Below are 113,447 nucleotides of genomic sequence, written 5' to 3'. Positions count from 1 at the left end.
GTCTTCCGCTTTCACCGATACTCAGGACACCTGAAATGGAGGGGATGTGGTGAGGATTCATATTGTGCATCTTCACATCACTTGAATTGGTTTATGATGCAGGACAGGAGATGTAGATGTTTTTGATCTGAATTGGGCTTTTTCAGGATTCTATATCGGTCCTATATCATCCTTATTACTACAACACTGTCAAACTACGCCACCCTGTTGAGTTGATTAAAGGGTCAGGGTCCCCTAAATTCACTTCTGTAATACCTTCCCCAGGATGTTACCAGTGAAGTGGGCACAGAAATGTAAGATGCAAGTCTTTACAATGGGAAAAGTCTTATACTCGCAGTCCTCTTCATTACCTTCAATGGGCGGAAGTTGCGTATAAAACTATGAATTTGAACACTGGCGAGTTTTGAGGATAAAAGCTAAAAGCACAGCCACAATAAACACACAGCTGTGATGCTGCACTTAATGAGCTCCTCAGCAACACTGTTTCAATACCCTGCATGGAAATAATGATATTCAGAGCCAGGGCTGCAAGCGGCATAGCTAGGGGGAATCAATGTGTTTGTGGCTGCCGTATTCCTTAATATCTGTCTGAGTCTCACATGTCCATATATCCGATTCATCCCTGAAATTCTTAATTTTTTCCAGAGCTGTATTTGGATATCAAAATTTAAAAATCTCTGTTCAGAGGAACTGCATTTTTTGGACAAATCAGTTTCTTCTACTGCATTTGCTGTGCTTGTTCATTCCCCTGTGTGGGCTGTGCACTGTTTATAATAAAGACTTTCAGCGCACTTGATCTACCGAGCTTCTGAACTGCTTTTATTCATCCACCTTGACCCCAGATCGCACAACCCTTTCTTGTCACAAACACAAGATTTAGTCGTGTGGGAAGTGATGAGGCAACTTTTGTGTTTACAGCAATTACAATGCAATCTCTATATTTAGAACACTGTACACAATGTGGAAGTGTTGGTATATGTGGTCTACACATCAATACAGTAGAAAAATATATATTAGTAGTGAGCTGCAGTCCTAATCATGTGTAAGAGATCACAAACACAATATTATTGTATTATATGTAGCTCTGTCCAGTGTGGAGGAAAAATAAATCCTTTTCTGCCTCTGTGACCCTGGAATTCTCTAACAGTAACTTTTAATGGCCGGCATTCTTTGTATGCAACTTGTGTTCCTTTTCAATGACTTTCTCTTTATCAGTGTAAGAGCCATTCATCTTGTTTGTATGTATATTGAGTGTTTGTCTGTATATGTATGTTTTTTGTTCCGCCTCCATGCCTATCCAGGTCAGAGAGGACCCTATAAAGCAGGAAGACCTGGGTACGTAAAGACTAACTGTTAATACATCAACACTCTTGCTAATCAGAGTTTCACCTGGACATTCAGTTCTGAAACATTTGAACAAAGAGGCGTCAGAAACCCCCAGCAGCCCAGGAGTGACTTACACCACGGGCTGAAGGTCATGGATGCATTTTTGTGGATGCCCTTGGTTTATATACTTATACTTACACCCCTTATTGCTTTCTGCTGTACCCTGTGGATAGAGGGATCTACTGTTTTTGGGAGAACCTTATCATTTTTGTAGCTAATTGTGTAATATTACAAATGACCATCAATGAAAACAGAATGCAACATTGGACTGATATTTGTTTTATTATTCATTTAAAGTATTGGCTCCTGATACCAGCACACATTCAGTTTAGGAAATAAATAATAATAATAAATAATAATAATAAAGTAAACTCTGCTGGGCCGGCTGGATCTTTCGCCTCGTCTTCTGTCCTCAGACACCGAAGCCATTCTGTGATGACATTTCCTGCTTCCGTGTAAAAGCACAGTAAATACATTTGTGAATATGTGTGTGTGATATTTGCCCTTTGACCCGATAGAATGGAGGCCAATGTGCTTTTTCTCCCTGGAGTTGAAATAATACGGGTCCCACAGTGAATGAATCATGCGCACTGTTTACTGCACTGCGTTTCATTAATAAATACAGGAACTCACTCTGAGCAATCAGTGTGAAGCGGACAAGTGACTTTGATACATGAATACCAGCGCCTAGCCCACGTCCCCCTATAGCTGACCCACTGAGCACTGCTAACTTTTGATCACAAAACTGAACCTATTATGGAACAATAAAAATGTGTGACAATCTGTTAAATATTCACACTCCTGACTTGGATATATGCAGACAAATCTATACAAACAAAATAAATCAGCTGTACTTACGAACTCTGATCTTCATTGTCTTGAAACGATGGGTCTGAGAGGGGAGGCTCTGTCTAAGAGGGGGTTTAGCTCACTACCATAGGAGCCTCATGGAAACCTCTTTCTGTCCAAGCTGCCTATATGCCCCTGTGTGTGTCACTCAAACAGCCCCTTCCTGTTTCCAGTTTGTATATAATGTGACACACACAGGGACTTCCTGTTTGCCAGGAGACCGGACCCCCGTGTGACCTTGTGACCCCTGGGCAGAGCTTCCTGTCTCAGGTGACCGGGGCTGCATCCGCAACCCGTCGCTGTGTTTCCAGTGGGAAGCGCTGCCCTGGGGAGGGGTTACTGTGGGACCAGAGCAATGCACGGGAGGGGGCAGCGAGCTGCTGAGGGGGTCCTGAAACCCAGGTTAAACGTTTCACCTCTGAGAATGAAGAGTGCTTGTCATTTCATGTTTTAACTTAATTTAATTGCAAAATAGCACGCAATACTGTGTTCTCATCATTGCTCTCAGCTTAAATCACGCCAGCAGGTCCCAGACGGGTTTCTGGCCGGCCTTGACAGACGTTTTGTTTCTCAGTCTCTTGGCGCCGACCCTTTCCCAGCCGAGATCGAGATCGCTGTCCCGTGTGAAATGCTCAAGTGGGGGACCAACAGTTTCTACAAACTTGGATGTGTTTTCCAGTGACAGCGAGTTTCTGATATCTGTCAGAGTGTCGATCACTGCGCTGAGTGGCCGCTCACTCTCTGCAGTGGATATTATCAGCGTCTTTAGCTCTTCAGCAGTAGGATGTCGAGAGGATGTCAGTGAGGAAGACACAGAGACTCGAACAGTCACTGGAGAGCTAAAGACACAAATTCGCCCATTTTCTCATTGGAAATAGTTAAATTTCAAAATATCACTGTCCTGGTCACAAAAGCAAAGTTTGTGGGGAATAACAGCCATTTTCTATACTTTTCAGACATAAGCAATTAGGAAATAACACTTACTACCCAGGAATAAAAATTGTGGAGGTCAGCCAATATGAAAAACATGTCCAAGTGTAGATAAGTAATATAATTATGAATTCTCTTTGGCATTTATAAAGATAATTATGAATCCAGATCCTGGTGTTTAAAAATAACACATAACTAAAGTATTTCAACTTTTATATTTTATTTGCAGTTAATCAGCTGCTCACACACATGAATTTAACGTTCATTAATTTATATTCTCCCCTCACATCTTCAGGTAATTAACTGATCGTTGCTGCAGCTTCTAATTCTGTTTAATTACTGTATGACTATCTATAAACACATCCAACTTGTTCAAATTTTGTTTCCAGACCACATAGATACAACACACATTCAAATGCGTTTTCAACTTTTAAATACATTTAACAAGAATGACAACTGTTAGTAGTAGAAAAAACACAAATGTTTTTACATGAAACAAGGAAAATACAAAAGCACAGCTCTTGTCATTTTGGTAATATTGCAATTTTACAAATATTGCATAGAATCCATAAGAAAATTGTTTATTATTATTATTTTCATGTTTAATTTATATTATAATTTACAATAGTGAGCAAATACATATACAACAAACAATAACGGTAAACCTGTTTTATATCTATTATTCTATATTAACCCTGGAATTTGGGATTCAGTTGATACACTTGAGGGGTAAGAAAACAAAAACAATGTGTTTAATTAGCCCCCCACCCCACAATACACACACACACACACATACACACACACCTGATCTCAAAACATATAATGGACTATGGACACAAAATCCTCACAAAAACAGATGTAACTTTCAGCTTATATCTGATCTTCTTAAAGGGTTTACAAAACTCTAATAAAGATCTTGGTCTAAAGACATGCTAATCACAGGGTCTTTGCTATGTGACAAATGGCATTGCACTCCAAAATTTAAGTCATTCGTTAGGGATTGTCAATGCAAAAGGAAAAAAGTAAAACAACTTTTAAAAATCATCTCTGGCAAACTTGAAAGCAGGCTCTTCACATCAACAATAGAATCTGATCATTTTATTTATTCTAATATGTGTTTTCTGCCTGTTAACATGATATTACTTAGGTATTTCAGCATTTTATTTACAATTACTGAACTACTACTTTACACATACTGAATAATAACATGTAAGTCTGCTAACAGCAGTTAATCACAAATCTTTAAGTTAGTTAAGTTAATCAGTTAAGTTAATCACAAATCTGGTTTGCCATTACTTTATAACCACCGAATATATTGTCCACATGCATTAATAATCCATCCTTGTTCTGTTTTGTGTTCACAGAACAGTTTAGGCTTTCCTCCTAGATAGATGATAGATATAACATTTTATAAGAGCATACTCCTGCATTTTCTCCTCTAATCAACCTTAAAACTAGCCAATTGTATATATATGTGTAGTCAATACTGTAATACTGAAAAATAAAGAGTGAAATCCTGAGAGAAGGAAAGACCCTTTAAAAAACAAATGAGACTAAGGCCAAATTCACACTGGGCTTATTTAACATAGAATCAGTTCAAATTTGAGGTTATATTTTAATAATCAACTCTGATTGCTTTTTCTGAATAATGGACAGTTTTTTGTTGCATCTCATCTTTGAATATTGTAAAGACAGCAAGGCAGTAGGCATTTTAATAGCCATAGTGAAGGCATTTTTTTTAATGTCCACTGATGTGTTAATTATTCTCTCTCCTTTTATCTGCAAAGTTATCATTAATTTTGTCAGTGTCATACTCTCATATGATCTATTTAAGTTACACAAATCAAACAATCTAATTAGAAAAACACTATCAAAAAAGAACTTTCTTTTTGATTTGCCTTCAAATTGTTAAATACATTTATTCTTTGTTTATAGCAATTATTGTTATAATGTTTACATTAGAAAGCTTAATGGGAAATTATACTTACCTATACATTATGCAAAAATAGAAGCAGAAAAAAATACATTTTATTAATTATGATATGCGGTTTCCTTTCAGGTCAAATAAAGAGGGGAGTGTGAATTAAGTAAAACCATACCAACCAGTACATATTCCAATTATAGTTACTTTGATTGTGTTTATAAGCAGAATAACCCTACCAAATCTAGAGAAAATAAACTAATGAAATAATCCTCATAATCCTCATACACACACACATACATACATACATACATACATACATACATACATACATATATACACACACTTTGAGTCACAGACTGGAAGAAAACCTCTTATATTATTACCATCTGAAAAACAGTACTTTCCTGTAAAGGCACAGTAGGTGGCAGCTCTAGGAACAAGTATTGGAAAACCAGATGCACTTATAGCACATACTATATTACCATATATATATATATATATATATATATATATATATATATATATATATATATATATATATATATGCATGCATACACACCCCATTACTCAACATGTAAAAGTGGCATTTTTAATAAGATCATCTCTGATGACAAGTTGTAATGTGCCCCTATTCAAGTGCATACTCAACCAGAAGGAAGACAAAGGCAAAAGTACAAAAGGGAGATCCAAAAGTCATAGTCAAGAACAGTCCAGAGGTAGATCGATTGGGCAGACAGGCAAAACAAGGAGATCCAAAGGGGAGGTCGTAATGAGAAAGCAAGAGGTCAGGAACAATAATCTTCTGCGAAGAAGACAAGACTTAGCAGTGACTGAAGGGGAAACGGGTTAAAGTGCAGGGCAGAGTGGAGGCAGTGGAGCTGGTAGGTAGAACCAATGAGTGCATGGTGATGTGGAATTGCATGATTGCTTATTGAGAGAGGGAGACTGGCTAGTATTCAGGTGATGAGGATGACCTCAAGTGGTGAACAGGAGAAGTGCAGAGAGCAGGGCTGATTTGTATTTGTAATCTGTGTAGTACTATGAATGTTTCTTTTTTATTTCATTCCTGGAAACAGTGTATGTATTTAAATGCAGATAAAACATTATAATATAATAAAATAAGGCAGGATGATTCCATGTGACTAATTTGTGGAAGTGCTGGGTGCTTATATATATATATATATATATATATATATATATATATATATATACACTCACCTAAAGGATTATTAGGAACACCTGTTCAATTTCTCATTAATGCAATTATCTAACCAACCAATCACATGGCAGTTGCTTCAATGCATTTAGGGGTGTGGTCCTGGTCAAGACAATCTCCTGAACTCCAAACTGAATGTCTGAATGGGAAAGAAAGGTGATTTAAGCAATTTTGAGCGTGGCATGGTTGTTGGTGCCAGACGGGCCGGTCTGAGTATTTCACAATCTGCTCAGTTACTGGGATTTTCATGCAGAACCATTTCTAGGGTTTACAAAGAATGGTGTGAAAAGGGAAAAACATCCAGTATGCGGCAGTCCTGTGGGCGAAAATGCCTTGTTGATGCTAGAGGTCAGAGGAGAATGGGCCGACTGATTCAAGCTGATAGAAGAGCAACTTTGACTGAAATAACCATTCGTTACAACCGAGGTATGCAGCAAAGCATTTGTGAAGCCACAACACGTACAACCTTGAGGCGGATGGGCTACAACAGCAGAAGACCCCACCGGGTACCACTCATCTCCACTACAAATAGGAAAAAGAGGCTACAATTTGCACAAGCTCACCAAAATTGGACAGTTGAAGACTGGAAAAATGTTGCCTGGTCTGATGAGTCTCGATTTCTGTTGAGACATTCAGATGGTAGAGTCAGAATTTGGCGTAAACAGAATGAGAACATGGATCCATCATGCCTTGTTACCACTGTGCAGGCTGGTGGTGGTGGTGTAATGGTGTGGGGGATGTTTTCTTGGCACACTTTAGGCCCCTTAGTGCCAATTGGGCATCGTTTAAATGCCACGGCCTACCTGAGCATTGTTTCTGACCATGTCCATCCCTTTATGACCACCATGTACCCATCCTCTGATGGCTACATCCAGCAGGATAATGCACCATGTCACAAAGGTCGAATCATTTCAAATTGGTTTCTTGAACATGACAATGAGTTCACTGTACTAAACTGGCCCCCACAGTCACCAGATCTCAACCCAATAGAGCATCTTTGGGATGTGGTGGAACGGGAGCTTCGTGCCCTGGATGTGCATCCCACAAATCTCCATCAACTGCAAGATGCTATCCTATCAATATGGGCCAACATTTCTAAAGAATGCTTTCAGCACCTTGTTGAATCAATGCCACATAGAATTAAGGCAGTTCTGAAGGCGAAAGGGGGTCAAACACAGTATTAGTATGGTGTCCCTAATAATCCTTTAGGTGAGTGTATATATTCTATACTTTTATATTATTTATCAAGTAATACATCATTGATAAATCATTAATGGTAATTAAAAAAATCATTTTAAAGATTTTTGATACAATTCAAATACTATAATGTAAAATCCCTAAATGCTTCCTCAAACAAAGATTCCCCTCTGATAGAATAGAATTGGACTTAAACAAGCCTACATACACAGTGTTGGGTGAGAATGCTGTATAGCAGTATATTAAACCATTAGATCTAGGACATCTATACAGTTTAATTAACCGCAAATTGATTTAGATCTAATTGTGTGTGTTTCTAAACTGTCTCCTCTTCAATGATGCTTTCCTTCTCCCATTTATTATTCAGCCTCTATGAACACCGCATTTTCCTTGAGTCGACTTTACAATTTGTCCCCCGTGGCACAACCGTCATACTTTGCATACAAATCTTCATGAAAGCATGTCTCCAGAAAATGATCCAAGCACAAATGAGAACTTTTGATCATTTTATAATCTTCCCTTCTCAACAATTGCCCCGGACTGCAGCACAGACATACATATTTTAGGATTAAACTCATATTTAGGGATTACACTAAACTAAATCAAGATACAATTTATGTTTGGGCTATTTCGTCTGGATTTTTTCTCACTTTATACATCCTGTATGTAGTTCTCTGCACAATGCTGCATGTTAAGCACTATAAGCACTTTTTTTGGAATTCCAGAGAAGAACATGCCTAGCTAGAACTATATTGACTAAGCAGTAGATATTAAAAGTTTAGTAACAATTAGATTTGTAACAGATCTACTGTGGTTGTTTTGGGGGATGTTGGCATTTCTCTCCCTCCCTATCATGAGATGGGAATGTGGCAATATGGTGGAACATACAGGAACTGCTGAATATATTGTGAAATCATGTGAATCACTACAGTTTAACACAGGTGGAGGACACTTAACTTAGTGTGAGATCTTGCAGGTGATTGCTGACACCCAAGTTAATTTAGGATTACAATGGGGGGTGGACACTTATCCAACCAAGCTATTTAAAGGTTTTATTTTTAATACATTTTCTACAAATTTCTAGAATATGTTTTTCACTTGCATCTTAATTCCAGGCTTTAAGACAACAAAATGTGAAACATTTGAAAAGGGTGTAGACCTGGAGAGCCCCTTTTAGAGAGCACCAATTTATAAACACCTGGAAGTATTAAATTCTGATCAATGAAGCAGGTGATGTGGTAAATGTAGTCCTTTAGAAACTATTGGAGCAATTTTCTGAATACTTACAGCCTCCTGAGGGAAGAATCCCCTTGGTTGACTTGCCTAATTGATTAACAACTCACATGTGTTCCCAGTATTGGGGAAAAAAATGTGGGAATTGGGAATGTCTAAATTGGTGATTTAGGGTGACCTATAAGATGAAGTGGATTGGGGCTCTACAGGACCAGGATTTAGCACCCCCTGGGGTATACTTTATATTGGCACTGTAGATGTAAAAATACATTTTGATGTTCATTTTTAGACTGTGTGTATACTTGTAGACATATTTAGTTTAATTTGTGTTGCACTCCTTATCAATTAGGTACTGTTACAGGTGTTTGGTTGAATATTTGTCTTTCACATTATGCATTACTCTTTTGATACATTCTATCATTATTTCCTGTCATCTTAATATAGTGTATTACTTCCAGTTGTGTGCATGTCCTATCAACTTCAATAAATCAAGGTTCTGTTAATATAAACAAACTCAAACTGTATTGTCTCAACAATACAATATTATATCAATAAGCCAAAATAAAATAACAAAACTGATAGACTGGTAGTGTGCTTCTTTACCTATGTTTCATCAGATGTGCCAATTATTTGAATCTGTTTATAGTGTTCCTGCTTCCCAAATGTTAACATGAAGTTGACAACAGATATCTGAACAAGCACCAGACAATTACCATGGTGAAAATTTGGTGCTCAAAGATTAAAATCTTGGCACAAAGTCCTTGAAAGGATGTACACATTTTCAATCATATCTATTTGGATTTAAGAAGTAGTTGCCAAATTTGACATCTCCACAAAACGAAATATCCTGGTCTTTGGCCATTACAACTATGCAGACTGTGGCAGCTGCCAAAAGTCAAGCATAGTTGGTTTTCAATACACTGTGCAGGTCACACCTTCTATATATATATATATACACTGAACCACAGGAGCAACGAGCATTTCATAATAAGTGAGTTGGTGGGCAACAAATGTTAACAAATGTCTGACCAGTGAATTATGTTGGAACTGATTTCAAAAACGTATTGGAGCCCAAGGTGCCAATGTCATTATTGGTGATGGGGCTAATTAAATCAATGCAATGCAGTATCTAAGACTTGGCTTCTGTGAAGGCATTTCAACGTGTTGCTGAAAAGCAGATTAACAAAGCTATCTTAAGTCCAAGTCATGTGGACATGCACATTATTTTACACTGTAATTCTGAGTTGCTCTACACACGGCATTGGGATTTTGTTTTCCTGTCAAATACAACGTACAAAGCTACATAGCACATAGCACAATAACAGAAACACATTTTTTTCAATACATAGTCCAAGTTCCAGGAAACAAAAGTCTTTATTTGGTCTGTGTTTATTGTCTTCAAACCGGGAGATGTTTGATTCCAGTATCAGTGCCCCTAGTAAATTCCTGTCAACACCTGGTTAATGAAACATAAATTCTACCTGAAAATGTTCTATCTCCAGTAGTCATTTAAATTCCATGCAGTCATTTTTTGTTGTTTGTTAGCTGAAAATCAGTGTTTACTTGCTTGGTAGTAGCATATCTAGTTCTCCAATGCCTTTTCCCCAGTGTTGCCACCTACTGTGAAACATCTGTTGTACTGTAGATAGTAGGTAGTTTTGCAAAGAGTGTTTTTTCTGGTTGGCTGGTTTCTTGTCTGTGAAAAAAAAATCTCCAAAAACTATAAGAAGTATATAAACATAATCTTATTACCGGTTGTTTTTTCTTAGTTTAATTGACATTTCCATATTATTTTATATTTAAGACACGTAGGGAAGCTAAAACACGATCTACACAATTTAATTTCCACAATATAATTAGACACTGCTAAAACTTTTTAAAGCTAACCAACAGGAAAATAACTGTTGTAGATGCTTGGCATCCACCACCTTCCTATTTAGTAAACAATACGTGCCACCCTAAAACAGGCAGGCGTATGAAATAAATACTGTTAGCTGTTTCTCCCTATGCTGTCTATAATATTGTCCATACCTTTTTCTTCATTTGCATGAATTTGCCATGGAAACACAGGAAAAAGCAGGTTTATTGTTTGTATAGCTCATGTAAAATTTCTAAAATAAAATGTAGACACACATGGAAACTGAAATAAAGTTTTGGAGGTTCACAATTTTGTTTTTTAACAGTTTCTTCTTATATCATTGGTTTCCCAATTTTGCTTACAAAATAGGAAGGTACTAAGAATGCCAGTGTCAAATATATGAAGTTCTGTCATAAACTTTGTTATGAGGTGACAAATATTCAGTAACAAAATTGAACTTGGACAGGAAGGTCAATTCAGTTGTTTCTCCATATTGAGTTTAGTTATCATGTGTTTTATTTTAATCTATCTTAGAAATTAATTTTTGACTGCATACAGCACTTACATATTTAATTATATTGTTAACTTTGTGAAGTTTCAAAATGAAAACAGATTATAAGGCTATTTGCTCAGAACTACGTTATGTAACTGTTTTAAACAGCAGTGACCTCTACAGTTGAACTTGGGTAATGCTAGTCAACTCAAGTAGTATGTTTATTTGTAAAATAAAGGACTTTGATCTAAACAACTGACCATTCTGCTGTTCTGTTTCAGCTGCATGCTTCTCATGCACAGTTAAATAATCTGGTCAACTATACTCATCATGACATTGCACTGACTGGCACAGTAAAACTATTGAAATATAGTAACTTTGATGTGTTTGTGTTGCTGTATCATAAATCCCAGATGCCAGGGGGTATTATAGGTTTCCTTGATACAATAAAGTTGTGATTGTATCTTAAGTATTTTAGATTATTACTGTAGCTTATACACTCATATTGTTTATAATTTAAAGGGGTTACAGAAGCCTATACCCCCTTAACGATTGATCAGAGATCAAAATGAAATAATAACATTCACAGTTCTTCAAAATAGTACTAATGCAATGGACATTTAGTTCAATGACCAATATATATTTAAAGTCTTACAGTGTACAGAAAATTGCATTACCTGTTTCTTTTTCTTTTTGACATTAAAATGTTTCTGCAATGAATAGTTATACAAACGATTTGATAAAAATTGTGTGGTAACACATTCAATAAACTCTTCAGCACTCCATTCAAACGATCCATACACAAAGCACAAGCACACCTCACACATAGCATAGCTACTTAACACCTTGATTCCATAAAAACTTAATAATGATCTTCATCAAATTCATAATGCAAATTACAGATATACCCCAGGTGTGGGGTATCCGGTAATACTTCAATCAGTTAATTCCTTCTCCTACACACACCCATATATGCTAAATATCTTGCATACAGCAGCTGTTATAAATGTTATGGCAGACACTAAATATTCAACAACTATTAAAACTTGAAAAACTAAAAATTTTAGCAATGTAGGTTAGTATACAGGTAACACTGAGCTACCATTCCTGGTAAGACATTCCTAGTTCCAATTATATTCATCATCAGCTGCTGACATAAAGTAATATGAAGGCTATGTTTCAAAATGCCATTTCATCATGGTTAGTGAAAATAATTAAGTACACCATTAGTAGGGTTTTTTCTCCCTCTATTTAACTCATTTTCTACCTCTAAAAAAACTATTTTCAGCATGTGGGTTAATCCCCAAATCTTAGAAAGCTGTCAGCCAATCCATGCATGTGCACTTGCCAGTGTTTCAAATGTGGAGGAGACATGAATTAGGCTATAGCCATTAAAATGTGGCTTCTAGTTAGTCAATGTCACAGTAATATAATTAGGGGTTCTGAGATTCATGTTTTAGACAATTCAGATTTTTGTTTCTGTTTAGTTGGAGAATGAATTTTAGGACAAGTGCTTTAGATGCAGCCCAGTTCGTTGTTTCTTTTAAAGAATGTTGTGGTTGTTCTTCTCAGTGTATTCTACTTGTAATAATTCTACCTGAAAATCTTATGGAAGAAATATGTTTTTCTAGTTGAGTTAGTCTAGTTAATTTGCCAGCCATCATAAAGCCCAGTAAAATGGAAACATGTAATGATGAAATATGCTAAGATGATTGTGATGGGGTACTTTGTGACAGTTATGCTACTGATTAATTAAAAACACAACTGATTGATCAAATGAGACCTCAGTTACCCCTTAAATTAATTATAAAGATGATTTCAACAACAATTGCAAAATATTGTCCAATGTGAATAATTGCGTTTCAACAATATTTTAAAGTTTCTGGATATGATAGTAAAGTTACAAAACATGGATAACTAGAACCTTTCTTAGAGAAATGTTATGGAGGGTTATTAGTGAAAACATCTAAATGAACATCTGGCATGGTTACACGCTTCTTGATTGTGCTATTCTGATATGAAGACTTGCTACCTGAACATGGTATTCTGATGTGAAGACCTGCATTTAAAACACGAACATTTGTTTACACTGCTTGTCATGGAAAGTGAATTACACCCACAGTAATGTGGCCAGCTGTAGGGTTTTCATTGTACAACATGTACAATGCAAGCATTATAATAATTCAAACTCATTCACATAATCACATACAGATTTCCCTTTTAAACCTGAAACACATACTACACAGGTCCCACAGCTGCAACTGAAGTCAGATCATTTGTAATGAAATTCTATTATTGTGTTGTATTGTAGTGTTGTTTTTTTAGCAAATGTCTCTATCCAAGGTGAATTGGAGATTATCAAAGTGAGACAAATATGGTGTGTCAGAAAGAAAATCTGCATTTTGAAAACCAATGAATCCCCCCAAAATAAATGTTGCGTGTACAAGGTGTTTATTTATACTATTCAATGTATTTTACTTAATTTTATTTTATTATTATTTATTATTATTTTTATTTCTTGGCAGACACCCTTATCCAGGGCAACTTACAACATAAGTGCAAAACTTACAACATAAGTGCAAAACTTACAACATAAGTGCAAAACTTACTTTTTTGCAACATGAATGCTAATAATAGAAATTTGAATGAACATAGGAATTAGCTCACTATTGCTGCAAATGTGGAACTGTATTTTGAAGCAAAAATTGAAGCTGTAGGTAATTATGTGAGTATTGTTGTTTTTTTATATATATTGTTTACAGTATACAAGTGTACAAAGAAACCACACATAGACATATGCACTAGACATATGTCATAAGTTATTACTGTGCAGCCAAGTGAGATTTCAGTCCACCTTACTGGGTAATAATATATATATATATATATATATATATATATATATATATATTTTTTTTTTTTTTATGAAACATTTTTTATTGATAAAAACAACAAAATTCAGTACAACAATAAAGAGATTGTGCATACACATTACATTTTCAAATATACAAAATGTATAATGTCTTTAAAATAACTAGCATTCAATTGAAACATTCAGGGATTGCTAAAGTTGGCTCATATTAACATAAAGCATAAAATACATATTTTAAAACAAGGTTTCCTATGAAATAATGTCAGTATAGGTATATATACAAGATAATTAGGTTCATTATAAATTGAATAATATACAAAAGTATATAACCATTATACAGTTAGCCTGTTATTCTATATTTTTATGTTCACAACATATATAACCAAAAATGTGTGGAGTTAAAACAAGCAATAAACAAGTGTTGAATTGATTCTTCATTAGTCAAACAAAAAACATTTTCCTTTATATTTGGAGTATATTTTGGTGCTATTATATGGGTAGGATTTTCAATATATATATGTTTTAATATATTAATCTTATTATATTTGTTAAAATATATTTTTACAAGACAGACCAAACAATGTCCATTTAACTTTATATTCTTAAGTCCATTGAAACTCTGCTGCTCGCATAAATTGAGTTCCAGATACAGGAGTTGGATTTTTTTGTATGTACATAGATATTATCTTTCCACTAATGTACCCCTATAATTAGATACATATACATTGTCTGTTTTTTTATTTTTTATTATTGTTTCTTGTAATATCAGAGTATTACTTGGAACAGCATCAAAGACAATTGCATACTCTCTTAGGGAGATTGGTATGTAAAATCTATTCTGAAATTCAGTGTATATAATTGACCTTCTGGGTGAATTAATTAATTTAACAGTGTACTATATTGTTATTAAACCATTGTTCCAAATGTAAAGTTTTGTTATTGTACTTAATCCAATTATTATTTCATATGAAAAATGTGTGCGGGACAAAATTATGTTTGTACAGACATGAACAAATGTTAAAGCCTGCTTGTGAAAAATTGCCAATTTGATTGGTAGCTTACCATTATCGTACTGAGAATGGCAGCATTTACCTGTGTGTTTTGACCTTACTCAAGACAATATGCTCCAGTCAAAGATTAAATTACCCTCTCCCTCTCTGGGTTTACATCATTTTAGTTTATTGCACTTGGGACGAGCATAATGATAATAGGAAACAAACAAAAAAGAAAAAACAGCTTTCCACATTGCCATTAACCTGAAATACACCATTGCCAAGCATGAATCGTCCATCAGCAATTTACTTTACCTTAAAATCCACAATAAACTGACCAGTTATATTGCATTTTTAGATGCAGTAATTTAATTAACTGTTTTTGTAATTTTTATGTAATTTACTTGAGTAATTGGGATTGGGGTCCTTCTCTGGGGCTGTTTTCTTTGGCCACAAACCTGTTTGTCCTGAGTTTACGGGCCAAACGTCCACATGCACCATCACTATCACTAAGTTAAAAACACAGCATGTAAACTCCCCCAATGTAACAAATAAGTTGAGGTCACCTACAAGTTGAAAAGCATAATGTGGAATAGAATTACACATGCTGTATTTAAAAAAAAAAACTTTTCATTCAGTTAATTTTAATTATTTTATTAAATAATGTAAAGTACAAAATATTGAATCTACCCTTAATGTTTTTATTGGTAATAGTTCTAATTATATGGGTTTTGTTTCTCCAGATAAACTTATTGTTTTAGTAAAATTTTAAACTTGATATTGTAAAGTTAATATGCAGTTACGTGTTATTTTAGGTAACACTGAGCTGTATGACATTCCTGGTTTATTTAACATGATTTAATTTATTCATCTTAAATTAAACTATATATTTAAGTTTCAATAATGTACTATTACATTACTCTTTAACCCCTGATCATTTGATTGTTTTGGCTGTGAAAAGCAAAGACTTCCGAGACAATTAAAGATTTCTGTTCATACCTGTCCTTCAGTATGCAGTTATGCGGTTAAGATTATATACTTCATTATACAATTCAATAATTGCATCATATAATTTGAATAAAACATTTTATAGTACATAACATGATAAAATACATCATGTAATACAATATAATGAGCAGCGTATACAGTAGCCTCCGAGAAATGCCAGAGAGAAAACATATTTTTTTATTTTTTCATTTAGTTTTATTACAAAGTCACAAATTATATAAATTAATAAAGTATTTTCTAAAAAACATTGATAAAAATACCCACATTTCTGATTTTATTTTGTTGTATACATTTTATTTAGTTTAATTGCTACATTTTATTTACATTTATTTTGTATTTTCAAAACAAATTACATATATATATATATATATATATATATATATATATATATATATATATATGTCTATGGAAAAAGGTTACCCTGCAGCCAATCTATCTGGCATTTTGTGCAAAGAGAATTGTGGGACTTCCGTTTCCAAACCAATGAACGATTGAGGTTCTTCATGTTGATGTTCTGAATGCAGGTCTTTATATCAGAATACCACAACAAGGAAGCACGTAACCATGCTAAAAATGCACCTAATTTGTGGGACATATGACCCTCCATAAAATATACTGAAGCATGTTCAATTGTATGCAAATGAATAGAATGATTAGGAAACACTGTTATAACACTAGTTGTATACTTCTATGAAGTTCTAAGTAATTGCATGAAAGGTTACTTGTAGGTTAAACTTAATTCTTTGGTTTTTCTTTTTACAATGTAGGTTAATCTTCATTATTTTGATAGAAGGGTATTGATGTATTTAGTTTATTGATTTTGGATGTATGTGCCTTTATGAAATCTATCTTACTATATTCAGACAAAACTTCAATGTATGACATTCAGGTGGTGAAACTTGTATTTATTACACATTTTCTCACAAATGCACCTCAATTTTATGTTTTGTCTAGTATGGATGTTGTAAAATGCATCTGCATTTTTCTGTCTTAAGTTACTGTACAAATGATACATATATAGATAAAGATGTAAATGTGCATATATGGGGATTGATGTCTATGAAAACGTTTTCATAGACATCAATACAGTAAAGAACAGTACAGTAAGAATACAGTAAAGAAAACATGTATGCGTGTATATACATATACAGATGTGCTCGAATTTGTTGGTACCCCTCCACAAAAAACGAGGAATGCACAATTTCCTCTGAAATAACTTGAAACTGACAAAAGTAATTGGCATCCACCATTGTTTATTCCATATTTAATAGAAATCAGATTTTGATTTTGATTTTGTTTTTCAACATGATATTGTAAATAAAACAAATGAAAATGTCATGGACAAAAATGATGGGACCATCAACCTAATACCCTTAGAGGCAATCACTGCAATCAAATGTTTTCTGTAGCCCTCAATGAGACGTCTGCATCTGTTAACAGGTAGTGTGGCCCACTCTTCCTGAGCAAACTGCTCCAGCTGTCTCAGGTTTGATGGGTGCCTTCTCCATACTGCAAGTTTCAGCTCTTTTCATAGATTTTCGATAGGATTCAGATCAGGACTCTTCAGAACAGTCCAATGCTTTGTTCTAATCCATTCTTGGGTGCTTTCAGCTGTGTGTTTTGGGTCATTATCCTGTTGGAGGACCCATGACCTGAGACTGAGACAGAGCTTTCTGACACTGGGCAGTATGTTTTGCTTCAGAATGCCTTGATAGTCTTGAGATTTCATTGTGCCCTGCACAGATTCAAGACACCCTGTGCCAGGCACAGCAAAGCAGCCCCAAAACATAACCGAGGCTCCTCCATGTTTCACTGTAGGTATAGTGTTCTTCATTTTTTTGTCTGCGAACATAGAGCTGATGTGACTTGCCAAAAAGCTCCAGTTTTGACTCGTCTGTCCAAAGGACATTCTCCCAGAAGGATTGTGGATTGTCAATATGCATTTTAGTAAATTCCAGTCTGGCTTTTTTATGTTTTTCTTTCAAAAGTGGAGTCCTCCTGGGTCTTCTTCCATGGAGGCCACTTGAACTTCTCAATAATATTTGCAACTGTTGTCACAGGAACATCGAGCTGCTTGGAGATGGTCTTGTAGCCTTTACATTTACCATGCTTGTCTATTATTTTCTTTCTGATCTCCTCAGATAACTCTCTCTCCTTTGCTTTCTCTGGTCCATGTTCAGTGTGGTGCACACAATGATACCATACAGCACAGTGACTACTTTCCTCCATTTAAATAGGCTGAATGACTGATTACAAGATTGGAGACATGTGTGATACTAATTAAAGAAACTAATTAGTTTAGAATATCACTATAATCCAATTATTTATTATCTTGTCTAAGGGGTACCAATAAATGTGTCCATGCCATTTTAGAATATCTTTGTAGAATGAGCAATAATTTTTCCCAGCTTCTTTGCTTTATTCTATGACATACCAAAGGCATGCAAGTATACATGATGCAATAGCTTTTAATTTCATCACTTTTCAGGAGGAATGAAGCATTATTTCAATGAGCTGTAAGGGTACCAACAAATTTGAACATGTCTGTATATATACAGTACTGTGCAAAGGTTTTAGGCAGGAGTGAAAAAATGTAAGAATGCTTTCAAAAATAGACATGTTCATAGATTATATTTATCAATTAATTAAATGCAAAGTGAGTGAACAGAAGAAAAATGTACATCAAATCAATACTTGGTGTGACCACCCTTTGCCTTCATGACAGCATCAATTCTTCTAGGTACACTTGCACAAAGTCAGGGATTTTGTAGGCATACAGTCAGGTGTATGATTAAGCAATTATACCAAACAGGTGCTAATGATCATCAATTCAATATGTAGGTTGAAACAGAATCATTAACTGAAACAGGAACAGCTGTGTAGGAGGAATAAAACTGGGTGAGGAACAGCCAAACTCACCTAACAAGGTGAGGTTGCTGAAGACAGTTTACTGTCAAAAGTCATACACCATGGCAAGACTGAGCACAGCAACAAGACACAAGGTAGTTCTACTGCATCAGCAAGGTCTCTCCCAGGCAGAAACTTCAAGGCAGACAGGGGTTTCCAGATGTGCTATCCAAGCTCTTTTGAAGAAGCACAAAGAAACAGGCAATGTTGAGGACCGTAGACGCAGTGGTCGGCCAAGGAAACTTACTGCAGCAGATGAAAGACACGTCATGCTTACTTTCCTTAGTAATCGGAAGATGTCCAGCAGTGCCATCAGCTCAGAATTGTCAGAAAACAGTGGGACCCTGGTACACCCATCTACTGTCTGGAGAATCTGGTCAGAAGTGGCCTTCATGGCTCAACTATGCATGAAAACACAGGAACTGGGCTGCAGAAAAATGGCGGCAGATGCTCTGGGCTGAAGAGTCAAAATTTGAAATATTTGTCTGTAGCAGAAGGCAGTTTGTTCACTGAAGGGCTGGAGAGCGGTACACGAATGAGTGTCTGCAGCAACAGTGAAGTATGGTGGTGGTTCCTTGCAAGTTTGAGGCTGCATTTCTGCAAATGGAGTTTGTGATTTGGTCAGAATTAATGGTCTCCTCAATGCTGAGAAGTACAGGCAGATACTTATCCATCATGCAATACCATCAGGGAGGCATCTGATTGGTTCCAAATTTATTCTACAGCATGACAACAACCCCAAACATACAGCTAAAGTCATTAAGAACTATCTACAGCGTAAAGAAGAACAAGGAGTGTTGGAAGTGATGGTATGGCCCCCACAGAGCCCTGATCTCAACATCATCGAGTCTATCTGGGATCTTATCTCTAAGGCTCTGCATTCTGTTGCTTCACTACATCTTGTTGTTTAACAAAACTTGCTGTGTTAGCATCCTTGACCAAGAGGTTATTCATTCCTAAAGTCTATGTAGTAAGTCATTTAAATGTCTCTTGTTAATTAGTTATAATTTGCTAAGTAAGCTTGTTTGCACCAATCAAGAAGGAAAGAACTGTCTTCTCTGTCTTGTGCACAACCCATAAAATACCAAATGTAACTTAAAATTGTTGAGACTGTCTGAGGAAACTTCTCCTGTCAGGCTCCCCTGCAGCTGCCGGAATAAAGAATCAACCTTCTACCACACACCGAGTCTCTTGCTATTTTCTGCAACTCTTCACAACTGAGGCTGCATAAATCCACAGAAGAACTGTGGTTAGATCTCCAAGATGTTCGGGCTAACCTACCTGCCGAGTTCCTTCACAAACTGTGTGAAAGTGTACCTAGAAGAATTGATGCTGTTTTGAAGGCAAAGGGTGTCACACCAAATATTGATTTTATGTAGATTCTGTTCACTCACTTGGCATTTAGTTCACTGATAAATATAATCTATTAACATGTCAATTTTTGAAAGCACTCTTACTTTACAGCATTTCTAAATCTTTTGCATTGTAGTTTGTATGTGTGTATATACACTCACCTAAAGGATTATTAGGAACACCTGTTCAATTTCTCATTAATGCAATTATCTAACCAACCAATCACATGGCAGTTGCTTCAATGCATTTAGGGGTGTGGTCCTGGTCAAGACAATCTCCTGAACTCCAAACTGAATGTCTGAATGGGAAAGAAAGGTGATTTAAGCAATTTTGAGCGTGGCATGGTTGTTGGTGCCAGACGGGCCGGTCTGAGTATTTCACAATCTGCTCAGTTACTGGGATTTTCATGCACAACCATTTCTAGGGTTTACAAAGAATGGTGTGAAAAGGGAAAAACATCCAGTATGCGGCAGTCCTGTGGGCGAAAATGCCTTGTTGATGCTAGAGGTCAGAGGAGAATGGGCCGAGTGATTCAAGCTGATAGAAGAGCAACTTTGACTGAAATAACCACTCGTTACAACCGAGGTATGCAGCAAAGCATTTGTGAAGCCACAACACGTACAACCTTGAGGCGGATGGGCTACAACAGCAGAAGACCCCACCGGGTACCACTCATCTCCACTACAAATAGGAAAAAGAGGCTACAATTTGCACAAGCTCACCAAAATTGGACAGTTGAAGACTGGAAAAATGTTGCCTGGTCTGATGAGTCTCGATTTCTGTTGAGACATTCAGATGGTAGAGTCAGAATTTGGCGTAAACAGAATGAGAACATGGATCCATCATGCCTTGTTACCACTGTGCAGGCTGGTGGTGGTGGTGTAATGGTGTGGGGGATGTTTTCTTTGGCACACTTTAGGCCCCTTAGTGCCAATTGGGCATCGTTTAAATGCCACGGCCTACCTGAGCATTGTTTCTGACCATGCCCATCCCTTTATGACCACGATGTACCCATCCTCTGATGGCAACTTCCAGCAGGATAATGCACCATGTCACAAAGGTCGAATCATTTCAAATTGGTTTCTTGAACATGACAATGAGTTCACTGTACTAAACTGGCCCCCACAGTCACCAGATCTCAACCCAATAGAGCATCTTTGGGATGTGGTGGAACGGGAGCTTCGTGCCCTGGATGTGCATCCCACAAATCTCCATCAACTGCAAGATGCTATCCTATCAATATGGGCCAACATTTCTAAAGAATGCTTTCAGCACCTTGTTGAATCAATGCCACGTAGAATTAAGGCAGTTCTGAAGGCGAAAGGGGGTCAAACACAGTATTAGTATGGTGTTCCTAATAATCCTTTAGGTGAGTGTATATATACACATACATACATACAGGTTTCCTTTACTGTATTATTTGCATACTTTTTGACTAAACAGCTTTGAAGTTGTCTTCAGAAAGGAGCCAAATTAGTGGTTTGTTCCTCACATAATTTATTTTATTTGAATACAGCTAAAATGTGACTATTCCCATTGTATTGTTGAGCATAACAGGAACCACGAGCGGCTTGATTCTTTATTGCAAATCTCTTTTTTTGTTATGTTTTATTATATTTTATTTCATATAGCTAATGTGAACAATTCACAGTGCTAACACTTAAATTGAATCCAGTGCATGGATGCAACACTATTTATTGCATTGAGTTAAGAAAAAAAAAATCCCTACACAAATATCAAAACAATTATCTTTTTCCTAACCGGAACATGACAAGTAACCAAGCAGTAAGGGATGTCTAAAGAAGCATGAATGGTTATCAAAGGAGAACTGCAAGTCTTGATCTTTTTTAAGGAATTATTTATTAATCCTATTGTACTGGTAAATCTGTTACCATATATATATTTTAAACCAATATAATTAATTACAACAGTGATTTCAAATGTTAGCATACTTTAAAATGGTTTATCTTTATTGGGTAAACAGATTTTTTTTGTAGTTAGTATTTATGATGCCAATAAGCCAATAAAATATGATGCCAATTATCTAAAGACATTCTGATTTTGTCCCCCCGCCTGTGTTTTATGCATGGTCAATTCATTTTTAGGGTACAACAAGTGACATTTGCTACTATAACACTACACACCCTGCATGTAAATGGGATGCTAATGCTGGCAGTAGTTTTCTGTGAAATGCAAGAAAATAAAATCAGGTAGCATGGTACAATGTCAGAAAAATTGCTGTAACATAGGTTACCTGTAAAACAGTAGTTGCTTGAATTTCAGGACCTTGTTCCCACAGCAATAAACAGGTACCTCATTGTGTATATAACCATCTTTGGTTTGTTAATTTTTCAATTGGATTTAAAATATTTGTTATTTCTATTTAGACTTTATATCATGCAAACTTGTTCAGTTAATGAAGGTCTGAATAGCCCTCGAATGCAGCTGAAATAGACAGATACTACACCTTGTTGTAATCTCATTTTGAACCAGTATCCCAATTTCATATGAATCCTAGAAAAACTTTTATTTTCAAAATATTATGAAACCCCAAAACAAACGCAATAAAAAAAAATCATGACTGTGGTAACTAAATATAAAGTACATCTGAGCATTCTAGGGTACAGAATAATTTAAAACCTGTATTATTTTATTATTTTTGTGGATTTTTATTTACATAGTATAATTTGTGCTTTAAGTAAAACAGTAAAGAAGTACATACTGTGTTAGAAGTCTTTTTGACATCATCCAGGGGCAAAAGTTCCGAATGCAGGAGACAAAGTGCTGAAGATCTTGCTAAGAGTCTAAACGATGTGCTTTACTGACAATAGCAAAGGCACCTGTGTATTCACTTCAGTTTTTAGAAAATATACTCAATCCCAGGCTCCACAAGTGCACTGTGTCTTGGTTCTTCTTGTCTGTAACTACTACACTTCACATTTATTACAAAAATAACTTAAAAAGGCAACATGTTACTCTTGTATGGTCTGGAAGTAATGGCTTTGGAAGCCTTTTGCAATTCCTGATTTTCAATTAGGGGGAAAACAAGCACAACTGAGAGGAAAGTACTGTACCAAAGGCTTTTCTGGTGTAAGAGTCTTGTCCGCTTTCAGCTCCAGAGACACACATTGCTTGTGGAATGACAGGTGGACCCCGTCCCAGCTGGAGAAAGGTACAGTTTTCCATTTGGGCAGACACACAGCTCATAGACAGTCTGTTTTGGGACTGCAGAGCCAAGTGAAGTTGTAGAGGTGCCAAGTGGAAGATTCCCCAATCGGATTGTGTTTGCATTTAAAAATATCTGTGAAAAAAACACATAATAAATTTAAATGATTTTACTTTTAATTTGTAGGCATATTATCCTGAAGAGTGTCTTCACAGATGTAAATAAAAATTCAAAATTTAAAAAGAACAAAACAATTTAAAATACATTTGAAACAAGGAAACAAAATTAAAATGGCACTGACAGTTACTTAATCAGATAAAAAATAAGCTTTCAAATTATGCACATGGTGATTATGTTATCTGAGACCATATAGTTTGCATAACTGCTTATGTTAAAATGAAAATTAACATGACTTGGAATGGAAAAAAACAACAAAGTCAAATGGAAAACAACAGTAATACATCACATAATGTAATGCTTTGAATTCGCATATTAACAGTAGATTAATGATCTATTTCTATGTTCTATAATACTCATCCGTTACTTTGGGGTTTACACTTGTATGGTTGTATTCTCTAACAATGCATATTCCTCAAAGCCTGATAGTGTTTGCTTTTTTTGGTAACACTTTACAATAGGTCTCCCTAGTTACAGTGTATTAACATAGTAGGTACTTAGTAACTAAATCTTAGTTACTCATAAGAACAGTGTAATTATGGATTTATTGACATGTAATTAATGTGTAAAAAGTGGGCCATATCTGACAGGGGCATTGGTTTTGTTTCAGAACTGGTGGGGGACAGGAGGTGGGGGGGGGGGCACTGTCAATATGCTGGCTCAGTAGCTAAATCTAGCTGTGTGACAATGTCTTTATGCAGCCGGCTTTGGTCAATTTTAAGGCGACACAGCATCACTGACTCCAAATACTGTGTCTTCTACTCAAGCTATGGAATGAGGAAGGTTTCTAGAAATCTATTTGCCTGTTAGTGTTTTTTTTTTCAATATATAAACTATGCTGACAAATGTATTTTGAATGTTTAGATAACTAATAAAGACAACATTGTGCTCTTGTGATAAGTGCCTAAATAAACTTTAATAATCAAATACATTTGGGGTTCTTCTCTTTGTCCAAAGTCAACATCTGAACAAAAATGTGTCTGGAATTCTGCAGCTCTACTTCAATAGCAGCCAAAATGTTGACAATGATGACGATTAAAGTAAGGATAAACTACAGTGAGGGAAAAAAGTATTAGATCCCCTGCTGATTTTGTATGTTTGCCCACTGACAAAGAAATGATCAGTCTATAATTGTAATGGTAGGTGTATTTTAACAGTGAGAGACAGAATAACAGCAAAAAAAACAGTAAAACACATTTCAAAAAAGTTATAAATTGATTTGCATGTTAATGAGGGAAATAAGTATTTGATCCCCTATCAATCAGCAAGATTTCTGGCTCCCAGGTGTCTTTTATACAGGAAACGAGCTGAGATTAGGAGCACTCTCTTAAAGGGAGTGCTCCTAATCTCAGCTCATTACCTGTATAAAAGACACCTGTCCACAGAAGCAATCAATCAATCAAATACCAAACTCTCCACCATGGCCAAGACCAAAGAGCTGTCCAAGGTTGTCAGGGACAAGACTGTAGACCTACACAAGGCTAGAATGGGCTACAAGACCATCGCCAAGCAGCTTGGTGAGAAGGTGACAACAGTTGGTGCGATTATTCGCAAATGGAAGAAACACAAAATAACTGTCAGTCTCCCTCGGTCTGGGGCTCCATGCAAAATCTCACCTCGTGGAGTTTCAATGATCATGAGAACGGTGAGGAATCAGCCCAGAACTACACAGGAGGATCTTGTTAATGATCTCAAGGCAGCTGGGACCATAGTCACCAAGAAAACAATTGGTAACACACTACGCCGTGAAGGACTGAAATCCTGCAGCGCCCGCAAGGCCCCCCTGTTCAAGAAAGCACATGTACAGGCCCGTCTGAAGTTTGCCAATTAACATCTGAATAATTCAGAGGAGAACTGGGTGAAAGTGTTGTGGTCAGATGTGACCAAAATCGAGCTCTTTGGCATCAACTCAACTCGCCGTGTTTGGAGGAGGAGGAATGACCCCAAGAACACCATCCCCACTGTCAAACATGGAGGTGGAAACATTATGCTTTGGGGGTGTTTTTCTGCTAAGGGGATAGGACAACTGCACCGCATCAAAGGGACGATGGACGAGGCCATGTACCGTCAAATCTTGGGTGAGAACCTCCTTCCCTCATCCAGGGCATTGAAAATGGGTCGTGGATGGGTATTCCAGCATGACAATGACCCAAAACACACAGCCAACGCAACAAAGTGGCTCAAGAAGAAGCACATTAAGGTCCTGGAGTGGCCTAGCCAGTCTCCAGACCTTAATCCCATAGAAAATCTGTGGAGGGAGCTGAAGGTTCGAGTTGCCAAACATCAGCCTCGAAACCTTAATGACTTGGAGAGGATCTGCAAAGAGGAGTGGGACAAAATCCCTCCTGAGATGTGTGCAAACCTGGTGGTCAACTACAAGAAACGTCTGACCTCTGTGATTGCCAACAAGGGTTTTGCCACCAAGTACTAAGTCGAAGGGGTCAAATACTTATTTCCCTCATTAACATGCAAATCAATGTATAACTTTTTTGAAATGCATTTTTCTGGATTTTGTTGTCGTTTTTCTGTCTCTCACTGTTAAAATACACCTACCATTAAAATTATAGACTGATCATTTCTTTGTCAGTGGGCAAACATACAAAATCAGCAGGGGATCAAATACTTTTTTCCCTCACTGCATAAATGTCATTTTCACTTCTGTTTCTGTTTGTTCATAAAACCTGGTGCTTTTTTTTTCCACAGGAAAATATTGAATACTGTCTGCTGTTTTTCTGAAATATTATAATGACGTAGCTTTTTGTTTTGTTTTGTTTTTAATAATTAGGCTGATAGTTCTCAGGGCACTCCAACCTTGATCAAAATGGTTAATGTTTGAATACAAACCTTTTGTTTAACTCAGTATATTGTGTTTGTGTGTATTCTGGTTAGGAATATTTCATTTTAACATTACATTTTAATAGTGATTTATTTTATTTTATTTTTATCACAGAAAACTAGGATCCTTGGTGATGAATAGGGTATTGTATTTATGTCTACCTGTTATTATCAACTGTAATTAATTTGTTATCCTACAAGTGTCTCTGTAAGTTATCCACTCTGTAGTAGAACAAGTGGTTATAAAGTATTTAAAGGATAAGTAAATAAGGGGTAGCTTGAATTAAATAAAAAAACATACCACCAGGTATATATTCAGATTACAGTTACTTTTTGTTGTTGTGTACAGACAGAAGAAATATACTGATATAGAGAAATAAAACCGTTCCATTTTTTGTTTTCATTTAACTATGCATACACAGGAAATAAACATCTGTACGTTTTTTTTGCGGAAAAACCACTGTAGGTGACAGAATTATGAACAAGCGCAATAAGAATTGGAAAAGCAAATACACACCTACAATTCATATATAATAATATGAGTGATCATTTCAAAGGCAAGTAAACCCAGCTTTACCATTTACAAACAAAAAATAAACAAACTGATGTAACTTTACAGAAAATTACAGCTTTGGGAAAAAGAGAAGGCAAGAACTACTCACTTTCACCCACAACTGGATGGCAAGGAGAAGAAATATAAAGAAAGGGCTCACAACTTATCTTAAAAGGTAGGCAAAGTGGTCTGAGATTTGGTCAAGGGTAAGAAATGCATGAGGAACAATGTGTAATTTTTCGGGTCCACATGACTGAAATCCAAATCCAAATCCAAAAACCTTTTTTTGTGAAAAATGTAAATGTACTGATTGATACATATGTATAGTTTAATTAACAATATTTATTAACCCTAAGGAACACAGCATGACATATATGTCACTTACAGAGGCCTCGTAATTTGGGATAACATATTTTCTTCAAGCCTATTAAATGTATGTGAGATATGCATCACACTGTTCCATTAGGATTAATCTAAATATACTTTCCTGTACAGCTGCATCTATGCTGATACATGTTTACAAATATACATTTAGTGATTGCATAATAATTTTCAACAATTAATTGTAATTTCACACTTAAACTATATATAGTATAAAAGCTATTGAAATTGTAGAGGTTTACACCCTTTATGAAGAATCAGGGTTGATATTTTGCTGAACGGTCAGTTTATAAATATTTGTTTCTAACTTGCTGCATTTCACATTACAATCAAATACAATACATTTTATTAGATGACAGATTTTCTGAGATAAAAATGATCAGACAAATGGAATTGTTTAGTGTGGTTCATATCCAAACCTCATGGACATGAATACTTACACACATCATCTCCATGTTATAAAGATGTAAGAAGATTCTGATCGATGCTCTAATTAAACTTCAATAAAACAGCTCACCTCTCCCTCTGTAGAGACAAGCTGCATCTGTTTTCGACAGGTAGCCTTGAAGTCCCCTGCATCTGCACTGATTTCAACCCCCTTTGGAGCTTCCATTGTAAGTGTCCGTGTTGGTGATTCAAGCCTGCAAAATAAGTAGCAATGAATAAATCTCACGCTCTTAAATTATTGACAATTCCTCCCTGTGTTAATGCCTTTGATTGCATATAAACAGCAGACCTAATGTATCATGTTATTTTTAATTGCAATAGGCATTAATGCTACTTTCTCTAAATAAACTCTGGAACATGAGACTCATTATGACTAAGACTATAACTATAATTAACATGGTGCCTTTTACTAATGTATGCCATCTTTATTGAATAAAGAATGCAAAACCTGGAAGTTGAATGATTATATAATAACTACAACAACAACAAAAAACACTGAGTAATATATACTCAGAATGGGATGGACAAGACAAAGAATACTTAACTGGAAGCCACAAGTAAACCATCTGCAAGATTACATGACATAGCAAGATTATATTATTCTGCAAAGTGGGTATATAACTAATGGAATCTGGAAAATTGTAGAGGACTATGGGGAAACATATTTAAGTGAATATGTTATTTTGTTGGACATTTAGTGTGCTTTTCCACTAACTGCTAACCAGTAATTAAATAAGAGATTACAGGACCAAAATGTAGTTTGCACTGCTTGAGGGGATTGCCAGAACACACCAAGTCTTTCAGCCTATGTGGATAGACTACATTTTCTTCTAGCTGTCACCATGAAACAGTAATCGACTGGAGCATGAATGACCACAAATCATATTTAAAATTTGGTAAAGACAAACCTCCTAAGGATTTCTCGTTGTAATGTGTAGAATTTTATATGTGGCTGTTTCCCTCTCCAGACAAACCTGATACACGCGAACATAAGATACGCGGGTCGCTCAATGGATCACGATTAAAACCATCGTGCGACCCAATTCAGAACCCCATCAAGCACCAACACCAGGTATATAGCACTGTGATCAGATAATGACACCGGGAGTATATCTACACCATGCACCTCAGAAAAAAGATTTCAACCTCAAATTGAAATCAATCATAGAAAAGAACTTATATTGAATTGGAAAAAGTGAATTCCTTAACTGAAGGGTTGAACACTCGTGGAGACAAGAAATACATTTTTGCAGGGCAGCTGATGCAGCATTCTGTATTCTTCCGTGTTGGATATATTATCTGTCAATAAGAAAGCTCATCAATGCATTCATATCAGTGCCAATAACTAAACTAGTCAGACATCAGTACATAAACTGGGACAAAGGCATTTTTACCTGAGATGCTGGTTTTCAGTTACCCTCCACTCACCATCTCCCCCCAGTGCCCAAAATATTGATCTGAAGACTACAGAGAAAAATGATAAACCTTGTTTTATTGTCTGGAAAGGAGGAAGCATCTACATATTTACAAATATTTGTGAGTGTCCTGTTGTTTGAGGTGTGACTCATGTATCACGGCTCCATCTATTTTCTTTCTATTCAAGAGAACAACTACCCGTTTGGGGAATTAAGCCCTCACACATTCCAGGATAACAAATTTATATTAGTCATAGGTATCAGAGATAACATCAAAGATCAGAAGCAGAGAAACAAGATCAAAAACAAAGCAAGAAAAACCCCAGAGCAGCTGTGTTGCAATCAAGGTCCTCTCATGCCCACCCCCCCAATTGTCACCACTGTGAACAATACTCAACCTCTCATTCAAATCCTGCAACCTCCCTCCGCTCCACCCTGCCCCCCACATACCCTCACTCCCCATCCACAATACAATAGTCAAAGTGAACCAAAATATCATGAGGGGGCTTGCCATAAGCTGTACCACCTCACGTACAAAAACAAAACAAGATGTTTGCAGTTACAATAGAAAATATAAAAAACAAAAGAGTATGCAAATCTGACTGGGTATGGAAAGTCACAGTATCAGGAAAACATATTCAGTTCCATACACTGAAGTTATGGCACAAGTTAGCCCAAGCAAAGCTAACGCATCGCCTTTGTAGCTTCCCCCAATTAAGAGAGGCAAAATGCAGGGTCCTATAAGTAGTGGGGTTCATGAGTACTGTAGTATGCTAAAAGAGTGAAAAAGAATCAGCTTCATCTGGAGTAAAAGACAGACGATCCCCACCACAGTTGACTTTCAAGACAGCAGGCTAAACTAAGACCTTATCCACTCCATAGGAACGAAGCTTCACCCCGACTTCACTAAATGCCCTCCTCCTCTTAATTAACATAAAAAGACAGCTTTTGCCCCTGCACAAAAAACAGAGTTGACCTTTGAGTCGTGCAGGACCTGTTGGAATCTCAGGGGGAACCAGTATAAATGCGTTGTTCTCTACTTCACTCAAGAAAACAGTAACCATTGGTGGGCATCAAGGCTGGAGACCACTGTGGAATTGTCTGCTGAAGAAAGTGGATGGGATCGTCACCTTCGGCCCATTCAGGTAGACCCACCAGCCTAACATTACAGCGACAGTTTCTGTTTTCAACATCCGTCATCTTATCCTGCATGGCATTAATACGAGGCCTGCATTGATTAATTTCTGCTAGTTTCTATAGTCAAGGTAATGCACGTGATGAAGTTGCGTATGTTTTGTTAGTGACAGCCCGTTCTGTCACACCTTTGCTCTCCTGAATATCTACACAAAGTCAGTGTGCTATCTCTTTTCACACTTCCATTGTCCGTGGTGATTGCACAGTTCTCTGACCCCACATGGTGGTTCTTCATTGTCATATCTACTCAAAAGGACAGCTCACAGATGTTGATTGATCAGGTGGTTGTTAGTTTCTGTTATTAGACCATAGAAAGAGTTAGACTAACTCAGTCCTATGTTTTGGTGTCCTCTAGAGGGCAGCAGTGGTTACATTGCAATTGAGAAAATAATTAGTACAGAGCTGGGGTATTTAACTAGCATACTAGCAAACTCTATAATAAGCAAGTATCCTGTTAGTACACTTCTTTAAATTCATGGCAATCTACCCATACAAGTTCTCATATATATCCATGGTGCTACCACCTACTGCATTTTCAGTAAATGGTTGTACTGCGGAAGGTAAGAGTTGTGGTATAGTTGCTGGTTTCTGGTCTGTATCTCAAAATACCTATTTTTCTTGACATTTAACATCACACAACACTTATGGTTAGTAGCAACCGACCAAGAAGTGATACAATAAAAATATCACATACGGTTTGAGCGATAGTAGCCAGTCAAATGTATTGTTTTGCAATTTTTCCTCATTAGCCAGTCCTATTGCAAATGTATGGAATACTTATGCAATTTTTTTCATGTACTCTCTACAGTGAGGGAAAAAATATTTGATCCCCTGCTGATTTTGTACGTCTGCCCACTGACAAAGAAATGATCAGTCTATAATTTTAATGGTAGGTGTATTTTAACAGTGAGAGACAGAATAACAACAAACAAATCCCGAAAAACGCATTTCAAAAAAGTTATAAATTGATTTGCATGTTAATGAGGGAAATAAGTATTTGATCCCCTATCAATCAGCAAGATTTCTGGCTCCCAGGTGTCTTTTATACAGGTAACGAGCTGAGAATAGGAGCACTCTCTTAAAGGGAGTGCTCCTAATCTCAGCTCGTTACCTGTATAAAAGACACCTGTCCACAGAAGCAATCAATCAATCAGATTCCAAACTCTCCACCATGGCCAAGACCAAAGAGCTGTCCAAGGTTGTCAGGGACAAGATTGTAGACCTACACAAGGCTGGAATGGGCTACAAGACCATCGCCAAGCAGCTTAGTGAGAAGGTGACAACAGTTGGTGCGATTATTCGCAAATGGAAGAAACACAACATAACTGTCAGTCTCCCTCGGTCTGGGGCTCCATGCAACATCTCACCTCGTGGAGTTTCAATAATCATGAGAACGGTGAGGAATCAGCCCAGAACTACATGGGAGGATCTTGTTAATGATCTCAAGGCAGCTGGGACCATAGTCACCAAGAAAACAATTGGTAACACACTACGCTGTGAAGGATTGAAATCCTGCAGCGCCCGCAAGGTCCCCCTGCTCAAGAAAGCATATGTACAGGCCCGTCTGAAGTTTGCAAATGAACATCTGAATGATTCAGAGGAGAACTAGGTGAAAGTGTTGTGGTCAGATGAGACCAAAATCGAGCTCTTTGGCATCAACTCAACTCGCCATGTTTGGAGGAGGAGGAATGACCCCAAGAACACCATCCCCACCGTCAAACATGGAGGTGGAAACATTATGCTTTGGAGGTGTTTTTCTGCTAAGGGGACAGGACAACTGCACCGCATCAAAGGGACGATGGACGGGGGGAACGTCAGTCTCGAAACCTTAATGACTTGGAGAGGATCTGCAAAGAGGAGTGGGACAAAATCCCTCCTGAGATGTGTGCAAACCTGGTGGCCAACTACAAGAAACGTCTGACCTCTGTGATTGCCAACAAGGGTTTTGCCACCAAGTACTAAGTCGAAGGGGTCAAATACTTATTTCCCTCATTAACATGCAAATCAATGTATAACTTTTTTGAAATGCGTTTTTCTGGATTTTTTTGTTGTTATTCTGTCTCTCACTGTTAAAATACACCTACCATTAAAATTATAGGCTGATCATTTCTTTGTCAGTGGGCAAACGTACAAAATTAGCAGGGGATCAAATACTTTTTTCCCTCACTGTAGCTCAGCTGCTAATTAATGTATTTAATGTACTCTCTCCTTAAAATGACATGCTTGTTAAATTAAACTTTGTTTTGCAGTGTGGGTAGGCAGATTCACCTGACATGGTTGGTTCCAGGTTGCAGATGACATTCATTCATTTGTATTCTCTCTGTTGTGACAGCTTGAAGATAGATATGGAGTTTCATCAGGTTCTGGAGAATAAATGTAATGATTTTCAGATGTATGCTAAATATGAAACTGGTTTATGGCATTCTTCGTTAGTCTTCAATAGAAATCAATGGAGTGCCTGTCCAAACTGTACACACCTCCAATCATAACTCACTTCATTCAGCTGAAACCTTCAATTTTCTCTAGGGTGAATTACTGTTTAACAAACTGAAAAGATTTCTGATGGTGAAAATTGTTTCCACAGTCATTATTTTGAGACAGATCATACAAATGTCTAATGGTTAGGGATACCACAATTAGAGGTTTAATCATTACATTACAGTTGGGTTAAATACTTATAAACATTTTAGAAATATTACACAGTCAACTATGGAATATAAGTATATAAGTACCCATCATTTGTACATGTTCCACAAACATGTTTCACAAAGTTTTTATTTTATAATCCTCAGCCATTCAATGTAGTATTTTACTCCCATTGATCTTCAGTACCAAAATACAATTCCCAGTACACTGTTGCAATATAACAAGTACTCCATTCAGTTAAGAAATTCAGTTAGTTTCCGCAAGCATTTAATGTATATTTTAAGTGTTTTCTACACATGTACATTAAAAATAGTTTAAATATATACATCTTGTAAGATGTCAGGGGATTTCACCTTCCATCTAGCACTGTGTACAGCGATTTAGGACTAGAAGTGCATGCTTAGTCTAGTCTTCCCTTTACATATTAATGTTGAATACTCAATACGCAACGAGAGAGCTGGAACATATATTGCTACATAATTGAGGGAGGTTCTTCTGCTAAATAAATCCCTATAACATCGTTATGCTAGTGTTTCATTGCTTTATGTTATGTAACTTTAGGAGGAACGTCACATGGCTAGGTGATTGCTTGTGGTTGCATGCTAAAATACCTTGTTGTGCAGAAAAACAGTTTAAATCCAGTTCCGATTTAAACCACAGTCCTCAGCAGTTGGCTGGTATTGTTGAAAGTACACACTGTGTGAAGAGTCCCTGTCTTTCAGTACGCTAATACTTCACAATATATTTAGAAAATGTGAAAATGAATCATAACTGTGTTTGTTCTGCAGTGTGGTAATACTTTGAAGAGAGTAGTGTTGGCAAAATGATACATTGTTCTGTAAAACAGTGCAGCTCATTTACAATGGAGAAAGCACAGGAAAAAAACTAAAATTAAAACATGGTGGGATTCATACACAAAAATACAATCCTGACAGGAAGCAACATTCAACTCTCATGGTCTAGCCTTCTTCTTTGTGTAAAAAAAATACAGAAAAGCTTGCTTCCCTGTGCACACAAGACGTGCAGCCACTTTGTGCTGTGGAAGGCAAAAGCTTTCAGGAGGCTATCAAAGCTGAACCCGCATTACCAATTTCCAAGTAGATCTAGTGAAAACCCAGCAATCATCTGGTATTTTAAACATCTAAGGTACATGGCCCTGACGTTTCTAGTATTCTAGTAAATGAGGTAATTCTGGCCAGTTTTGGAAGCCATGCAGTCAGTGTTTTCCCCAACCAAGCAGTTTTACGACAAGCAGCTAACAAAGAAGGCAGCACTATTAAATGCATAAAGGAAGGAATACATGCTAGATATGCCATTTCTTTACGTGGGATTTTTTAAAGATTGCTCCAATTGTACATTGATAAAGAATTGGAACAGTTACTTTTAGTGAAGCCTGTACCAACATCCATGAATCCAATGGTTTAGCAAAAGAAAATAGCGATCAATTTTACCACACTTGCTAAAACTCGGTAGAAAGCTTTAAAGCCTCAAACAACCAAAAGGTTTTTTCTCAAGAGTAGGATTAATTGTCACAAAGATGAGAGCAGCTCTGTAAACAGATTCTGGTCAATAAAGCACTTTGATCCCTAAGTTCATATAAAGTATCTGTGTTTCTTCTCTTCAGTTCTGAGTGCATGGTTGGGAGTGCATTAATAATGTAATCTCTATGCTTTTTAAAATGACTCATTCTTGATACTAAATGTGATAATTTGATATGATAAAAAAAGTAATGGCTAGTACTTTCCATTCACAGGTAAATAAATACTTAGTTGAAACACAAAATTACACACATTAAATATATTGAATATTAAACAGAAATTTTGAGAGGTAAAACATTTTAAAAGAGCGAACATTTGAAGATATGGTCATAATCCCTTTACCTGACTAAGTTTCTGACAAGCCCTTTAAGGACACCAGATATCAATACACCTACACCTGGCAGCTGTTTCAGTCCTGGTGTCTGGCTGAAGGTCATGATGCAGAGACTTGCCCCATGGCCGTGATTCTTCAGGTCTTGCAGACAGTTTAAAACTAAAGTAAAGTCACTGTCTATGTGCAAGGTCTATCTGCCGGCTATTTTAGTCTTCCATGTTAATACTGATTATGTATTTTTCTAGAGCTCAATTCCTGGCAATAAGGATGGAAGATTACAGATATGTTAGAGTGGATTCCGCACATGATTACTGATCTGGGATTGTATGAATGAATGATCTTGTTCCAATACAGCCTCCAATGCAGCATTTAAGCCAAAAACCTGGTTACCTCTGCTAGGAGGCTGAAACTTAGCTGCAAATGGATCTTCCAGCAAGAAATTACCCCAAGCACACAACAAAATTCACAAAGAAATTGTTAATTGACCACAAAATCAACATTTTGCAATGGCCATCTGGGCCTGAATCCCTTGAAAACCTGTGGTTTGAAATTAAGAGGGCAGTCCATAAGTGCAGACTGAAGGATATCAAGGATCTGAAATGATTCTGTGTTGATGAACACTCTAAGATCAGTTCCACTGTGTTCTCCTAATTTATCAAAATATAGAAAAAGTCTCAGTGCCTTATTTCCTGGGTGAACAAAGTACTGAAAACAAGGGTGCCAATAATTGTGACATTTAATAATTATGGAAATAAATGTATAATTTGAATTTTTTTTAATTTTAGTAGATCCCATTATATATTTCACATGTTGGACAATTACTAAATAACTTGTGTAATTTATTTTATACAGCATTTTTTGCTCATCTTTATCAAGGTGACAATACTTTTGGAAGTGAATGTATATATAGGGGTCTGTAAACAGGAAACATACATAACTCTTATCAAATATATTGAAAACAAAATGAGAGAATCATTTTGGTGACTGCATGTATGTAGTTATGTATGTATATATAATGCTATGTTGCAGCATTTAGCTGATACACTTACTTCACAGAGTAATAATTTCACTAAAGTCTTACTTTAGATCCTGAAAAGGTTCTGCACGGATATGAGGTGTTTCAATGGAGTGTCCAAAAACTGCTCCTTCGGTACCTGAAAAGCAAGTGAGAAATATGTCTGTTTAAGAACAAGTCAATTGCATAACAATTAAAATTAACCACATTCTTAAAATGTTAAATGAGAGGCCTTCTCTCTCTTCATTTATTTCACTATCTCTCTCTGAAGTTTCATAGCTGACATTCTGTTGATCAAGCTTTCCATCCTTCAGAGGTTTCATCTGTACAACCACATTCTTTAACTCCTTGCTGATGTACTCATTTCTTAAGATTAACTGCCAGGCGGAATGAAGACCATATTCAGTTTTTGCCATTACAATAGAAACGTACTACTAATATAGCTTCATTTTGTTTCTATGCAACTCTGATATGTTATGGAAACTGTAAACCAATTAAGTTCTTAAAAAAAAAAGCCTTAAAATACTTTTTAAGGATTTCACCAATTAAACTCTCCCAGGCATGCTTGAATAAGAATCAACTTTCTGAACACAACTTCACTTTCAGTTCATCATTAAAAAGCATCTTCACTGCAATTAAAGCAATACCAGCTATTGTTTTAAAGGAACACAATTCACATTTAAATTTACTTTGTCACATAACTAAGTATAGCAATTTATAGTTTTAAAAATATTACCTCAATAACTGCACAGAAAATGTGGTGTGAAACTTTATGAAATCAACTTAGATTTCCATCACGCTGGCCTAACAACTCTTATATTGCGTAAAATAAAATGTTTATTTGCATACAGATCTGAAGCAGTTCAGATCATTAGCATGAGTGGAATGAATTCATATAATCAAAATAATGTAGTATGATCACAGAAATGGTCATATTCAGCAACCGAAAACAAACCTGAATTTCACCTCACCACCCCTCCATTAAAAAAAGTAACCTGCCAAGTTATGAGTAAAATGATGAAATAATTACTAATTTCTGAAATTACCAGATCAAACCCACACATAACATGATTGCATTCAGGGTTGTAGTTAGACCCTATTTAGTGGGGCTTCAGCCCTCCTATATTTTCTCCCATCCCCACGACCAAAGCATTTTTAAATCCACTGATAACAAGATAAACTAATGTACAGGATTTAGGACCACACATATGCTGCTGATTATAGTTGTAACAGTCATTGCAGCATTATTATGAAACCCACTCCAGGCAAGCTGCGCTTACACAGGACTCAAAACATTGGCATTGGTCATTGGAGTACCTGTCAATAAATTTTTATACAGCCAATCACTTTGCAGGAAATGCTTGCCAATATTTTTTTTTTTATCTGTTATCCTGAATGGCCATGATTGTGATGAAAGTAATTATTTTACATTTTAAAGTTACAAGAATTATGGAATTGCACAGAAAAATTGCAGGTACTTTACTTTTACATTCCTACTAGCACATTAGTACATACAGTGGGGGAAAAAAGTATTTGATCCCCTGCTGATTTTGTATGTTTGCCCACTGACAAATAAATGATCAGTCTATAATTTTAATGGTAGGTGTATTTTAACAGTGAGAGACAGAATAACAACAACAAAATCCAGAAAAATGCATTTAAAAAAAGTTATACATTGATATGCATGTTAATGAGGGAAATAAGTATTTGACCCCTTCGACTTGGTACTTGGTGGCAAAACCCTTGTTGGCGATCACAGAGGTCAGACGTTTCTTGTAGTTGGCCACCAGGTTTGCACACATCTCAGGAGGGATTTTGTCCCACTCCTCTTTGCAGATCCTCTCCAAGTCATTAAGGTTTCGAGGCTCACGTTTGGCAACTCGAACCTTCAGCTCCCTCCACAGATTTTCTATTGGATTAAGGTCTGGAGACTGGCTAGGCCACTCCAGGACCTTAATGTGCTTCTTCTTGAGCCACTCCTTTGTTGCCTTGGCTGTGTGTTTTGGGTCATTGTCATGCTGGAATACCATCCACGACCCATTTTCAATGCCCTGGCTGAGGGAAGGAGGTTCTCACCCAAGATTTGACGGTACATGGCCCCGTCCATCGTCCCTTTGATGCGGTGCAGCTGTCCTGTCCCCTTAGCAGAAAAACACCCCCAAAGCATAATGTTTCCACCTCCATTTTTGACGGTGGGGATGGTGTTCTTGGGGTCATAGGCAGCATTCCTCCTCCTCCAAACATGGCGAGTTGAGTTGATGCCAAAGAGCTCGATTTTGGTCACATCTGACCACAACACTGTCACCCAGTTCTCCTCTGAATCATTCAGATGTTGGCAAACTTCAGACGGGCCTGTACATGTGCTTTCATGAACAGGGGGGCCTTGCGGGCGCTGCAGGATTTCAGTCCTTCACGGCATAGTGTGTTACCAATTGTTTTCTTGGTGACTATGGTCCCAGCTGCCTTGAGATCATTAACAAGATCCTCCTGTGTAGTTCTGGGCTGATTCCTCACCATTCTCATGATCATTGAAACTCCACGAGGTGAGATTTTGCATGGAGCCCCAGACCGAGGGAGACTGACAGTTATTTTGTGTTTCTTCCATTTGCGAATAATCGCACCAATTGTTGTCACCTTCTCACCAAGCTGCTTGGCGATGGTCTTGTAGCCCATTCCAGCCTTGTGTAGGTCTACAATCTTGTCCCTGACAACCTTGGACAGCTCTTTGGTCTTGGCCATGGTGGAGAGTTTGGAATCTGATTGATTGATTGCTTCTGTGGACAGGTGTCTTTTATACAGGTAATGAGCTGAGATTAGGAGCACTCCCTTTAAGAGAGTGCTCCTAATCTCAGCTCGTTTCCTGTATAAAAGACACCTGGGAGCCAGAAATCTTGCTGATTGATAGGGGATCAAATACTTATTTCCCTCATTAACATGCAAATCAATGTATAACTTTTTTGAAATGTGTTTTTCTGGATTTTTTTGCTGTTATTCTGTCTCTCACTGTTAAAATACACCTACCATTAAAATTATAGACTGATCATTTCTTTGTCAGTGGGAAAATGTACAAAATCAGCAGGGGATCAAATACTTTTTTCCCTCACTGTATAAACCAATCATTTTGGTGAATGTGCTAGTTACAATTTCAGAAACTTCAGGAACACGATTTCCTTGACATGATGTTTGTTAATTTAGTTAATACATTAATTCCAATTAAAATAAATCAGTGAGATTATGAATTATGTATACATTGTTTAAAATTCAGATATTTGTAGTTCAGGAGTCCCCCAAATCAGTATTTATTGCAAGGTAGAAAAAGTATGTATGTTTTCTCCTTGTGTTAGTATATTATCTATTTTTTCTCATTGTTTCAGTGTCTTATTTTATCTTTTTGTTTCAGCAAAAATAAGTGAATACAAATCTTTTTAAAAAGAATGCAGCTTCTGTAGACCATCTGAATGCAAAATTTAATATTTTAAAGAATACCGAAATCTTCACAGTCCTAAAGGTTAATAATAAGCAAAAGGCACAAAAGCAGACAAGATCAATTAAGGTGAAGTGGGAAATCCATTTGAGCCAAATTATTGAATTGGAGTATTTGGATGACATTACAGAATATTTTATAATCAAGGTAATTAGTATTCTCTAGTGGATTTGTTTTTCTGTTGACTGGTGTTTGGGAATTGCAGGTCTATATTGTTTTTAAGTCCTTTTCTCTAAGTCCTTTAATGCTATTATTTATGATAAAATAATCTTCCAGAACTCAGGTTTGGCTTTAGCTCCATTATCTTGTGTATAGAAAAATACAATTTATCCAGACATATGGATCACAAAAAGTAATTATGTAGAGTACAGAGTCATTACAGAGTTAATGTGACTGGTATTAAAGGCCAATAGAGTGCTCTTTATGAAGAGAATTAGGAACTGCAAAGGCAGCTATTGATTTAAACGACAGTATTATCTGGGTTTTTGAAGAAGCTGAATACACTTTGGTAGTTATATCTGGGATACCAAGTCAGATTTGTATATTTAATTAGTGAATAAATGTTCCTCTGCCTATTTAATCTCTTTCCACAGCAATCCATATCAAGCGTGAAACATCCACATAATATTTATATTGTTCTATTTTAACATGGCAACATCCTACCTGTTACCCTTAGTTTTTCTGCACCAATGCTGATTTCTTCTTCATCTGCAGAAAATAGCACCTTCCCACCATCGTTGGTCTTCACTTCAAATCGTTGGCATTGTGCTTCTACAGACTCTGGCCCTGTAAATGAAACAATATTCCTTGCATTCAATAGTGCACTTGTTGTAACTTATTTATCAGTCATTATTTAGCAATGTTTGTAAACAATTACAATTGCAGAATTTTTCACATAGTAAAGGATATCAAAACCTATTTAATTTAGCAACTATGTTTTAGCACCCACCCAGTGAGTCAGCGTTTCAGAGAGCTGGTTACGGGAATGAAACATCTTTTTTATTTTGTTTACTGTGATTTCTCCTACGCCCCATTCCTTTAGCTCATACCGAGGACTTCACCGTATCATGTCCGCACTTGTTACTTCTTTGAACCAGGATGTATGCTTTATATTTTATATTAATTGCAGTGTTTCCCCTACCATTATAGTGGGGGGCAGCCCATCCCCCAAGCTCATGAGCTGCCCCCCTTGAATGACAGGGAAAACACAAGTGCACATTCTCCGCCCTCCACACTCATTCACATTAAGTACATGTTAACAAATGCATAATTACATCATTACATGACATAAAGATCATGTATAATTGAATTGTATTATTTCTTCCTACTTCAGCCACAAACAGCTTCACAATCTGTACTATTAAAAACGTTAACACCAGCACTTTCTAGAAAGCCACATGACAGTTTCATTCATTGTAAATTATTTCTCCCCATAGATTAGAAAATACTTACATGAAAACACAGTAATTTGAGAAGAGAAAAATGTAACACATGAGGAGTTGCCATCTTATGACCTTTTATTCATATATATATGCCCTTGAAACTATTATCGACTCACCAGATTGTGAAGATGACACCATCAAAACATCAAGTGACTTAATTAATACACTAAACAGTTTTGATTTCATGTTAATGTTGCTTTAATACGCAAGATTTTCAGTTGGACTGATCTTGTTTTCGGTATTCTACAACAGAAAGCAAGCGGTGTTGTATTTTGTAGGATAGTTGATAACCTTTCTACAGACATCACCAGAATGAGGACTGTAAGTACTTTCTAAATGCTATTCACTGATGCTGCAAAGTAAGAAAAAAAAGGAGTGACATATAAGCTGACCCTACACTGAAGTATCAAAGCCTATACAACAGGATTCTGTATAATATACTAGAACAAATGTCAGGTCTGTATCTTTCAGTTTCAAAACAGTTCCCCAGAGGGTGTTGGGAAATGACCTTTCACCTTGAAAACACTTGAATAAGCCTTATTTCAAAGCCTCCGATAGGCCCCTGTGTGCAGTCAGTCACTTGGCCCGCCCCCATTTCAGCCCAAGTACACTGCACACAGGAGAAACACCCTCTTTGCCCTTTCAACGAAACACTGAGAGCCTTACTGCTGTGTTGTTTGAAAGTCTTTCAAAATGTTCAATATATATGTACGTATTATTAATATATATATATATATATATATATATATATATATATACGCCTATTCTTATTATTACTATTGTTTTTCTTAATTATTATTATATTGCGTAAGCTAGCCTTACCGTAGTTCATGGTCCCGAGTCCCTGGACTGGAAGCTGGCGACTGCCCCTTCCTGGGTTTCCACGACCATCTGTTGAAGACGGATAGGTAAGTAGGTGAAATTCAGGGCTCTGAATTTCACTCACCACACCTCCTGTACCTCCGACCAGAATCGGTGAGTAACCTTGGGTTTCCGCCGATTCGCCTTTCCGTTCACAGAAGCAAGACGTGGCTACTGGGGCTCCAGTAGGACTACATACCAGGCTCCATTTTTAGCATTGCAGCGGCCTTGCCACCCAACAACACTGTACCCTAGCCCCTGGCTCCGGGTCTACACTGTGTATGTGTGTGTGTATGCTTGTAGATTCTGGTAGGGTTCTACCAGTCTCCTTCGTAGGCTCTTCTTCTTGTGTGTGTGCAATTGTTATGGTGTTATTCAGTTTTAAATAAACTGCCGCTGCCGTTTATTTTTCCTGTTGTCCATGCTTCTCTGTTTTAGCTGCCACCCGTGTGCAGAGACCTCAGATCTTTACTAATCACAGCACCGGTCAACCTACCTCAACTTCTGGTCGATGAAATACAACCCATTGACATCTCCAACCCCCCTGACATCGTCTGCCATTGAACCAGCTCAATTACCTCAACAGTTTGCACTATACCTGGCTTATATTAATTATATATAACCTTTGAGAGCAGAGTTTCCATATTTACAATGGAACCTGCTGAGGAGCTGGCAGCAGTGGGGGCATGTGTCACTCTCACTCCCCTTCCGAGTTGGCAAGTTTTCTTCACTATGGTGGTAGCTGTGCCAATAAACAGAGACACAGACTGAAGTGGGCCATAGGCATGCACAGCAATTCGGCACATAGCTCACAGCCACTTCAGCGGGGGCAGGGGCCCCTCCTCTAGGACACTCCCACATGCGTCCGCCCTGCCTTTGCCGTGCTAGTCTCCATTCTGTCACTCTCCCCCACAACAAGAGACCTCCAAACCACCACTACTGAGGATTTCCTGCTCAGTTCCTATGCAGCAGAGGCGCAGGCTGTGCACATTCAAAATACATCTAGCCTGCTAGCAGTGTATGTGGCGGAGCTGGCAGAGATTGGAGTGTACTTTGCACATGTCTGGATGCTCGTTGGTGGCCAGGTTTGGCTCTCCCAAGCCAGAGTGCCAGAGAAGGACAAGTTGCACTTCCTCATCACACCCAGAACCCCAGGCTTCACATTCAACCCTGCAGTGGAGGCAATGCTGGAATGCTCCAGGAGGGTCAAGAAGCAGTGACAACAGATGGCTCAGGTCCACCCACGCCAGGGTCCCTCTTTTACAGCAGTGCCTCTGTGCCTCTTCATTCCAAGCCTAGACCACCTGGTGATGCAGACCTCCCAGCAGCCTTCCCAGTTAGCTGCCTCCTGGCCCTGGGACAACGTAGCAGTCTCTGGCTTCCCTCTATTCCACGTAGCAACTCAATAATTGTCTCTCGCGCAACAACGCCACTAGGGTACTTCAAAACATTCATTTCAGCTATTCCCATCAATTCCAGCTATGCCTGCCTCATTTTCGGGGCATGCTGTGGACCACAGTGATGGACCCCCTGCAATGCTCAGCCCTACAATCTGAGATATTGGTGCTGCTACTTGAGCACACCATTCGCAAAGTGCCTCTCTCTGCTCTCTCTGCTTTTGGTGCCCAAAAAAGATGTCAGTATCTGTTCCATCTTGGACATGAGGCACCTGAATTTTCCACCTGTGGGGATTGAGTTGCAAGATGCTCATGCATGGCTCCACTGGTTCACCATATTGGACTTTAAAGACACATACTTTTACATTCCCATACGTCCTGGTCATTGGAAGTTTCTGAGGTTCACGTTCCAGTACAAAGTGTTCAAGTTCCAGGTCCTCCCATTCAGTCTGTCCTTTGCTGCCCACACTTTTTGAAAGTGCATGGACTTGGCGCTTGGTGCACGTGGTGGTGCATTCGAGGCTGGTCCTTGCACAGCTCCAGAAATTGGGCTTTAGGGTCAATCTGGATAAGAGCTGGTTGGAGTCAATGAGCACAAGTTCTGGGATTGCATCAGGACTCTGTGCTTTAGACCTGGTTCAATAAACTTGCATTGCATCCACACCAAGATTGTCATTTGCAGGTAGTGGTGATGCTGGCCTGTTGGAAGGCGCTCTGTTGGTGGAGACAGCCTTCTCACCTGACACATGGTATAGTCCTCTGGTTGGTCTGTCACTGGGAATTGATTACCACCGATGCTTCGAACGATGGTTGAAGCCCGGTGTGGAATGGCATGGTAACTTGTGGATCAAGCTGTTGAGGTCTCTTCATATCAATGCCCTTGATATGTACACAGTCTTCCTTGGCCTGCTGCACTTTCTGCCCTGCCAGTAGAACTTAGCGGCCAACCTCCTCTCCAGTGGGGGTCTTTGGTCCTGGTGGTGGTCAGATATGGGCTCAATTTGTTAAAGGGTATGTAGATCTCTTTGTCTCATGAGTCAATGCGCTGCCCTTGCTTCATGAGTCCCACAGCCCTCTGGGAGAGGACAGACTGGCCCAGCGCTGGGCCCCATATACGAGGTCTCATGCTAGATGTACAGAACACTGCTCCATCTATTGTTAAGACTGCTGTGACTGTATTGACCATCAGAGCTGGTGGAGTTTCTCCTTGCTCCTTATCTCTTGACATCTATGCCGAGTCCCTTGGCAGTGGTGTTCTACTATTCATTGTGTTCTCTTGTGGGTGTCTCTGCCACAATCGCAATTAAATTGGTAGACAGAATCCCAACACCCTCTGGGGAACGGTTTTGAAATTGAATGATAACCTTGGTTGTCAGAAATGAAGAAACAGTTCCCCATCTTTATGGTTCACTCCTTTGGCCTGATACGGTTAGGCAAAGAAGAAGTTTCTCTTGTGTTCAATGCACTTGGGCTGAAACAGGGGGCGGGCCAAGTGACTGACTGTACACAGGAGCTTATCGGCTACTTTGAAATAGACTTATTTAAATGTTTCTGAGGTGTAAGATTATTCCTAACACCCTGTGGGGAATTTCCTAATTTCAGATTACCAAGGTTGCATCTGTAACCCAACATTTTGTCAACCCGGGGGCTGTTTCACAAAAGCATTGTGAACCAAAAGAGCATCGAAGATCATCGTAAGAGCATTGTTCCAAATCTGGCGCATTTCCCGAACACCATTGTGAGTAGCATTGTAAATTGGTCTTGGGCAGTTGTGATGAGAGACGTTGGTCATGAAAGTGCATTAAGCTAACATATCCCTGCTATTGTATGGCCCATTTTGGTGTCAAATAACTGTAAAAAGTAATTTCTCATCCAATTTTCAGAGATGCAATTTAGGGAAGCTTCCTATAATAATCCAGTGTCATTTGTCACAAATAATTGGAGGATTTCAAGTTATGTAGTGTGGAATATGATAGATTCACCAATTTTGTCAATGTTCTACTTGCCAAATGTGGAACATCATTATTGAGAATGGTACACTATGTATTTGTGAATATTACAGTAATGGTGTTCAGGAAGGTCTTAGCAAAGATTAGGTTTAATTTTGACAGACAATGGGTTAAGTTTGAATTATAAGAAGATAAGAACATAAGAAAGTTTACAAATGAGAGGAGGCCATTCGACCCATCATGCTCGTGTGGTGTTCATTAATAACTAAGTGATCCAAGGATACTATCAGTCTATTTTAAAATGTTCCCAAATTTTCAGCTTCAACCACATCGCTGGGTAGTTTGTGCTAGATTGTGACAACTCTCTGTGTGAAGAAGTGTCTCCTGTTTTCTGTCTTGAATGCCTTGAAGCCCAATTTCCATTTGTATCCCCGGGTCTGTGTGTCCCTTCTGATCAGGAAAAGCTTCTCTGGTTTGATGTGGTTGATGCCTTTCATGATTTTGAAGACTTGAATCAAGTCCCCACGTAGTCTCCACTGTTCCAGGGTGAGAAGGTTCAGTTCCCTCAGTCTCTCAGTAGGACATTCCCTTCAAACCTGGAATAAGTCTGGTTGCTCTCCTCTGAACTGCCTCTAGAGCAGCGATATCTTTCTGTTTGCTTTTTGATTGCTTCCCTACATTGTTTGAATGGAGAAAGTGAGGAGTCCACATAGACTCCTAGGTCTTTCTCATGCGTTACTTCATCTAGTTCTATTCCTCCCACAGTGTAATTATTTTGGACATTTTTGTTACCTGCATGTAATACCTTGCACTTGTCCACATTGAATTTAATCTGCCAGGTGTCGGCCCACAACTGAATGTTATCTAAGTCCCTTTGAATAGCCTATGCTGCCGAGAATGTATCTGCTGAGCCACCTATTTTAGTGTCATCTGCAAATCTGACAAGTTTGCTAACTATCCCAGAGTCCAGATCATTAATTTAGATTAGAGAAAGCAAAGTCCCTAGTACTGATTCCTGTGGAACTCCACTAACAACCTCACTCCAGTTAGAAGCGACTCCTCTAATCTAATATCATATCATATGCTTTCACGTGATCTACAGCTGCAGTTGCATGTTCAAAAAACTCTAATAGATTAGTAAGACATGATCTGCCTCATCTAAACCCATGTTGACTATCTCCAAGAATATGGTTTTCATTAAGATGCTCCTCTATTTTCTGTCAAATAATTTTTTCCAACATTTTACAGGTGATGCAGGTGAGACTGATTGGTCTGTAATTTCCTGGGTCAGTTTTGTCTCCTTTCTTGTGGATTGGCATGACATTTGCCGTCTTCCAGGCAGTGGAAATATATCATCTGGCCCAGGTGATTTGTTTGTTTTTAATTCTGCTAGTCCCTTTAGTACCTCCTCCTTATTTATCCTGATCTCTCTTAGGGTTTGACTGGACTGGTTGTTAACCTGTGGCATGTTATCTGTTTTTTCTTTCGTAAAAGCCTCTGTGAAATACTAATTTTACATCTGCCACATCCTGTCCATTTTCCAAGATACTTTTGCCCTTTATCTGTTTCAGGTCCACCTTTATTGGCCTCTTGCTGTTGTACTATTGAAAAAACTCTTTGCATTAGTTTTAGCTCCAAGAGCTATGTTTCTTTCTATTTCCCTCTTTGCTTTTCTGATCCCTTTCTTAAGGTCTCTTTGCAGCTCAACATATTCTTTGTATTTTGTTTAATCTCCATCCCTTTTGCATATGCTACACAACATTTTCTTTCTCTTGATATTTTTTTGCATATTTCTATTAAACCATTTTGGCCAATGATCTTTGGTCCTCAATTTGCTATGGTTTGGTACAAATTTCTCCTGAGACTCAAGTAGTATATTCTCAAAATATAACCATCCATTTCCCCAAAGTGCCGCCTCATACCTTCAAGGTTTGCTTTTCTGAAATTGTAGATCATTGTTTTAGACTTGGTCCTTGTTTTTTGAAAGAATGCCACAAAGCTAACCATGTTGTGATCACAATTTGCCATTGGTTCTCTAACTAGTGTTCCTCTGCCTCTATCTTGGTCATTTGAAAATATCAAGTCAATGCATGCAAGCTCTCTGGTTGGTTCCCTGACAAATTGAATTAGAAAGCAGTCATTTACCATCTCAACCATTTCTATTTCTGCTTCTGTACTCCCAACTGGGCTTTCCCAGTCTATATTTGGGAAATTGAAATCCCACATTATAACAACCACATCCTTGCTACATGCAGTCCTGATTGCACTGTACAATGCAACACCTTTCTGAATATCTGAATTGGGTGGTCTGTAACACACTCCTACCACTAATCCTCCACATCTTTTGTTCAAAAGTTTAGCACTCAAAGATTATTTTTCGTTACTATGATCTAATTTGTGTTCTTCTGCCTCAATGTCATTTCTGACATATAATGCTAACCCACCACCTCTTCGATTATGCCTGTCTCTCCTAAACTGTGTGCATCCTTTCAACTTGTATTCATCCCCATAATTTTCTGTAAGCCAGGTTTCTGTCACTCCTACAACATCATAGTCACTTGCCAGAACTGTGGCTTCTAACATCTTGTTCCTTATACTCCTGGCATGAGGTACAAACATTTCAGGACTTTCCTACTATTAGATTCCCTTTGTTTTCTTTCCTTAGTGGAACATCTCCCATTGTCAGAGCTCCCTGCCCCGCTGGTCCCTAGTTTAAAAGATTCTCATTTACTCTGCACATATGCTCTCCCAATGCATTAGCCCCCCTTCTGTTTAGATGTAGACCGTCCGGTTTGTACAGGTCCCATTTATCCCAGAAGAAAGACCAATGCTCCATAAATCTAAAGCCCTCCTCCCTACACCAAGATTTCAACCACGTGTTGAACTTCCTAATCTCTACCTGTCTCCCTGGCCATGCAGGTGGTACCAAAAGTATTTTGGAGAAAACTACCATGGAGGTTTTGCTCTTTACTTTGGCCAGTAGCCCGTCTACTAGTTTAGGGAGATCTGCAACTTGAGCACCAGGCAGGCAAGATACTATGCGGGTCTCCTTATCACTAGAACACACTGTGTGATCTACAGCTCTAAGAATTGAGTCTCCTACTATAACTACCTCCCTCTTCTGGTGGGGAGTGGGCACTGTGGTGCTCTGGTGCTCAACTGCCCTCCCATCACCCTCAAAGCTGTCACTGTCCAACTCGGTGTCCAGCAGTTGGAACCTGCTGGGCATTTCTAGCTGTTGGGATGTCTTTAAGGGTTGTGCACACCCTTTTCTGTGGTTTCTACTGTAACCCAGCAGTTCTGTACACTTTTCTGCTCTAATGGCTCAACTTTCCTAGGTTTTGGCGTGCACACCATCTCTCTCATGGGCCGATTGACCAATTCTTCTATATCACTAATAGAGCGCAGATCAACAAGCTGATCACAGATCTTGATCTCTAGGATTTCAACATGCTGACAACGCTCACAAAATGAATCCTTCTTGGATGAGTTTATCCAGGAAGGCAATCATTCTGCAAGCATGAGACTGTAGTGGCCACATGCTTCTAAATTTGTCTTTTTTTTTGGGGGGGGGGGCTCTTGGTTTCTGTCCCCTGCTCAAATGCTTGACTTTCTTTGTCACTAAGAAACAGTGCAGCTCTTTCTCAACAGCAGCTTTAACTACCCATTTGTCTACCTGCCCCCAATTCACACCTAGCTGGCTCCAAGTGGATCCACCTGGCACAACTCACTTAACTGAAATAATGCTAGTCCAAGACTAAATTATGTAGTGTTAAATAAGACTGATTCACTAATTCAATCAATGCAAGTTTTTGGGGACTCCAAGCATTATATGTGACATAACCATTTATTGCTACGGTACTTTTGTATACAATTAATCGTACAAGTAATGTAAGAATTTAGATGTATTTTCCACAGATAATTAAAGCATTTTTTGTATGTGATGGGTGCGGCATGATTTTCAAAGTATTGTCATACGTGTTGTATTACTACATTATTGGATAAAACAATTATGTGGGAATTGAGCTTGTCAAAGAGTTATAGAATGATTAAATATACAGGTCCATAATCCCTTATCCGCAAATTCCACAATTCGAAAAGCATCAGGTGCTCTCTGATATGGTTTGCTCTTTTGTTTGAAGTTTTATGTTTTATTGAATGTATATGTTTGAAGTTTTATTGAACATTCACTGCAAAAAATATGAATGTGTTTCCATATAAGGTTCTGCCACAGACCGTGCTGGGGTGTTACCATAATATATAGTACATATACTGTACTACCTTTCTGAAAAAATCAGATTTCCGCAACACATCTGTCCCCAAGAGTTTCGGAAAAGGGATTGTGGACCCATATTAGTCATAATATCTGCCTGTGAAAACAGTTTTTTTGCTGACTGCCTGTTGGCCACTTTGCTGTTGCTTGTGGGCCTGATGTCCCACAGGTCGCCAGTTGAAGAGGTCTGATCTAGAGAGTCACCACTATTGCCACTCTGTAGATGTGTGCTCTGTGGCAACTGTAGGGTGCTATACTAAATCAAATTTGATTGTTTGATTTCCTTGATAAACAATGTACAGAATTAGGTGTCAAAGTAGTTGTGTGAAGAATGAAATAACTGAACATTTAATTTGACAGTTTTGATTGCTTCACTATGATTGCTTCTTTGATTGATTATAGCTGACATCTAGAAGGATCCCATGGAAAATAATGTCAATATTGCTAGGTAACAGTAAGAATATTCAGCATAAAAACAAAAACTTAACTTTTATTCCTACATATATAGAAAACATGAGGTAAAGGAGAAAAAAATATGAACTTACCAACTGTAAGCTGCCCTGTAAGCTGCCCGAGGTCATTTCTTGCATTCACAGTAACATTTCTGTCAGAATGCAAGATCAATGGGCTGTCCTGAGGAAGAAGCACAAGAAAGGGAAAAATAACAAGGCAGGTGGGAAAAGAAGAATGATCAGAAAATTAATGAAATTCATAATGTGTTCTCATTTATCATAATGCTCTTGACTGCGAGATGAGGATAATGAATACAATAATGTATTAAAACTAATAATGTACACCAGCTTAGCAAAAGATACACCAACCACTGTATAAGAGCAAAAACTGTTCAGCTACTTTCTGACGCTGGTCTGGAGACAAGGGAAATCATGTCAGTGGCAGGACACTGGAATGAAAATTTGAGTATACACAGGATTGTGCTTGTTCACTTTCCACATGGCCATTCAACCTCTGGCCTTGAGCACTTCAAGCTGCCTCAAGCCCCCTCGTCACTCAGAAATCCAGCCTGCGTTGACAGTGAGCATCTGAGTGGGTTTTAATGGTCTTTATTTCCAACTTGTACTATAGCATGGCACCTAAATGTAAGACTCTGCTAGTGGGCGTGCAGTGAAGAAATCACGGTTATGACATTAGCGGAGAAAATTGTAATTTTAGGCAAGTAACATGAGATTGTGAGGGTGGTCATCTTTCATTTGCGAGTACAATAAAACACATAGTTTTAATTTTATTGAAGTTTTATTTATTTACTGATTTTTACATTAATACTTGCATCAGCTGCATTTTCTTTAAATAGTTTGTTATTTGCAGTTACAGCTGTAATTATTGTGAATAGAATTAACAAACTGTGATTCAGTCATTCTTTTGGACAGGCAATTATTTTATTACAGTATTTTAGATCATTTTTTATACATGTACAGTACAATATTCACTCTTGAGGTTGTAACAACTCCACTCGTGGACACAGGTTGGGCAACAGGGTTTAGCTATCCCAACACCAAAGAAGGAAACAGTGTACAGTATTTCCCCTTTCTATACAAGCTCTAAGAAATGTGGAAATGCTACCAGGACTCTATAAAGTGCAAAGAGGAGGGAGTCTAAATCACATTACCAGAATCCTGTGACGACTAGACAGAGATGGAGACATACATGGCACAAACAGAAAGAATTAAAGCACAGAGACGATACAGAGTAAAGAAAAACAATACAAAAGCAATACAAAGCAATGCAATCACTGTTACAATATATACCTTGTTCATAGACGACTGATATTGCCAGTGCAACTGTACTTTTTCTTATACAGACAAGTCCAAACAAAGGATGACTGAAGCACCAAAGCACAACACTTCATTTTCCCCTTCCCAGATACAGTAAACATTGTTTTATGTAAATTTGGACAGGGATGATGGATCCAAGTGCAGGGATAGTAAAGACTAAATCAGAAAACAGGCAAAAGGTCTGGGGCCGGCAATCACTGTATCACAGGAGATCCATAAGGCAGGGTTGGTAAACTAGCAGGATTTCGTGCAATCAGGCAAACAATACAGGAGGGGTAATCCAGAAGGCAAGGTCGAGGAAGGGAAAGCTAAGGTCAGCAACAAGGATGCTAACAACTAACAAAAGGCTCAGAAATGCTTCAATAACGATAGGCAAGACTTTGCAAAGAAGTCAGCTAATGGAGGGGAATATATACTGAATGAACAGAGATATGTAACCGGGGACAGGTGCGTGTTAATTGAACAGGGAATGCAAATCAATTATTCACTAATAAAGTGCGGGACAGAAAGCCAGGGCAAAGGGGAGAGAAAAATGGTATGACAGGGACATCTGGTGGTGAAATGTGGAAACAGTTAAGCAGAAGACATTACACATTGATTCAATAATACACAAAACAAGTGTAGCAATGGAAAAACAAACAATAAAAACAAGCAGGATTAAACTGAAAGGATAGAGGAATAATGTAGCACCAAAGAACAAGCAGGAATAGGCACACAGTAGAATACTGTAAGGGGCATATAGAAAGCTCTAGAAAATAACAATATGTGAGAGAAGAGAAAGAAACTAAACTACACACAATCGCACTTAAATTAGCGAAAAGGAGAGATAAGTAGGAAGCGAGATTGTAGATTGTAGAAAGACAGTGAAAAACTAATTATAACAATTGGTAAGCAAATAGAATTTGAAAAGAGTCAGATAGCATGAAGCAACAAGGCAAGTGGTAAAGTCACATAACAGCAAGAAAAAGCACCAAGCTGACAGTCATTCCTGAACAGCCCTGCCGGAGATTTCCTGGATCCTCATCATAAGGATAAATATGGGGCTTAAACACTACCTTTACAACAAACTCCCAGACTATTCCATATGTTGGGGGGGTTTCTGATACCAAGTTCACATGACCAGGCCATCTGCCAAGCAAGTTCAAGAAAAATATAAATACACTTTGTCACTTGTTATGAATAAGCCAAGATGAAGAGGGATCAGGCAATGAATTGTACTTTGTAGTAAAGTCATGCACTGTGCAATCGAACACTAGTTTTTCAGTGGCAGCTTTCTTAGTGAAAATACCATTGATTAATCAATGAATTGCAATGGAACAAGTAAACTGTGTGCTGTGTACAATTTACTAAAAAAAAAACAACTCTGCGACTTCCAAGCTGTATCTTCAGCTTTAGTTTTTTTAAGAAAACATTTAGCAGATTGTTTTTTGGGCAGTTTAAATTAATGCAATTTCCATAATTAACCACAAGGGGCAATAGAACACTACAATTTAGATAAACAAAATGTTTGCATGCCGCTAACATGAAAAGTTATGAAACAGTCTCAGCTTCAGCTATCGCAGCACCACTTCTGGCTGTATTCAATCTAATATATCATGAGCTGCAAACAGGGAGGAGACAAGCTTTGCCGGTGTGAATTCCAAAAGAGAGAAAGCCACTGTGAGCCAATCACAACAATTGTTATTCAAGCTACAACAAGGAGTGGAAACCACAACACTCTCCATGAGAAAACAGAAAACATTTCCAACCTGTGTTTACTATGAACACATGAATGCATAATAGTCTGATTTTTGTTTGTTAGTTTGGTAACAAAATGGGGTATCAATTTATAATAAGGTGCTGCTTATCAATGTGATATTAATTATTTATAAATGTTGAATGGATGATTAATAGATATTTTATAAAGTATTAAGTAGGCATTGTTAGTTAGTATATAACTAGTTATAACTCAGTTATTGCAAAACATGGAATGGTCACACAAAAAACAGGTAGCTAAAAAGTGTCACTCTTTCAAATGTATGAACAGGTTATAAAGCAAACTTCACTACTGCTTTGACACATTCTTAATAAATTATATAATATTGTATTGCTAAATGTATTACTATAACTGAGGTATAACCACTTTATAATGCATTATTAATGCTTTATAAAGTACCGATTACTAATCTGTTAGCATTTATAAATAATTAATAGCATATTAATAAGTAGCACCTTATTACAAAATGGTATAGGCTCACAGTATATTATAATAATCATAATAATAAGGCATATAGCTGTAGTAGCATAGGTTGGGAGGTGATGACATGCAATGTCATGTTTGCTCCTCCTAAGCTCAGTTGAACAATCCGACTCCCAACCCTGCAGGAGATTGGATAATGATAAAGCATATGTTTTAACAAGAATAAAACTACCTAACAAACTGATACTCAGTACTCAGTACTTAAATTTGTCCTGTTGGATACACAGGAATAAGCTGAGTTTGTAAAATTGAAAGGAACACTGCCAACTTTTTGTTTCATGAAATACTTATAGAATAATGCCCCCCCCCCCACCATAACAATACATAACATTGTAGTAAGAAGCAGTAAGCAGCTTAATATTCCATCCATAGCACCCCTAGTACACCCTCTTACTGACTTTTTGGCCAGCACCCCTTATTATTCATGGAAGAATATCTCAAAGAGCTCTTAAGAAAAAAAAAAATAAGACATAATACAAAATAAAGGTAAGGAGTACAATGAACAAAAGCAAGAGTAGAATAAATGAATACACACAGACAAATAAATACAAACAGAAGCAAGATAATAAACTAATAAATTGACACATTGATGCAAAAACGTAATTTATATAAAATGCCATGCATTATCGACATATTTTCTCTGCATGAAGGATACATCTAATTTATTATGCGTAGTGTACATCTTACACCTTTTCTGCAGTTATTGTAAGCATTCTATATTTTAACTGTACACACAAGGAGCCATGGAGGTGTGTGCATATGCCTATGTAACACTTGTTTTTCTTTTATATTTCTCAACATGCTATTTACATTTTGGCACAACCGCGAGAGGCTTTTAGACAACTATGTAATTGTCTGAAACAAGAGGAGCTGCCAGATTCTTGCAAGTATTTTCTTAATTAAATACAGCTACAATGAGACCACTCCCACAGAAATTTTGTGAGAAACAAGATCCGCGAGAAGCTACCACAAAAGTTTAGCGGGGTGAAATCCATTTACAGTAATGCCACTAATGCCTCAGAGTGATTTGCAGTGAAAACCTTTTATATTTAATCAATCCCTTAGTGTTGATTTGTTCATTTCCTTACATAAATATTAAAAGCACACATTTAAATTGGTCAGTGGTGCCAATTGTATGATTACATCAATTTTGGACAATATTTCATATAGCTCTGTATTCTACTTTGAACAATATTGTACCTGATCAATTCTCATTGGGTTATAGGGCCATCTTGATTTATGCAGTAACATGGCTTGAAAGGTTAAGTTTTCAGGTTGGTCAAATGGTTTCAGAGAAACAGACATTTTAAATATTTCTAAGTGTTTTTGGAGAAAGATTTGTGTAATATGTTTTCTTAAATGTCCAAATGCATAAGATAACACAAACTGTAAGACCCATCAGCTTCACTTCAACAATTTTAAAACTAGGACAATAGAGAGCAAGGTAGCATAGTCCTTTACAGCACTGCAAGGTTTCATGTGTTTTCATGACATTTTGAGTGTTCTAGAGCCATTTAAAAATGCTGGCAGAAATAAATAAAAATAATAATCCTGTGAAAAACTATAGGCTTTCAACTATTCTGTCTTCGAAGCCTAAAACTAATAATCTTAACAACAACAATATGTGTCCAGCACTTCATGCTTGGCCACCTAAAATGAACTTAAATTAGATTCAGATCAATTAGATTTGTTTTTAGTAGTGGCCTTCACAAAAGATCTCACACAGTGAGGAAAAGAACAGAAGAAAAGGAAAACCATTAGGAAGGGAAAAGACAAAAACAAAAAGTCCTGTAATATAACAGAGACTGTTATTGGAGAAAGTAAATCTCTGTGGGTCCACGGCTTAAAGCTTAGGCCTAATGGTTGTCTCCCCTCCAAACACTACCACTAAAAATATATTATTTTAACACTGAGAGCAGAAAGTCATTTTATTTAATGACATAAAGTTTGGGCTTTGCCACCAGGTGTGCTGTATCTGCCATCAATGGTCTGCTGTCTGGCGTCTTGTCTGCCCTGTGGGGCATGTCCCAGGTGCCTTCTGGAATCAGCCTCTCTGGAGTGGTTGCATGGACAGGCCAATCACGTGGTGCAAAACAAAAGAAATGTGTTAGTACAGTGTGTCAGAGGTGTGGAGAATAACAATCTAAGTTATCATGCAACATGCCCTGGGGCATCAGCGGCACTAACTATGTGATGCTGTGGAAGGAATGACAGACTATCAGGCTTCAGCTTGCATTTAAAGGATGATCCTTTACATGGGCAGGCAGATCATTCCATAGTTTTAGGGGCCTGTAGTTAAATACTCTACCCCCCTGTAAGGTAGCCAGGATCCTGGGACTGAAATGCCAGACAAGGTTTATATAAGGCTATAAGCGTGCTTAGGAAAGTAGGGCCATTTTGTGCTTTCTAGGTTAATAGCAGGACTTTAAAGTAAATACAATATTTTACTGTGAGCCAATGAAGGGGCACTAGAACTTGAGTAATATGATTATAATTTTGTGTTCTAGCTAAATTCCTAGCAGTTGAGTTTTGGACTGACTGAAAACTAGAGATGAAGCAGTTTGCACTACCTGAAGAAACTGAATTACAGCAATCTACCCAATATATGACAAAGGCATGTATTAATATCTCTGTATCCGGAAAAAAGAGATACAGTGATGGAAAAAAGTATTTGATCCCCTGCTGATTTTGTACGTTTGCCCAATGACAAAGAAATGATCAGTCTATAATTTTAATGATAGGTGTATTTTAACAGTGAGAGACAGAATAACAGCAAAAAAATCCAGAAAAACACATTTCAAAAAAGTTATAAATTGATTTGCATGTTAATGAGGGAAATAAGTATTTGACCCCTTCGACTTAGTACTTGGTAGCAAAACCCTTGTTGGCAATCACAGAGGTCAGACGTTTCTTGTAGTTGGCCACCAGGTTTGCACACATCTCAGGAGGGATTTTGTCCCACTCCTCTTTGCAGATCCTCTCCAAGTCATTAAGGTTTCGAGGCTGACGTTTGGCAACTCGAACCTTCTGCTCCCTCCACAGATTTTCTATGGCATTAAGGTCTGGAGACTGGCTAGGCCACTCCAGGACCTTAATGTGCTTCTTCTTGAGCCACTCCTTTGTTGCCTTGGCTGTGTGATTTGGGTCATTGTCATGCTGGAATACCCATCCACGACCCATTTTCAATGCCCTGGCTGAGGGAAGGAGGTTCTCACCCAAGATTTGACGGTACATGGCCCCATCCATCGTCCCTTTGATGCGGTGCAGTTGTCCTGTCCCCTTAGCAGAAAAACACCCCCAAAGCATAATGTTTCCACCTCCATGTTTGACGGTGGGGATGGTGTTCTTGGGGTCATTCTTCCTCCTCCAAACACGGCGAGTTGAGTTGATGCCAAAGAGCTCGATTTTGGTCTTATCTGACCACAACACTTTCACCCAGTTCTCCTCTGAATCATTCAGATGTTCATTGGCAAACTTCAGACGGGCCTGTACATGTGCTTTCTTGAGCAGGGGGGCCTTGCGGGCGCTGCAGGATTTCAGTCCTTCACGGCGTAGTGTGTTATCAATTGTTTTCTTGGTGACTATGGTCCCAGCTGCCTTGAGATCATTAACAAGATCCTCCCGTGTAGTTCTGGGCTGATTCCTCACCGTTCTCATGATCATTGAAACTCCACGAGGTGAGATCTTGCATGGAGCCCCAGACCGAGGAGACTGACAGTTATTTTGTGTTTCTTCCATTTGTGAATAATCGCACCAACTGTTGTCACCTTCTCACCAAGCTACTTGGCGATGGTCTTGTAGCCCATTCCAGCCTTGTGTAGGTCTACAATCTTGTCCCTGACTTCCTTGGACAGCTCTTTGGTCTTGGCCATGGTGGAGAGTTTGGAATCTGATTGATTGATTGCTTCTGTGGACAGGTGTCTTTTATACAGGTAACGAGCTGAGATTAGGAGCACTCCCTTTAAGAGAGTGCTCCTAATCTCAGCTCGTTACCTGTATAAAAGACATCTGGGAGCCAGAAATCTTGCTGATTGATAGGGGATCAAATACTTATTTCCCTAATTAACATGCAAATCAATTTATAACTTTTTTGAAATGCGTTTTTCTGGATTTTTTTGTTGTTATTCTGTCTCTCACTGTTAAAATACACCTACCATTAAAATTATAGACTGATAATTTTTTGTCAGTGGGCAAATGTACAAAATCAGCAGGGGATCAAATACTTTTTTCCCTCACTGTAACTTCATTTAGAAATATGTCAAAGTATATGTTAAAATATTATGTTCTGGACACAGATGTGCGTCTCAATATAGAAGTCTGGATCAAAGGTAATAACCAGGTTATGTGCTAATCAGTGTCGTCATGCCATTGGGACATGTGTCCCTCCCCAAATTATTTCCAATTCATATTTTTATACCAAGCTAAGCATGAACATTTCCATAAATAAGATGATCTTGCTGTTTTCAAATACATTATATATATATATATATATATATATATATATATATATATATATATATATATCATTAAGTGACAGGCCCTTCATAACGCTTATGTAGTTTGTACCTGCCGCTGGTGTTTCAGTTGGAAGTGCAAGGTACATTTTTAATCTGAATGTGCTCAATGTTGCCAAATGTTCTTAAAAATTCCAGTTGTTTTATAGTTTAGTTGATCTTGCTTAGTCTGAATGTTTGAGGTATATTCTGTGGTAGTTTTAAACATACATATTATCTGACGGCTTTGTTAAACTTAGGAAGGTCAGCTCGGGCTTATGACAATTATCCACAATTGGAGATTGAAACGAACCAGTAAGATTTTAAAGTCTGATATTTTAAACCCACAACCAAATTAATCTCAAATAAAAAACAACAACAATATATGCCATTTATTGCCTCTGGAACTTGATTTTATGACTAATCAATAAGCTAATCAATAATCTAATCAATATTACATCAAGTAAATATAATAAAACATTATAACAAAATTATAATTTATTCTGGTAGTCAAACCTATTGGGCTTCATCATATGAAAATTAATATCTGTGATCACAACCTTTTAAAGAGAGAAAAACATTTAATAACTTCACACAAACAAGTCTCTTTTGACTTTTGTAGCAAATGCGCAAATACCCAATGATATCACACCATGGTGCTGCCCTCTGCCTGTGGGCAGTTTTAATGTCTTCATTACAAAACACTGCTGATTAATTTGTATTAATTAAGAAAATACATCCAGTGAGTTTTATATCGTAATATTATGTGGGATGTGGGAAGTATCCTAAAGCGCATGTTTGGAAAGTGAATTACATGTGAACATTTTGAGATAAAACTGAATTCAATCATATGCACTGACCACTTTGAATGCAGCGCATATGCTGTGCTGTTGCTGATAGCAATGAAAGGTCTATAAAATTCCCATTTACTATTTATTACTATCAGTCTATTTGTTGGGGTATCTGTCACCTTATGTAATGTCATATAGGTTTCTGTAGAATTAAATATATTTACCAATCTATCTATATTTATTCAAAATGCTCCTTGCATAATCATAATTCTACTAAATGTCTGTTCAAAACCAGGATACCCGCTCCAGCTGCCATGCTAATCCTGTGATAAAAAAACTAAAAGTCCATAATGATCATGATTATGACTGGCCCTGGTTATGACAACTTCATACACGTTTCTACAGGGAATATGAGTGTGTTGAAATATGTAAAGGTGATGGTTATTATATATAGTCATTTTGCAAGGTGCAAGATCTAACTACTCTCGGAATACATGTTGGGATAGCAAATGTGATATTCAAACCCAAACACAATTATTAAATAAGGCACCAAAAAATGCAAATGGAAATAGAATCTTACATGTCCACAGAAACCAATTACAACATAATTAAAATGTTAAATATGCAACAGGTAGGCTATAATGTTTGTTGGCTCAAATAAATCAGATATAGTTTTTGTTGCTCTAAACAGCACCAATTCTCCTACAAAGGTATATACACATACACTCACCTAAAGGATTATTAGGAACACCATACTAATACTGTGTTTGACCCCCTTTCGCCTTCAGAACTGCCTTAATTCTACGTGGCATTGATTCAACAAGGTGCTGAAAGCATTCTTTAGAAATGTTGGCCCATATTGATAGGATAGCATCTTGCAGTTGATGGAGATTTGTGGGATGCACATCCAGGGCACGAAGCTCCCGTTCCACCACATCCCAAAGATGCTCTATTGGGTTGAGATCTGGTGACTGTGGGGGCCAGTTTAGTACAGTGAACTCATTGTCATGTTCAAGAAACCAATTTGAAATGATTCGACCTTTGTGACATGGTGCATTATCCTGCTGGAAGTAGCCATCAGAGGATGGGTACATGGTGGTCATAAAGGGATGGACATGGTCAGAAACAATGCTCAGGTAGGCCGTGGCATTTAAACGATGCCCAATTGGCACTAAGGGGCCTAAAGTGTGCCAAGAAAACATCCCCCACACCATTACACCACCACCAGCAGCCTGCACAGTGGTAACAAGGCATGATGGATCCATGTTCTCATTCTGTTTACGCCAAATTCTGACTCTACCATCTGAATGTCTCAACAGAAATCGAGACTCATCAGACCAGGCAACATTTTTCCAGTCTTCAACTGTCCAATTTTGGTGAGCTTGTGCAAATTGTAGCCTCTTTTATTCCTATTTGTAGTGGAGATGAGTGGTACCCGGTGGGGTCTTCTGCTGTTGTAGCCCATCCGCCTCAAGGTTGTACGTGTTGTGGCTTCACAAATGCTTTTCTGCATACCTCAGTTGTAACGAGTGGTTATTTCAGTCAAAGTTGCTCTTCTATCAGCTTGAATCAGTCGGCCCATTCTCCTCTGACCTCTAGCATCAACAAGGCATTTTGGCCCACAGGACTGCCGCATACTGGATGTTTTTCCCTTTTCACACCATTCTTTGTAAACCCTAGAAATGGTTGTGCGTGAAAATCCCAGTAACTGAGCAGATTGTGAAATACTCAGACTGGCCCGTCTGGCACCAACAACCATGCCACGCTCAAAATTGCTTAAATCACCTTTCTTTCCCATTCAGACATTCAGTTTGGAGTTCAGGAGATTGTCTTGACCAGGACCACACCCCTAAATGCATTGAAGCAACTGCCATGTGATTGGTTGGTTAGATAATTGCATTAATGAGAAATTGAACAGGTGTTCCTAATAATCCTTTAGGTGAGTGTATATGTTATATATAAATATGTGAACACACTGTCTTGATATTCAGTATATGGCTCGCAGCCCTGCATTTTAATTAAAACAGTGGAAGGACACAGGAATAAACAGCAGAAGGGACACCCCAATTTGGGATGCACTTTCCAAAATACAAAAAGGGAGGGTATTCTGTTAAAATAATGTTATATGTTATGTTATTTACACACTACCTGCATGTGGTATATGGGTGAATTCACATTCCAAATAGTCAAAGCTGCTTGCATGAGAAAAGAATAAGAAAACATTACATGGAGGAACTCTTCAAAGTGCTTTATTTGACAATGGAGCACGAAGCACTAGAGCACCTATCTCTTCCAGTTCCCCACTGTTCCTCTTTCATAAAACTAGATAATGTTCATGCAGTTTGTGCCAATTCGATTTGCAATGGTGTCCCCCTTTTTATAAACAAGCTCCACATTCCAAAGAGAATTCTACGATGTGATACAGCTCTGTAATGTCAGTTTAAGATTCTACAAATAAAAGTTTAAGAACTGTTCAGAATGTTTGTACATCACTGTTACCTTAGTTGTCTATCTCTCTTTAGTTTTATATGTGTATGCATTATATATTGAATCTATTATATAAAGATTAAGGATAACACACATCTCTGGCTGGTGCTTTGAGCAGTTTTTTGAGTGGACTGTATTTTTATTTTGTGATTTGTGTCATTCTTTGTCGGGTTCCCTTTGCGTAAAATTAATTTTATGCATTTCAGATATTAGACCTTTAGTTTAGTTTGGTCTGGAGGTGGTGCCAATTTCTAGAGGACTCTAGGTGCTGGTGGCAAAGCATTAGGAGTCTGCTAAAATGTGAGCTGTGCCAGTGCTCTTGTTACACTGCTGTGAGTGTAAATTGAGGCATGAACTGACTTTGATATATGAGATAGAAACACATGGAAGACATGCAATAGCTGTGAATAATTTTATTCCTGCAATTAGGAAATGTTTACTGAAAAATGTATTAATTTAGTTTGACTTGTTTGCCCTGCGCCTCATTTGGCGCTGTAAGACCACCCTCATTATAAATTACTGTAAAACATTAAATTTGTATGGTAGACTTTAAAGTCTAACCACAATGTTATTAAAGTTACCCATGTTCTTTTACTAACTTTACGAACTCTACTGGTGTCATCTACTGATAGTTTCGTGCTGTAGCTTCTGGTTTGTTGCGAGTCCAAGGGATAAATGAAACTTACAATACAATGTATGCTTTGATAGGGATTTACAAATAAATATAGTTGCTCCTCAAACCAGAGGAGCTTTTCCAGATCAGGACACACGCACCCGGGGACACAAATGGAAATTGGGCTTCAAGGCATTCAAAACAGAAAACAGGAGACACTTCTTCACACAGAGAGTCATTACAATCTGGAACCAACTCCTCAGCGATGTGGTAGATGCTGAAAATTTGGGAACATTTAAAAATAGACTGGATAGGATCCTTGGATCACTTAGTTATTAATGGACACCAAACAAGCACGATGGGTCGAATGGCCTCCTCTCGTTTGTAAACTTTCTTATGTTCTTATGTTCTTATATTGTCAGCCTAACAGTGAAAGCTGATATTGTGCTTATGCATAATGTTGTCTGGCTTATCCAAATTCATGGAAAAGAGCATTGGATTGAGGACAGAGTCCCTTCAGCACTCCAAACTTTACTTCAGATAAATAATAGGGATTTCTATTTGTAATTGTCTGGACACATTGAAATATGTTTGATAAATAGGATTTCAACCAACCTACAACAAGAATCGAGAGGTGGTGTATAAGGATTTGATAGTCAATGGGATGGAAGGCAGCACTTAAATCTAAGAAACAATAAAAGTTATTTTACCCATGTTGGCAGGCATAAGGATGCCATTAACAGCTTTGGTTAAAACTGTTTCTATGCTGTACCTGAGGAGAAAATGTTCAATATAGAGCAATAAATGCAGCTGAATTGCAACCACTTTCTCTACGATCTTACAGAAGATTTTAAATAGGTCTGTAGGTCTTAAGAGTGTTGGAATCTTATTTTGATTTCTTAATTAGCGGTCAAATAAGTGTACATTATATTTACAATGGGATAAGCAGTCTTTGAGATTATTTTAATAGTTTAGTTGGTAAGGGAATTAGTGCACATAGAGTAGGCTTTCATTTACAGATGAAAGTGAAATGATAGAAAGGTAGGTATGCACAGAGTTCTTCACAGAGTATGCATAGTATTAGATACAGTAGTTACTATCTGTCTTCTAATGTCAGTAATTTTATTAACAAAGTAGGTCATGAAAACATTGCTAATAATAGTAGGAATGAACACGGAAGAGTCCACAATTTGTTTAGGAACACTAGCAATGGTAGTTTCAGGAAATATTGTTTCATAAGAAAATAAGAAAGTTTACAAACCAGAGGAGGCCATTCGACCCATTGTGCTTGTTTGGTGTCCATTAATAACTAAGTGATCCAAGGATCCTATCCAGTCTATTTTAAATGTTCCCAAATAAGTCTGGTTGCTCTCCTCTGAACTGCCTATGGAGCAGCGATATCTTTCTTGAAGTGTGGAGCCCAGAACTGTCCACAGTATCCAGATGAGGTCTAACTAGCGCATTGTACAGTCTGAACATCACTGTCCTTGTTCTCAATTCTACACTTTTGACAATATACCCTAACATCCAGTTTGCCTTTTTTATTGCTTCCCCACATTGTTTGGATTGAGAAAGTGAGGAGTCCACATAGACTCCTAGGTCTTTCTCATGCGTTACTTCATCTAGTTCTATTCCTCCCATAGTGTAATTATTTTGGACATTTTTGTTACCTGCGTGTAATACCTTGCACTTGTCCACATTGAATTTCATCTGCCAGGTGTTGGCCCACAACTGAATATTATCTAAGTCCCTTTGAATAGCCTGTGCTGCCAAGATTGTATCTGCTGAGCAATCTATTTTAGTATAATCTGCAAATTTGACAAGTGTCCTAACTATCCCAGAGTCCAGATTATTAATATAGATTAGAAAAAGCAAAGGCCCTAGTACTGATCCCTGTGGAACTCCACTAACAACCTCACTCCAGTTAGAAACAACTCCTCTAATTGACACCCTCCATTTCCTCTACATCAACCAGTTCATAATCCATCTACTTATATTACCCTGAATACCTACAGCTTCCAATTTGAGGATTAGTCTTTGGTGTGGAACCTTATCAAAAGCTTTTTGAAAATCTAAGTATATCGTATCATATGCTTTCACATGATCTACAGCTGCAGTTGCATGTTCAAAGAACTCTAATAGATTAACAAGACATGATCTGCCTCGTTTAAACCGATGTTGACTATCTCCAAGAATATGGTTTTCATTAAGATGCTCCTCTATTTTCTGTCTAATAATTTTTTCCAACATTTCACAGGTGATGCAGGCAAGACTGATTGGTCTGTAATTTCCTGGCTCAGTTTTGTCCCCTTTCTTATGGATTGGTATGACATTTGCCATCTTCCAGTCAGTTGGAACATGAAAGCACTAATTAAACTTAAACCAGGCAGTTTGTTCCAAACATCCAAAACTCTATATGTGAAACATCCGTTTTCTGTTTTACAGTGAGGGAAAAAAGTATTTGATCCCCTGCTGATTTTGTACGTTTGCCCACTGACAAAGAAATGATCAGTCTATAATTTTAATGGTAGGTCTATTTTAACAGTGAGAGACAGAATAACAACAAAAAAATCCAGAAAAACTCATTTCAAAAAAGTTATAAATTGATTTGCATGTTAATGAGGGAAATAAGTATTTGACCCCTTCGACTTAGTACTTGGTGGCAAAACCCTTGTTGGCAATCACAGAGGTCAGACGTTTCTTGTAGTTGGCCACCAGGTGGGGATGGTGTTCTTGGGGTCATTTCTCCTCCTCCAAACACGGCGAGTTGAGTTGATGCCAAAGAGCTCAATTTTGGCCTTATCTGACCACAACACTTTCACCCAGTTCTCCTCGGAATCATTCTGATGTTCATTGGCAAACTTCAGACGGGCCTGTACATGTGCTTTCTTGAGCAGGGGGGCCTTGCGGGCGCTGCAGGATTTCAGTCCTTCACGGCGTAGTGTGTTACCAATTGTTTTCTTGGTGACTATGGTCCCAGCTACCTTGACAAGATCATTAACAAGATCCTCCCGTGTAGTTCTGGGCTGATTCCTCACCGGTCTCATGATCATTGAAACTCCACGAGGTGAGATCTTGCATGGAGCCCCAGACCGAGGGAGACTGACAGTTATTTTGTGTTTCTTCCATTTGCGAATAATCGCACCAACTGTTGTCACCTTCTCACCAAGCTGCTTGGCGATGGTCTTGTAGCCCATTCCAGCCTTGTGTAGGTCTACAATCTTGTCCCTGACATCCTTGGACAGCTCTTTGGTCTTGGACATGGTGGAGAGTTTGGAATCTGATTGATTGATTGCTTCTGTGGACAGGTGTCTTTTATACAGGTAACGAGCTGAGATTAGGAGTACTCCCTTTAAGAGAGTGCTCCTAATCTCAGCTCGTTACCTGTATAAAAGACACCTGGGAGCCAGAAATCTTGCTGATTGATAGGGGATCAAATACTTATTTCACTCATTAACATGCAAAGCAATTTATAACTTTTTTTAAATGCATTTTTCTGGATTTTTTGTTGTTATTCTGTCTCTCACTGTTAAAATACACCTACCATTAAAATTATAGACTGATCATCTATTTGTCAGTGGGCAAACGTACAAAATCAGCAGGGGATCAAATACTTTTTCCCTCACTGTATATGCTCTGAATCTAGGGGTGGCCAATAATACAATTATCAATAATCTAGTTATCAATCATCAGATATAGATTATCATGAAAATCACTTTGATGGACTGATTATCTAAAATACATAACAATTAGGAAGGGAAGGCAAAATCCAGCTGGCAATAATTAAATTATCCTTAGATAAGTGACCCTCTGTTTTTTGTTTTTTTTACTCTCTCTAACTACTGACAATGTATTCAATTGTATAGGGCATTCTGTATCTTTTTGGGTTGGGATCTTTCATCATAGCAAATTAGCTAAGAGTTTATTGACATGTGCTACTCATTCCTGCTCAAGAGAGACTGGGGCAGTTTTGTTTTCTTCCTTTGCATTCCCATAAACGAGGTTCAGCTATACTTTTAAATAAATACACTCCTTTTATTGTTGAACACTAGGTTAACAACCCTGAAGGTAGATATATTTGAATTTATTTATATATAATTATATAAATATACTTACATTCGGAAAGCATATTACAAATTTAAACATTTATGCACCTATTGAAGATTTCCCCCAGTTTATGTCAGATATGGTTTTATTGTTTAATCAACACAATACTGTACTTGGTGTACTAGCAAGTGTCTTTAATTGTATAATGGACTATAATTTAGATTAATCATAATCTCCTTTACGCTTATACTCCAAAACCTCTGCCACTCTTAAATGTATTTGTAATGATTTTGGTCTGGTGGATATCTGGAGAGAGTTAAACCCCTCAGTTAAAGATTATATATTTGTTCCAGCCCACACAACTCATATTCAAGACTAGACTTTTTTTTGTATCCCCTGCAATTATATACACACAGTGTTGTCCTGCCAGATCACGCACTTGTCTATTTAGATACCCCACTACCTAGCACAAAAAAATGGAAATTGAACCCGTCTTAATCATGCTCTGAGTTTTGTGATAAGGTTTTGGGGTGGATACATCTCTTACATCTTGCTGCCCTGTGGGATGCAGCGAAAGAAACACTTTGTGGCCATTCAATCTCTAATAGCACTACACAGAGAAGACTGCTAATAAAATAGAGGAAAGATCAGGAAATAGAATTACATATGACTCTTTACTATTTCATGTTTATTTAGATTTGTATACATTTATGTACAAAACCCGGAACACAATCTCAACCACTGAGAATCATATTGGGACAGAATCTCCCTTCCTGAGATATCTGTTTCTGACAGGACTAACCTAAATCCCCCTTTCACTCTGAAGAGGTTTTGGAAGCAATTAAATCTATGCCCAGTGGTAAATCTCCTGGACTGGATGGGTAGCCATCTGAATTTTATAAAACGTTCTGGCTTGAACTTGAGCCTATATTAATGCCTGCACTTTGTGATATGATGGATCAGGAAACAATGACAGACACCTTGAGAATGGTCTCCATTTTTCTGCTTTTAGAAAAAGATTAAAAAAACATAACTGGAATTTTTTTCCCTAGCCAATTATTTTATTTAAGGTGGTTGCTAATGTACTTGCCCGTAGACTGGAAACGTTACTCCCACATATTATTAAAAAGATCAGACAAGGTTAATAAAATACAGATATGACTCTGACAATTTGTGCCATGTTCTAAATATTATAAATTCTCCTAGCATTAATAAATGTCCCTCATTAATAGCTTCTCTTTACACTGAAAATACATTTTATAGAGTAGACTTTTTACAATGCTAGAAACAAATTATTTGGGCTCTAATTTGTATTAATGTAGTTAAAATAATGTATTCTAAACCACTATCTATAATAACAACAAAGGGTCTTGTCTAAAGGTTTTCCAATTGGCAGAGGAACAAGACAGGGTATACAAGAAGATGTGCTGGATTGTGCACAGTTTAGGGGGTACGGAGATCTTGATAGAAAACCATCATTCAGGAGATGGGACATCCGGTAGCTTTGTGCCAGCTTCACACTCAAAATCAACATTTCTGTTGTGGAAGGTGTCAATCGTTGTATCTCACAGTCAAAGACAACCTGAGACTGTAGCTCCCCTGACAGCTACCTGATGAGCAGACAATCAGCAGGCAAAGCATCTATCCCAGGGGGAATCCACCAATGAGAAACGCACCTCAATTGTCGGGACCGTGGCCCACAGCTGGAAGTAAGCCAATCAGCACTCGTATTAACTCTCCTTAAAATGTGGCGCCCAAAATTTGTTATACATATATGAGTGATTATCTAGCATATATATATATACACAGGATGAAAAAGTGCACTTTATAAGACTTAACAGACTGAGCTGAGTACACTCAAAATGTATGTAACCTGGATCTGACTTCCTCAAGGCCTTTACAATTGATGAAAAGTGGTCAAGTACATAAATTATCTTTTACATTGCTCATCCTTTAAAGGTGACAATCTTATACCATATATATACACCGATCAGCCATAACATTATGACCACCTGCCTAATATTGTGTAGGTCCCAAAACAGTCCTGACCCATCGAGGCATGGACTCCACTAGACCTCTGAAGGTGTGCTGTGGTATCTGGCACCAAGACGTTAGCAGCAGATCCATTAAGTCCTGTAAGTTGCAAGGTGGGGCCTCCATGGATTGGACTTGTTTGTCCAGCACATCCCACAGATGCTCGATTGGATTGAGATCTGGGGAATTTGGAGGCCAAGTCAACACCTTGAACTCGTGATTCATCATACCAGGCCACCTTCTTCCATTGCTCCGTGGTCCAGTTCTGATGCTCACGTGCCCATTGTAGGCACTTTCGGCAGTGGACAGGGGTCAGCATGGGCACCCTGACTGGTCTGCGGCTATGCATACGCAACAAACTGTGATGTACTGTGTGTTCTGACACCTTTCTATCAGAACCAGCATTCACTTTTTCTGCAGTTTGAGCTACAGTAGCTCGTCTGTTGGATCGGACCTCACGGGCCAGCCTTTGCTCCCCAAGTGCATTAATGAGCCTTTGCCGCCCATGACCCTGTCGCCGGTTCACCGCTTTTCCTTCCTTGGACCACTTTTGATAGGTACTGACCACTGCAGACCGGGAACACCCCACAAGAGCTGCAGTTTTGGAGATGCTCTGACCCAGTCGTCTAGCCATCACAATTTGGCCCTTGTCAAAGTCGCTCAGATCCTTATGCTTGCCCATTTTTCCTGCTTCTAACATATCAACTTTGAGGACAAAATGTTCACTTGCTGCCTAATATATCCCACCCACTGACAGGTGCAATTATAACGAGATTATCAGTGTTATTCACTTCACCTGTCAGTGGTCATAATGTTATGGCTGATGTATATATAGATATAGATATATACTATGAGTTTCTCTTGCTCCTCACTATGGTGAGTCTTTGTAATCCTACTATAGCTTCTCTCTTTAACACAATCTCACAGCACTAAGCACATGAGCTCAGATTTCTCTGAGGCCTTGCACCCCCACTCAAAGCCTTTCACTGTTAATGAACAGCAATTTGCAGCAGCCCAATGAATGGTCATGGTCTGGAAAAGTAGCATTAAATAAAGGAAACTACAAGCTAAAAATATTTAATAACTTCTCTCTCAAGCTTTAATGTTGTAGCATGAGGAAACATCCTCACAAACAGACAAATGGAACACAGGATTGATACTAGACATTCACCTCTCCTGACAACATGGACTTCAATTGCTCACACGGGGGGGAGGATTGAGGGAGGACAGTGGTTGGGGAATACTATTAGGAGAATTCTCACATAGGATATGTTACATAAAGCCTGTAAAGTATGCAATACATTTTCAAAATGGATTGAGGTCTTTGTTATCAAAACAAGTGTGATGCACAGTAAATTAATGATATGCATATTAAAAACACTAGCGCTTCCTTCTTTGTTCTTATATCAAATTCCTACGCAAGTTAAATCAGCCCAGCCTCAAAGCAAACACACAGCAAACCACATTGCTAGTTAAATCCACTAGGGGGAAGCAGTCTGAGTGTAAGATGGTCATCAGTGGTAGTGGAAGTATACCTTCTTTCAGAAGATACCTGGGAAATAGTAATGGGAAGATCTGGTTCTTTTGACTCTTTGATTAGTTCAGTACTTCCAGTTGGCTGAATTCATGTTAGCTCCATAAATTGAGCAACACCAGATAACTGTGTGTTGTATTTACTAAGTAAAGCTTTTGAAACTGGTGTTTGACGGAGCTACCTGATTATGGTTGTATGTCTTGTACTGCTTTTTCACCTTTGCCTAACGTTTACGTTACCAGTACACCAACTCTTCAAGAATTGATTCAAATGAGTGTATGCGTCAGTGAGCCCCTATCAACCTATCAAAGGTTCAAGTGCAGACCCCAAATGAATGAATTTCATAGCAGAACTGTGTCTTCTGAATCAGTGAACTGAAAGATCTGAAAGAACCAAAAGATCCAAAATTTCAACACAATATGTGCATGCAGTCATGCTTTCACAAATTCGATTGTATTTATTTAAATAGACAATATTTACATTGAGCTGTCCAACCAGATTTTCTGGTTTAATAAATTTACATTTACTTGATACATATTCTTTATCTATATATAGATAAAGAATACAGAAATAAAGAATGAACCCCATGATGTGTAGTAAAACAAGTAACAAAGTAACATATTCAATACTAGAAATATAAAATATTTATAAATATGTAAATAATTATATATATATATATATTTTTTTTTTTTTTCCATTGTAATTCCAGTGAAATTCCATTCTACCATTTAACAGAAGACCATATATCAGGACAAATCTAGTTTATATTTAGTCTTAAAAGCTGTCAAAAAGTGATTTATAAAGCCTTTCAGGAATAAAAAATATATAGGCTATTATTTGGATACGTTATAAAATTATACAGTAATTTAACTGATATAAGTTCGTATTGGTATTACAATAAGACACACAATCCATGCCTTTAGGCTCATCCACGTATGCTCTAATTCTGAATGTTCCGCTTTGGCCTCCATTCCTCCTACCCCTCCTGTACCCAGTGAGCAGCTTGCATCGAAGGCAACTGGAATTGAACAAGATGACTTCTGGGTTTCGGTTCCAGAGGTAGAAAATCAAAAGCTGGAGCTCCTGCACACTAGTCTACCATCTGGACTGAGAACAGATTTGCATCTTTTAGCGGCTTGTCTGTCAATATGGTGCTTGCAAGTGGTGACTCAGTAGTTAGAAATATAAACATTTCTAACAAATCATCCCTAGCACTATCCGTGAAATGACTCCCGGGAGCTAGAGTTTCTGACATTGAGGTGAAATTGGACGCAGTATTCAGCAATGAAATGTCAACTTTAGTTGTCCAGGCTGGCACTAATGATAATAGATTTAGGCAATCCATGGTATAAAAGAGAAACTTCATGTCAATGCTCAAAAAAGCATGGGAAAAAATGTCAGAATATAATTATCTCTGGTACACTACCAGTCCTACATAGAGGGGATGAATGCTTTAGCAGAGTATCCTTTCTAAACTGCTGGCTGGCAAACTGTTGTGCTTCAAGAAACATTGCTTTTGGGAAAGGCATTACTAATTTAGTGAATTACCAGGCATTAGTTTCTTTAATGGCTAAAATGATCACCACTACCTGTTCACTAGACCCCAGACTTATGAAAACTTCTAAAGGAATCTCTGCCATTCATTTTCCACCAAATACATATTATTATTACCTCTCTGTCCTCAGACACTGTTTCTGAATTCTTTAAGGTTGCTGTAGTTAAACCACTCCTTAAATAATCAAACACAGATCCAAATTTACTTAAACACCATAGACCTATCTCAAATCTCTCTTACCTGTTTAAGGTTTTAGAGAACATACTTGCTAACCAATTGCGAAATTTTCTAAATGCTAATAATATTTATAGACATTTTCAATCAGGTTTTCACTCCAGCCACAGTACTTAAATTACCCATTTGAAAGTATGGTAACACTTTACATTGTGTCTCTAATTACTGTGTATTTACACTGTAATTACTTGGTAACTACCTGTGTACTTATGCCTATTTACACTATATTTACACTGTAACACAGTAATTAGGGACACTTCATGTAAAATGTTACCAAACGTACTAAAATATGTGTAATAACAATCTTCTGATGTAGACTCTCCGTAGCTGATCACAATCTCTCTTTTTGTCTTCCACAAATAGGTAAGAAACCTGCCCCAGTGGGCTTACAAGGCATCCTCCCCCCGAGGGGAGACAAGACAACCCCTCTCCCAAGGGCTGGCAAGGCCCGACTAGAGGGAAAACCACAGATAGCAACACCATTTAGAGCTTTCTGATCTTCGTCCTGCTTGTTCATTAAGTTATATTGCCTGGAGGGGAGGCAACCATTAGGCCTAGGCCTTAAGTTATGGACTCTAGTTTTTCTCTCCTCAGTGCCTAATGGTTTATTTATTTATGTATACACTTTGTATTAATTGCTTTAATCTGTAAATTATCTATTTGACTACACTGTGAAGGGTGCTATACCAAATTAAAATTAATTGATTAATATTAAATTTATTATTTTATTGTATTGCTTTAACTTATAGCTCAGTTATTAATCAGTGGTGTGCTAAGAGTAGGTAAGCATTTAGGGTATCATCACCTCTCATCCCTTTAAAATAAATAGACCTAAACAACTTTAAAAGAGGTCAAACATTTTAATTATGTGTTAATTGTCAAAGCTGAATTGCATCCCCTTTTATTTTAATGTAAAAACAATGCTTTCAACTAATTGATTTTTATGGTGGCCCTGAAGTGCAACTGCTGAAAAAAATAAAGCAGAGGCTGCGAGATCTGTGGTGCTGAAAAAATAAACAAGCGGGTGCGAAATTTGCAGTGGCTGCAAGATTTGGAAGTGCTGAAAAAATAAAGAAGCTGCAGCAGCATTTTCAGAAGCGATTATGAAAAGGGAGGTGCATTGTGAAATATATTTGACTGACGCCATTGGACAGCAAGCAAGTCGCGTCGGCCGAGTAGCTTCTCAGAAGAGCCAACAGAGTCTGAGAAACGAGCGCGAAGCGTCGTATTAATATTGCTTTGTCTTCTGCTCTCTGTCCACTTTGTGGTGACATATTAAGAGTTATAGGGCTGTCCTAACATGTATTAGAATTAATGAAAGCTTATGGAATCACTAATTTAACTAAACATGTATATTTCCATATACAATTACAGTACTCAGCCTATATGTAAACTCTAAGAAGTGAAGGTTGTAATAAGAACCTTTTTGGATCCCAGGGTTGATACTGTGGAGGATCCTGGTTCTCATTAGAGCCCTTTACCAAGGTTCCCTGCAAACCAGGATCCTTAAAGCAGTTGAATGTGTGTAAAATCAATTGCGATCATGATGAAAAGGCTCTGAAATGCTCCCTTGTGTTTCCACGGATCTCACGCTTCTTAAACGAACCCTTTAACCCACGAAGAACCCAGAGGGTCGACAGAACTGCCGAAGAATCTTCATGTCTAGAGTCAGTATGTGCTCGGTGGTGTTTTTTGTGTTACACTTACTAATTTACTGTAGAAGCTTTATTTTCTGTTCACTGTATTTGAAAGATTTTACGTTTAAAAAGTAAAGTAGTCCTGATCCAATGTAAATTGCAATGTCTGGTCACGCATAAGTGGGGCAGGCTAATTTGAGAGCAATTCCAAAAGATAGAATAACACTCATTAATAATAATAATAATAATAATAATAATAATAATAATAATAATAATAATAATAATAATAATAATAAAAATGTTGCTGTTTATATCAATTAAATATACTTTTCTGTGTAAATGGGTTAAGGTGTGTGTGTATATATATATTGTTTGCTTTATAATATATATTATGCAGGCACATTTGTAAATGGTTTATTTGAAGTAGACAATACAACAAAGGTTAAGGTTCCCAACAGGTTTTGTACAGAACACTACAGACATGGTTTTAAAGCAGAAAAGTACATTCAGTATAAAACGCATGTAAAATTAAGTTAGAGAGACAATGCAAAAGTGGCGGGAAGCCGGAGCTGATCCCGGCAGGCATATGGGATCGGTAGGAACACAACAGGACGGGCGCAGCACATTGCCGGGCAGTTTATCTTTGCCGATCAACCTGGCGGACGGTGGGAAGAAGCGGGAGACCCGGGAAACCGCGCAGACAGACACCGAGCCGAGACCCGAACCCAGGGCCTAAAATAAAATACTTTCTTAAATATAGCTACTTTTAACCCCATTCTGTCTCCTACCTAAGCTTTCATTAATTCTAATACATGTTAGGACAGCCCTATAACTCTTAATATGTCACCACAAAGTGGACAGAGAGCAGAACAATATCACAGCAATATTAATACGACACTTCGCGCTCTGCGCAGTTGGCGCCGTTTCTCAGATTCTGTTGGCTCTTCTGAGAAGCTGCTCGGCCGACGTGACTTGCTTGCTGTCCAATGGCGTCAGTCAAATATATTTCACAATGCACCTCCCTTTCCGTAATTGCTTCTGAAAATGCTGCAGCAGCTTCTTTATTTTTAAAGCACTTCCAAATCTCACAGCCACTGCAAATCTCGCAGCCCCTGCTTTATTTTTTCAGCAGCTGTTTTATTTTTTCAGCAGTTGCACTTCAGGGCCACTGTAGATTTTGGAAATAATGTTCTTTTTTTGTAGAAATAAGTGAATATGTAGAATTACTAACAACACTACAAAGATAAACATATTTTAGCATGTTTTACAAATATGTTATGGGATGTTTAAAAAAACACATGTATTCACATCTGTAAGTATCTCACAATAAAATCCTACAAAACTAAGCTTGCATCTTTTCTGAAAGTTAATAGGGAGTTTCTGGAACACTTATAGAAGCTTCCAAAGGTCACTGGTTTTCATTGGGATTAAAATGAGGTTGCACACAGAAGCAGTCCATTATTAACACTCATTGTCATGTTCAAAGTCAGTGAGACGTCCAAAATTTGCAGAGAAAAGGTCATTGATCTCCATAGATTGGGTGATGGCAATAAAAAAAGTCACAAAAAGGTGAACCAACAAGTTTCCACTATAGCATTCATCATCAAGAAGTTCAAGACTACTGGAATAGTCAGTACTTTGCCAGGAAGAGGATGGAAGAAAATATTACCACTACGTGCAGTAGACTTAGACTTTGATTCAGGGTTATGCTTATCAGCCTTATATTTAGCAAGGAAAACCTGAAGTTCATGTTGAGAAGAACATCATCTCCTGAAATATCGAGATGGATCTGTTTTGCTTTGGGGTTGTTTTACATTTTCAGGTCCTAGTGCCTCTTGTTAGACTCAGGGAAAGATGGATTCAGGAATGTACCAGGATATTCTGGTCACAAATCTGGTTCCCTCTGCTAAGAAGGTCAAGTTTGGATGCATGTTTTGGATCATTATCATGTTGGAATGTTCAGTTTCCACTAGGTGTACAATTAAATAGTTAATTGATCACAAAATCAACATTCTCTAATGGCTATCACAATCTCTAGATCTAAATCTGTGGTTTGAACTAAAAAAACAAAGGAGCTTGGAGAAATTCAGCGAGGAGGAGTGGTCAAAAATCCCTCCAGATAAGTACCACAACCCTATAAAAGACTACAGGAAGTGTCTTCCCAGTGTTACCAAAGTAAAAGGACTGAATTTGGGGACATGAATAAATTAGATTTTTGAAAAACAATTATTTGTAAAACATGATGATAATATAAAAAACAAAATCCCTTCATATTTTCATTTATTTGAATAAAACAATTATAGCACACTTGCATTATATTACATTTATTGTGTTATAATTTCTAGGGTATACATATACATGGAGGTCTCTCTATCATCCACTTTTCCCAGGAATAATTACAACTTTTAAAAATGCATTTCCTGATTTTGATCAGTACTAGGACTAGGCCTGGATTCTTATTTCCATTATTCTGTTTGAAGCATAATCCAGTAGGTCATGGGGGGGTACATTACTGATGCTTGGGATTATCCTGCTCCATTTCTTCCTTTCATGCATACATCTGGCAGTTCACTGTCTTACATGGCCTCCTTTCTCCTTTACAGGCCATCGGAATTCCCATGGCTGGAACCTCAATGGTATTAAATGTAAAAATCATACTGTAGCTTCTATAGCTATCATGCAATCTGACCTTCTGAGTTATGGAACCTCATGAGCCACTGGTGAAATTAATGGTCTGTCCTGATGGTGGAGGGTTGAGGAAGTCGATGGACTTGACCCACAGCTCTCACTACAGTAAGGAGTTCCAACCAGGTTACATAGTACTGTCTTTCAGGTGGGAATGATGACCCTTTCCTACACCTTCAATATGGCTATATCACTGGATCTCTGTCAATTTTAAGAAAGTAACTTTCCTTGGGTTATGCTTCCATGAGCTGCTGAAAAGTGGCAATGTGTTCGGCTGAGCACATGGGGTGCTGATTCTACGTTGTCAGGTCATAAATGGGTCTGGTGATGCCTGTAAAGTATGGTAAAAATTGCTAGCCACTCCATCCATTTAGGGATTTTTGGGTATCTTTCAGTGACTCCCTCACTGCTTGCAATGTGTCCCAAGAACATCCCGCTGTAGGCTCTTCTAGAAGGTCTTTCTGTGGACTAACACTGTGGACCTTTGCTAATACCTGTTCCATGAGCTGTTCGAATGTGGCCAAAGGGCATCAACCTAAACTACCACAATCACTTCTCATAGAGAATGCTCTTTTGTACTATTTCAACTTCCAGTACCAACTTTTCAAACTAAGACTGGAAAACAAAGCATACCCTGCAAGGGCTGTAGTAGTATAAAAGTGAGGCAGGTGTACAAGTCTTTCTTTGTCACTCCATTCAGTCATCTATAGTACACACAATAACGCACAAAAGATCCTTTCTTATTCCTTACCCTGATGTTTTTGGGTGACCAAAGACTTACTGATGGCTCGATGATACCTTGCACAACTGTAGTTGTATGTCTTGTCAAAGATACATTTGTATACATTTGTCAAATAAGGTCATATGTATTACAGTATGTTCAGTCACTTTAGATATACATACAGTATGTATGTTCAGTCACTTAGATATTCCACTGAAGAGATAGCTCTTCCAAATGTTGTTTGGGTAAGATGACTGTTCTACTGGGTAGCAAATACAAACCACTTTTTGAGTGGGTAGCTACTTAACTGAATTATTTCAATCCAGTGCACTGGTCACAAAGTGTAACTAAGCGCTATCTCTGTGATCAAGCAAGAATGTAGCTTGATGAAAGCGTTGCATAAAACATGATGACTTTGAAATAATCCTTATTTCAGTCTCCATGGCTGAGGCTGAGCTGCTGACTAGGTTCAGAATTTGTTCTTAGACTTTAGCAGCACAAAATGTAGGTTTGGGTAACATTTCAAGGAGAGCTTAAGATTTTGATGTAAAGTCTTAGGGAGCCTTGGTATAGCCTGTGGATCAGCAATTCAAAACTGTGTGATAGTTAGTGTGCTAGTTATATAGTCAAGCACATACTGTATTGATTGTTTCCTTTCAAATCCATTGTGGTAGCCAAAATTATGATAGTTGTTTCACTGTCCAAATATTTATGGACATAACTGTAGATGGTGGCATGACATATTGCATTACTTTGATTTGTTAAAGGGTAAGGATTGATCTGCAATTTAGTCTTTTTAGTTCTGAATTTAAGAACATTCACCAAGCCTGCTAGCAGCTAGAATCTGCCACTGACTGGGGGCCTCCTATATAATTCTTCTGGGGGTCTTAGTTGAGGATAGTTGAGGACAGGAGAGAGATACTCACTTTTCTGCATTTAGCGATAATGATTATATTACACTTAGTCCATAGGTAATGTGATAGCATCAAGTCAATACTAATTGATTGATTCCCTAGAGGCATACAAGTGGACAGCATCATGAGCATCTCTCAAACTGTTGTTAGAGACTGATAATGAGCATATAGCTAACATGTTGTATTTGTTATAACTAGAGTTAGCATTTCAGCATATTTAGTATCAAGGGTAACCTTCCCCCTTAATAACAAGTATTGTGACCCTTCCAGTCATTCGTAGAGTGACATCCACCACATAAAATCTATAAAATCTTTTTTGCCAATCCTATTATCAGTATAACCAGTATTATAAATATATTTGCATTCTTAATAAAGAAGCTTACCCATCATGGTAATGTTCAGGAGGGAACTGGATTGAGTGGTTCCAGTCTAGCTTTCCTCACAAACCCAATTACTACTGGTTCCATCGTATGCAGTAGTGCATTCTTCAGTATCTCCCTGTGGTTTCTTCTAGTGACAATGAGGCCTTTCTTCCCACAGTTCCAACAACTGTCTGGTCTCTTTGACTGTTGGTGCATCCGCAATGGTGAGCAACCTAGAGCACATATCTCATGATCGTTTGAATTTCAGGGTTACAAGCTTTGGACTACTCAGCTGGTTCTTCTGATTGCGCTTTATTGTAAGGGGCTTGGACAGGTGTGAGGAGAGAGGTGTCAGTTTGTCTTTACTTGTTTTTTTAGCTGGAAAGACTCAAGCTCTACGGTCATCTCCAATGCTGCTCTGAGATACTGTGGTTGCTCCTGACACGATGGAAGCACAGATCATCAGTGAGGGCATCAATGCATTGGTCTGTTAAGGTCCTTACCATAAGCTAAGCAAATAAAGAACTCTATATCTTCAGCCAACTCTGGCAGGGACACCTTCTTCTTTCAGTGGTGATTTAGATCTCATCCTTGTCCTCCTCTCTCTGACACCATATCTCCATCTTGTCCACCTTTCACTGATGCCAGGTCTCCTCCTGCTGATGCTTGGACTCATTTGTTCTCCTCTCGATGATACCAGAACTCCTCCTTGTCTTTTAGATGCAAAACCAAATTAGTTGAACTGAAGCCAAAAGTACTTTGAATATGTAGGAGCTCTGGAATCTTCTATTATCAAGAGTAATAGAACACAATTAAAACCCATAGCAAAAAATGCTAAACAACAATGTAGAACATTCTTTTACAAAACAATGCAAAACAATGCTATTAATCTAATTCTAGATACCTAATATCTAGAACTTTCTACTATGGAAAACTATAAAAATACAGATATACGCCACAATACACACTGACACAGACTCTTCGAGTTCCACCCCTGAGCTAAAGGAAGGAGTCTCAAACCCCTTTGCCAGCTCTGCTTCTGTCTGTCTGTCACTCTGACTGTCCAGCATATTACAGGTTGTAACTTTCACAGTGGGGATCCTAGAGGATCAAGCGGTGAGGCAAATGATTGAAATGATGGGTGCTAGCGCTAAGCTAGGTGAGGGAGAAGAGAGGAGTGGGGAAGAGAAAGGTTTCTTTACATGATTGTTACGGAGCGGGTAATTACCCTCACAGCCATTATGGCATTAACTATTATTTCAATAAATGTGAGGAGCATTGCTGAGGTGAAAAAGAGGACCGATGTTTTAAACTCTCTGGCTGGAATGAAGGCAGATATTATTTGTTTGCAGGAGTGCGGCATCCCGTTCCAAAAAGAATATAAAGATCTCCGGGACACTTGGACCCTAGGAGAATCCTTCTGGTCGGGGTCCAATGTGTCCCGAGCGGACGGGATTGCCGTACTCCTGAAAAACCCCTTCATAATAGCAAAAACATTTAAGGTTATAGAGGCGGGCAGACTGGCCAGCCTCGATTTTAAATACAAGGGGGCTGTATTGAGGCTGGTCAATGTCTATGCCCCCACCAGCCAGAGAGAGAGAGTCCTCTTTCTCCCTCAGCTACGCCCGCTCCTGATCGGCACCTTGCCAGTTATCATTTCAGGTGATTTCAACTGTGCTCTGAGGGATGTAGACCGGAGTAAGCCCCGCAACGATAGATCCAGCAGGGACCTCGCTGCGTTCGTGGAGGACTTTGAACTCTGCGACGCAGGTCGGGACCTGGTCCCCTTGTTCACCTGGGTGAGTTCTTCTGGCTCCTCCTTCTCCAGGATAGATCTCGTCCTCCTCAGTAAGCCACTGGAGAGGACCGCCATGTCTTCGGAGGCGGTCTTCGTTTCAGACCACAGGCTCCTGACGACAGAGGTGCTCATTCCGAGCACACGGGAGTCGGGGCCTGGGGTCTGGAAGCTCAACACCTCTCTGCTCGATGACCCTCGTGTGATTAAGACCTTTAGCAGACGCCTCGAGGAGTGGAGGACCCTGAAGGACCTTTTTGATTCTCCCATAGAGTGGTGGGAGATGGTGAAGAAAAGAACCAAGGGCTACTTCATTCAGCTGGGGAAACGGAAAGCTCGCGAGAGGCGGGCGAGATATTCCCATCTAAACACCCGCCTCCAGCGCCTGAGTCTTTTACAGCTCAGAGGCTTCAACCTAGCTGAGGAGGTGGCCCGGGTCAAACTGAGTCTCTCCGCCCTCTATCGGGAGGAGCAAGAGAAGATCAAGGTCCTTTCCAGGGTCCGCATCATGGAGGACGATGAGAAATGCAGCCGCTTCTTCTTCAAGAAAACGAAGGAGAGGCGGCCTGCAATGTCCTCCATGATCGACTCCTCGGGGCAAGAGGTGGAGGGCAGAGAGGCTGTTGAGACAGTGGTGCGGGATTTCTACAGGGAGTTGTACGATCAGAAGGTGGTGGATCAAAATCTGATCCATCACTTTCTGTCCCTGTTGGAGTCCCGCAATGAGGGGGACGAGGAGGAGGAGGAGGAGGATCCAGAGATCACCACCACTGAACTCTCCCAGGTGATAAAGAGTCTTAACTCTGGAAGGACACCGGGTCCCGACGGGATCCCTGCTGAGTTCTATAAGATCTTTTGGGAGGTGCTTAAGGAAGATCTGGGCCAGGTCTTGGGGTCGATGTACAGAGAGGGCAGATTGGCCCCTTCGATGAAGAAGAGTATCCTCTCCCTTCTTCACAAGAAGGGAGACCAAAAAGATCTGAGGAACTGGCGGCCAGTCAGCCTCCTGTGCACCGACTACAAGATACTGGCCAAAGCACTGACGCTCCGGCTGCGTCGTGGGTCCCGACCAGGTCTGTGGTGCCCGGGGGAGATCGGCGGCCGACAACGCCATGCTGCTCAGGGATGTCGTGGCCTACTCGAACGAGAGAGGGCTTCCCCTGGTCCTAATCAGCTTGGACCAGGAGAAAGCCTTCGACAGAGTGGGCCACGAATACCTGCAGCTCGTCATGGAGAGGATGGGTCTCGCTCTTGGCCTGAGGAAGTGGGTCAAGATCATCTACAGCGGCCTAAGCAGCAGGGTCCTTGTGAACCGCCACCTGACCGAACCATTTCCGGTCAGGTCGGGGGTCCGGCAGGGATGTCCCCTGTCGGCCCTGCTGTACGTCCTCTGCTTGGAGCCGTTCATGCAGGCGATCCGCCGGGACGTCCGGGTGACAGGTTTCCATCTCCCGGGTTCCAGCGGAGAGCAACTGAAGGCCCTGGCCTATATGGACGACGTGGCCGTGGTCTGCACGGACGCTCCGTCCGTGGCCAGGGTCGAAGAACTGCTGGACGGCTTCTGCAGGGCGACGGGGGCCGCTGTGAACAAGGCCAAGAGCGAGGTCTACCTCTCCAGGGCATGGCCTGTCGGCCGGGGCCCGCCGACCGTGTTCCCTGTGAAGCCGTCTATCAAGGTTCTGGGGATCACGATCGACGGGACCAACACGGGCACCCGGAGCTGGGAGGAGGCCATAGCGAAGGTCCAAAGGAAGATCCACGGCTGGAGCACAAGGACCTTGACGATGGCTGGTAAGGTGCTGGTCGTAAAGGCCATCCTCTTCCCGATACTCCTCTACGTAGGAATGATCTTCCCCCCAGACAAGGTCATCGCAAAATTAGTGACCCGAATTATATTTCGGTTTGTCTGGGGGAGCAAAATGGAGAGGCTGAAAAGAGTACAGATGGTGAAGGGTACCCTGGATGGAGGCAGGGGGGTCCCGGACGTTGTGCGGCTGATAAAGGCGCAGGGGCTGGCCTATGTGGTAAAGAACATCCAGGCTGCTGGCAAGAAAGTGAGTTTTATGAACCGCTTTTATTTTGCCAGCAGCCTGAGACCATTCGGCCTCTGCGCCATGGATAACACCAGGCCGCACTCGTGGGATCCCCCGCCGTTCTACAGGGCGCTCTGAGCCTTTGCGCTCGAAGTAGGCCTCCATAAAGTCGTGCTGGCCTCCTGGGATTACAAGACCATCTGTAGTCAGATGAGATCTACCCAGGAGACCAGCCGGATAGAAGATTTCCCTCCCGAAACCTGCCGGTTTATCTGGGCTAACGCTACGCACGTTTGCCTCACGAACACGCAGAAAGATGTCTCCTGGATGGCTGTGAGTCGGTGTCTCCCCACCCGAGTGTTCATGCACAGAAGGGGCATAGCTCCTTATGACACCTGCCCCTATAAGGGTTGCCTGGGGAAGGAGACGGAGGCTCACATCTTTAGTGAGTGCCCCTCCGCCCACAGGGTCTGGCTCCTGTTTTCTCTGTTCCTCCACAGGTTTGCCGTTCCTGCGCGGGCGACCGCCCAGCAGATCCTGTATGGTCCGGCCAGGGGAATTTCATCATCTACCCTGAGGTGCTGGTGGCGTGTCGTCTGCGCAGTGAAGCAAGCACTGTGGGAGGGACGGAACATCTGTTTGTTCAACAAGCAGGAGCTGGACCCGATCGTCATCGCGCGGAGGGGCATGGCGTTTGTAAGAGACTATGTCAATCTGGAGGTCCATCAGAGGGGCAAGGAGGAAGCCTACAAGAACTGGCGTATACAAGATCTGGGGGAGCTCAGGATCCCATGATGGGACCCACCTCCGGGGACGGTCAGTTCCCCCTGCTGGAGCCCGAGTCCAAGATCTTTTAAAGATTTTACGGATGATTGTTTTTAAAAAGATTTTAAAAACGAATCTTAATTGTTTTTAAAGATTTAGTTACTTTTAAATCACATTGTTTAGGGTTTTTGGTATAGTTTTGTTATATTTTGTTGTCAAATACATTGACCGTTTTGGGTTTAATTTAAAATGCATTAGACCTTTTTTGTTTGTTTTTTATTTTTTCCTTTTTAATTGTTTCTTTATTTTGTTTAATGCATTTTCAGTTATTTTCAATGTATTTGACCTTTTTGTTGGTGGGCAGTTTTTGCTTTTATCACGTTTGTTTTGTTGATTTGAGCATGTTTAATTTGAAGTTAATTGTTTTGTTCTTTGTTAAATCACAGATTTTAAAAATTTTAAGTGATTTTAAGGACTGATATTTTAATGATTTTAATCACAAGTATTAAAAATTGAATTGTTTTTATTGATGAAAAGAAAAATACTAAATTCAATAAAATAGTATTTCACAGTGGGGATAGGCCAATACCAAATCAAAATAAAAAAGACTGGTGACACATCCTGTTTTCAAAACCAATTCACTTCTAACACAGGTTTCCTTTAACTGGGAGAAAGGGAGAGGTTTCTCTTTGCTTCACCAAATCTAACAAACTTAAGTGAGAAATCAACTTCCAGTAAGCCTTTTGCAAGTCTACTTTTTATATACAAAGCTGTCAAAATCTACTGTGAATTGAGGATCAATTTATTATAACCATTTTCATGACTGCAAAAACAATACAAATGTTTCAAGGCATTTATTTTACATTATATATGGATGATGTGTACACAAAATATGAATAATTATCAGTAGACAAATATTTTCATTAACATAATAATAATGTGACTGACTATAGAACATTCATACAGTTTTGTTGCTGATATTTAAAAATAGATACATTAATACAAATATATGACTTCCATTAAGTGAAAGTGAAAACCTACTTGTAAAATAGCCTTATCCCAATGGTTCCCAAGGTGTGATCCCAGACCCACGACTGGTGGCTGATGCAAATTAAGCATGATCCAAAAATGGCAGTGTTTATACCTTTTGTTTTGGACATGAATTAATACTTAACCCATGACGTTTCTTTTTAAAATGAAGTTAGTTAGCTTTCCCTAATTAAATAAAAGCGACATTTCCTGTTTAATTATTTTAATTAACAATATTTTATTCCCGTTTAGCTGCTGCATTCTCTTGCAGTGCAGCACCACAAATTACACGTATTTTGGTAATTATTTAATTTATTTATTAAAGAAATGTATGCAAAACCCAATGTGACCTGTGTGAAAAAGTAATCACCTCCTTAGACTCACTAACTGGTCAAGCCACCTTTAGTAGCAATAACTTCAACCAAATGCGTCCTTTAGTTATTAGATTAGTCTCCCACAGTGCTGTGGAGGGATTTTGTCTCTCTTCCAAGCAGAACTGCTTCAACTCACTGACATTTGCAGGTTTTCGAGCATGAACAGCTCATTTCATGTCCTGCCAACTCAATGGGGTTTAGGTCTGAACTTTGACTAGGGCATTCTAAAACTTAACATTTCTTGTTCTTCAACCATTCTACTGTAGGCTTGCTTGTGTGTTTTGGATCATTGTCTTGCTGCATGACCCTTCTGCAGCTTCAGTTCATGGATGGATGGCCTGACATTCTCCTGTACAGTTCTCTGATACAGAGCAGAATTCATGGTTTCTTCAGTGATGGCACAGCATCCAGGTCCCAAACCATGACACTACCACCACCATGCTTGACCTTTGGTATGAGGTGCTTACTGTGGAAAGCATTGTTTGGTTTTCGCCAGACATAATAGCACCCATGTTCTGCCAAAATGTTCCACTTTTGACTGATCTGTCCATAGAACATTGTTCCAGAACTCTTGAAGATCATCCGGGTGTGTGAGGGAGAAGCGTTTGCGATCTCCATGCCATTATGTATGCTTTCTCCCTCACCTATATAGAATGCAATATGCATTTATAATGGCTGCTGCACGAGTGGAAGGCGATCAAGGACTTTTAAAAGTTTAAATACATTATTAAATATGTACTGGGGTATATGCACTTTGGATTTACAAATGTATGTGCACAAAATTAACACTGTACACATTGAATGTGCATATATTCAGAAACGTTAATGAAGGTGGAAATCATTGTGTTGGGGAATGTGTATTAACACTACCTACCTAACATTTTATCTTTCATTTAAAAGTATTCGCCTGTGTTAATAAAAGTATTAATGTTTTGTGAATACTTATTGAACCGGGAGGTGGCTTCTCAGTAGCAGGTCTTTGTTTTAACTGAGGTGCACGTGTGTCACTTGTCACTAATGTATTCTGTTTAGCAGAGGCACGCTCACCTCTTACATAGGGGAAAACAACGTATGTTAATAAAAGACTGCCTGCCTCTCTCTCTCTCTTTTGGGGCACGGTAATAGCTGACCACAGCGGGAGACGTATAACCATGTGCCTCCTGATTGCCCGGAGGACGTTTTGCTTTTTCTTTCCTTTTGGTTTTTGTATTGCTGTCCGATTGTTGGACTGTTTGCCTTGTTTTGTTTCTCCCACTTTTTTTTGTGTTGTCGTACTCCCAATAAAAGTCCCGACAACACCGAAAAGCTGAGACTTCCGGCAGTTATTGTGTCCGGCGTCTACATATGGTGGCTGATGTGGGGAAACTCTGGGCCATTCAGCTACTCGAATAATACTCAGGAGGGCGAGAGGATGGACATAGAGGCGTCACCTATGGGACAGTTGCTGGCCGCAGTTGTGGAATTACAGGCGCAGCAGCAACAAACACTCAAGACGCTGGTGCAGCAGCTCCAGACACCAAGCCCTGCGCCTGACCCTGCTATGGCCGCAGCGATGCCGGCTTGGGCCAGTTTAAAGATCCCAAAGATGGGGCCGGAGGACAACCCGGAGGCGTTCCTCACCATCTTTGAGTGCACTGCCCGGTGTTGCGGCTGGCCAGAGTTGGAGAGGGCGATACGCCTGGCTTCCCAGTTGACCGGGGAGGTGCAGTCTGCCACCCGAGCACTCCCTCTGGGGGATGCCCTGAACTTCAAGAAACTAAAGGACAGTGTCCTAGACCGGGTCGGCCTAACGGCAGACAGGCAGCGCAACAAGTTCAAGAGCCTCCGATTCCAACCCGACTCCCGGCTCCGAGCCTTCGCGCAACAGCTGTGGGATGCCTGTCACCAATGGCTCAAGCCAGATCAGCGCTCTGCTACTGAAGTTGTGGACCTGGTGGTCCTGGACCAGTTCCTCGGCTGTCTCCCACATTCCACCGCAGAGTGGGTGAAGTCACATCAGCCCCAAGACCTGGAACAGGCCATCAGGCTTGCAGAAAACCACCTCGTTGCCTGGGATGACTACACCTCGCGACGCCCGGGGGCGGACACCCATCTACCCCTTCCCAAGACCCTCTCTGGTCCGACCCGCCCGGACACGGACGTGGCTACGGAAATTCCAGCCCTGAAACTTGCTTCTCCCCAACCCACTTTCCCTTTCTCCTCTGTCCATCCCAAAAACAAACTCATCTCTTTGGCCCCCTCCTTTTCTATCTCCCCCGGTAGTGTGGGGCCCCCTGGATCAGCCACGGTGGCATGTTGGCGTTGCGGACAGTCTGGACACCGCCAGGATGAATGCCCACTAATGGAAGTGGACTACTCCACGGTCTGTGCTGCTCGCCCCTCTGCTCGCCCTGGTTCAGCAAAGGACTTCACGGTACCGGTAAGAATCGTGGGGACGTCAAGTCAAGGCCCTCCTGGACTCTGGCTGTAGCAAGACACTGGTTCAGGTTGGCCTGGCTCCTCTGGGCACCGGCAGGCGAGGCACTAAAGTGGCTATACGGTGTATTTCTCTCTGCACACAAAGTACCTATGGCGGGTTACCTGGGTCGTGACAAGACCTTAAGCCGCATAACGGACCAGTTCTTCTGGCCAGGCATCAAAAAGGAGGTAGAAAGGTGGTGTGCTGCCTGTCCAGAGTGCCAGAAGACCAATGCCAGTGCAGTACCGCGGGCTCTGCTGGTACTGCTGCCTCGCATGGAAATACCATTTGAGCACATTGGGATGGATTTGATCGGTCTGTTAGAAAAAAGCTCCGTGGGGTATCGATTCGGTACCCGGAGGCGATTCCTCTACGGACAATGTCAGCGACTAGGATCGCCGAGGAGCTGTTTAAGGTCTTCACTCGGGTGGGGATCCCAAAGAAAATCCTGACAGATCAGGGCACTCCCTTCATGTCACGCATGATGTGAGACCTCTTGTAGGCTGCTGGGGACAAAGTCCACAAGGACCTCAATCTATCATCCCCAGACAGACGGCCTAGTGGAGCACTTTAATAAAACCCTAAAGAACATGATCTGTAAGTTTGTGAGCACAGACGCTCAGGACTGGGACAAGTTATTGCCGCCCCTGCTGTTCGCTGTACGCGAGGTTTCCCAGGCGTCCACCGGCTTCTCTCCCTTCGAGCTCCTATACGGGAGGTGGCTGAGGGGCATCCTCGATTTAATAAAGGAGGAATGGGAGGCTACTGCCCCCTTCAGACCTCTATGGTACAGCACATCCTGGACCTGAGAGATCGACTATCGGCACTAGGGAAACTTGCACAGTCGAATCTCTTACAGGCCCAGGAGCAACAACAGCACTTGTACATAAGGGGAGGCCGGTTACGATCGTTCACACCGGGGGACAAGGTATTGGTGTTACTCCCAACTTCAACATCTAAGCTGCTGGCTAAGTGGCAGGGACCCTTTGTAGTCACACGCCGCTTAGGGGAGGTTGATTATGAGGTGTGTCGCCCAGACCGTCTGAGAGAAAAGCAGATATACCATCTTAACATGCTGAAGAAGTGGCAAGACGAAGAAGCAATGTGTGCTCCCAGTTCCTCCCAAAATAAAGAGTCTGAACCCGCTGTTTCTGAGATTCGCATTGAACCCAATTTAACAAACACCCAGAAACGGCAGGTTCGCTCTTTATTAAGCCACTTCCAGCATGTCTTTTCTCACCGACCCAGGCTCACACCTCTCATTGAACACCACATCCACACGGCACCTGACACCTGCGTGCGTGTAAAACCCTATCGCACCCCCTATTACAAAAAGCAGGCTGTCAATGCAGAAGTGCAGAAGATGTTGGAGCTAGGAGTCATAGAAAAATCACAGTTGGAGTGGTGTAGCCCTATAGTCTTGGTGCCAAAGCTTGACGGCAGCACTAGGTTCTGCGTTGATTATAGGGAGCTCAATGCAGTGTCTAGGTTTGATGCCTATCCGATGCCCCGTGTGGAAGAGTTGCTGGACCGGCTGGGCGCTGCTCACTTTTTTTACGACACTGGACTGAACCAAGGGATACTGGCAGATCCCCCTCAGTCCAGCGTCCAGAAAACCGCTTTCTCCACTCCTCGGGGTTGTACCAGTTCCGCACTATGCCTTTCAGGATGCATGGAGCCCCGGCCACTTTCCAAAGGCTGATGGACTGTGTGCTCCAGCCCCACCAACAATATGCCTCTGCGTACTTGGACGATGTGGTGATTTTCAGTAAGGACTGGAATACGGCCAGTTGTTGACAAGGTTGACAACCGCTATCACCTCTTGTCCACCCCCTAAGTCCAAAAAGGAAGTTCGGCAGTTTTTAGGGTTTGCTGGGTATTATCGCCGGTTTCTACTGGACTTTGCCACCCTGGCTTACCCCCTGACTGAACTGACACGAAAAGGTGCTCCAGATATGGTCCAGTGGACGGAGCAGTGCCAGGTGGAGACGGACCACGGCCCCCTGCAGTGGCTGCACCGCATGAAGGACTCCAACCACCGCATCACCCGCTGGTATCTCGCCCTGCAGGACTTCACCTTCCGAGTGCGTCACCACCCTGGCCCTCAGCATCTCAATGCAGACTTCCTCTCCCGCCCCTTTCCTTCCCCTTCCCCTGTCCCTTCCTCTTCTTCCTCCTCTCTCTCTCCCAGCCCACCTGTCAGCGTCCTTTTCTGGGGGGTGTGTGTGTAACAGGCCACTGTCTGTCACGGCATGGCTGCTGCTGACACACGCTAATTAGGTGCTCATGTGCTGCAGCTGTGTTGGCCGCTCCCTCGCGAACAGGCTGCGGACTCACGGCTGCTTGCAATGAGCACCGAGGCAACTGTGTTGTCAGCAGCAGCTGTGCTGTGGTTACTTAATCTCTCTCTCTCTCTCTCTTTTGGGGCATGGTAGTAGTTGACCACAGCTGGAGACATATGACCCTGCGCCTCCTGATTGCCCGGAGGACGTTTTGCTTTTTCTTTCCTTTTGGTTTTTGTATTGCTGTCCGGTTGTTGGACTTTTTGCCTTGTTTTGTTTCTCCCACTTTGTTTTGTGTTGTCGTATTCCCAATAAAAGTCCCAACACCAAAATGCTGAGACTCCCGGCAGTTATTGTGTCCGGCGTCTACATGAAGGTTGTTTCTTGTTGTTGCTTTTTTTGTTCAAATAAACTTTTGCTACTTTTGCTAAAAACAGTTGTGTGCCTGCCTGTCTGACTACAGCAATGAAGATCACCCCCACAGGGTGCTTTTTGGAAAACCTGAGACGAGCATTCATGTTCTTCTAAGTGAGCAGTGGTTTCCGCCTTGCTTCTCTGCCATGAATCCCATTTTTGCCCAGTGTCTTTCTGATAGGAGAATCGTGAATACTGACCGGCCTGCACATCCCTGGATGTTGTTCTAGGCCTGAATGCTGGACCCTTATTATCCCTTCAAGTGTGTTGAATTAACTGGTGGGGGGGGATGGGGAGCAATATCCTTTTCACACCTGAAGATTTTGATTACCTTACACACCAAACAAATGAAAGAAGAACCAAACATGACTTTGGTGTCATTTTTTCTCTACAACTCCATCTATATACAACTACAACCCACAAACAGATATGACCAAACACAATGTGAAAAATGTGCAAAAATGCATAAAATCAGACAGGGGACAAATACTTATTCATAGTACTGTATATGTAATGGTGGCATAAGCTCTAAATACTCCCCCTTTTTTACTTCCTGCATAGAAAAGAAATGTAATAATGGTTCAGTAATATTAATAATTTTGTATTACTGGTATTTAGAGAGAACCTGATGAGTTTTGACACTAGAGTGGGGGGCTGGGAGGTCTGTGGAAATGTTTGCATCAGCTGAATTGTCCGTGTGATAAAACAGTTTGAGAAACATTGCCTCAAGCAAAACAATACAATTACACCCAAGTGTGTCACAAAATGGTAATTAAAAATGCAATACAGTGCAAGATTAAAGAAATACAGTAACACAATCATTCATATCACTCTTAAAGGCCACCTATCAATGTTTCCAAAAAATATTGTTTTTTATGACCTTTGGAGGAGTGTGATATTCCTGTTCAATCCTTTCATTTTTAAAGTGACGGAATGCTGTTTCACGACGTTTCATCACTTACCTGAACAGACAAGGATTTGTCTTCCCCCCCAGCAACTCGTGTAAATTCAGTGGTGCCTTACCGTTAAAGTCTTAATAATAATGATAGTAATAATAATAAATATAATAATAATAACTTTGAAATTACTGTTTTCTCGTTGCTTATCTTCAAAATGCCTACAGCACTGTGTAAAAAGGAATATTGAAAACAAACCTTATATCAATGTCTTAAACCACAATTAATTTAACAGTTAAAATGTTCTGTTCTATAGTAATATTTTAACATAATGCATAAATAGCACGGTTGCTGTATTTCATATATGTATTTTATCATTCATACTGTTCTTTAAAATCATCATATGAATCAGATTCTTTATTGCTATGTCCCTGGCCATTATACATACAACTATAAACATGTTCTTGTTGCCTACTGTTTCTCTGGTCTGACAAAGCTGGAGCACATACAGCTATCAGGAGCCTAGCAATTGTGATTTTAACTCAAGTTTCTTGAACCAAGACACAGCAATTTAATGCATTTCAGTTCTTATAAAAGCAATAGGTTGTGCTGCGTTTGGTCTCATCTTTTCTATTCAAACATATTTTTCAGTTATTTACTGCTTAAGCCTATATCTCACCTTAAACGTTTCACTTAAAACGTTTAACTGAACTGAAATAGATTGGTTGTTGTAGCTATGAATGGGAAGATGAGGGGGCATTTTGTATTTATTAATTTTGTTTGAATCTTCCCTACATGGGATTTTATAATGCAGTAGTGAGGAGTAGTGGTTAGGGCTCTGGACTCTGCTGTTGTACCCTTGAGCAAGGTACTTTACCTAGATTGCTCCAGTTAATGCCCAGCTGTATCAATGGGTAAAATGTAAAAAATAATGTGATATATTGTAACAATTGTAAGTCACCCTGGATAAGGGTGTCTGCTAAGAAATTGAGTAGTAATACATGTCTACATTGAATATCACATTTTCAAGAAGACAAGAAATGCAAAAGTGATAAAGAAATCTGCCAACAGTGAAATGACAAAAGCAGTCATGAGACTATACACACTGTAGAACCGGGTTCAATAGATATGTGGTGGTTCAGAAAAATACTTTAAAGGAAAATTTATTCAAACATGGCAATGAAGAATATGATTTAGATTTATTTTTAGACCAAGCAATGGCATGTGACTTTACATACAACAAATAAGCAATAAGCTGTATTTCTGTTGGGAACTAAACAAGGAAAGATGTATGAGGTGACAGTAACTGGCCAGCCAACAATTCCTTCTGAATAGAACGGAAGAGACAGAAGCTAATTGTGGGAGTTAAGAATGGAAATGCATTAACTTAACAATTGTCACAAAGACAAAGGAAAATGAATAACCTCCCCCAAAAAATATTGTATACATGCAGCCTATACATAATGCTAAACAGGAGGTGCTACATTGAGGATTAATGTATTATTACATACATATATGGATAAGTGATTATTTATAAGTATTATTTTACTTAATTTTTTAGCTCTCTGTATAAAATAATGGTAAAAACATCCAAAGTCCATTATAGTTTTCAAATTCAAATTGCAAATTAGGAACCTGCAATAAATTCCATGATTTGTTATGGTCTAGCCCATAATTATATGTTGTAAAAATGTTTTTAGCCAAACAGAATAAAGAGCCAATATTTAAAGCTATTCTAATGTAAATATAACACTGTAAGGTAGTAACACTGTAATAGTGTACTTGAATAGTTTACACAAGAAACATTTCAAACCATCATACACCATAGTACACAAGCTACCAAGTGCAGATATAATACAGCTACGTCCTAGGTACAGTATGTGCTGAAGGGAGGGGCAGACATAGGAGAAGTTGCAGTCAAATTAAATGCTAACAATAGTTTAGTAAGCAGGAGCATAAAGAAGCATAGTTTAATTAGAAAGTGCAGAAGAGCAAGAGTACTGAGCAGCCCAGGAGATTAGTCTGTATTACAGGTACAGATGAACAGTCTGAACAGATGTGTCTTAAGAAATCACCGAAAGGTGGTCAGGGACTGTGCGGTCCTGACCTCCGTGGGAAGGTTTGTTGGGTAGCACATGCAGGCAGGCCGGCCAGGAAGGAGCTGCAGTAATCCAGGTGGGACAGAAACAGGGTCTGGACAAACAGCCCTTGAAGATGGGATGGATTCTGTGTATGTTCCTCAGAAAGAAAGCCCAGGACAGATCCACAGGACTTGTATATTGTGCTCTATATTATTGTACCCATTAATCATTACTACATTACATTTAACCTGAATTGACAATGTGATAGTTTGTTAGAGTCACCTTAAAGTTGTTGGCCAAATGTATTTAATAAAGGTCTGGAAGGGGAGGCAGATGTGTTGAAACATGAAAACATCCATGTTTATAATTGAATGCAAATCCAGCTTTAGAAAATCTAATTGTCATGATGCCTTTCGTGCACTATTAATTTAAATGTGTATATTAAATTACAGAAGGCAGAAGGAAACTGAAAATATGCACTTCATTCATTAAAAGAAAACAAATCAAATCAAATCAATTGATACTGGGAGAAACATCTTTTACTTATTATGAAAGTACAGTAATATAATATTTTATAGTATGCTTGCATACATTGTTGTGTTGTTACTCACCAAGGAGGTAGTGAAGTGAACTATAGGAGCTATTATCCATTGAAAATGAATGCCCCACAAAATGTAACCTCATTAACGACTTTATGAATGGAAGGCATGTTGAATGCAATGCAAATTAATGTGTGGAATTTTGTATTATATTACATAAATATACACCGATCAGCCATAACATTATGACTACCTGCCTAATATTGTGTAGGTCCCCCTTTTGCCACCAAAACAGCCCTGACCTGTCGGGGCATGGACTCCACTAGACCTCTGAAGGTGTGCTGTGGTATCTGGCACCAAGACGTTAGCAGCAGATTCTTTAAGTGCTGTAAGTTGCGAGGTGGGTCTCCATGGATCGGACTTGTTTGTCCAGCACATCCCACAGATGCTCAATTGGATTGAGATCTGGGGAATTTGGAGGCCTATTCAACACCTTGAACTTGTGATTCATCAGACCAGGCCACCTTCTTCCATTGCTCCGTGGTCCAGTTCTGATGCTCACGTGTCCATTGTAGGTGCTTTCGGCAGTGGACAGGGGTCAGCATGGGCACCCTGACTGGGCTACGCAGCCCCATACGCAACAAACTGCGATGCACTGTGTGTTCTGACACCTTTCTATCAGAACCAGCATTCACTTTTTCAGCAATTTGAGCTATAGTAGCTCATCTGTTGGATCGGACCACACGGGCCAGCCTTTGCTCCCTACGTGCATCAATGAGCCTTGGCCACCCACGACCCCGTCGCCGGTTCACCGCTTTTCCTTCCTTGGACCACTTTTGATAGGTACTGACCACTGCAGACCAGGAACACCCCACAAGAGCTGCAGTTTTGGAGATGCTCTGACCCAGTCATCTAGCCTTCACAATTTGGCCCTTGTCAAAGTCACTCAGATCCTTATGCTTGCCCATTTTTCAGGCTTCTAACACGTCAACTTTGAGGACAAAATATTCACTTGCTGCCTAATATATCCCACCCACTGACAAGTGCCATGATAATGAGATTATCAGTGTTATTCACTTCACCTGTCAGTGGCCATAATGTTATGTCTGATCGGTTTATATTTCATTTGTCAAATATATTTAAACAGCGTTTTCTGGGTTATGAACGTGAGAGTGTATGTGTTTGTATTGGGAGTTGGGGGGCCCACAAAATTATATGAATGTTACACAGTTTAATCATGTTATTTAATCATATGATTCAAGTGATGTGGAACCACTGCCCTTCTCCACCCAGTTTTCTATGTGAAAGGGGCTTGTTTTGATACTGGGAATTATCAATGGTTTTGTACCAGGAAAGCTTTAAACATCAACATTCTTGATGAGTTTGATTTGGTCCTTAGTCCTTAGTTTTTCTTTTTTGTTTATTTAATTATTTTGTCATTTACACACTTACTTACTGTGTGGCTTGAAAATCAGCATTCAGAAAGTAATGTTTCAAACTTGCCAAAACATACTGATTTATTTAGGCCACCTTTTGATACTGCTCAGAACACAAAATATAGGACCAGGCTTGATCCTTCTGTATTTCAGACTCATAACCACTCCCATATTGCAATTTGTAAGAAGCACTATGTTGACAAGCTGAAAATGTTTGTTCCAAGGGGTAGTAACTGGGATGAAGGAGAAAATAAAAGACGCAGATAGATGGCATGCTTAAAAAACTGTTGAGTCAGTGTAGATGAGATGGCTGGTATAAGGTAGGGAAGGACTGAAGGAGAGTGCATCAGGAGTGCAAAGTGTTTGCCAATGATAATGTTCTGAATGTAATTCTGTGTAAATAGTTCTGCATAACTGAGCCCCAGCTATTTCTCTCCTGTGATGCTGTTCCTGGGCTGTCACTGAGCAGATCATGAGGAGAGGAAACCTGCAATTGGATGGGTTGAGCAAAGGTCACATAGGACAGAGACAAAAGGACAACTGAAACTCAGGGTTGAATGAATGAGTACTGCTGGTGAAAAAGTGTGTACCTTAGAGTAAGTGTGTGAGTGTGCTGAGAAGCACGTCTATAATTTAGTTTGTTTTAGAGTTTTATTTGTCTGTCTTTGTCAGTTACAGGAGCTGTGTTTTGAGTTAAGACAAATAAAACGTTTTATTTGCAGTCAATTACAGGACAGTGTCTGCATTCTCATACCAGACCTTTGTCATTACAATATTAATATATACATTTGTCATAATTTGTTTGTATTTATAATAAAATAATCTACTGGTGAAAGTGCATAAACTCACAAAATGTTGCCAATGTTGAAACATATTGAAATATTCCAACCCAAAGAAAACATTAGACAGGGCTGACAGATATTTAGATTTGTTAGTTTTGATTTAACACAGTTAAACTGGAGAATAGTTTTCCAAAGGGAACTAGATCTGGAAAAGCCTTCCACTTTGTTAACACAAAACACACAGTTAACAGAAATTGAGAGCTTGGCATTTAAGAAAATTTGGGAAGCAAAATCATCAATCAGCATGTGATTTATGTCATTATATACGATTAAGAATCAGTATTCTGGATGATAAGTATTATTTTATCAAAAGGTAGATACACCTACTAATGGGAAGTGATAAACTCATACCTAAAGGTAAGCTTTTATTTTCTGTTACTGTTATATTTGGTAAAGACTTACTTTCACAAAACAAACAAATATATACCCACAAGCAGTTCACCGCAATTTACGCTGCCTGTCCAGTCACGTATGAGAACACACAAAGACTGACTTATACCTCAAATGTGAACGGGGTCTCTGAAAAATAAAGGACTCATTTTGAGGAGGACTTGAACCGGTCTAATAAGTGTGACTGGGGTCTAAGATTTTAAATGGTGCCTGGTCAAAGTTCTCAGGAAAAGCACTTGTAGGAGGAAGAGCAAAGTTCAAAGCCAGCTGGAGACAGAACGAAAATAGAAAAGACTCACCCATAGCAACCCATTATAGGGTCACCAGCACAAATATAAGCGCAACCTGACTATCTGCATCCCGATTCCTCACAAAAGTAAACTGCTTCACACAGTAGGTTGTAGACTGTCTCCATAAACCCACGTAAGTTTACAATTTTATTATTGTTTGTGTGTGGAATGGGATGGGAAGGGCAGCTTAAAATATGAAGATTGAATGCAAGGGAGGGAAGATGATCAAATTAAGGTTGAGAACATTTGATTCTAGCACCAGCTTTTGTAATACAGTTAACCAAACACTTTACCACTGAGTAATTTGCTGCTGGCAGGCTGTTCAATGGTCTTGTGGAATGGAGCCTTGGATTTTCCCTTGCTTTCCTTTTGTGTAAGTGGAATTTGGGACCGCCTTTAGTTTTTGCTTGTTATTAATTATTTTTATTTTTGTGCATTAAAAAAAGTTTTGCTTCTTTGAATTCTTGGTCTATAAATGCTGTTCCCCCCAAACAAAAGGACCTGAGAGCTGGGTTGTTGTATAACAGTGTTTATATTTAAGAACAATTGAATAGTCACATTCTAACAGTCCAATGATAAGCTCTGTAATGTATACTAAAAAAATGTTTTATTTTATTACATATGTACGTGATATTTATAATGCATTTGGAAATCTAAAAAACACATACTGTAAAATACAAATGTTTGCTTACCTTTCTTGATCGTATTTCTTTGACATACAATGGAAGAAGAAATTGAGAAATACCCTCCAGCCTTATCCCATCCTTGTTTACTCTAAGATTGCCCATTCCGTCCTGCCAAGAAACCAAAACAAACAACAATAACTGACATAGAAAATATCAATAACTGTCTAACTAGCTTTCAACAACTGACATGCATTTTAGACATTTTACTGATGTTCATAATTGCTAGAAAACATATCATTTTATATTTATCTTATTATATATGATATTTGTAACAGGATAGCTATGTGAGTAGTAAGGAAGGAAGACTCTGACACAGACTGAAGGTGAACCGTGCTCTTTATTCCTACTTATTGCTCTTATGTTTCGCCTTTATAAAGGCAGAACTGGCAGTGGAAAGAACTGCAGAATTTAAAAGAAAATATGTGACGCTACACCACAAAAAAGTCAGAAACATGCCCATTTCCACAGCAAGCAGTTTATGTGCAAACTCTACTGTTTGAAATAATATATCCCAAAATGGTCACATTTTAAAAGATAACTGGTCCATTTATTGTAAATTAAAGTAAATTGCTGATGGACATTTCATGGTTAATTGCAATGTGTAACACTTTTGTTTCCTGTTATCGTGATGCTCTCTATATTCTTGTGGGTCTGTTGTGCACTGTTCAGTGCTGTACATCATGTTGTAATCCTAACTTTATCAAACACTTCTATTCACTTTTCGGTAAAATGAATAAAACTAAGTATTACACAACAAAAGCACAAGACACTCCTTTGCATTACTGTAGGTAAACAACAGATCCTCTATAGTGCAATAAACTAAGACCATTTAAACCCGAGAGGGACATTTAATCTGTGACTCAAGCATAGTGTCTCAAGGAATGTCAGAACACACATGGCAAGGATTTGTCTGCTAAATGTCATGTGAATATGATGGATATAAGTGTATATTGCTAAAGAGTTTATGAAGAGAATGTCCTGAACTTTAACAACCATTTTGTATATTCCAAGTAGTGGGACTTTAAAATGTCAAAACTTTGTGAGCAACTATTATATATAAAGCAACAATCCAGCTCAATCAGTAATTAAGAAAAGTCTAATTTTTGAAAATGTTGGTGATGTGACTGGTTTAGTGGTGGAAGGTCACATCACCTTGATAGCTAGCCTGCTGCAGTTGCCATCACAATGATGCTAATGATTAGTACTTAACTACTACAGTAGTTTGTCAGTTGTCAGCTAATGATTTTTGATGGTATTGTATATTTTTAAATACATGTTGTTTTAATGTGCACTGTGTAATATAGTATTTTCAGTACTGAGTATTTATGGCGTGGTTGTTTTTTGACCTAAACTCTGTATTGGTCATTGCTGTTATTTCAATGTGCACAGTACACTATTCACATTTGTATGTATTACTAAATCTATTTCAGTGTATGTTAAAGTGCAATACATGTTCTGTGATTCTATTCAAATGTTTGCATCTCTCTTATTTTTAGCTAAACATTTTCTCTTCACCATAAAGATGGGTACCACTAAAATGTTTTGTGGCGAGGTGGGGCCCCCTACAATCAAATCTTGCCTATGGCACCCAAAAGGCTAGGGCCGGCCCTGCATGTTCTTACTTTAAATACAAGTTTAAGTAAAACTAATTTTAGCAAATAGGTTACATTGTGTTTATTCAGTACTTGAATCTGTTCAAATAAGCAACAATAACCTTGGGTCATGCACCCAAAAAATAGAAAATTACAAATACAATTTAAAACAAAATTGGATATCAGGGGGGAAAAATATTCTGAAATAGGGAGGTGCGCTTCTATTATGATGAATATGGTGTGTGTGTGTGTCTATATATATACAGTGAGGGGAAAAAAGTATTTGATCCCCTGCTGATTTTGTACGTTTGCCCACTGACAAAGAAATGATCAGTCTATAATTTTAATGGTAGGTGTATTTTAACAGTGAGAGACAGAATAACAACAAAAAAATCCAGAAAAACGCATTTCAAAAAAGTTATAAATTGATTTGCATGTTAATGAGTGAAATAAGTATTTGATACCCTATCAGTCAGCAAGATTTCTGGCTCCCAGGTGTCTTTTATACAGGTAACGAGCTGAGATTAGGAGCACTCTCTTAAAAGGGGATCAAATACTTTTTTCCCTCACTGTATATACATATATATACATATATATATATTGGTGGGAATAGGGTTGCCTCTTGTCAGCATTGGCAGCTGCATCTCATTGAGGTGCTATTTATCTATTTCTTTTTTGTACACCATGCTACTGTATTGGAGAGAGCACGTCACCTTTGATTGAAAATGTAATTACGTGAGAGAACACATCAGGGGTAATGCAATACTTAAAGGGGAAACCAAAGAAAGAGAAAGAGGTTCTAACTTATTGAAAATATACATAATGGTACTAACGTCAATTTCACATTAATTAACTACCATGTGCTCTAGGTAAAATGGTATTTTACATCATGGGTGTATGGGCATAAATGTTGTTATGTTTAATGGTTATTAAAAACATTTTTTTGGAGGGTGCAAGAGGAGGCAGTATAGGGGTATCTGTGGGAACCAGACTTCTGAGTACAAAAAAATATAATAAAACCCAAGGAGACATCTATATAATCCCCAAAAAGTATACAACCAGATACAAAATCTGGTCCACAAAAACCAAGTGTTACATATTAGAAGTATAATGTAAATGAAAGATGAAATACTTTAGTCACTAGTATACAAACAAATATTATTTGATTATACTTGGTTAAGATAAATGCACTATTGTTTCTCCTGCTTTGATGTTCCGTTTGATCCAGAACATTACGACACGTAGTCTGACTCTGAATAAGATACAGTAAATGCATCAGAGTTCCACTTCCCTTCGAACAGGTTTGTATAGCTATGCACAATGTGAGAAGAAAACGTTTCACATGTCTGAATGCTCTGTAGTGTTTACAGTATAAGATGATAGAAATTTAAACATTTATAGGTTATTTTGCTACTGCTCAAACAGGATGTTGTAAAAATGAGAGTGTTTAGGTAAATAATATATTTAATTTCTTCTACAACACACAATATCATCATGTAGGTAACTTTTGGCAGAAGGGTTTGTTAGTCAACCGAATTCTCATGCAGAGTAACAATTAGCACAAGATCATTACATTTCATATTCTGTTATGAATGGTAGTAATTGAAATACAATGCTAATGAGCCATATGTATCCATGGCTACATTTTCTGTTGAAATAGGAAATACATTCTTGTCTAGGCTATTGGTTTTAGTATACTCTTGGTAAAACTTCTAGTTGACCACCAGGCCAAAACAAACATGACAAAATCTGTAAGTACGCAAATTGCGATTCTCAAAGTTTAATGTACTTATTCAAAGTCATTATAACAAGGATTCTGTTTTCTGTTGTAAATTTGACAAGTGCCCCAAAAATGTGTAATTTACTTAATTGCCATGGTAAGGTACTTGGTACAGTACAGGAAGCACATATCATTTGGGTATTATACAGTGTCTTTAGGTAGTATTCACACCCTTGGGCTTTTCCACATTTTGTTGTATTACAACTTGAAATTTGTATGATTTTACATAGTTGATTGATTTAAACAACCTACTCAACACTTTGAAGAGGCAAAGTAATTATTATTGTGAAACAACAGTTAATGAAAAGAAAGCCCCGATTAGACAAGTATTCAACCCCCTATGTCAATATTTGATAGAACCACCTTTTGGGGTAACTCTCTACCAGGTTTGCACATCTGGACTGTGCAATATTCACTCATTCTTCTTGGTAAAATTGTTCAAGCTGGATGAGGATTGTTGGTGGACAGCAATGCTCAAGTCTCGATATAGATTTTCATTCGATTGAAGTTCAGTCTTTGACTGGGCCACTAGAGGATTCCGTATATTGTTTTTCAGCCACTCCAGTGTCACTTTGGCTGTGTGCTTGGGGTCATTGTCCTGCTGAAAGGTGAATATCTGTCTCAGTCTTAGGTCTTTCGTTGTCCTCAATGATTTGCCTGTATTTAGCTCCATCCATTTTGCCCTTTACCTTGACAAGCTTCCAAGTCCCTGTCACTGCAAAGCATCCCATCCAAGTCTTAAGTTTAAACTACTGTGCTTTAAAACAAAAATGATCATCAAGTTTAGTCAAAATATATAATGATATGCATGCACATTATTTCAATTCTGCACGTGTTGTGTGGATTCTAGTTTAGAAATAATGATAGCAGAGTTGGAGATCACAAGTCTATTTGAAATCCGTGTTGTTGTTTTTCAGTTCAAAGTTGATAGATTTGTCACCAAAAAATTTACAATAAAACAAAAGAGTGTGACAATAAGCATCAAACTCCGTAAGTACAATAATTCATATTTGGAGTTCGGCTTTACATGTGAGGGTCCCAAAGATAAACCCAAACCCAAGGGTGTTATATATTTGTTGTTTGAAAGCATGCAAGTTTAGTCAGAAAACTGACTGAATAAATAGAAAAATTGATGGAAAATTTCCAATGTTAAAAATGTCCAATGTCTCTGCCTATTTAATTCAAATCAATGAATCCACAGATGTAGGAAATTAGGCTCAGCTGTTAGTATTTGTTTGCAAGATTTCTTTTGTTCTCTCGCATTGCCAACATGAATAATAGGAGCAGATAAAGGTATTTAATGGGGCAGCTGTATCAGATTGGGCAAGGGTTATGACTGGCAGTAAAAAAAAATTGATAGGGAGAATAAAACAGGTAGCACCAACTGTTGCTTCAACACATTGCATTTTACACAGAGAAGCAAGGGCATAGAAAAAAATGAGCATGAAATAGAATTATATTGTACATTGTACAACAATTTGAATTTCATAATGGCCAGGCCCTTGAAGTTGTGTATTTTTGCTGCTCTGTGCAAATAAATGGATGCAGACTACCAGGGCCAGGGAAGAGACAGTTTGCTGGCTTTCCCATCGAGCTATATTGTGGAGAGTGTTTGACAGAGCTAACTAGTTTTTTGATGGAGCAGAATTCTTCTATTGTAGATTAATTCAAAGGTCCCAAATGAAATGCCAAACTCACATACTTGGCAGATTTATTTGATGACCTAAATAGGCTTAACACAAGCATGCTGGGTCAACACACTAATGTCATGGATCACTCTGATAAAATCAAAGGTTTCATGATGTTCTCCTGCCTAACTGACTTGGCCTGATTTATAATTAAACTAATTGAACTGAATGACATGTTTTTGTTTATTTGTTTGTTTGTTTGTTTGTTTTACATCAGCGCTGTGGATTAAACATCTTGTGTTTTTAGTTCGACATCCCAACTGAATATCCAGAGCTTACTGCAAAAACAAAGGAATCCTTGCTGGCTTTTGCAGCTGCATAGTTATGCGAGTCTGGGTTTTCTGCACTGGCTATTATTAAAACAAAGTACAGAGCAAAATTAGATATTAAAGAAGGGATGAGATTTTGCCTTTCTGACATTTTAACAAGGATTGACAAGCTTTGCAAGACCCACCAGGCCCAAGTGTCAAGTATACGTTTTAATGTAAATTACATTGTTTATTCAGAGATCAATTTTTAGGAAAGACAAACACTTTTTTAGGGGGGTAGTGCTTGAGTTGGTGCATGTACAAAAGGGGTATAGGAGTATACCTGTAAAGGGGTGTTCACATTTTTAACCATGTTATTTTAATAATTAGGTTTCCCCCCCATAAGTTTTCAAGAACTTTCTTTTAAATTGCATTTTTAATACAGCAGATATCTTTAATTTCACACAGCTTTGCATTTTCCCCGAAAGACACAGTGACCTAAGGAAGATCTCTTAATTAAAAATATATAAATAAAATCAGAAAAATAAAATAATAAATAAATAATAACCAGCTTCACATAATATGTCAAAAACAATTAGGCAACTCCCAAGTCTTACCACATGTTTTCTCCTCTACAAGAAAACTAAATAATTACGGATCTTAATTTGAGTTAACTCTATTCCAAGTATCAGTAGGTAGAGCATCGTGTCAAAGGTTAGACAGTAATGTGACCTATTGCAATATGATACTAACAAACAACGTAATAAAACTAGAAACTTTAACACATTTTCACTAAAGTTAAAGCCAGCAAAAATGCCATCTTCAATGACAAGGTGCCAGGTGCCCTGGGTGGACATCTTGCATACCAGCAAACTAAGCTAAGGAAAAATTAATGTACACATCTCTCAGATCAGTCACTGGGCTGGACAGACTCAGAAATGAGCTTGAGGTCGCATTGAGATCAAAGATGGGGCACAGGCCCCTGTGTGTCTTAAGCACCAGGAGGAATGATGAGTAGAAACTTTCTGAGAAATCAAGACCCACTGCACAAATGGCACACTTGAACAGCCGCATTGGAATTTCTTGGTCTGAGCATAGAAGAGGGTCCATTACAGTGGCAATTGCTACCATCCCCCTCAATGTCTTTGTTTTAGAAGGACATATCTACATTAAATAATAAAACACTTTTCTCATTGGAGTGTCTTATTTTACGGGTGGGGGGTTCATTAAAGAAGTAAATACAAATCTATGTAGCAGCAATAGGTCTACACCATCTGGAGATAAAATTACATTTTTGATAATACTGAAGTATTTACTGTATTAAAAATATGAATATGCAAAATTGCAGATATTGTACAAATACCCCAAAAAGTATATGACAAAATTCAAACAAGATCAATCAACGTGAAATTTAAAATAAACTAAGGAAAAACTGTGTGTGTGCATACTTCCCAAATAGGCTGTTTCCAGGGTGGGCGTCTGTCATGATTTGTTTCCTGGAGTCATAGTGAAAAGTTTGTACAAGAATGTATGCAGATCATCATACAGATTAAAGCAAGACCTGCACGACTTTTATATGAAAGTCATGTGAAAAAATTAAGATAAATAGATTTTATACAGATGAACAGATACAAAAAAATCTTTAATCAGTCTTCCATATTAAAATTGATTGTACATTAAATATACAAGATATTTACATATTGCTTTAGTTATTGAACTCAACTTTGTTATGTTGACAGTTCTTTAATTATATTTCATTTTAGTAATCTGATTAAATAACTGATTTGGAGTATTGTATCAGTCTATGTTACAGATTATTTTATCAACAAGGTAATTAGTACTGTGTAGCAGAATACATTGTCAAAGTAACCCTCCCAACACTGTTGACGGGCCCTTGTTTTGTTGCAGCTGGTGTTTCCAGAGAGGAAACAGGCTATTATGCTACCATTGTCCAGCAGGGTCCAGAGAGATAGAATGCCTAAGTACTCCATCAGAAACGGGGGTGTACTGCCAGGCTACTGTGGAATGGCTCTAGGGATCAGCTAAGCTAGGTATCTGTTGGCCTCTCTCTGCTGCTGAAAGCACATCAACATCTCTTCAATTGCTGGGCCATTTTGCAGTGTCGAAGAGCGAGCCCTTGTTGGCCTTCGCCTGTGACACCTGCAGCTGACCAGCATTCAGATTAGCTATTTGGACCAAGACTTCCGAGACCAGTCTGAGCTCCTGCCTTTGACTGTCAGACGAATGTGCAGACACGTCTAGCAGCTCTTGCTGATACACTGCTAAGAGACTGTCCGTGCTGGAAATACTGGCAGCCTGCCACAGCACTTTAAACACCTCTGGTTTGGGCTTGGCAATGAGGTCCTTTGCTGAACCAGCCATGGCTAGAGGCCTAAACCAGGAAGCCGATTCTGATGTCAACCGGTGGAAAGTGCTCGCAGCCAGCTAGTAAGCACTGCTCTGTGAATTCTCCCTCTTTTCTGGCATTTTTGGATAACATTCAATTCTTCATTTTCATTGATTTTAAACATCTCAACAGACTACAAAAATGTAATCAAAAGAAATAAAAAGAAACAAATTATTCAAGCAAACAACATCAAAACAAGTTAAACCATCTCTTGAGATGAGTAAAGAGCATACAAACTGGATTAGGGAAAATAGAAACTAAGATGGAGGTACAAGGATAGAAAATACAGCAACTGGAAGCAAATCTAAATGATCAAGACCATTGCCAAAGAAGGAACAACATTCAGATATTGGGACTGCGGGACGAAATTGAGGGAGAACCAGCAATTTCTTTACTCAATTCCTTCAAATTTAGGCATTAACTTTGTATGGGAATATGGCACACACTTCTCTACCCTGCTAAGCTGGTTTTGACCTGGAACAGCAATAAGGAGGTACAATGCAATCCCAAGAAAGTGATTAACATTATCAACGCAGAGGACACCGACAACACTATAATGACTTGGATTAACACTTAAAATTACAAACACAAACAAGGTAAATTGTCAGCAGGTCTAAATGGCGAAGATACAGCAAGTTGGCAGGTTTGGGTTATATAAGGTTATACCTTATTATTGTAGGTTTATTCAATTTGTTCTTATTGTTCATTTTCATACTGAAATTATAAATAATTGTATTCTACTAACAATATAAACAATTTGCCTTAATGATAGTTAGAAGAGTGTTACATGTTTATGATGCTCAAACAGTAATAAGGGAGAAAAAGGGGGAAATAGTGAAATAAATATTTGCTATTCTACTTGCTACTAAGCTACAACTACACACTGAGCAGATAAAGTGAGGGGGGAGGGCAGAGGGCGTTTCATCAAGGTTATGTTAAAAAACAATGCCCTTTTTTTGGCTCTGTTTCAATGGTTAAATGTTGTGGTTTAAAAATAACTCCAACAAACGTAACTAAATCAACTAAATCGAGAGTAAACAGATTACAGAATGGACAGTTCTAAAATGACTTTCATTTAATTTAATGTTAAAGGCATATTTAACCAGATCAAAAGAGAAGGGATTCTAAACTGTCAGAAAATGATGGAATGTGATATAGCATTTTTGCAGGAGCACTTAAGTGAAGGGGAAGCAGACAAACTTGAACAGAAATGTGATACTATGTTCTCTTCTAAAGCTAGACTCTTAATTAAGAAGACTGTGCCATATACTCTTATCTGAAGGGCAGTTTTTAAGTCTCTCTATATTACAATTGGTAAGAAACAATTATTAGTAGTAAATATCTATGGCCCAAATATAGATTACCCGGATTCCTTTAATGAAACAAATGAAATACTTACTATACTTTCCAATATACTATTGATTATGGAGGGTGATCCCAAAAAGCTTGATCTTATTTTAGATTGCATGAGCACAAAATGCAAACACTCTACCAAGACAGCTTTGCTGAATTTGATAGATTTGGGGCTAATAGATATATGCCAGATACTACACACAAAAGAAAGAAGTGCATTCACAGCGAACGTAAGGCACATGTGCTGCTATTGTGGTTTATATATATATATATATATATATATATATATATATATATATATATATATATATGATTTTAATGATATTCTTGAATCTTTTTACAGTAAACTAAATTAAGCAGAAAAACTAATGGACTCTGTGACTGCTATATCGTATCCTTAATTATGTACAATGCAGCGAAATAATGTTTTTAGATCCCAGAAATACATCTGCAAAGTTTATTTAAAATAAGCTGACAAGATTTATAATTTGCGCAATAGAATTGACAGAAATAGAGAAGCTGCCTTTTATACCTATAATATTAATTATGTAAACAGTGTCAATTTTAACACATTTTGACAAATCTTTGAATAAAGCAGTTATTTTGTATGGTGTTTTCCAACCATTTCCAAACAAAGACACACTGATTTAGCTCACACTTTTGTGCAGTACAACATCCTCCTCATCCACCTTGTTATAAGCACACTATAATTTAATCATACTAGGGACCTGTTTCATTGAAATAAATTAGAATCTAGTAATCCTTTTATTTTTCTCATGTTTTTGCCCAAATCCCATAGCACAGCTGTATATATGTGCTCCAAGATTTGACACTATGGCCTACAACAGTGGTTCTCAAACTATGCTTATTGTTCCATGAGCTGGACCGTTGTGTTTCGCTGCTAATATTGAACAATGGCGGTCTTACTGAATTCGCAGAAATAATTCAGTTAATAGATAGGATTTTATAACTTTTATGGTTGTTTTCTCACATTGACTTCTCTTAAACTTATATTGGCTTCTACCGCTTGTCTGCTAGAGAGCACTGTTCCCATTGCCTTGATATCTAACATTGTTATTAATCAATGGATGTAGCAGGGCTTGCAGTGCTTTTAGCATTTGCTTGCTATTTGCATGATGGTGAAGTTCAATAGGATTTTCCTCTTGAAACTGAAAAGTGTGACTGCATTTGCAATCCATTTAACAGCACAGCCCTTGAATTCAGTCGTAAAGAAATGGAGCAGTATATTAAAGTTAGAATTTTCCAGTGAAGAATCTGATCAAGTTCTGGGCAAAAGTACTGTGATTTGTGTACTGTGATTTCCCAGATATTGCAAAACAAGCTCTCCTTAAAACCCTGCCCTTCGCTACCACCTACCTATTTGAAACTGGATTTTCTAGCTACATGTCCACACAAAAAGTACAGAAACAAACTGAATGCAGATCCCGAAATGTACATTAAACTGTCAACTATCTCACACATATGATATCAAACATCTTTGCTGAGCCTGTCAGGCTCATCCATTACATTACATTTGGTAAAATAGTCTAAATTTGATTTAATACATTATTATTTTTTTATAAAAAGATACAGATACCATGCATATAATATGATGGCATTAAATGTATAATTTTGTCATGGTGTTCCGTAAATAGCATCATGACTTCCAGGTGCTCCGCAATTTGAAAATGTTTGAGAACCACTGGCCTATAACATCATCTATTTGTTCTAGTGCACAATATATAATTTTAATATCTAGCTGGTTAACCCATATTTGTCATACAAGGCAGAGAAAAAAAAAGAGACACCTACAGAGAATTAGGGTGTGTACAAATATTGTGATATGTATTTTTTAACTTACCACTGTGAAATTCATCACTTTTAGTATCCATATGGTCAATGCCAGATTTACAATCATTATAACCAACAGGAGAAGGACAAAGAAGTACAAGCATCTCTTCCTCCAACCATATATTCCAACTGGATAAACAGGAGCACAGCCTGATCTCTGAAGGTTATTTGGCTGTGCAGCCAAAATATACTGCTCCTGAGTCATCTGGAAAAGAGAAACACAAAAACATATGTCAAGGACAATACACTGAGGATGAAACAATTATTACAAATTTTACTTTAGCTTCAGGAATTAATTATGTTTACACTGTTCTTTGTTTGTCAATTACAATAACACACATTCACATATTTTCCTGACAATTTAGGAATTCAACACAAATATGCAAATATAAGAACACGTAAAATCCTGTAATCTGAAGTGGTCTGTTCTACAATTGCAATCATGTAGTATATAACAGCTATACCAGTAATTCACCCGACACCCTCCCACAAGAATGATCTCTTTCAAAATCAGTATTTTATAATTAATGAAAAATGCTTTCAGCAATAATTAATATTAATCTTAATTTTGCAAATATTAACCATTCAGAGTTGCATTAAATTACATTTTAAATGTAGAGAAACTTTTTAAATGTTATTTATTGTCCTATTTTCTTCCTAACCACCTTTGAACAAGTTCGTAATTTAATTTAAAAAGCTAAATCTACACTGAGATAATGAGTTGTGAGTGATGCCAGTTTAGGACAAAAGGTCAATCCATAATAATAATAATAATAATAATAATAATAATAATAATAATAATAATAATATAAAATAAAAATTTGGCAATGCTGTTCAGCAGTGTAAAATATTAGTAGAATTATGCAGCCATTTGTTTAGCAACTAAATGATAACAATTAATGTTATTATTTACTATTGTTTATGCTGCATTGTTGTTGTTTAGCCCTATATAATTATGTATTATGACTATTAATAGTAGGAGTAGTTATTTTATTATCATTATAATCTTTTTGTCTGAATGCATGCTGTTTTAGAACATATGCATCTTGTTTAAACATTTCATTAATCTATACAGTGATTATAGGAAGTATTCACCCGCCTTTACACTCGGATTATTTCCTTTGGCTATGCAGCAATGGTTGTCAATTTGCATTAAGAAAACCAAACAGCATTAAAATCTACTCTAGTAATTTGGCTATTATACAATGGCTGTAGTAAGTATTCATGAGCTTTGGACTTTATCACATTTTGTGAAAAAGCTATTGAGCTGAGCTATTGTTGGCACATAGACAGTTTCTCTCTTGATGGCTTCTCTGACCAATGCCCTTCTAACCTGGCTGCTCAGTTTGGGAGAACGGCTTGATCTAAGGAGATTCTGGGTGATGCCATATACCTTCCATGACTTAATGATTGACTTGACTGCTCCAAGGGATATTCATTTCCCCTGATCTGTGCCTTTCAACAACTTTATCCCAGAGTTGTTTTGAAAGCTCCTTGGTCTTCATGGTAGTATCTTTGATTTGAATGCACTACCCAACAGTGAGACCTTCCTGAGACAGGTGTATTTAATCAGAAATCATGTGAACCACTTGTATTGCACACCAAGGAACTCAAATTAATTTATTGTGTGAACCATGAAGGCAATTGGTTGCACCTGGGCTTATTTAGGAGTGTCATAGCAAAGAACGTGAATTCTTATCTAATTATGTATTTTCAGGTTTTTATTTTTGTATTTTTAATTGATTTTTTTTTGAGAAGTTGAGGAAAGGAAAAGGACCTTTTCTGACTTCACAGCAGTGTAAGAGTGTCAATTGGATTAACTGACAGGGGAAGCTGAGAAATAGCCTTGCAATTACTGCAAATAAAGTAAATTGAAATCTGCTTAGCATTTCCATCTGTGATTTTTGGCTACCTAGTTAAAATCTAAGTGTTTGCTTTAATTAATGTAGCTTATACTCTGTAAGACAAGAAAAACATTTTAAAAGTTAAAACATTCAAAACAAGCTTAGAACAGAATATATATGTACTATATATATGTACTTTAGATCTCAACAGGGACAGGGAATGTTGGATCAATGTGTCCAAAAAAAATGTGTACTGAGAAAGTATGATTTTGCATGTGTTATTTGTTTAATCTATGTTAAATCTGTTATTATTGGATTCTGCTATCTGGCTGTCTTATACACTGCATTGCGGAGGAAGGGAGTGTGTCTGTCATCCAGTGCACTGGTGAAATTATCGTACATTTGAACATTTTTAAATTATTGACCATATATCGTACAGAAGTTGCAATACTATTGCTGAGATAAGAGGTCAAATCTAACGTCTAACTGATCTTTGAATACATTTTCACTTAAACAGTTATTTTGTTAATCAATAATCAAACCAGGATTGTTTCCTAAAATGTAATTAATATCTAATTGTAAATATGAATAAGTCACCAAGATATACCTTACCATAGCATGAGGCATGACAAACCAAAAGTGAGTGTAATATATATGAATATGTAATTTGGAATTATTTCCCAGATAGTGCTCCCCGTTTTACTTTTGGGTATGATCTGAAAGAGCTCAATAAATGTATTAATCATCGAAAATTTAAACCTGCACCTGTTCTCATTTATGATATTAAATTGGCTAATTATCATTTTTTTCTCCAGAAATGGGCAGCCAAAAACAATTAATGCAAGTGTAGCATAATTAAAGTAAAACCCCATCTGTTATTTTATAATGACTTTGTCCAAGGAAATTGACTTCAAGGGAATCAAGGAAAACAAGATGGGCATAGCTATCATTAATTAGCCATCACTTTTGTATAAATAATAGAACAAAAATATCCCAAGATAAAAAGACTTAAAACATTTTTTTTTATGATTAATTAGATAAACAAGAGGTTGTTACACATGCATATGGCCCAGAGCTAAGACATCATCAAAGACTGTTGTGAAGTTGAAAATATTTGTTGTGTATACGGAATTATGAAGTTAAATGCTTGTGTTTTTATTTCTTAATTTAAAATAAGTAAATGTCTAATCTAACAACATAATTTAATATGTTTTAATTCTTCACTTTCTTCATTTAGGTAACAAAAACAAATTATTTCAACATTTCACAATGAAGTTGACTTCATCAGGAAAATAAATGATCTCAGACCATGGGTTTATATTTCATTCTGCATAAAAATATCTATTATAATTAATAATAATCCATAATTTATTTAAACATGGTCGAGCCAGCACAGTATAATTAAATAATCTATCTTTAAAAAATATGAATTGCTCAAGTTAAGCTGTAGTACATATATAGATTTATGGCATACTCTCCTTCATGAAACGCAATATAATTTTTAGTTTGTGTAAGGATTAAATGTTCAAATAGCAAATAGCAAATATGTAACACAGAATTTACAGTGATATGCCAACATGTTGGTTTCCAGGACTAGGCAAAAGTGGTTTAATTAGCTAAAAATTGTATTAGGCAACTTTGTTCAGGCATATTAGATTTTTCACAGCTGAAATAATTTGTTGCCTCCTTTCTTCCCCGTCTTTACCTTCACTCTCCTGTGATTTGTCTCAGAAACTCACTGCTTTAATACTTAAAAAAAGCCCCAAGGTTATCTTCTAGCTATAAAATTGGTTTCAAGTAACACAATCTTATCTCCAACATAACATGAACTTGGACAAGTAACTTGGTTAAAACACTAGTTTTGGTGTCCTGTTTTGGGTTTCAAATGTACTCTTTGTCCAATCTCGACATTCTCTAAACACAACTTCTACTAAACGTCCCTCTGCTCATATGCTGAAGTGGAGAACTTTGTGAAACTGTCCAAACTCAATGTGCATATTTGCAAACACATATTGCTTGTACAATTTGCTGTATGGCACATACAGTTCATACATACAGAAATAGACCTTTGCTTTCAAAATAAGGACATTGAGTTTTCTAGAGCATGGTAGATCACTACTTGAACATAAGAGTTCTCTACTATTCACTCATACAATTTTCATTTTTTTTCATGTAGGCGTATGTGAGGATAAACTACACAGAAATAATCATCAACACTAGCATAATATACTATTCCAAATTAAATCTTTAGTAATATGGCACAATTAAAGGTACGATTTCTGCACTTGTATTTTTCAACTGCTATGTCCTAAATGTCTGATTTGATAGTAATCAAATTCACAATTAAGAAATTGACACATTACACTTTGAACAATAAAAACAAATTATCAAGACTATAAATGGTAATTAAATAAATAGATGGATTAAATTAAGCTTTGAGAATGCTCATTTCTGAACAAATGTTTAAGATCTGTATTATTACACTTTGTATTGCTCTTATATTTTGTAAGTTGCCCTGGACAAGGGCGTCTGCTAAGAAATAAATAATAATAATAATAATAATAATAATAATAATAATAATAATAATGGCCACCTTGCACTGGCAGGAATAAAGAACATTGTTAGAAAGCAGGCTGTAAAAAACGCAGGGCCCTACTTACCAGGTATAGGCTACATACACTAAATCAAACATGGCATTTCAAACTGGATAGTCAAAATCACAGGTGTAAATGCACATTTTAGACAAACTACAATTAAACAAATGTATACTTTAATAGCAAAAATTACTCCACTCATTCATCCAAAAGGTCTTTAGTTTTCCACATCTACGAAGTCATAAGAAATACAGAAACAGGATTTCCATGTAGTCTTGAGATACTCAGCATCAGGCTGAAATGTATGTTTGTGGTAAAATATACTGATTACTCAGTCATCCACAATCACACCTGATACCAAACGAATGAATATGTGTCCTCAGTATATAGAGTATAGTGCATCTCAATATTAATATACATACTTATTTATTGCTCTAAGCTATCTCTAACAATTATAAAACATTTGTTAGACAACTTGGTTTTATTTTTATATTTCTTCAAGAATCTACATTGTTGTTTTAAAGGGACAGGACTTGGGGACAGGTTTCTCTTTATTGAATTTGCAATCATTTCCTGTTTTATATTGTGGACAATCTTACTCTGCAGTGTTCCTTGCCCTGGGGGAAATGAATCAGTCAGTTCATGCAGAATTTAAAGGCGTTCTTATATAATCCCTTGGTGGACTTTTGGAACATAAAATGAATGTCTAATTAAGTGAATATTTGGTTCAGTTAAGTCACTTAAGATTCATTGTGAATAAAAATAAGAAGAGCTTGGGGTTCTCCAGGACCTTGAATGGAGGCCCCTGGATCCCATTAAAGAGTAAATTGGGACACATTGTGATACATTTCTGTTTGGTTGGGCACCGTTGGGGTTGGAAGTTATCTCAGATCTGCACACATCACTCCTGTGGCTTCTTAGAGAAGATCTGATGTGGAACGGTTAAGCTTGAGATGATGCGAGTGCATCCAGGAGGAGATGCAAGATGGAGTGAGAGGATCAGCTGAGGGGAAAGAAAGGAATATTTGGGCATCATCTGCAGAGAAGGCAGAGGAGAAACTATGAGATATAATGAAGTGGCCCAGGGAGCGGGTGTAGAGAGAGAGAACAGGATGGGGCCCAGGACAGGACCTGAGGGGTGGACGAAGAAGCATGCCACGTCACAGGTACGTGCGGATGGTGAGATTACCAGGAAAGAGCAGTGCCAGATATTCTAAGGTTGTCAAGGGAGGAGAGGAGAATAGAGTGATTGACAGTGTCAAAGGCTGCAGGGAGATTGAGGAGGATTAAGACAGAAGCGAGGGAGATAAGCAAGTCAGTGACAGATAGGAGAGCAGTTTCAGTGGAGGGAGCAGAGCTAAAACCACGATTGCAGAGGGCCGAGCACTGAGTTGATGGACAGAAATGAAAAGAGCTGACGGTGAACTGCCCGCTCAAGTGTTTTAGAGAGGAAGGGGAGAAGGGAGGTGGGGTCAAGGGTGAGCTTTTTTAGAATTTGAGTCACTGAAACTTGCTTGAAGAAAAACCCAGAGAGGAGGAGTGAGGTGTTAAGGAGGATGGAGATGAAGGGGAGTAGAGCAGTAGCAACCTTCTGAAAGAGGTGAGTGGGGAGGGGGTTCAGGGTTTGTGGCCTTGGAGCAGAGAGGAGAGTCTGTGTACTATTGTACCACTGTATTATTGAATTATGCTGAAAAGCCTAATCATTAAGTGGTGTTTGTAAATAACATTTAATCTGCATTCGTAGCTGAAAAATCTATTCATTTATCTCAATAAATAGAGAAATACTCCAAATGATCATATTGTTAACATTGGTCTTATTTTTCTGCAAAACAAAATACATATTAGGGCTTGCTATAAAAATTATGTAATATTATATTTTATTTGGGCCGTATTAACAAATACCATATGCACTGAAACAGGCATTTTGCCAAAGATGGAAATGTGATTTATCTGCAACCGTAAACAAAAGGAAAAATATATAAAATATTCTCTGAATAACTCCTGAGAAATCTGTGATACAAAGTAGGCTGTCTGGTAATATTAAGTACCAGTGCTTACAGTTGTTCATTTGTGCAATAAACTAATTATTGCACAAATGATGCCTTGTTTACCTTTGACTGATTTATTTTTGTCTATGATAATACTGACGTGCATTCTTACTTAGTTTCTGATGCTGTTATTTATTCACCTTTATTCTTCGTGTATTGTAATCAACAATTGCTTTGAACTGTTCTTTGTGAATAACACAATTTACCCATTCAATACACAGAGGATGAAGGATAGTTGCAAACCAAAATGCTTAAAATATTAACTGATACATCG

General features: G+C 38.4%; 1 protein-coding gene across 1 annotated transcript; it reads right to left on the bottom strand.

Annotated features, from left to right (window-relative positions):
• Nucleotides 1–22,819: 22,819 nt before the first annotated feature.
• Nucleotides 22,820–106,892, bottom strand: sgcz (sarcoglycan zeta). Its single transcript, XM_066718284.1, has 7 exons — nucleotides 106,698–106,892; nucleotides 95,775–95,876; nucleotides 49,868–49,955; nucleotides 40,064–40,186; nucleotides 35,983–36,055; nucleotides 27,845–27,968; nucleotides 22,820–23,516 (listed from the first exon to the last, which is right to left on the bottom strand). The coding sequence occupies exons 1-7, from the start codon at nucleotides 106,890–106,892 to the stop codon at nucleotides 23,325–23,327; spliced, it is 897 nt and encodes a 298-aa protein (XP_066574381.1). The 3' UTR covers nucleotides 22,820–23,324.
• Nucleotides 106,893–113,447: the final 6,555 nt, after the last annotated feature.

Source organism: Amia ocellicauda, chromosome 12, assembly GCF_036373705.1.
Source record: "Amia ocellicauda isolate fAmiCal2 chromosome 12, fAmiCal2.hap1, whole genome shotgun sequence".
In the NCBI taxonomy this organism is placed as follows: Eukaryota; Metazoa; Chordata; class Actinopteri; order Amiiformes; family Amiidae; genus Amia; species Amia ocellicauda.
Note: the sequence above shows the minus strand (reverse complement) of the source record. Positions and strands in the feature narration are given on the sequence as shown.

Bases quoted from the DNA above. Each gene is read 5' to 3' on its own strand.
- sgcz (XM_066718284.1), bottom strand. From the start codon at position 106,892: ATGACTCAGGAGCAGTATATTTTGGCTGCACAGCCAAATAACCTTCAG. The intron at 49,956-95,774 runs GTAAGCAAACAT...CTTCTTCCTCAG, and splicing joins AAGAAATACGATCAAGAAAG to GACAGCCCATTGATCTTGCA. The intron at 27,969-35,982 runs GTAAGACTTTAG...CTTATTTTGCAG, and splicing joins GAACCTTTTCAGGATCTAAA to GCTTGAATCACCAACACGGA.